The sequence below is a fragment of the Carassius gibelio genome, chromosome B20 (genome assembly GCF_023724105.1).
Source record: "Carassius gibelio isolate Cgi1373 ecotype wild population from Czech Republic chromosome B20, carGib1.2-hapl.c, whole genome shotgun sequence".
Taxonomy (NCBI): Eukaryota; Metazoa; Chordata; class Actinopteri; order Cypriniformes; family Cyprinidae; genus Carassius; species Carassius gibelio.
Window position 1 is genome coordinate 24,429,552 of NC_068415.1, and position 127,500 is coordinate 24,557,051.

General features: G+C 42.2%; 6 protein-coding genes across 12 annotated transcripts in view; 2 read left to right on the plus strand and 4 right to left on the minus strand.

Moving 5' to 3' along the window:
* The window catches only part of LOC127983827 (monocarboxylate transporter 10), a 42,128-nt gene extending 41,875 nt beyond the window's left edge, over nucleotides 1-253 (minus strand). The window contains exon 1 of the mRNA XM_052586181.1: nucleotides 1-253. This exon is cut by the window's left edge and continues 224 nt beyond it. The gene's annotated coding sequence lies outside the window, so the exon portion shown is untranslated.
* Nucleotides 254-20,937: 20,684 nt separating this feature from the next.
* On the minus strand, nucleotides 20,938-61,380 carry rpf2 (ribosome production factor 2 homolog). 2 transcript variants are annotated; one of them, XM_052586184.1, is made up of 10 exons: nucleotides 61,377-61,380; nucleotides 27,096-27,228; nucleotides 26,040-26,077; nucleotides 24,587-24,626; nucleotides 24,302-24,383; nucleotides 24,150-24,226; nucleotides 23,947-24,046; nucleotides 22,931-23,033; nucleotides 22,702-22,846; nucleotides 20,938-21,281 (listed from the first exon to the last, which is right to left on the minus strand). In XM_052586184.1, the coding sequence occupies exons 2-10, from the start codon at nucleotides 27,150-27,152 to the stop codon at nucleotides 21,102-21,104; spliced, it is 822 nt and encodes a 273-aa protein (XP_052442144.1). In that variant the 5' UTR covers nucleotides 27,153-27,228; nucleotides 61,377-61,380; the 3' UTR covers nucleotides 20,938-21,101. The 2 variants fall into 2 exon arrangements, with proteins under 2 accessions (XP_052442144.1, XP_052442143.1); XM_052586183.1 differs by lacking the exon at nucleotides 61,377-61,380 and adding an exon at nucleotides 28,154-28,283.
* On the plus strand, nucleotides 29,427-34,621 carry LOC127983828 (CMP-sialic acid transporter). Its single transcript, XM_052586182.1, has 8 exons — nucleotides 29,427-29,631; nucleotides 29,713-29,890; nucleotides 30,465-30,624; nucleotides 31,491-31,643; nucleotides 31,753-31,819; nucleotides 31,891-32,067; nucleotides 32,215-32,349; nucleotides 33,554-34,621. The coding sequence occupies exons 1-8, from the start codon at nucleotides 29,622-29,624 to the stop codon at nucleotides 33,685-33,687; spliced, it is 1,014 nt and encodes a 337-aa protein (XP_052442142.1). The 5' UTR covers nucleotides 29,427-29,621; the 3' UTR covers nucleotides 33,688-34,621.
* On the minus strand, nucleotides 47,616-55,587 carry LOC127983833 (akirin-2). Of its 2 annotated transcripts, none has more exons than XM_052586186.1 (5): nucleotides 54,956-55,587; nucleotides 49,433-49,561; nucleotides 48,368-48,517; nucleotides 48,217-48,288; nucleotides 47,616-48,147 (listed from the first exon to the last, which is right to left on the minus strand). In XM_052586186.1, exons 1-5 carry the CDS (start codon nucleotides 55,170-55,172, stop codon nucleotides 48,137-48,139), a joined length of 579 nt encoding a protein of 192 aa, XP_052442146.1. In that variant the 5' UTR covers nucleotides 55,173-55,587; the 3' UTR covers nucleotides 47,616-48,136. The 2 variants fall into 2 exon arrangements, with proteins under 2 accessions (XP_052442146.1, XP_052442147.1); XM_052586187.1 differs by having other exon boundaries at nucleotides 54,995-55,519.
* LOC127983823 (heterogeneous nuclear ribonucleoprotein Q-like) lies at nucleotides 61,185-70,715 on the plus strand. Of its 5 annotated transcripts, none has more exons than XM_052586173.1 (12): nucleotides 61,185-61,353; nucleotides 62,269-62,428; nucleotides 63,691-63,809; nucleotides 63,894-64,001; nucleotides 64,318-64,431; nucleotides 65,021-65,197; nucleotides 65,348-65,483; nucleotides 65,591-65,796; nucleotides 66,065-66,214; nucleotides 66,288-66,409; nucleotides 67,206-67,729; nucleotides 69,124-70,715. In XM_052586173.1, exons 2-12 carry the CDS (start codon nucleotides 62,281-62,283, stop codon nucleotides 69,147-69,149), a joined length of 1,830 nt encoding a protein of 609 aa, XP_052442133.1. In that variant the 5' UTR covers nucleotides 61,185-61,353; nucleotides 62,269-62,280; the 3' UTR covers nucleotides 69,150-70,715. The 5 variants fall into 5 exon arrangements, with proteins under 5 accessions (XP_052442133.1, XP_052442134.1, XP_052442132.1 ...); XM_052586174.1 differs by having other exon boundaries at nucleotides 67,206-67,572; XM_052586172.1 differs by lacking the exon at nucleotides 69,124-70,715 and having other exon boundaries at nucleotides 67,206-68,372.
* Nucleotides 70,716-100,735: 30,020 nt separating this feature from the next.
* Nucleotides 100,736-127,434, minus strand: LOC127984526 (uncharacterized). The gene is made up of 23 exons (XM_052587228.1): nucleotides 127,198-127,434; nucleotides 123,033-123,101; nucleotides 122,838-122,961; nucleotides 120,787-120,886; nucleotides 117,175-117,297; nucleotides 116,342-116,458; nucleotides 114,904-115,064; nucleotides 113,284-113,430; nucleotides 113,107-113,209; nucleotides 112,399-112,527; nucleotides 111,783-111,968; nucleotides 110,303-110,535; nucleotides 108,464-109,303; nucleotides 107,706-107,799; nucleotides 107,219-107,326; nucleotides 105,780-106,871; nucleotides 105,434-105,556; nucleotides 105,101-105,229; nucleotides 104,606-104,798; nucleotides 103,957-104,081; nucleotides 103,314-103,492; nucleotides 102,456-102,589; nucleotides 100,736-101,717 (listed from the first exon to the last, which is right to left on the minus strand). Exons 1-23 carry the CDS (start codon nucleotides 127,208-127,210, stop codon nucleotides 101,491-101,493), a joined length of 4,749 nt encoding a protein of 1,582 aa, XP_052443188.1. The 5' UTR covers nucleotides 127,211-127,434; the 3' UTR covers nucleotides 100,736-101,490.
* Nucleotides 127,435-127,500: the final 66 nt, after the last annotated feature.

The following is a 127,500-nucleotide window of genomic DNA, read 5'->3' on the forward strand; positions in this document are numbered from 1 at the left end:
CTGGTCCGGTCTGAATGCGGAGAGAGAGCTGAGACCCGCTGATGATCCTTCACTAGAGTTACTCACTCACTGACTGAATGACTGACTGAATGCTGCTGTTGCAATAAGCTATAAATACAGTTCGGGCAGCAGAGGCGGGGCTCCAGCGGGATCAGATGAGTCTCCTGTGCTCCCCACCGAATAAAACACACGAGCATCAGCTCCAGCACAGCGATACGAGTGCATCTGCAGACTCACAGACTGAGTGACTCCTGCGTCACTGCCACACACACACACACACACACACACACACACACACACACACACACACACACACACTGGCATGCTACTACTGCGAGGAAAATGAGCTCTGACTAGTTGTTAAAATAACAGAACGTCTCTGGTTACTATCATAACCTCGGATCCCTGAGAGTGGGTATCAGACATCACAGAGTTTTTCTCCGCTTGTGGGAGGGAACTCCTTCCCTTCCAACTTCTCCTTAAGTCCTTTTGTCTCACACCAGTCCAGACGACTGTCGCGAAGTATGCAAATACTGACGAGCTCCAGATAATTTTTTTATTTATGCAAAATGCGTGTAAAATGGCCATAAACAGGTTTTCTCATTATATATAATGCATCTAAAATTAAATCTAATTTGCATATTAGTGTGTTTTTGCATATTAGTGTGTTGGTTTGTTGTGTTTCCCATAACAAAAATTAACATGCGTTTAGTCCTCATATGAGGGCATGTATGAAATCAACATCCTGTTTCATAAGAGAAAGTCATATTTTTATTTGAATCCCTATTACATTCTACTGAGATGTTGATTATTTATGACACAATTTAAATTATAATTAAAAAAAATATATATATATATATATATATATATATATATATATATATATATATATATATATATATATATATATCCAAAAGAGTGTCTAAATGAATATCAGACATATTTAATAAGACCAAAGAGAGGGAGTGGTCATGGTGAAACCTCCAAACATTTAGTGTGTCTGAAAAGCCCTGAATGTGCTCTGTACAGGACATCCAGACTTATATAGAAAATATAATGTCCTCATATGAGGAGGCAGGGTCTCAGGAGGTTAAGCAGCATAACATGATGATGGTAGCACAAAGTGAATCAGACACTGAATAACAGGAAGCTGCACTGAGTACAGGGCAGACAATAACAACAATAACACAGAAGACTGTGCAGAGTAATAACTGTGCAAGGCAGCATAACTCACAGGAATAGAGGTGGTGAGCGTGATTTCACCAAGTACTGTACAACATGTTCCTAGATCAACATCATTTTTGATCCTGGAACAACATTCCAATTAACCAATCTGAATTGAGATATAACTGTTCAGGAAATATCTGTTTTAAGCTTAAAATACGGGTTAGGTGCTTCTACACCATTGTTAATCAGCTATCATTGTTCACTGATTTTAGGAATAAAGTCTGGGTAGGGTTAGGTTTAATGGTAGGGATTGGGTTAAGTCTATATTTTTGGACAATAATGTTGATCCAGGAACATGTCTTACTTGGCAAAATCACGGCGACCGATAGAGGTAGCATAAATGTGAATCAAGCACTCACCAACAGCACTCGAGAAGCTATGGACTGGACGTCCAGCTTGTAAAATATCCTGAATTGACATACGTCTTGACCACCCCCAGGAGGAAGCTATAGCTCTTGTTGAGTGGGTCCTAATGTGATAAGGGCATTCCAAACCTTGGTTCTTATAAGCAGCCACGATAACGTCCACAATCCAGTGGCAAAGTCTGTTCTGACATTGCCCCTTCCTTCATACAACCACCATAGCACACGATAAAGCTGGTCAGTCTGCCGAAAGCTGGCCGAACGGTCAATGTAAATCCTCAAAAACCTGGCGGGGCACACCGAATCTGAATGTCAGCATCACGCAAGGTCGATGACTCCGAAGACAGGGCAGACAGAGAAACAGTCTGCACTCTGAAGGGAATAGATAACAATTTAGGCACGTAACCCAGTCTCAGCAGGAGAATGACACTGCAGTCACCAGGCCCAAGGCAAATACAATCACTGTCCACAGAAAATGCTTGTAAATCTGTGCTTAGCCGAAGTGAGGGCTAGAAGAAGTGCAGTCTTGAGAGATAGCAATGGATGCCAAAGCCTTGATTGTGGCTGTGATAGAGCTCTTAACACCACCACCCTGGGTCCCTGGGAGGGACTGAAGGTGGACGCAAGGGGTGCAATCTCTTTACCCCCTTAAAACTCACCACCAGCGCATGCCTACCAATCGATTGAACAAAATGAGGCAATAGTAGTCACATAGACTTTTAGTGTTAACAGCAGACATCCATTATCCAGCCTGTACTGTAGAAAACACAGAACATCTGATACAGAGCACGTCACCAGGTCGATGTGAACATCATGGCACCATTTCACAAACACTCCCCATTACAGAGCACACAAACGCCTGCGCCTCTGAGAGCATGTCAAGCACAGGAGTGTGCAGAACACTCAGCTCCTCTGATATCCCAAGAAGCCACGCATGAAGGCTCCATAACTTCAGGTTCGTATGCCACACTGAGCCGTTCACTTGAGACAGCAGATCCTTCCTGATGGGGATCGGCCAGGGCCGTGCCACCAGCAGCTCTGTCAGGTCAGGGAACCAAAGCTGGTTTGGCTAGTTCGGGGGGCGACAAGTATCACCAAAGCCTCCTCCTCCCTGATTTTGCATAACACCATGGCTGCTGGCCAGCGTAATGTCAGAGCATCTCCTTCCAGCAGGTAGAGAGACAGAGAAGAACAGCAGGCAATGTGTAATCTCACTCGTCACAAACAAGTCCACCTCCACTCTTCCGTAGCAGCCCCAAATCATCTGAACTGACCATGAAAAACATGTCCGCCCCGCAGTTCACGAGACCAAGGATGTGCATTGCTCTGATGGAGAGAAAGTGAAATGTTGTCGGTGCGAATCAGTACATGACGCCAAGCAGGTGAAACACAATCTGGGCCTGAGGCTTTTCTAGATTTCTGCTTCCTGAAGACCCGGTTCACATCCTCTACAGACCTTAAACGCAGGTTGAATGGTGGAGAAGGGAGAGAGAGGTTTGCACACTGATAAAAATGATTATGTGGTGAAGTATACTACATAAAACCAATGTAATTTCTACATGAAATAATTTAGTTAAGGCAAGAATAAAAAATGTTAAAAAAAAAAAATCCTACAAGTTATTTTTTTTTCAGTGCAGGGGTGGTAAGTGAATGTGTGAAATGCAGAACAGAACGGATTTGAGGTGGTAGACTATCCTTTTCAAATCTGCAGTAAAACACATTCAGATTTTCAGCCACAGACTGTGGGGGTGGTGTCTTCTACATGGTGATGTTCCTCAGACCAGTCCATACACACGCTGGATAGTTTGCTGACAGCTATTTTCTCAGCTTTTCAGAGTATTTTTTGCCACTAAGATTTTGTTAGTTTAGTTTGTTAGTCTGTTCCTGTCCTGTTCCTAAGTCCATCTTTTAACAGTCCTTAATACAGGTTTAGCTGATTTCAGTTTCTGGCTGTAGGTCGGAGCCAAACAGTGATCGGAGAGCCCCAAAGCTGCCAGTAGAACAGAGTGAAATGCATCCTTTATTGCTGTGTAACAGTGATCCAATATATTGCTGTCTCTGGTGGACACATAATGTGCTACTTGTATTTTGGTTGTTCACGGGAAAGATCTGAATAGGTAAAATCTCTAAGAATCATTAAAATAGAGTCTGGGTACCTTTGCTCCATTTCAGTTATTTGTTCGGCCAGCTGTTGCATCGCGGCGCTCATGCACATATCTTGAGGCATGTATACATTCATGAGAATGAAAGAGGAAAACTCCAGCGGTGAGTAAAAAGGTTTACAGTTCATGACAAGTGCATTCCTCTTTCAGGATTGTTTAATCTGAACTCCAACTTTCGCTGATGTAGAAACACAATCCTTCACCTCTCATTTTCCCCATTAACTCTACGATGCGATCCACTCTGAACAGCTAGTAGCCCGGCATATGGAGCGCGTTGTCTGGAATGACTTCACTCAGCCAGGGCTCAGTGAAGCACAGTGCAGCAGAGTTTGAAAAGTCCTTATTGGTCTGGGTGAGGAGAAGAAAGTTCATCTGTTTTGTTAGGAAGAAAATGGACATTTACGAGATGAATGCTTGAAAGCGCAGTCAGAAAACTGTGCGTGCAGAGCTTCACTAGGATGCCAGTGCGTTTCCCTCTTCTGTGTCTGTACACACATTTGAACAACATAGCTGTAGCTCTGACTAGAATGTCCAACAAAACGTCTGAATAATCAAAAATCTGAAAAATATTGAACAATGACAAAACACAGAAAAAACTAAGAAAAACAACAGAAGAATTGCAGATCTCAGCGTCCTGGCTGACATTTGCACATCGGTTGGCTACTTTCCTTAACACTGCAAAAACATGTTGTAAATAGAAACCTTTGGTGCTCGACAGTGCGCAAACACAAATACGCAAAGGAGTGTTTGATGAATCTGTTTGGCCAGTATGCTATTACTACTGCTTCAACCTGGGATTTGTAGCAAGCACTAGCACTGGGCCTGAATAACTATCTATCCCTCACACCTCCCTGCCAAAATCTTTCCAAATTCGGAAAAAAAAAACACTTAAATAACCCACTGTGATATTCACGAAAGCACTAAATATTTGTGACACTAATTTACGTTCCTATGGCAAAAGATTGGCAGGGATTGTTAACATGAATGTGGCTGCAGATAGTGGATTAAAGCTGAAAGTTTCGTTCGGTACTCACTGTTTGTCACTATTTTAGACTGCATGTCCTTTGCAACAAAACAACCTCAATAAAGCAATCAAGCATCCACACTACAACTAACAAACAACAGAAGACATCACGCTCAAGCTAATGGGTGCAAAGTTCTCCCGTGTTGTAGATTGCTCATTTAGGGTACTGAACGAGCAATCTACAGGAATCACGAAGAAAACATGGTTACAGTAGACTACTATAGCCATTTCTTTTAACTGGACAAACCAAACTCCACCACGGCTGCCACGGTCATCAGCTAACTCTCGAGAGACATGACATCCAAGAGAATTTATCTTCGACAATGGTCCACAATATTGAGGCAAAGAGTTTGAAGACTTTGCAAAGACACAGGGTTTTTCGCACACCACCACTAGCCCCCATTACCCCCAGAGCAACGGTTTGGCTGAGAATTTTATTACAAGAAATTGATTATAGGAGTTTAGTATAGGAATACACTGTTGACAACTTTCCCAGAGACATCCTCCAGAAGGTTAAAGCAGCAAGAAAAGTATTATGATTGTTCAGCTCATCCACCATCAAAGCTTCACACTGGACAACTCATTCCCATACAAAAGCACAGCCTATATATATATATGTGTGTGTGTGTGTGTGTGTGTAACCAGCGGGCACAGTGGGGAAGAGTTTGTTTTCAAATATATACACACGTCAGTGACTTAATGTGTTTTTTTATTTTTTTCCAAAAGTAAGGAGATGTAATATCCACATAAGCACTGAATATTCACAACACTAATGTATAGTACGACAGCAAGAGATGTGGTGGGGACTGGCCAGCGATTGGTAACAATGAATGCAGCAGCATGTAAGAGATTAAAAAGTTTTGTTCGGTACTCACTGTTCGTCTCCTTATTTCAGACTGCAAGCCCTGTCCAACAAATGTAACCAACTAAGAACAAGACACGCATCATCCAATGTCTAATGCAACACATTTTTTGTGAACATCAGGTCTCAAAAACAAACAGAATATCCTGCATTTCTAGTAATTTACATATACTTGTATGTTTATTTTGTTATGCTCTATTTGATTTAGTTTTTTACAATTCATTTATTTTTACTGAAGCTCACTTGCACTCCTATTTTTTATTTTAGATCAGACAGAAAGTAGGCAAAGAAATTAGACAAAAAAAATTGTTTGCTATTTATTTACTGAGAAAAATGACCCAGTGTTGCATTTCTGTGGGGTACAAAAGTATGTGAATCTTTGTTTTCAGTATCGGGTGTGACCAGTAGCATTTTTGCAGCAGTAACTGCAGGTATGTGCCTTGTAACTGCTGATCAGTCCTGCACAACGGCTTGTTTTTTATCTCAGAAGGACCTGGGAAAGGTTATCCATGCTTTTATTTTCTCAAGATTAGACTACTGTAACTCACTTACTATAGTGTTCAATATAAAAGTTTGGGCTGACTACAGCTGGTCCAAAATGCATCCACAAGACTTTTGAAAGGTACTTGGAAAAATGACCATATAACTCCTGTTTTCTACACTGACTGCCAGTTTCTTAAAGGATTGATTTCAATATATTATTACTTGTTTTTAAAGCCTTACATGGTACAGCTGGTATATAGCTAATCTGTGAAGAAACCAGAGAATGTTACGTTCTGAGACCGCTCCTTTGAGCCGCTGCTCCAAGGCTGTGGAATGGTTTACTTCATCTTATCCAGAAATGCCCCACTGTTTGAGATTTTAATCAATATTGAAATTCTTTTTTTTTTTACTGTGCATACTGAGCATACATGAGTGTGGTGTTAGTATTAAACAGTTTTTTTTTCCAATTGCCCTACTGGGTCTGTTAATTTATCTAATTTATTTTTATTTTTGTAATTTATAATTTATTTATCTATTTATCTAATTTATCTATTAATATGTGATAATAATACATTGTAGTAATATATGACAATATACTGAATAATACATCAATACAGGAATTGCCACTTTTCATATATTCAGGAATATATGTAAACATATATGTGAACAAGCTCATTTAGCCACATTTATATGTAGGGTGACCACCTGAAATTTGAAGCTTTGTCCCACATCCCGCAAATCATAAGCAGTGTCCCACATTTTAATTTTGTCTTCATCATTTTATTAAATCTTCCTTTAAATTACAATTCTACAATAAATAAAAAAACACTGAACATGCGCAGCGCAGCCGTTATTATTGGTTCTAGCGGCTAGCCAGAGCGGGAAAATAAACACTGAGAAAAAACCCCCCACACAGACAAAAAAAAAAAAAAAACACGCAACAGAAAAATGGATCTATCCGGAGCTCCCGAGAAGAAAAAGCGTCTTTGTTCGTATAATAAGGAATGGGAGAAAAAATATACATGGTTAAAACCAGTTACAGGTGACCCTAAGAAAGGAGATTGCAGTGTATGCCACTGAAGTTTCACCATCACGCATGGAGGTGAGGGGGATGTAAGGAGGCACGGAGATGGGGAAAGTCACAAGAAAAATGCACAACAAAGAAATGCTAACGCTAGCATGACAAGTTTTTTCTCTCCACCGAAAGATGGGAACCAAAATAAAATCACCGCAGCTGAAGTGACAAGTGTCTACCATAATGTGCAGCATGGTTTATCGTATAGATAAGGTGACTACTACTAAACTAGCCCCAGTCATTTTCCCCGATTCAGAAATAGCAAAGAAGCTGGCTTGTGGAAGAACGAAGAGTGCATCTATTGTTACAGGTGTGCTTGCACCAGCATCTTTAGAAACATGCTTGAAACAGTTAAATACGCCAATGATTGCAGATAGACCGGATTCTCTTCCACACTTATCCATTGCGTCTGATGCATCAAACCATGGAACAACCAAGTTATTCCCGTTAGCATTAAGATATTACACACCCGACCTAGGAGTGCAGAACAAACTGTTGGACTTTTATGATGATTGCAATGAAAACTCTGATGCAATTTTCAACCAGGTTGTTTCAAGGCTCGAGGAGAGAAACCTGGGGTTAGAACGGATCTCTGCATACTCAGCTGATAACGCCAGCGTCAATTATGGTGTGCATAACTCGGTGTATAAAAAACTGACGGACAAGAATGCATCAGTTATCAAGGCCAACTGCGTGGCCCATATTCTGCACAACTGTGGGAGGTATGCAGGCGATAAGCTCAGAATTGACATTGAGAACATAGTCACAAAAGTTTGCAACCACTTTTCGTCTTCAGCTAAACGTGTGCAAGAATTAAAGGAAGTGTTTGAGTTTGTGGACGAGGAGTACATGGCTCTTTACAAGAATGTGCCGACACGGTGGCTAAGTTTGTGGCCTGCTGTCAAACGTCTGCACGACTCTTGGCCAGCTGTCAAAAGCTATTTTTTATCTCTTGGAGAAGAGCGCTGTCCATCAGCACTTTGGAAATTGCTCGCAAATTGTGAGGATGGAGAAGACGTGCCCTGTGAACTCCAGGCATACTTGCTGTTTTTGCAAAATAGCCTCAAAGTTTTTTTAACGCAGTGCTTAAAGTTGAGGGAGACGAGACAACTGTGTGTGAACTTTTCGAGTTAATGACCAATCTCAAATTGAAACTAGAGCAAAGGAAAAATGATCGATTCTTTGGATTCGAGACCAGTACTCTCCTGCAACAGTTTCCAACCGCACAGGTTGCTGTTATAGAGCAGGACTTTCTTATGTTCTATGAAAGAGCGCTTGCTTATCTACACAAGTGGTTTGATTTCACTGATGGCAACTACCTACAGCACATCTCATGCCTGGCTATCAAGAGGGAATTTAGCTTCCAAGACCTCCGTGGAGCAGCTGAAGCATTAAAAATGAGCTTTAAACTGGACATGAACCAGTTGTATGATGAATTCTGTGTTCTTATGCCGCACGTAAAGGAAATCGCAACAACAACAAATCCAGTTGCATCTAAGTGGACAGTTCTGTTGAAGCACGTCCGTGCCCCAAACATAACAGCTCTGGCATCTTTGGCTTTGAGCATTCCTGTCACCAATGCATTCGTGGAGAGGGTGTTTTCTCTCATGACTGCTGCGTGGACAGAGACAAGGAACCGCGCAACTGTGGACCTCATAAAAAGTGAACTCTTGGTGAAAGTGAACTACAGCTACACCTGCCGGGAGTTCTACAGACACATAATGAATGAGAAGGCCCTACTCGAAGCTGCCAGATCAGACAAAAAATATAAATTCAAGATGCACTGAATCCAGTAAGAACGCATTTAATCTTAGTCTCTCCTAATGGAATTTATGTGCTTATTTGTAAATGTGCTTTGTAGCGATTGGATTATTATTTTCACTTAATTATTTTGGATTGAATAGAGACGTGCTGTTAAAATAATTTCTTACTGATATTACTATTAAATATTATTAGTGACGTTCACAGCGTCGGTCAGCGCCGTCATTAACATTTTTATAAACCCTTTTAGCAATTTAAAACATGTTCACATCACTGCAAAAAGATATCTAATAAAAAAATAAATATTTATTCACCTAGTATAATAATAGTAATTTCTGTCCCTCGTGTCCCGCATTGTCCCGCAAAATCAGGTCTGCTGTCCTGCAACACAGCAATAGCCAGGTGGTCACCCTATTTATATGGGAATATATATTAGCAATATATGAACACAATTCAAGGTAAATATCTATTTTAATATATTTTATATATCATATATGAAATTATATATTTGCATGCATATATGTATATATTAGGGGTGTAACGGTTCACAAAATTCACGGTTCGGTTCGATACGATACACTGATGTCACGGTTCGGTTCGGTTCGGTTCGATACGTTTTAGATACAGCAAAATGTAAAAACATCTCAACTTTTCAGAATGCCGCAAGCGCACCGCGGGTCATGTGACAAGAACCAACCAATCAGCTTCATCCTTTCCCGTAACAACGTTGAGAGCTCAGCCAAGATGAAGGAACAGCTGATCATAGCTGTATATGGATTGCAATTTTGAAATAAATTTAGTAGCAGAGCTACTGCAAGCGATTTTTAGAGCTGCAAATCCATTTATCCTTCGCTGAAATTTCCGCGTCTCATGGAGAGAGCACGTCATTGTTGCTTAGCAAAGACAGATGCCTCATGAGCGCTTCTGCCCGAGCGCTTTTGAAAGGAGGAGAAAGACGCGCTTAGCGTTTTCCATGCGTTTTTAGGCATTTATTTTTTTTTTTGTATTCCCGCTGGTGTACCCTGTCATGTTGCAGATGCGACATACCGTTGTTTTTTTATCCACCACTCTCTTGCCATCACCATTATAGCTTAAAGGGAATCCAAAGTGCACCCAAACACCAGACCTGTTGGTTATTGGAGGATCTTCTCATTTCTAGTCTGTTAAACGCATTGGCTATTTTGCAACGAGCCTTCAGCGTGTACTGAGTGAGCGAGCGCCTGCTGAGTAGCCTAACATAAACATATAAGATGGTGTTTTTTTCTTCTTCGAGAGTGTCAGGGGCGTTGCCTGTTACGTTGTTTGGGTTATTGGGCTACCTTGTTGAACGCATATCATTATATTTCTTTCTCTCTCTTTTTTTTTTTTTTTCAAATATAATTAATTACTCCAACGAACCGTTCGGTATACATAATGCGTACCGCGTACCGAACCGAAAGCGTCGTACCGAACGGTTCAATACGAATACGCGTATCGTTACACCCCTAGTATATATGTATATATATATATATATATATATATATATATATATATATATATTAGAGGTGGGCATAGATTAATTTTTTTAAATCTAGATTAATCTCACTGTGATCTTGAAATTAATCTAGATTAATCTAGATTGAAATGGCTCATTCGAATTCTGCCAGCGGCATTCAGAATGTGTGTGTTACCCAAATAAAATTGACAAACAGTAAGTCTTTGAGAAGGGGTTTATCAAGCTAGGTGGTGCATTAGAAAAGAGGCTCATCTCCTGTTTCCAAAATGCATCACAAAGTGCTTGAAAAAGCTGTAAACTTATTCCATATTGCACAAGGTGCAAACAACCGTACGCCTGTTTCACACATACTCCATTTGCAGTGCGTATGCGTTGCATTTTTTTTTTTACACACCCATGTTAATGGATTCCTGTTGCGTTCCAGCAGCAGTGCAGCAATCGTTTACGTACCGAGTAGTGAACTGCAAACGCGTCCTGTGTGAAAGCACATAGAGTCTGTGCTGCACCACATACGTAACGCACACGGACTGCATACGCACTACAGACGGAGTATGGGCCGTTTCATAGTCAAAGCGAGAAATGCGAGCAAGCAACGCGAGCGACGCGCTCCCTTTCATATAGTCTAAACAGTGAACGCAAGTGTCACGGGTGATGCGTGTATGCAATACACCGCTCACGCAACAGGGGGTAGTAGAGTCGGGTGATATTAGTAGACTCGGGTCGCGTGATATTCAGATCACAATGGCCACTGAAGAGGAGTGTATTCTGTTGCTGATGAACTATCGCATAAATGTGGATGAATACGTATAAGTTCGCATAATTTTTCCTCTTCGCCCGCCATTGTATTCAAACCTTTTTCTTCTGTAAACACAATATACTTGAATTAATGTACAATACTTGCAATGTCGCCCCCGCTGACAACACATAGTATTGCGTGAATCGGCGCGTCGCGTATCAAAAACTAGGACGACACATTTGGCTACGCACCGACGCATAATGGCGGCTGAAGCGCAACGATGCGTAGCCTCGGGGTCGCGTATGCGTACAGATGCGTTGACTATGAAACGGCCCTATGTGTGAAACAGGCGTGAGCAGGATCGTAGCTGGGGGCCCTGTTTGAAATTGTTTAATTTGTATGTTCGTTTATTTTTATTTATTTGTGCTATTTACACACTGTTTAAGTTTTTTTCAAGTTTGTAGGTGTCAAGGTACAGAAACTAAATAATTAAATGTAAAAAAGCACTGGATAGTCTTCAATGTAAAAATTAAATATACAATCAAATCTACATTTATTCAGACACCTTCAACATTTCTCACATTATTACAGTTTTGCTATATATATCAAAAAAAATATATCTGGTGTCTGAATAATTTTTGGTTTGACTGTTAAAACTACAAAGTAGTCAAGAGTAGTGAGTGATTTTCATTTTCTAGGATTAACATTACAGCAGCCAGTAGTTAAATTAGGCGCAGTCACTTTAAGAGACGATGAACGCATCCAATATAATACTCATCCCATTTTTTTCCTCAACTGTTTACTTTCACTTAAGAAATTACTGACAGTTTTTTCGAGCATAATTTCCAAGGTGGATAGAAGAGTGATGGGGTGCTCAGCCACAGTCACCGGACCTGAATCCAACAAGTGCTAAGCATCTCTCGGGGAACTCCTTCAAGACTGTTGGAAGACCATTTCAGGTGACTACCTCTTGAAGCTCATCAAGAGAATGCCAAGAGTGTGCAAAGCAGTAATCAAAGCAAAAGGTGGCTACTTTGAAGAACCTACAATATGACATTTTCAGTTTTCACACTTTTTTGTTATGTATATAATTCCATATATAATTCCACATGTGTTAATTCATAGTTTTGATGCCTTCAGTGTAAATCTACAATTTTCATAGTCATGAAAATAAAGAAAACTCTTTGAATGAGAAGGTATGTCCAAACTTTTGGTCTGTACTTTGTATTATATATATATATATATATATATATATATATATATATATATATATATATATATATATATATTAGTGGTGGGCCGTTATCGGCGTTAATGTGCTGCGTTAACGCGAGACTCTTATTGGGCAATAAACATTTTTTTGCCGTTAATCTATTCTCAAAGTTGGGTTGGGAACTGGGTCTATACTAAGCAAGCTATGATGACTTTCACCTTGATATTTTATATAACCGACTGGCTGAGGCCAGCCTAAAAAAAAGATGCTCAGGACAGTTAACGGGCCACTGCTGCGCATCGTCAAGAAAGCTAATCTTTTTCATGTGTTTTTAAGCCTTACCGCTTGTCGATTTAAACATTAGAGCATCCAAAAACAAGACGCGAAAAGCTGAACGGAGTAGCTGGTTACTCAGGCGCTGTGTTCGGTGCGGAGAGATAACGAGTTCACCAGTTCCTCATCGTGCTTTCCCAGCAACGCTCCCTGCATCTCTACAGTGGTCTGGAAATGGTGACCCCCCAGCCTGATCCATTCCTTCTGGTCGGATTATTCTGTAGTGAAACAGAGGGTTCCAGAGACGATAGCAGGTACAGTCTTGTTTAATGAGTGAATAAGGATGGGCGTTCAGGTGACCGATCTTATGCAGCAACTCCACTCACTTCGGAGGAACGCTTCCCAGTCCGTCCTCCAGGATTCACCCAAGCCACAGGTGAACAACCCTCCCATGTTACTCTGGCGTACCCACTGAGTGTCTGCCTTTCCTGACTCAGTGCAAAGTTGTTTTCTCCCTCCAGCCGTCTTCCTACTCCAGAGAACGCTCCCGGATAGCCTATGTCATCTCACTTCTCAAGGGAAGAGCCTGCGAGTGGGGAACGGCCGTATGGAATGCAGAGGCTGATTGTCTGACCAGTTACATCCAGTTTAAAGAGGAGATTATGTGTGTTTTTGACCGTTTGGTCCATGGCCCAGAAACTTCTCGTGCTTTGTCCTCCTTACGGCGGGGGGACGCACTGTCACCGACTTTTCTGTGGAGTTCTGTACTCTCGCCACTTCATGTGGGTGGAACGAGGCAGCACTGGTGGCCCGTTACATTGAGGGACTAGATGCCGAGGGGATGAGGTGTTGGCCTGAGAGGTACCAAGTAGCCTTGATCCTCTGATCGATTCCGCCTTACAAGTGGAGAAGTGCTTTGAACTGCGCCAATGGTCTCGCCGCGCTCAGACCACACCTACCCCGTCATCCACTGGCTGCTTTCCATCTACAGCCTCTATCGCACCTGAACCATAGCAGCTGGGAGGAATCCGAATCTCAGCTGTTGAACGCCAGCGTTGGATTGTCAATCACCTCTGCCTCTACTGCAGCTTGGAGGGACACTTCGCCGCCGCTTGCCCCGTAAAAGCCAGAGCTCACCAGTCGTAAGAGGGAGACTGGTGAGCACCTCTTCTCTGGACCCTCAACCGCGCTTCTGGACCACCTTCCCTGTTTTTTTCTGCTGGGACAAATCTTCTGCTTCTTGTCCAGCCTTGATAGACTCTGGAGCAGAGGGAAACTTTATGGACAAGAGCAGGGCCCAGGAGCAGGGTATTCCTCTCGTAGATCTTTGGGATCCCACTTCTATCTTCGCCCTGGATGGTAGCGTTCTTGCCCAAGTTAACTGTTCCACAGCATCAGTGAGTCTCACCATGTCCAGTAACCACAGAGAGACTATTTCCTTTTTAGTTATTAATTCCCCAGAGACCCTTGTAGTTTTGGGTCATCCGTGGTTGTCTGAACATAATCCTCATATTATTTGGGCTAAGATCTCCATACTCTCCTGGGGCGTCATGTCAGATGTCTTGTGTCTGTTGCCTCTCCCGTGTCTTCGGTTTCTGTCTTCCAGATGGAGCCAGGGGATTTGTCTGGGGTTCCTGAGGAGTACTTCGATCTGCAGGCGGTTTTCAGTCGTTCCCGGGCCACATTTCTTCATCCGCATCGGCCATACGTTTGCAGCATAGAGCTTCTTCTGGGTACCACTCCTCCCCGCGGGAGGCTCTATTTTCTCTCGATCCCCGAGCGTAAGGCTCTGGAGAAATATCTCTCAGAATCGTTAGGCGCAGGCACTATCATTCCTTCCACCTCTCCTGCGGGGGCTGGGTTCTTTTTGTGAAGAAGAAGGATGGCACGCTTCCCCCCTGCATAGGTTACAGAGGCTTGAATGACATAATGGTTAAGAACCGGTACCCGCTACCCCTTATGTCATCAGCTTTTGAGATCCTCCAGGGGGGCACAATACTTCACAAAACTGGACCTTCGCAATGCATATCATCTTGTACGAATCAAGGATTCCTGAGGAGTACTTCCTACGAGTGGAAGACTCGTAGGAGTATTAGTATGGACCCTGTCATGATTTGCGCTGTTACTGACTGGCCCAGGCCAGAGTCTTGTGTCGCTCTTCAACGCTGTGTTTTCTTTCAACGTTTTATTCGGAATTTCAGTCATGTAGCAGCCCCCCTCACTGCACTTACTTCGGTCAAGACTCAATTCTCTTGGACGGAGAACACCCAGGCAGCCTTCGAACATCTCAAATCACGCTTTTCATCTGCTTCTATCCTTATCACCCCCGATTTAGAAAGACAGTATATCATCAAGGTCGACACTTCAGAGGTGGGTGTTGAGGCCATTGTTGGGCCAGCAAGTGCTAAGCATCTATGTAAATGTGAAAACATTCATGTCTGTATCACCAGTGTGCCCTGTACAGAGCATCAATGTAAAAACATTCAGTGTCTGCAGCACCAGTGTGTCCTGTACAGAGCATCAATTTAAAATGTAAAAACATTCAGTGTCTGCAGCACCAATGTGCTCTGTACAGAATATTAATATAAAAACATTCAATGTCTGCAGCACCAGTGTGCCCTGTACAGAGCATTAATGTAAAAATATTCAGTGTGTGCAGCACCAGTGTGCCCTGTACAGAACATGTAAAAACATTCAGCGTCTGCAGCACCAGTGTGCTCTGTACAGAATATTAATGTAAAAACATTCAGCATCTGCAGCACCAGTGTGCCCTGTACAGAGCATTAATGTAAAAACTTTCAGTGTCTGCAGCACTAGTGTGTCCTATACAGGACATTAATGTACATTTACATTTTACATTTAATCCTTTAGCATACGCTTGTATCCAAAGGGACTTACAAATGAGAACAATAGAAGCAATCAGACCAACAAGAGAACAACAACAGTATCCAAGTGCCATGACAAGTCTCAGTTAGTCTAGTACAGAACATGTAGAAAGTGTCAGGGATCCGGCAAGTCTGGCTTCCACCAATCAACAACTCTCACAGTCCCCTGAGTATTAACCAGCCACACCTGCCACTGTCCGGGCCAGCACTGAGATGGACTGAAGCGATATGGTTCCAGGAATCCACAATCACCTCCTCCTTACAGAACTTCATCGGTCATTTCAAGGAAGTGTTTGGATGCCCGGTGGGGGATTCATCGGTCAGCGATCAGCTCCTTAACTTATTTAACAAGGAAAAAGAACAGTCTCAGAATACTCTCTTGAATTTTGCACTTTGGCCGCAGTGAGTGGATGGAATGAAAAGGCCCTTTTAACAGCGTGTTGACGAGGATTAAACCCTGCTATCCGACTCCAACTCGCCATTTATGATGACACTCTGGGATTGGAAAAATTCATGCAGCAAGCTCTCCGCGTTCATTTAAGGTCCCAGTCTTGCTATAAGGAAACGCATTCAGCAGATAATATTCCCCGCCGAAGCACATCAGAAAAAGCTCCAGAACCACCACCCGAAAGAATGCAAGTGGATTCCCAACGGTTATCTCCGGAGGAATGAAATCAACGAAGAGAACAGAAGTTGTGCCTATGCTGCAGGAGTGGTGATAATTTCATACGTACCTGTCCATCTCATTCAGTCCATCCTCAACACTCTGTTTCAAACCCACTAACCATCTTTGTGACTTTGAAGTTTAGAGGCCTCGATGTAGAGGTTACCGCCATTGTTGACTCCGGATCAGCTGGAAATTTCATTTCAGGAAAACTCGTTGAGACCCCCCGTCTCCGGAGGGTTCGAACTACACAACCCTTTTCCCATCTGCGAGGTCAGAGGAGAAATGATCAATAAGGGGTATGTGACATATCAAATTGCACCTATCACTCTTTGTGTTGAAACTAAACATCAAGAACCATTTACACCACTCATACTTACCAATAGTCGCACAGAACTCATACTCTGCCGCCCTTGGCTGATTCAGCACTATTCTTTTATAGACTGGACCACTGGTAAAATTCTTAAGTGGGGTTGTAAATGCCATAACAACCAAGTCATTCCATGTCCTGTGTAGATAACCAACCTGTCCCAACGCCATTGAATTCCATGTCCATTGATAGTCCCAAGGAAAACCAATCTGTCAATGTCCCCTCTTGTTATGCCTCCTTTGCAGATGTCTTTAATCCCCTCACAGCCTCTAAGCTCCCGCCACATTGTCATTGGGATTACGCAATCAATCTGGTCCCTGGAGAAGCCATTCCAAAAGGACGTGTATACTCCCTGTCCATCCCGGAACAGAAGGCGATGAAGGAGTACGTGGACGAAGTTCTTAGGCAAGGGTACATCCGACCATCTACTTCTCCAGCAACGGCTAGTTTATTCTTTGCTCCAAAAAAGGATGGAGGATTGAGGCCTTGCATCGACCACAGAGCTCTGAACAAAATAACGGTAAAATTCAGCAGTCCTCTTCCACTAATTCCATCCTCTCTCGAACAGCTCCGAGATGCCCGTATCTTCACAAAGTTAGATCTACAGAGCGTATACAACCTGGTCAGAATTAGAGAGGGAGATGAGTGCAAGACAGCTTTCATCACCCCTGCTGGACACTACGAGTACTTGGTGATGCCGTACGGTCTAGTAAACGCCCCCTCCGTCTTTCAAAGCTTCATGGATGAGGTCCTCCATGAGTATCTGAACCGTTTTACTCTCGTCTACATAGATAACATCCTAATTTACTCACCCAATGAAAAAGATCTACTCTAATGAACTATTAAGAGTATTTTCTCTCTTTGTAAAGGCTGAGAAGTGTGTTTTTCACCAGCAATCCATAGAGTTCCTAGGATACACAATCACCCAGGAAGGGGTGAAGATGGATGACCGGAAAACTCAAGCTATCACCTCATGGCCTGCCCCTAAAACCATCAAAGAGCTCCAAAGATTCCCGGCAACTTCTTTCGCAAGTTTATTCACAACTACAGTATGATAACTGCAACCCTAACCTCCCTCTCGAATGGGAAACCCAAGACCCTGCAGTGGCGTCAAGAAGCAGAGAAAGCATTCCAAGCACTGAAAACCGCCTTTACCACAGCCCCACTACTTCAACACACAGATCCCGAAAATAAATTAATTGTTGAGGTGGACGCCTCCACAACTGGCATCGGCGACATCCTGTCCCAGTATTTGGAGAATGCAATCAGACCCATGCCCTGTGCCTACTTTTAAAATAAATTGTCTCCAGCGGAAAGTAATTATGATATTGGCAACAGAGAACTCCTAGCTGTGAAACGTGTTAGAAGTGTGGAGATACTGGCTAGAGGGGGCTAGACAACCTTTTCTTGTACTTACTGATCATAAGAATCTACAATACCTAAAGGCAGGTATTTTTTTTCAAGAATATGATAAAAAAAATTATCAAAAGAGTTGTTCAAGAGCCAAGGATCACTGGTGGAGGGCTTCAGAAAGACCTGAAACTAGCAGATACAACTGTTTCAAAGAAAACAATGAGTAATGCACTCGACCGCAGTCTGTAAACACTCACCACACAAGAATCCACTGTTGAAGAAAAAGCATGTTGTGGCATGTTTAAAGTTTGCTGCACAACATCTAGACAAGCCTGTGAAATACTAGGATAATATAGTCTGGTCACACCAAAATGAAACTTTTTGGATGTCATAATACACCACGTTGGGAGGTCAAAGGGCACATCATCCCAAAACATCATGGTGTAGGCACTGGAAAAATTCATATAAGTGAAGGAAGGATGAATGGAAAAATGAACCAAGACATTCTTGATAAATATCTCCTGCCATCTACCAGGATGATGAAGATGAAACAAGACAATGATCTCAAACACAGCCAAGGAAATCCCCGACTGATGAAAGAAAGTGAAGAATGAGCAGCCAGTCACCAAACTTGAATTCATTAGAAAATAAGAACTAAAGGTCAGAGACCCACAGAAGCTTCTGGATCTGAAGAGTGTTTGTGTGAAAGAATGGCTCCGAATCACACCTGATTCTTCTACAGGAGGCTTCTGAAGCTGTCATCACCAACAAAGACTTCTGTTCAAAGTATTAAATACATTTCAGTAAGAGTGTTCAATACTTTATCCCAGAGTCAATCTACTTTATTACACACAACCTGATTTCTGAACTTATTGGTATTGTTTCCTTTGTATGTATGGATTACTTGAATTGTATTTAAAATAGTGGTGTTAAATATTTATTTTACCGCATTAACTTAATTAGTTATGAAAAAATAACATGATTGAACTTTTTCCACAATATTCATTTTTTTTTTTATATGGACCTGTATATGTACATACATATACATACATGCAAACGCCTCTTTTGTGGAATCTGAAATCTTACTCTAAGCTTTATGTTTAAACTTTACCTTAAGTTGTTTCACTTAAACGGCAATGAAAATAACCTATTACTTTACTGAACCTACACACAGGAGCCTGATAAAATGTTAATTTTAGAAGAAAGTTTAAAATGGCACTTTTACTTTTTTTGAGGCTTTTGCATCTGAACTCTTCACACATAGACATATATACACCTCTCCTCATCCACCACCAGTGTGCAGCATCCACCTGGATGATAAATCATGAATGAACTGGTGTTTAACCACATTATTTTAGAAAGCGGAGTTAAATTTCTCTAGCCACACTCAGACCTGTTGAAACAAGAAATAACTTAAACAAAACCTGTCTGACAAAGTGAAGCATGTTTAAAGAGCAACGCATCATGTCGCGAGCTAAAGAAACCAAGAACAGATCAGAAACACAATATTTGACATGTGTCTGTCTGGAAAGGGTTATAAAGCCATTTCTAAGGCTTTGGGACTCCAGTGAACCACGGTCAGAGCCATTATCCACAAATGCAGAAAACTTTGAAAAGTTGTGAACCTTTGTAAAATTACTCCAAGAGCACAACGAGGACTCATCCAGGAGCTCATAAAGAACCCAGAGCAACATCTAAAGACCTGCAGATTTCACTCGCCTCAATTGACATCAGTGTTCACGATTCAACAGTAAGAAAGAGTCTGGGCAAAAACAGCATCATGGGAGAGTTCCAAGGAAAAAAATATTGTTGACTAAAAAGAACACAAAGGCTCATCACACATTTGCCAAAAAATATATTTTTTTATCCCCAAGAGTTTTGGGCAAACATTCTGTGAACTGATAAGACGATAGTTTAATGTGTGTATGGTGGAATGTGTGATGGTCTGCACCTGGACAACCTCCAGAACTGATGGAAGCATGACTCCTGCACTCTATCAGACAATCCTACAGGAGAACGTCCGGCCGTCAGTGTGTGAACTCAAGCTCAAGTTCACTTGGGTTCTGCAGTAGGACAGTGATCACAAACACACCATCAAGTCCACCTCTGAATGGCTCAAGAACAACAACATTAAGGTTTTGGAGTGGCCAAGTCAAAGTCCAGACTTAAATCTGATTTAGATGCTGTGACATGACCATAAACAGTCCATTCATGCTCAACAACCCTCTGATGTGGCTGAATTAAAACAATTCTACAATCAAATCCTCCTCAGAGATGTGAGAGACTCACTGGCAGTTCTCACAAACACTTGATTCCAGTTGGTTCTGGCAAGGATGGCACAAACAGTTATTAGATTTAGAGGGCAATTACTTTATCACATAAGGACAGGCAGGTTTGGACAACTTTTTCCCTTAATAAATGAAATCCTTATTTCAAACATGCATTTTTTATTTACTCTGTTGAACTCGGTGTAATATTAAAATTAGTTTGATGATCTGAATCACTCAAGTGTGACAAATGCAAAAAAAAAAAAAAAAACCTTCGGAATGGGGCAAAACCTTTTTCTCAACACTGTATATACATTTATCTAAACAATACTTGGAGTGAAAGGTTCAGTCTGACGTTATTAATCTCTTTGTGATATAGTTTTTAATGATGGCAGGAGTGAACAATGATGTCTGAAGGTCAGTGATGCTGCTATAAACCAGTAAAGAGAATAATCATGAAATAACACTAAAACAATCAACTCAAACTCAAACACAAACTGTATGATCTTTGCGCTGTTCCTCTCTCTAATATGATTCAGTGAATCACAGCTAAACTGAAGCATCTCAATGATAAGCACTCAGAGTTGAATCAGGAGTGCTGAGGCTAGGTATCACACACGTATGTGCACTTACACACGTGACGTGAGCAGCCTGATGATAATACGATCGATCACAGCAGGGTTTCAAACAAAGTGTGAGTGAAACACTAAACAGAGATGCCAAACTTTACAGGAATTAAATGCATTTTATTATTTTATAAGAAAATCCAAATGAACGGTCATTAGGTGAGAATATTAAACTGGCAGGAAAAGGGTTTAACTGTTGAAGGACTGAATGCATTGGTTTTGTGGATCCAAGCGTCTCTCTCAGTGGTCTCAGTCTGTGACTCTCACTCGTCTGTCCGCGGTGCTTTGGCCGCCGGCGTCTCTGTCGTCGTCTTCTCTCCTCTCCTCTTCCTCAGGCCCTTCATCTTGCGCGTCTGCAGTTTGTCCAGGTCCTGTTTCTGCATGTGCAAGCGGCCCAGTCTGGTGCCGAAAGCATCGTGGGAAATGTTCTTCTTCTTCTTGGGCTGCGAGTGGAACAGAAGCACATGATGATCAGGGATCTGCACTGACATCAGGACTCACTGATCCAGACGATTTTAATCTGAGAACATCTAGATCATTAACCTGACAGAAAACAGCTGGTGAGGGACCCTGAATGTCACACTCATCCCTTTTTACATTTAATACTAAAAGCAGAAAAATTTGAAAATGCTTTTTCGTTTGTCAAAAAAACATGTACATTTGATCAGCGCCACCTGCTGTCTGTCAGAGAGAGAACCTGCCTCATTTAGCATCTCTCTCTGGGTTTTATTCAGTAACCTAAACTCAGACCATTCAGTGTTTGCTTCAGATTGTGAGAAGTGGAGGATAGTGTCCATCAAACGCTGCTCATGGTGCTCCTCCAGGTCTACAGCCAAAGCCTTGGTTTGTTTGAGGAGATTTTACTTCATTCAACTTCACATCACATTTTTTTAACAAAATGTGTTTTAAAAGAAATTAAAACTGAATAGGTGTGCTTTTATTATTCCTCGGACAAAACGCTGCACATTTCTTTGTGAAATTGAAATATGTCAAAATAACAAAACTAAATAGAAATTTTAAAATGCAGCTGAAAACAAATGAAGAAATCCAGCACTGTATTTTAATCACCTGCTAAACAAGAACATGCAGCAGGAGCAGTATTAGATCTGAATAAGACTGTATAATCTGAAGCTAACTCGGAGTGGTCTGACTTTAGCATTGAGAAACTATACTCTATAAAACGTGTGTGAAGGAGACGCAGATTCTCTCTCTGACAGCAGGTGGCGCTCTATATAACCTCAGTCCCATCCTGTATAGGGATTCCTTCATAGGGACAGAATGATTAAATCATGATGAAACTCCCCACAGTTAGTATTACCTTTCATGTTTTAATTAGCATTATATCTGTATTTGATTACGGTGATTCAGATTACACAAATATATATATATATATATTAGGGCTGGGTGGTATATGCAGTTTGTACGGTATATCGATATATTCTTAATAAATGATACGGTTTAAGTCAATACTGTTTATACTGATATACAGTAGCTTGATACGAGTGCATCTGATAATATAGCAGACACGGGCGAAGCTGATGTGGAGAAAGAGCACCAAATATAGTTGAAATATAAAAGTGAAAAGTGACGTGTCTCAGTACTTCCTGAACATGTCCAGCATATTTTAACAGCTCATGATAATACTGATAACGGTCAGTTATTTTGGTCACTATAATCCTGATGAGAAGTGTTCATATCGTCACATTCCTGTTCCTTTAACATCTCAACCCTCACATGATCAATATGCACATTCATATTGATCCTTACATCCTCAATTAACATTCTATAAAACATTCATTAGTATCATTAAGATGTTGTCCCACTAAAGGACCCCACAGAGTAAAGTGTGTGTGTGTGTGTGACCTTGGCTCCTCGGGGCTGCTTGTGAGCCGTCCTGTACAGGTCGTCTGAGGCCATGTGGCTTCTCCTCATGATGAAGTCGAAGGAAGGGCCCATGTCCTGCAGCTGTATCCGGGGCGTGCGGCAGCCGGACTTCTTCAGCAGGACTCTGTGAACACAAGCAGAGCGTCAGGAGAGCATCGCCCCGCAGGACCTGCAGACACCTGACAGACAGACAGACACACGGCTTTACTTGTAGCTGCGCATGTAGATCCTGCCCTCCTGCGCCGTGAAGTGAAGCACGTGCTCCAGTCCGGCCAGACGCACCGCAGACACACGCGGCCCACAGAAGAAATCTGAGACACACACACACACACACACTATTGAGTCTGAGACATGGCATGCATGATATAAGACCAAAGTAACTTCAAATAAACAGCTTCAACTCTTTTCTAGTCATGAAAAATCACAGAAAGCTCATTAAACAAGTCAAGTGTCTACTTTGTTTTAAATAAAGTGTCACAATAAGGTCATTATTCAGTGTAGCACGTATATTTATGTCAAAGTGAAACATGCTTACTCTGACTGTTACTTATTCAAATGAATAAAATAATGATCATATTAAATTAGATACAATTTTAAATAACTAAATTTGGTAATTTTGATAGTGGTGCAGATTTAAATGGACTATTAGTTAGTTTTTAGGGCCTCGCTGTGATCCTACAGCATTAATGTCATTAATAATGCTTGATCTAAACACACCTGGCATCACCTTCTGAGATATAAACTATAGTTACACAACATATGCTCTGTAAATCAGGTTTTTCATAGTAGGACATTTTTATTATATATATTTATACACACATTTAGTTTAACTTGCATTAAAAAAAGGTTAAAATTCACTTCTTCAAGTATAAAGTGTTTATACTTTAGCAGCAGGCTCCAGCTACCAGAAATACATTTATGGTGAGAAAAGAGAAGAACATATTAACATGAACAGGTTTTAAAAGGTTATCTTTGAATTAAAAAAAAGAGAGAATAAATCTGGCCTCAATTCAATTCAAATTTTTTTTATTTAAAGTTATTTAAAACAAAAACCAGAGCAAAATAACCCCCCCAAAAAACTTAAATCAAGCTCAGAATCAAAAAGACAAAAGAATGTCTGTGTCTTTGATGAGATGTGCTCCTGATGAGAGGAGCGAGACATCAGTGACCCGTGTGCGTGTGTGTGTGTGTGTGTGTGTGTGTGTGAGAGAGTGAGGTGGTCACCTGTCAGCAGGTTCCTCAAGCGCTGATGCTCCCGGTCCGTCTCGAACAGCTCTCCGGAGAACACCAGCATGGGTTTGGTGCCCTCGGGACACGTGTCCATCTTCAACACACACACACACACACACACACACACACAGAAGCTCAGGTCAGACGCGACACACACACACAGATACTGACGCTCAGGAGTCGTCTCTGCGCCGTACCTTCACGTCTCTCAGAGACACGAACCTCTCGATGCCCAGCTCGAACATGTCCAGCACGTGGAAGTCAAACATGCGTCCTGTGAGCAGCAGACAAGAGTCAACACACATGCTTCTCTAACACTGACCTTTGACCTCTGACCACACTCACGCACCGAATATCAGGTTGTTGGGCCTCTTCTTGTTGTGCGAGCCGAACAGAAACAAAGAGCAGTCTGATTTCTTGGAGAAGAATTCCTGAAGAGCAAACAGACGACTGTTAGACACAGACGATCCCATGAGACCAGACTTCATCACGTAACACAGAAGTGCACTCTGTAGGTGTGTTTTTGAGATATACTCGATGATGTCAAACCACACATGGTTAAAAACAATTCTGCTGTTCCTGCATGTATATATGTGAGACAGCCCTCGGTCAGAGACGTGAATCATGAGCTCACCAGCGCCGTGGAGTCGTCGAACGGCCGCACCATGTTCTTCCTGACAACACAATATAATCACAGTCACAAACACAGTCACAACACAATCACATCCACAACAATCTCAACACAACAATCACAATCACCACACAATCAGAACACAATCACCAAACAACACATCCACAACCTCAACACAACAATCACAACACAATCACATCCACAACACAATCACATCCACAACGACCACAATACAATCACATCCACAATCACATCCACAACACAATCACATCCGCAACAATCACAATCACATCACAATCACATCCGCAACACAATCTCAACACAATCACATCCGCAACACAATCACAACACAATCAAATCCACAACAATCACAACACAATCACATCCGCAACACAATCACAACACAATCACATCCACAACAATCACATCACAATCACATCTGCAACACAATCACATCCACAACAATCACAATCACATCCACAATCACAACACAATCACATCCACAACACAATCACATCCGCAACACAATCACATCACAATCACATCTGCAACACAATCACATCCGCAACACAATCACATCACAATCACATCCACAACACAATCACATCTGCAACACAATCACATCCGCAACACAATCACATCCACAACAATCACAACACAATCACATCCGCAACAATCACATCACAATCACATCCGCAACAATCACAACACAATCACATCCACAACAATCACATCACAATCACATCCGCAACAATCACAACACAATCACATCCACAACAATCACATCCACAATCACATCCACAACACAATCACATCCGCAACAATCACAACACAATCACATCCGCAACACAATCTCAACACAATCACATCCGCAACACAATCACATCCACAACAATCACATCCGCAACACAATCACATCCGCAACACAATCACAACACAATCACATCCACAACAATCACATCACAATCACATCTGCAACACAAACACATCCACAACAATCACAAATCACAACACAATCACATCCACAATCACATCTGCAACACAATCACATCCACAACAATCACATCACAATCACATCCGCAACAATCACAACACAATCACATCCACAACAATCACATCACAATCACATCTGCAACACAAACACATCCACAACAATCACAAATCACAACACAATCACATCCACAATCACATCTGCAACACAATCACATCCACAACAATCACATCACAATCACATCCGCAACAATCACAACACAATCACATCCACAACAATCACATCACAATCACATCCGCAACACAATCACAACACAATCACATCCACAACAATCACATCACAATCACATCCGCAACAATCACAACACAATCACATCCACAACCACATCCGCAACACAATCTCAACACAATCACAACGCATCAATCAAAACGCAATCTCGACACAAGAACCACAATTCACACTCACCTCTTGTAGAGCACGGCGTTGGGTTTCTTCAGCGCATACTGAGAACACACACAGACAGATAAAGAAACACACAAGCAGTGAACGATTAATCACATAATCACACACATCTTGTCAGTGAAGCCGTGTCTGTGATCAGAAGTAAATCTCCATCTGAAAGAGCACATTTAATAACATGTTCTCACTCCAAACTCACTTCATGACATCGGCCGAGAGACTCAAAGGCCCCATTTCCACTGCATGCTTCATGTGACCCAATTCCGATTTTTTGCTCTCATGTGGCACAGATCGGATATGACCAGTGAACGTGTAAGCAGGAAAAACCGCATGGATTCCGATGTTCTCAGATCGGATTCAGACCTCATTCATATGTGGTAATAAACCGGATACGTACATTTGTGTGTGCCATGTAAGCAGACAAATCGGATATTCTCCAGTAAATGTCATTAAAAAAGTGACATCAACTCAGGTGGACACCAACAACTGAGATCATGTCTTCTTATAGGTGCAAAATTGGCCCAGGCTGCAACAAGGGCTCCTCTTTTTTCTCCGCCGTACAAGACCAAAGTTTTGCTGATTTTTTTGTTGACTTTTCAAAATATTGTTGAAAGCAAAACACTGTATAATTTTAATTGTATCTGCATCCATTGTATTTCGTGCGGTTTTACTTCCTTTCCCGGTCAGAACGTCTACGTTTGGTAGTTTCAGCAGTGTATAGTGTAAATGCAAAAATTGGATACGGGACACTTTAACAAAATTATGTAAGCGGGTCGTCAAAAGAATCGGATATCGTCAGAACACTGGATTTGGGCATCACGACCTGCAGTGTAAATGCAGCCAGAGAGACCTTTCTGTGAGATGATGATGTGATGAGAGTATTGTAAGCAGTGTTAAACGCACTGCATTATAAATATACTTTATTATAATAAGAATGATAATAACACAGGTATTGTGATAGTGCTGTGTTTATTAGTCACGCTAACTGTGTTTGGAGCTTGTCTGTGCTTCAGATGGAGATCACAGCCTCAGCTTGTGTCTAACGGTCTGCAGGCGTCTCACCACGTCTTTGAGCGCCTGAGAGACCGTCTCGCTGCAGTTTCCTCCTCTGATGATCATGCTGCTCTTCTGGCCCTCGATCAGCTTGGGCTCGCGGCTCTGCAGGAAGCGCTTGGAGCGCCTCGTCTTGGCCTTCCTGAAGAACCACACACACACACACACACACACCGGCTCTTACAGATCTGACAGTCACTTCTGATTCTCCTCACACAGACTAACTGTGTCCCTACACTTTAGTGACTGACATCACCCAAATACACTGCAGGAGCTAACATTACACAAACAGCTTCACTTCATTAGTGAGTTATCTTCACCAGACAAACGTTTCTGAACAGTAAGATTTGTGATGTTTTTAAATAAGTCTCTTCTGCTAAATAAGGCTACAGTTATTTGATCTAAAGTACAGAAACAGCAGTAATATTGTGAAATATTTGTACTGTTTAAATCCGCTGTTTTCTGTGTGAATCTGTGTTAAAGTGTAATGTATTTCTTTGATACACAGCTGTATTTTCAGCATCATTCCTCCAGTCTTCAGTGTCACATGATCTTCAGAAATCAGAATAATATGATGATTTACTGCTCAAGACACATTTCTGATTATTATCAATGTTGATCAGCGTTTATCCGAAATGAAAAGCTTTTGTAAAATTATACAAGCCATAAGGAAATGAATTAGAGTTGACAAATATATTCAAACAGAAAGCAGTTATTAAATGTCCCTCTGTCTGCTGTAGTTTGGATCAAACAGACGCATGTTTGATGAGCAGAAGAGACTTCTATAAAAACATCACAGATCTCACTGTTCAGATACATTATTCTGCTCTTGTCTCCCTCGGTTCACAGAAACACGACTGGGCTGATTTAGAGGCCTTTTAACGGTGTTTTATTATACTAAATGTGTTATATTATATTAGTGAGGTCACATGGTAATCCCACAGTGTTCTGTGAAGACTCTTTAAACAGCGGTGTATCTCAGTGGAGTTATCTCTGACCGAACCAGCTCACTAAACCACAACTTGATAAACTGTTGGTAAAGTTTAAGTATTGATGAGTTTACTCACACGATCCCGTCCCGATGTGCCATGCTCGTGTAGGTCTATGCGTGTAGAGATGGAACACGTGAAACTAAACACAGTGAAGCCGGTGAAACAACACCAACTTCCGGTGGTGTCCGGAAGTGTCATAATAAGAGTCGATAAAAGTGTTTTCTTCGAGTCACAAAAACGACACAATACGACTTTAAACTTTTCAGATTAAAACAACCTTTTTAAATATGAATTCAGTGGAGTAACGCGGTGGGCACGGAGAACTAGCTTGTGACGCGATTACCCGGGTTCGAGTCCAGCTTTTACCGAGCTCGTTCTTACATTTACAGTTATACATTTAGCAGATGCTTTTATAAAGCGACTTGCAGTGCATACAGGCTTTAATGTTTTTATTTATCAGTATATATATATATATATAATTTTTTTTTTTTTTTTTTTTTTTTTTGCCCATGAGATACCATGAAAATGAATAGCCTATTAGTTCAATTACCTTTCAGCCCAGGATTTTCATTTTGTTGCATCATATTTAGTTCGTGATTTGGATGCAGTCATCATCATCTCGGGTTTTGGGGGGGGAAGGTTACTTTTTATTCTAAATCTGTGCAAAAATGTGTAGCACAGCATACTAAAACATTCTACAGTACCACCTTATTGTTAACATAAAAATGGACAAAATTGGCCATCTGCAAGGCTTCAGGCACCGTCCACCAAACAGTTATTATAAAAAACGCTGGTTTGTACCACAAATAGCTTTGCTGTTATCTTTTATCTAAAATAAGCCAACTAATATATTAAACAAAAAACGTTTGAAATTATTTAGATAATAAAAGATACTCCGAGTGTGAAATTAAACCCAGAAGGTGGCAGCAAGTCACTGTTAATAAGTGATTAATTGCGATTGAACCGAATCATTTAAATGGATGACTCATTCAGGAACAAAACAATTATTTGGCAAAATAGTGTGTAAAACGTAAGTCTCTTAACTGGTTATTCAACTGTTATTAAAAAAAATCAATTTCACATTTCTAATCATGGTCATTTTTTGAGAAAAAGCGTCTCTCTTTTCTTTGATATTGATTACCTATATGAAATTCTATAAATATAAAAATTTTGTGATCATTATTAATGCAGTTACAATCATGCAGTGGAAGAACACACGAACACCAAACTTCGTAAGATTGCTGTCTGTAAGGGTCTTTTAAATTGTTATATATATATTTTGTTTGTTTGTTTTTTAAAATACTCGATTATGTTAAATTACACATCTTTAAAACAACAATTACAACCTAAAAACAAACCGACTTTTATTTTGAAATGTCGCGTGCCGTGTGCGTGTGCAGCCGGAAGTGCCTGTGTATCTCTGCTGACGGGGGCTACACTTTTCTTCATTCGTCTCGGAAACAGAAATGCCGACAGACGTCGCGATCAGCAGACAGACGATCGATTATTACTCTGATCACTGATTAAGCGCCAGAGATCCGTCATGGCGAGCGGTAAGTGTGGAGTCGTTGGGACACACATCATGAGGTTGTAGAGCTCTTGTCTGATGGTGATGTGTGTGTGTTGTGTCTCAGAGCCGGTGAGTGTGCTGTTCAAGCTCTACTGTCTGACCGTCATGACTCTGGTCGCCGCCGCATACACCGTGGCTCTCAGATACACCAGGACCGTGTCCTCCGACCTCTACTTCTCCACCACCGCAGTGTTCCTGACCGAGCTCATCAAACTACTGCTGAGCCTGGGGATGCTGCTCAGGTGAGAGGGTGTGTGTGTGTGTGTGTGTGAGAGAGAGAGAGAGAGAAATCTGCACCCAATGTACGAGGTATCTTTCCTAAGAGCGTGGTGTGAGACAGGGCTGCTGCTTAAGCCCAACATTATTGAACATTTACATCAGTGCACTGGCGAGCAGTCTGGAGCGATCACACTACACACCTCACAGATCAGATGCCTGCTGTATGCAGACGATCTGCTTCTGCTGTCTCTCACTCAACATGATCTACAGCAGAACCTGGACCTGCTAGAACAATACTGACAGACCTGGGCCCTGACAGTCAGCCTGAAGAAAACCACAAGCATGATCTTCCAGAAAAGATCCAGATCCCAGGGAACACAACACACATTTACATTATGCACTGACCAGATAACACACACATCACACTACAACTATAGGTAGACGTTACTCAGAGCTTCAGGACCCCACTTGGCATGTTTTTAAAAAAAAATTAAAAATGAATTTTTTTTTTTCAGTTATATTATGAAAAAAGACCTCAAATGAAAATTTTGTATGTCATTTTTGTTTCTTAAAAATGTGTGTGTGTGTGTGCTGCAGGGAGAGTGGAGACTGGGGCCGCTGCAGGAGTGTGGTGGTCAGTAATATCTTCAGGAGTCCGATGGAGCTGCTGAAGCTGAGTGTGCCGTCGGTGGTCTATGCGGTCCAGAACAACATGGCCTTCGTGGCGTTGAGTAACCTGGATGCTGCTCTCTACCAGGTATCTGAACACCACCAGCTCCAGCTCAGAGATACACTTCAACACTAAAGCAGACATTTGGGAAGAAGCGTCACACACGTCTGATGAAACTCACATCCAGATTAGATCAAGTCTACAGAACATATCCTTCATCTGTTATCCAGAACCGCATTCACAGAGGAAACCAGAGAAGATCAGTTTACTGAAGAGTCTTAGTGCATTTATTTGTTCCATGAAGATATTTAGTAAATGTCCTACTGTAAATATATCACAACTTAATGTTTGATTAGTAATATGCATTGCTAAGAATTCATCTGAACAACTTTAAAGATGATTTTCTCAATATTTAGATGTTTGTGCTCCCTCAGATTCCAGAATTTCAAATAGTTGTGTCTCAGACAAATATTGTCCTCCGAACAAACCACACATCACTGGAGAGATCATTTATTCTCAGTTTCAACAATGGACCCGTACGACTGGTTTTGTGCCCCAGGGTCAGAACTGAAGAAAAGAAAAGAAAGCACGAATGTCTGGATTGAATGTCTAAACCCTCTTGTTCTGGGTGTTGGGGTGTTTTGTGATCAGATGAAAGGCTCGTTCTCAGCATCACATGATAAACACTTTATTCTAAGAGTCTTCTGCTGCTTTAATCCTCAGCTCTCCTGATTGGCTGTCAGTGTCAGCTGGAAGAGTGATCCTTGATATCGTTCCTCTGTTTTGTTGTGAACTCTGAAGTGACTTATTTCACAAGTAAATCTTATTTGTCCTGCAGCTGTCAGTTACAGGGATTTCTCGCCGTACCTGTTCTTCTCGTTGAATATCCTCTTTGAGTCGTAAATGCCTGAGATCAGCGTCTGACGCTGGCTGTGTGTGTGTGTGTGTGTCAGGTGACGTATCAGCTGAAGATCCCCTGCACGGCTCTGTGTATGGTGCTGATGCTCAGCCGCTCTCTGAGCCGCCTGCAGTGGTTCTCCGTCTTCCTGCTGTGTGGAGGAGTCACGCTGGTGCAGTGGACGCCGCCGCAGGCCACCAAAGTCCAGGTACAGCCTCCAGAGCATCACACACCACCAGTCACAAAGATTCAGTAAATCAGCCTGTCAGAATGATTTCTGAAGATCATGTGGGCTGTGTGTCTGATCTGTGCTTCAGGTGGAGCAGAACCCGTTCCTGGGCTTCATGGCGATCGCGGTGGCGGTGCTCTGCTCAGGGTTTGCAGGTACGATGTGTTCAGTCGTGTTTAGGATGGTGTGTCATACGGAGCGTTAGTGACGCTGTGTTTGGGATCAGGTGTGTACTTCGAGAAGGTCCTGAAGAGCTCGGACACGTCTCTGTGGGTGCGAAACATCCAGATGTACCTGTCGGGTATCGTGGTGACCCTCATAGGGGTCTTCATGACAGACGGAGCCCAGGTCATGGAGAAGGGCTTCTTCTACGGATACACGCCGTGGGTCTGCTTGGTCATCTGTGAGTAGCTCCTGTGACCTTTACTCCTGTGTGTGTGGAGGATGCGTCTCGTTGAGCAGGAACGGGCTCCAGCGGGTGTCACGCCCGTCATTGTGAGCGCAGAGCTCCTGCTGGAGCGGTTTGACAGGTTTCTCTCTCTGTCTGCAGTGCTGGCCAGCGCGGGAGGATTGTACACGTCTGTGGTGGTCAAATACACTGATAACATCATGAAGGGCTTCTCCGCGGCCGCTGCCATCGTCCTGTCCACCGTGGCGTCCGTCGTTCTCTTCGGCCTGCAGATCAGTGAGTGCCTCGTTCAGTCATGTGGTCTTCTGGGCAGCTGGTGTATATTCAGTTCGGGACAAAAGTTTACATCCCCCTAGCAGAATCTGCTAAATGTTAATTATTTTCCCTAAATAAGAGGAATCATACAAAATGTAGTACTGACCTGAATAAGATATTTCACATAAAAGAAGTTTCCATATAGTCCACGAGAGAAATATTGTTGAGCCGGTTCAGAAGTTTTCATCCCCCTGACTCTTAACACTGTGTTGTCAGCTGAATGATCCACAGCTGTGTGTTTGTGTTTAGAGACAGTTGTTCCTTGTTTGTCCTGAACAGTTCAACTGTCTGCTGTTCTTCAGAAAAATCCTTCAGCTCCAAAGTTTCTTTGGTTTTTAGCATTTCGTGTATTTGAACCCTTCAAACAACGACTGTATGATTTTGAGATCCATTTTTTTGACTGAGGACTATTGAGGGACTCAAACACAACTATTAAAAACACTCACTGATGCTCCAGAAGGAGAAACCATGCATTAAGAGCCAGGGGGTGAATACTTTTGAACCAAATGAAGCTGTTGACATTTTTCTTATTTTGCCTAAATATCATACTTTTTTATTTAGTACTGTCCTTCAGAGGCTACAGATGATAGTTACATGTTTCCCAGAAGACAAATTCAATATACCCTAAACTTCAGGTTCATATAATGCTGTATGATCAGTGTGAGTGATGTTATCTTCAGAATATAGACCGGAAAAGTGTGTAAGAATGTGTTAGAGCTGCTGAAGTGGAGAAAAACCCACCACCTTCAAAGATAGGGATTGAAACTAACACAAGTAGATAAAGTGTAATAAACACTAGCATTCATGTGTTTTGAGTGTTTTCTTTTACAAGTCCGAAAGAAGACATGATATGGAGCAAAACGGACCAAAATCTCAGTATAAGACCAATGCCTTAACATTTTTTAGGTGTCCTTGTTACAGTGTGTTTATACATTAAAGTACTGAGTGATATTAACTACATCTGCTTTATTTATTATATGCGTATGGTTAGGATTTGACTTGGTTTTACTCACATGTTATTATTCATTGTTTGTTGTTATTATAATGTAAGTACATGAATCGTGTGTAACAAAGACACCTTTAAACAAAGTGTTAGAGTCAAGCGTTTGCCTGTAGGGGCTTGCAGTGATTGAGGAGCTGTGTGTGTTGTCTTTGCTCTCTGCAGCGGTCACTTTCCTCGGCGGAGCGCTGCTGGTGTGTGTGTCCATCTATCTGTACGGCCTGCCCAAACAAGACACCAGCAGACTGCAGAAGCCCAGCGCAGGAGAAGAGGACACACAGAAGCTGATGGCAGGCTGATGGACCGCTGGGGGCTCTGTGATGGTGGGGGGGCGCACTGGAGCGCTTTGGTTTATTTCTCTGTATAATTTAATTTCTAGCTCTTGATGCAGATACACTGCTGCACGTGACGAACACTGATGTGATGCCAGACCCTACACTGAACGTGCCTGTGCTCTTCCCACTGGTTTTTTTGTTTAGATTGCCAATGTTATTTGTATAAGTGTTCTTAAATATTGACTCACGCGAACACAAGGATCCTTGTGGGTTTGTGTAGCCGTACATTACAGAGCAAATGTTGAATGGTGTGTTTGGAGAAGGCATCGTCATCCAGGACGGTCTCTGAGTGTTGAATCATGAGGACAGACCACAGCGGTCTGTTTACATCTGCTTTACACTTCTTCCATTCAACACTTGATATGATGCGTTTAGAAATGAAGAAAGATGTCATTGGAGCTGCTGCCCTATTTTACAAATCTTGAGCACTTTATGTAGAAAATATGATTGATGTGGTCCAGCAGTGATGTAATCAGATGATGGGGCAGCATGTTAGCGTAGCTTCGGCCTGGGTTCTTATCGTAGCAGTGGCTTGATGCTGTAGGCAGCACTACAACATACCAGATGTGGGCTTATTCCTGTGCCTACTGTGTACGGTTCATGTTTAGAAGAAAATCGTTTCTTTATACACATTACATTCCTAAAAAAAGACACCAGAATATTTACTCACAATTGCTCTTCTGCGGCAAAAGATGATGGCAGTTGTGTATTAAACCATCAGACCATAAGGATCACGTTAAAAGGCAGAACTAAAGTGGGAAATTGCATTTATTTTTTTTCAGGCTTCAGGGTGTCGATGAGAAAATCTGTCAGATGCAGTAAATGCAGCATCTGTATTAAAGCTACATTTATTCAAATGAATGAATCTTTGGTTTACAATAAAACTATTTTAACAAAACACCCGGTGTTGATCATTTGTGTAGATGTTGATAAAGACGATGAGATGTGTGAGGAGAGAGGCGTCTGTACCTGAGGGTCATCAGGAAGCTGCAGCTCCTTCATCTGAAAACCATCAGCGCACGAGTCAAAACCAAGCCTTTACTATTACAACAATAATAAAACTACATTTACTACTAATAATAATAGTAGTAGTAACTAACTCATTCAGCCCTGCACTGGGGAGAAGAGATGAAGGATTCACCATGGGCTGCTGAATTCTAGAGAAATAAACCTCATCTGAGGAGAGTTTCAACAGCATTACTACAACACATTTGTCAGGTTTCAGTCCTTAAAACCATCTAGTTTCTTGTCCATCTCATCACAAGCCTTCGTTGCTCATTCTGTTTCTGTGTAGTTGGGAAAACACGTCTCATTATTTATCGGTGTCTGTGTGGGTTTTGGTTCTTTTGCTGTTGTGAGCTGTGATGATGGGGAACAGTACTGAAAGATTCATCAACACTGCTGTGATGAAGGTGAAGCTCACCTGAGCAGGTGCCGGAGGACAGAGACACTTCTGCTGTCCACCAGAGAGACGTCACAACAGGAGTCTCCTCACGAAACGGTGAACATGAACATCAACACTCACGAGCAGATCATCCACAGCCTGACACGCTCCATCTGTCTGGACTCTCATTCTGACGGCACCCATCCACTGCTGAGACACTGATGCAATGCAACACATGTGGTTTTCTTAACAAAGTTCGGTAGAAGCAAGATTAGATAATCATTCAATTTGGCACAGGTGCATCTCGTTTAGCTAATCATCTTAACTAGCACACAAGCTTATATATATCCAGTCTTCCTACCTCCTGTCCCATGACAGTTTTTCGGCATCCCTCCTCCACCCCAACTCCTCACTTCTAATCTATTTATCCCAAATTGGGGATAGGGGGAGTTATTTGGGTTCGGGCTGTACTCTGGGCCCGGACCCCTCCCCCAGGACAGCACGCCAAAATATGCCTACTATTCGCCTTCAGATTAGATGTAAGGGTGAACTCGTGAATTCTCCAAACCTGATGAAGTAACAAACTCATCCTGATCTCCGATGAGCTGAAAGTGAATTTGTAGCATATTTTTATTTTTGCATGAGCACTTTATGTAGAAAATATGATTTTGCATGAGCTATTCCTTTATGTGACTCCTGATGAGAGTCACTATGAAGTGATATGATACATATACGGATACAGATAGATGCAGCTGAAACACAAAGATGCAGTTATGAGACACAGCTACTGTAAAAAGAGAACCACAGAGCTGAGGATTATAAATGTGTTTGAACATCATACAATGAGCCAGCAGTTTAACACTTCGTGTGTGTGTGTGTGTGTGTGTGTGTACTGCAGAAACACAGTGTCCCTGTGAGCCTGCAGGACTTTGTCCCAATCAGACATCATTAGATTCTTTGAAGTCCTGACAAACACAGTTGATAAACTTCAGCACACTGCGTGATTGTGTTATGTGTGTGCACCTGTATGATTAAAGCACTGATCCCACCCTGTCTCTGGTCTGCTCCAGCTCCTTCAGCTCTTCAGAAGATACACAACACACAGAGAAAGCCTCAGTTAGCCAAAAACTAACCACTAATGCCAGAATGCGACTGAGTGCTCAGGTGTTTCCATCGGAACGATTTCACTTTCATGAAGCTGACAGCATCAGTTCATTACACTTATTTTATTGTCTTTCCTGTTTCATCCTCTCTGTTTGTGTTATTAGTCACGATAGTTTAGTTCTTTATAAATTAAATGAATGAATGTAGTTTGTGATTCTTCCTAAATGAATCATTAGAACAAGTAGACAAATCCAAATTAAACGAATCTTACTGGTCAGCAATAGAACCTTTTTATATACTCGTGAAACGATCATAAATCTTGTTGTTGTTGTTTTTGTACATTAAACTTTTCTAACACAATGTACGCAGGTAAATTTGACACCTTTCTCTCCTCTGACCAACGTAATCAATATCTTATATGTATTTTTCTCTTTTGTAAAGTCAAAGAAACAGTATGTTATGGTTAGTGATGGTCAGTTGTGGTTGTGGTTAGTGATGGTCAGTTATGGTTATGGTTATGGTTATGGTTAGTGATGATCAGTTATGGTTAGTGATGGTCAGTTATGGTTGTGGTTAGTGATGGTCAGTTATGGTTATGGTTAGTGATGATCAGTTGTGGTTAGTGATGGTCAGTTATGATTAGTGATGGTCAGGAATGGTTATGGTTAGTGATGGTCAGTTATGGTTATGGTTAGTGATGGTCAGTTATGGTTAGTGATGGTCAGTTATGGTTATGGTTAGTGATGATCAGTTATGGTTAGTGATGGTCAGTAATGGTTATGGTTAGTGATGATCAGTTATGATTAGTGATGGTCAGGAATGGTTATGGTTAGTGATGGTCAGTTATGGTTAGTGATGGTCAGTTATGGTTGTGGTTAGTGATGGTCAGTTATGGTTATGGTTATGGTTAGTGATGATCAGTTATGGTTAGTGATGGTCAGTAATGGTTATGGTTAGTGATGGTCAGTTATGGTTAGTGATGATCAGTTATGATTAGTGATGGTCAGGAATGGTTATGGTTAGTGATGGTCAGTTATGGTTAGTGATGGTCAGTTATGGTTGTGGTTAGTGATGATCAGTTATGGTTAGTGATGGTCAGTAATGGTTATGGTTAGTGATGGTCAGTTATGGTTAGTGATGATCAGTTATGATTAGTGATGGTCAGGAATGGTTATGGTTAGTGATGGTCAGTTATGGTTGTGGTTAGTGATGGTCAGTTATGGTTATGGTTATGGTTAGTGATGATCAGTTATGGTTAGTGATGGTCAGTAATGGTTATGGTTAGTGATGGTCAGTTATGGTTAGTGATGATCAGCTATGATTAGTGATGGTCAGGAATGGTTATGGTTAGTGATGGTCAGTTATGGTTAGTGATGGTCAGTTATGGTTATGGTTAGTGATGATCAGTTATGGTAAGTGATAGTCAGTTATGGTTATGGTTAGTGATGATCAATTATGGTTAGTGATGGTAAGATATGATTAGTGATGGTCAGTAATGGTTATGGTTAGTGATGGTCAGTTATGGTTATGTTAGTGATGATCAGTTATGGTTAGTGATGGTCAGTTATGATTATGTTAGCGATGATCAGTTATGGTTAGTGATGGTCAGTTATGGTTATGGTTAGTGATGATCAGATATGGTTAGTGATGGTCAGTTATGGTTATGTATTTTTCTCTTTTGTAAAGTCACAGAAACAGTATGTTATGGTTAGTGATGGTCATTTATGGTTATGGTTAGTGATGATCAGTTATGGTTATGGTTAGTGATGGTCAGTTATGGTTATGGTTAGTGATGATCAGTTATGGTTAGTGATGGTCAGTTATGGTTATGGTTTGTGATGATCAGTTATGGTTATGATTAGTGATGGTCAGTTATGGTTATGGTTAGTGATGATCAGTTATGGTTATGGTTAGTGATGATCAGTTATGGTTAGTGATGGTAAGTTATGGTTTACGCAGGTAAATTTGACACCTTTCTCTCCTCTGACCAACGTAATCAATATCTTATATGTATTTTTCTCTTTTGTAAAGTCAAAGAAACAGTATGTTATGGTTAGTGATGGTCAGTTGTGGTTGTGGTTAGTGATGGTCAGTTATGGTTATGGTTATGGTTATGGTTAGTGATGATCAGTTATGGTTAGTGATGGTCAGTTATGGTTGTGGTTAGTGATGGTCAGTTATGGTTATGGTTAGTGATGATCAGTTGTGGTTAGTGATGGTCAGTTATGATTAGTGATGGTCAGGAATGGTTATGGTTAGTGATGGTCAGTTATGGTTATGGTTAGTGATGGTCAGTTATGGTTAGTGATGGTCAGTTATGGTTATGGTTAGTGATGATCAGTTATGGTTAGTGATGGTCAGTAATGGTTATGGTTAGTGATGATCAGTTATGATTAGTGATGGTCAGGAATGGTTATGGTTAGTGATGGTCAGTTATGGTTAGTGATGGTCAGTTATGGTTGTGGTTAGTGATGGTCAGTTATGGTTATGGTTATGGTTAGTGATGATCAGTTATGGTTAGTGATGGTCAGTAATGGTTATGGTTAGTGATGGTCAGTTATGGTTAGTGATGATCAGTTATGATTAGTGATGGTCAGGAATGGTTATGGTTAGTGATGGTCAGTTATGGTTAGTGATGGTCAGTTATGGTTGTGGTTAGTGATGATCAGTTATGGTTAGTGATGGTCAGTAATGGTTATGGTTAGTGATGGTCAGTTATGGTTAGTGATGATCAGTTATGATTAGTGATGGTCAGGAATGGTTATGGTTAGTGATGGTCAGTTATGGTTGTGGTTAGTGATGGTCAGTTATGGTTATGGTTATGGTTAGTGATGATCGGTTATGGTTAGTGATGGTCAGTAATGGTTATGGTTAGTGATGGTCAGTTATGGTTAGTGATGATCAGCTATGATTAGTGATGGTCAGGAATGGTTATGGTTAGTGATGGTCAGTTATGGTTAGTGATGGTCAGTTATGGTTATGGTTAGTGATGATCAGTTATGGTAAGTGATAGTCAGTTATGGTTATGGTTAGTGATGATCAATTATGGTTAGTGATGGTAAGATATGATTAGTGATGGTCAGTAATGGTTATGGTTAGTGATGGTCAGTTATGGTTATGTTAGTGATGATCAGTTATGGTTAGTGATGGTCAGTTATGATTATGTTAGCGATGATCAGTTATGGTTAGTGATGGTCAGTTATGGTTATGGTTAGTGATGATCAGATATGGTTAGTGATGGTCAGTTATGGTTATGTATTTTTCTCTTTTGTAAAGTCACAGAAACAGTATGTTATGGTTAGTGATGGTCATTTATGGTTATGGTTAGTGATGATCAGTTATGGTTATGGTTAGTGATGGTCAGTTATGGTTATGGTTAGTGATGGTCAGTTATGGTTATGGTTTGTGATGATCAGTTATGGTTATGATTAGTGATGGTCAGTTATGGTTATGGTTAGTGATGATCAGTTATGGTTATGGTTAGTGATGATCAGTTATGGTTAGTGATGGTAAGTTATGGTAATGGTTAGTGATGGTCAGTTATGGTTATGGTTAGTGATGATGAGTTATGGATAGTGATGGTCACTTATGGTTATGGTTAATGATGATCAGTTATGTTTATTGATGGTAAGTTATGGTTATGGTTAGTGATGATCAGTTATGGTTATGGTTAGTGATGATCAGTTATGGTTAGTGATGGTCATTTATGGTTATGGTTAGTGATGATCAGTTATGGTTAGTGATGATCAGTTATGGTTATTGATGGTAAGTTATGGCTATGGTTAGTGATGATCAGTTATGGTTATGGTTAGAGATGATCAGTTATGGTTAGTGATGGTCAGTTATGGTTATGGTTAGTGATGATCAGTTATGGTTAGTGATGATCAGCCGGCAGCCATATCACCCTGGAGCCCAAGACCGGTTTCCCACTGAAGCTAAGCAGGGCTGAGCCTGGTCAGTACCTGGATGGGAGACCTACTGAGTAAACTAGGTTGCTGCTGGAAGAGGTGCTAGTGAGGCCAGCAGGGGGTGATCACCCTGTGGTCTGTGTGGGTCCTAGCGCCCCAGTGTAGTGATGGGGACGCTATACTGTCAATGAGCACCGTCCTTCGGATGAGATGTTAAACCGAGGTCCTGACTCTCTGCGGTCATTAAAAATCCCAGGATGTCTTTCGAAAAGAGTAGAGGTGTGACCTCGGCATCCTGGCTAAATTCCCCCATTGGCCTCTGACCATCATGGCCTCCTAACAATCCCCATATCTGCTGATTGGCTTTATCACTCTGTCTCCTCTCCACCAATAAGCTGGTGTGTGGTGGGCGTTCTGGCGCACTATGGCTGCCGTCGCATCATTCAGGTGGATGCTGCACACTGGTGGTGGATGAGGAGATACCCCCTGACTATGTAAAGCGCTTTGAGTGCCTAGAAAAGCGCTATATAAATGTAAGGTATTATTATTATTATGGTTATGGTTAGTAATGATCAGTTATGGTTATGATTATTGATGGTCAGTTATGGTTATGGCTATGGTCAGTTATGGTTATGGTTAGTGATGATCGGTTATGGTTATAGTTAGTGATGATCAGTTATGGTTAGTGATGGTAAGTTATGGTTAGCGATGGTCAGTTATGGTTATGGTTAGTGATGATCAGTTATGGTTATGGTTAGTGATGATCAGTTATGGTTAGTGATGGTCAGTTATGGTTATATTAGTGATGATCAGTTATGGTTAGCGATGGTCAGTTATGGTTATGGTTAGTGATGATCAGTTATGGTTATGGTTAGTAATGATCAGTTATGGTTACTGATGGTCAGTTATGGTTATGGTTAGTAATGATCAGTTATGGTTACTGATGGTCAGTTATGGTTATGGTTAGTGATGATCAGTTATGGTTAGCGATGGTCAGTTATGGTTAGTGATGATCAGTTATGGTTGGCAATGGTCAGTTATGGTTATGTTAGTGATGATCGGTTATGTTTAGCGATGGTCAGTTATGGTTATGGTAAGTGATGGTCAGTTATGGTTATGATCAGTTATTGTAAGGATAATCAGTAAGTGTTTTCTCTCACTGCTGGACCACCTCATTTTGGTGGATTTCCTTCACCACATCCTCCAGGAACACGCTCATGCCCCGCACCAGCCTGAACGCCACAGAGAACACACGTGACACACACACACACACACACACACACTTAAGCTGTAATAGTTAAAATGTTTTTCAGTGAAGTGAAATAAAAGAGAATGCATTGAAAGACCTGATGATGTTTCACTAGCAGTCTGTGTGTGTAAACCATACATCTGTGTTGTGCTTTACATTCAAAAAGCAAGTTAGCACTATTGTTTATAATTATTTTCATGTTATATAGGTAATTGTTTTCCTTGCTCTTGCAGTGCTTGCTATTGTTGTTTGAGGGGTTCGTGTAACATTTGTCTTCACAGATAAGAGGGAATGTCTCAATTTCAGGGTTTTATTGGATGTTGATGTGAATCACTTGCTGGATTTGTGCCAGTCAGACAAAGTAGTCTGAGCATCATTCTGCTCAGTTTTTATAATCATCACGACCTCTCAGGCTGACAGAAGACCTTTGATTAATAGAGTTTTGACCCCTCTTATATTTTAGCCAAACACAAATCAATAAATGCAGTGCACATTAGTAAAGGAGTTACAAATAGAGAAACCAATGGTTTGATGCAGGCACTATAGGCTTCACTAGGTTTTAAGGCAATATGAAACTATATTTTAATCAAAATGGAACAATGTCAGTTTCAAACATGAAGACAGCTGTAAAGCAGTATCTAAGGTCAGGCTATAACCAGCTCAAGGAAGCATTCAACATAATTTATGACAATAAAAAAATAAATAAATATATATATTCTCTCCAGAGGAACAGTACCACCACCATCTCATAAAATAATCTGGATTCAGAAACACAACTGAATTTTTGCAAGATTTCTACAGAATGTTGTGACACATCTGTGCCGGAGGAACACAGAGGAGCTTCATTCACATGTGTTTTGGATGTGGATTGTGGGATGATTTGTGGTCAACTAATAGTGCCAGATGACTGGCACCAGAGTGTTTCATGTTCTTAAAAAAACAAGGCAAAAGATCCTGCAAAGATATCTAATGCACATAATACTTCAAGATGCTTGTTTAGTAGGTGTGTCGATCAGAGAATTACTACATTTATGGTCATTAAGTTCAAAGTATGTTGAAAGGTGTGTCTCTGTCCTGAACCCACTGTGTATTTGATCAGGAGCGCTCACGTCTATGGTGGAAACGCTACGTCATCTTTGCCATGCTACACTTTTAAAGCATTAAGCCACAAACCCCATCACATATGATGTCTGAATAAACTATTAAATCCTCAAATTAACCTTAACCAAATTGGCACTACATTTTACACATCAAACATCTGTATGGATAAGTGTTTTGATTATGTGGACGTGGTGTCAAAAAGACCTACTTGCCAATAACACTTGAGCAGACTGAGACAACAGAGAGCAGAGATGATTTCAGGAGATTCAGTATGTATATTCAGCACTTCACAGTTCATGCTGCATCCATACTGCCACTGTGGGTGTGTTTGCAAACACAAGGGTCACTTCATTTACATTCACATTTGCATCATTTCCAACCTTTTTGTGTGAAGAAATTTGCAGAATTTCACCTGTAATCTGTTAGAATAAAAGCTGGAGCATTTGAAAGTTTAATAGTGAGAAATTGAAGACATAGTATTTGTATTTGAAGTGTTGTGTTGGTTTTTATGAAGCGTGAACAAGTGTAAAGACCCTTAACCTCTTCCATCAGCAGTACAGTCTTTGTTCTCTGAGTCTCCGCAGCAGAAACACAAGATATTTCATGTGTGTTGACCTTGTGTCGTGTGAACACAACCCTACTATGATAGAAGTCCACCCAGTGCTTTTTTAATCTCATTAAATAATTTCTCCTTTCTCTAATCGAGGTAATCTCAGATGCTTGCCTGTGTGATGTCACAAATTCTGTAGGAATATAATTGCCTTTTTTGATGAAGCTTTTGAATTTTTTACAATTTTAAGAGACTTCATTATCAGAGTGAGTTCGTCAGAGAAAACCTTGTATGAAGGAGATTTTGACAATCTACATTTATGAATGAAAAATTTGCCATTCGGGATGATAAAATTCACAAAATTGTGAATATTTTTATTATCATCCTCAAAGTAGCAAATCATTTTTTTTCACATTCAGTGTTATCATTAGATTAATTTTAACTGAAAAAGTAAAAAAAAAAAAAAAATCTTTCCAAAATGACTTTACACTCTGGCAATCAACAAACAGATGATTTAAAGACTCTTTACAGCTGTTACAAAAGGAACATTCTTAAACCAATATCCATACAATTTAAAAGCCACATATTAGTTGGATCTATTTTGTGTAAGATCTTCAGATGAATTTCTCTTACTTTGTTTGAAATACAAAATTTGTAAGGGAGCCATGCTTTTCTCCAATTAACATCTCTTAAAATGGAATTTCAGTAAAATTTCCCTCTTGAAGTAACTCTCTTTTGTTCATTAAATACTTCTTATTTCTTTGTTAGTACATTTTTTTTAATCAAACACATATTTGCCATTTACAAGATCATAATCTTTATTTTCAACTTTATAATAAGTCAGGTGGCTGCACATTAAATTAATAAGCCTAGATGGAATAGCTTTGATTACTACAGAAAATTCTTAAAATTGTATAGGAAAGTTGAATTGGGACAGAAAAGAATACTTTTGTTATTGCTGAATCATGTTGAACTTCCTTCTCCTGCGTCATGTTCTTCATGTGATGTGTTTGAGCGGCGCCCTCTACTGTACAGACCTGAATTTACATTTCCTTCAGCTTGAGGAGTATTCACTTCATTTCAAACTATGAGCATACATACCTAGTTCTGACGTCAAGTCATGAAATTACAAAAAAGGCGATTAAAGCTGTGCATGTATACGTAGCATGCAAGAACATCTCTCAAATGCAAAATATATTCTGTAATTCGAGATCACAATATAAGGCACAAGCTGATATGAATTTTTTATTTGTAATTTAATGCACATATAATGGTGAGAACAGTTCACTTACACAAGAAAATATGCGAACATGAAACCATTTAAATGCATAAAATAACTAAATTTATAGCTGGCATTTATGTCTACTGTTGACTTCCAGCCTTTTCCACATTTGTAACACTATCTGCATGTCTCATGTTGGAGAGCAAGTATCTGGGAGTTTCTAGAAGCTGAATGAGCAATAAAACTATAGTGAGCCCCTTTATTAAAATACCTGGAGGTGTAGAATAATAAAAAAGGTCATATTCACTATACAGTAGATGGAGCTTAAAGTGTTTCCTTGGTTACCGCTGTAAACAAAGCACACATGAAAACCGCAGCAGGTGGAGCTTACAGCATTTCCTTGGTTACCACTGTAAACACTGCAGCAGGTGGCACTTAAGGCGTTTCCTTGTTTACCGCTGTAAACAAAGCACTTATGAACACTGCAGCGGGTGGAGTATAAAGCATTTCCTTGGTTACCACTGTAAACAAAGCACTTATGAACACTGCAGCGGGTGGAGTATAAAGCGTTTCCTTGGTTACCGCTGTAAACAAAGCTGTAAACAAACCACTTGTGAACACTGAAGCAGGTGGAGCTTAAAGCATTTCCCTGGTTACCGCTGTAAACAAAGCACTTGTGAATGCTGTAGTGGGTGGAGTTTAAAGAGTTTCCTTGGTTACCGCTGTAAACAAAGCTCTAAACAAAGCTCTAAACAAAGCTGTAAACAAAGCACTTATGAACACTGCAGCGGGTGGAGTTTAAAGCGTTTCCTTGGTACCGCTGTAAACAAAGCCATAAACAAAGCTGTAAACAAAGCTGTAAACAAAGCACTTATGAACACTGAAGCAGGTGGAGCTTAAAGCATTTCCCTGGCTACCGCTGTAAACAAAGCACTCGTGAACGCTGCAGTGGTTGGAGTTTAAAGAGTTTCCTTGGCTACCGCTGTAAACAAAGCACTCGTGAACGCTGCAGTGGTTGGAGTTTAAAGAGTTTCCTTGGCTACCGCTGTAAACAAAGCTGTAAACAAAGCTGTAAACAAAGCACTTATGAACACTGCAGCGGGTGGAGTTTAAAGCGTTTCCTTGGTTACCGCTGTAAACAAAGCCGTAAACATGCGGTAAACAAAGCACTTATGAACACTGCAGCGGGTGGAGCTTAAAGCGTTTCCTTGGTTACTGCTGTAAACAAAGCGGTGCTGCACTTATGAACTTTAATATGCATTATAAAGAGGCAAGATTAAAAGAAAAAATACCATCTAAACCTTTCTAAAGACAATAAGTTCTCTTCAGACATATTTATAAACTCCTGTCCCTTATTGAATCAGAATTTGTTTAGCATCTCAGCTGATTTGAATCATCACAAATTTTAATCTTTTTTTCAAGTGGCTTGCGGTTAATCATTACATCACTAATAATTTGCATTATATAATATGCTATAACATTTTAACTTCATGCTACCATTAAAGGCAATATATGGTAAATAGCCTGTATCTATGTAGTGCTTTCAACAGACCCATTATCATCCAAAGTGCTTTACAAGTTGCCTCACATTCACTCATTCATACACCGATGACTGTGGTGTCAGCCATGCAAGGTGCCATCCAGCTCATCGGGAGCAGCTGGGGTTAGGTGTCTTGCTCAAGGACACTTTGACACTTGGTCAGGTGGAGCCGGGGATTTGAACCACCAACCTTCCGGTTTGTAGACAACCTACATGAACAATATATATGTAGCACTGGCTTCATTCAAGCGGTCAAACCACAAAAAGACAAACATATGACTGTAACGTGAGGGTGAAGTCATGATGTGTGTGAACAAGTATTCAGGAGTGTGTGTTCACCTGTGCCAGGATGAGTTTGTTTAATCTGAAGTCACTCCTCAGCCAGAGATGACCCACTTCATCTGGAGCTGAGAAACACACATCCACACACAGTCTTAAACATCAGCACCATTCATTTCATCCTACCACTAAGAGTTCTCCTAAACAGCAGTAAAAGAAGGGTTTTCTCTTCAAAGCTGTTCTCACAGCTGCTGAGACTAACTTGTGCTAACTTCTCAGCTGGTTAATGAAGACAAGAATATAATCAGAGGAGAATCTGTGTCACATCTGTCACGGTGAGCTCCTGCTCGGCTGTGCTGGGGTCAGATCACCTGAGCGGCCTGGGCTTGTGTTAGTGTCTGCAGGTGTCCATCAGCAGCACACGCTTCCCTGACACACACTCACACCAGATTCTGCAGGGTTTGTGTAGGTATAACTCTCTGAGACGCGACGCTCCTCCTGAAGAAACACGATGAGCTCCTGCTCCTCTCGCGTCACTGAGAACACGCTCCTGACCCGTGGATTGACCTCACACACTGCAAACACTCCAGACTCTGTTACCATTGCTCTTACTGCGTTTACTTTACCTGTTCCGGTCACTGACTCTGGACACGAGTGACCCTGGAGCACTAAAGCAGTCATTAGTATGAAAGAGGCTCTCAACTGCACTGATGCTTCGAAGCTCTACTCCAGTGTGAAGTGTAATGCTGTACTCCAAAGAATGAATGGAAACTTTGTAATGCTCATGATGACCTTTCATGTTTTCAAGTAAAATAAAAGTGAAAACAGTCACCAGGTTCTTCCTAACACCTGTGAGAGGTTTATTTTTGTATCATTTTAATTTTTAGCTAATCTTTGTGAGCGATTCAGAGATTATCAGTCTGATCTCGTCTCATTTCTGTAAGATGAACTGCTATCCTTTTCTTTGGTTAAACTAAACATTTATATTGTATAGTTATAGAATTTGATTATAAAAATTGTATGATTATAAGTTGATGAGGAAAGCACTGCTTCATTAACAGCATTTTTAGGTTAAGATCTACAATTCTTCTGTTATAATGATTAATAAAAGTCTAAATGTGGCATTTTACAAGTAGCAAAAAATACATCACTAAATCTGGAGAAGACAAAATCTGAAACAAATCCAGCATTAAGATGATTTTAACTAAAATAGGACTCTATAATCCATAATAACACTTCCTCCAGTGAGAAAGTGTTCTGGTCAAAGCAGAGATGTCTTGCTCAGTTCATTTAAACATGAAAAAGGGTTAGAGGTCTTAATACGGATCTGTCAAAGTGCACTAGATCCATGCATTTAACTTTAGACGTGTCCTACAGTCTTCCAGGAGTACATGAGCCAGGGTCCAGCAGACAGACTGAGATCCTGCAGGACACACACTAACCAGAGAAAACAGACCTGATGAAAGTACATTATCCAGTTTCACCCAATATCTCGTACAGGAAACACAAACGATCCCATCTGAAGTGCACTGAACATCTCAAGAAAGAACAGCAGTTACGTAAACATTTTATTGGTATAGTTTCCCAACAGAAGTCATTTCAACTACAGGAGCAGTAAAACTATAATGCAGAGGAAAGGGGCAAAACAGTTCAAATAAATACAAAGCATGAAAACAGACTCTAATCAAAATAAATGCTGTTTGATTTGTACATGAAAACTGCAGATGAAGGCCAGGATGTATTTACACAAAGCTATGAACAGCAGTCTCCCTCACATTCATCATGGCAATCGACGTCATCTGCAGCCAATAAAAGGCATTTTACAGAAATCAAAGATAAAAAACAAGGATGTAATGACAGGTGGCTGTATAAAAGGCATGGTCAAAGCCTAATAAATACCCAGGGTTCAGTACGAGACACAGGAGCACTGACTGGAGTAATAGTTGCAGGTGAGGAGGCAGGAAGCACTGAGCCGCTGCAGAGAGAGACAGAAGCCTGACACACAGTCCGTGGCCAGCAGGGAAAGATGCAGTCGATTGGCACTGCTGGAGCTCACACCAGAGCACAGGACACCGCTCAGGACACATCTGCAGATGAACACAGCAGCCGTGAGACACAGACAGCACAGCTAACACCAGACGAGAGAGCATACGTACAGCTGGCCGGCTGCTCCCCGAAGCGCCTCATCAGCTGGTCGTGGGTGAACTTGACGAAAGCATCGTACTGCTCTGAGAAGACAAGAGAAAGACTCCATCAGTGAAGGAGAGGTCTCCCCGGGACGGCACAGGTGGTGTGGGGGACAGATACCTGCGAGTTTGGTGGTGAGGATCTCGTCGTACTCCTCGCGCACCTTCTCCTCGCGCTCCTTCAGCAGACGCTCACAGATCATGCCCACCTGCTTCAGCGTGAAGAGCGGCTGCTCGCGTCTGGAGGGGGAAGCTGAGCCACAGGACGCTCCTGCAACACACACACAGCTCTCTCAAACACTGACCAATCACAGCGCAGCAGTGGAGGAACCGCCGGGGACTTAAACTACACAAACGGTGCTCTTTCTGTGCTTGAAATAGAACACGGTCAGATGTTCGTTCATGATTATTTTGTGCTTTAAAGGCGCAGGTGTGTGTGTGTATCTGGCAGCGTGGAGGCGTGTGTGTGTGTGTGTGTGTGTGTACCTGGCAGCGTGGAGGCGTGTGTGTGTGTGTGTGTGTGTGTGTGTGTGTGTGTGTACCTGGCAGCGTGGAGGCATGTGTGAGTGTGTGTACCTGGCAGCGTGGAGGGGTGTGTGTGTTTGTGAGTGTGTGAGTGTACCTGGCAGCGTGGAGGCGTGTGTGTGTGTGTGAGTGTGTGTGTGTACCTGGCAGCGTGGAGGCGTGTGTGTGTGTGTGTGTGAGTGTGTGTGTGTACCTGGCAGCGTGGAGGCGTGTGTGTGTGTGTGAGTGTGTGTGTGTGTGTGTGTGTACCTGGCAGCGTGGAGGCGTGTGTGAGTGTGTGTACCTGGCAGCGTGGCGGGGTGTGTGTGTGTGTGTGTGTACCTGGCAGCGTGGAGGCGTGTGTGTGTGTGTGTGTGTGAGTGTACCTGGCAGCATGGAGGCGTGTGTGTGTGTGTGTGTGTGTGTGTGTACCTGGCAGCGTGGAGGCGTGTGTGTGTGTGTGTGTGTGTGAGTGTACCTGGCAGCGTGGAGGCGTGTGTGTGTGTGTGTGTGTACCTGGCAGCGTGGAGGCGTGTGTGTGTGTGTGTGTGTGAGTGTACCTGGCAGCGTGGAGGCGTGTGTGTGTGTGTGTGTGTACCTGGCAGCGTGGAGGCGTGTGTGTGTGTGTGTGTGTGTGTGTACCTGGCAGCGTGGAGGCGTGTGTGTGTGTGTGTGTGAGTACCTGGCAGCGTGGAGGCGTGCGGCTGAGGCTCGAGGGGGCAGCATGCGTCCGTCTGCTGGAAGCTGTTCTCCAGGTGTCTCCTCTTCTGCATGCGCTTGTACTCCTGCTTGATGTTGCTCAGGATTTGCTCTGGAAGACACATTAGTAAAAGACCTTCAATACACAGCCCAGAATTTCACTATCAGCTGATAATGGCTTTGTGAGGATTGATCGGCGGACGCTGCAGTCAGAGGTTTGGCGTGACACCGTCTCAGTCTCTCTCCGGCGCGGGTGAAATAATTATAATGCTGCTGGTGAGGTTTTTACTGAGATCACCACTACAAACTATATAAACGTACATTACGGTTTTAAAATTAGCATGTAATCATTTTTAAATCATGTTTCAATCATTTTGAATCATGGCAGGTGAGGGCATTTTCGAACACATCTGGCCAATCAGTGTCTACTTACATCACAGTTAGTGACATCACAGTTAGTACCACTTGTGTGGTTAGACCCTGCTCTGGAGTAGGAGCTCATTTGATTTGTAAAAAAGCAGTTTGGTACTAAAGTCATACCTAGGTCCGGCAGTGCGAAAACACCCAAAAGTGCATAGTTCCACCATTAGTTTTGTTACTATGAAAAGGTTCCCGGGGTACGAAAGGCCCTTATGATGAAGTGCCCTCCCTCCTACATCTGCTTATCGACCCGATCGCTATATCCACAGTACTGCATCTCAGTCTGGAGCATCTGGAGGAGAACTACGCTCATGTGTAAATGCCATTTGTGGATTTTATTTCTGCGTTTAACACGATCATCCCCCAGCAAGCTCGGACCTCTGGGTCTCGGTATCCTCGTGTAACTGGATACTGGACTTTCTTACAAACAGACCTCAGTCTTTGAGGCTTCAGTGTCTTCCCTCTGAGCAGCGGTACCCCTCAGGGCTACGTCCTGAGTCCATTATTGTTCACTTTGATGACATGACTGCCGTGCCAGGTTCAGTAGAAACCACGATGTGAAGTATGTAGACGACAGTGGTGGGCCTCATTCAGGAGGACAACGAACAGGCCTACAGGGAGGAAGTGAGACTGCTTGTGGACCGGTACAATACAAACAACTCGCTCCTGAATGAAGATAACACAAAGCAGATCATTGTTGACTGCAGGAAAAGGCAGCACAGGCACACATTACTAGATTCTAGTGAAGAAATCACTCACCGCTCTTGACTGAATAGCTTTAGTAACTTTAGTAAAGATTAATCTCATTTATGCAGTCAAATATGCAATGCTCTTTTACATTTGATTAATTTATTCAATTTCTGTACATTAAAATTAATGATAGACCTACCAAAAAAATATCTTTACTCTTTTCTATTTATTTGTGCTATTGCTTGAAGTTAGATTATTTTATTTGACAGTAGTTTTTCCCTAAACATAGCACATACCGAACCGTACCGAAACCATGATGCAAACCAAACCGTGACTAAGCTGAACCCTTCTAGCCCTAGTATATATTCATGATTTATTTATTTAAATAACTGTACTTATACGTGGCCTCTTAAGTGCAATAATTCCTTATAGATGCTGCTAATCACCATGTGTTCTTATTAATTATAATCGGGACTAGACTTGTACCGGTATTCGGTAATGCGATACATCACGGTAATGAATATGCACAATATTGTTGTTGTGGGCACTTCTAAATACCGTGAATAAATATATATTACAAATTATTCCGAATTTGGAATGCATTTTAAGAATACTATTTCCATCTACTGTTTAAAATGCACAACATCGCTGTATGCTGCTTGAAAGAGCGCATGCGCTCTGATGTACACAAGCACGTAAGAGAAACACATAGAGGAACACGCGAGGGCAGGCCCGTCGCAACAAGGCAGGCAAACCAAGCAATTGCTTGGGGCCCCGAGACAACGACTGGTTAAGAATAAAATGCAACGACACTGTGTGAGCGCCCCTTTGATCGTCAATGCAGTAACGTGTAATGACACTGTTATCGGGATTCCCCTCAAGGGGGCTCCTCTCAGTAGTCGCTGACAGCAGCTAGCCAACCACATGATCTCTGCTACCGGCAAAATACAAAACCTCCTCGGCAGTCATGAAGCAGAATTATGCTTCAGGAAGCCAGAAGAGAAAGAAGAGAAAGGAAGAGCAGGATAAGAAAAAACAAGATAGTGGTAAGTGATAAATTACACTGGATAAAATAGCTCTACTTGTCAGTCTTGTACAAATGGTGTAATTTTGCAGCAGGTAGGCTAGCAAAAATATGTTTATGTTAGCTAACGTTACCTGCCTGACGGCAAATGCTGCTTGTAAAGAACAGTTAGTGCAACTATTTTTTCGAACGGAAGGAATATGGTTACTGCAATGTGTTTTTTTAACGGGATAAGGAAGACGCAGATCAGAAATCGCATACTGCAAGGAGTCAGCAGTGTTTTGATTCGGGGGCACGGGCAAACGTAAAGAGAAAGTCCGGTGATTTCAGCGTCTGCTGTCTCACTAAATGGGGATGTGAACACATGAACAACATCTCCAGACCTGCTCTGACAGTCACTTCATGAGCATTTGACCATTTGATTTAAGTATAACTAGCGTCAGATCACATACACAGAGTTGTAAAGGTACGTCAACCCGTCAAAATAAAAATCCTGCTTTAGACAAGTATTTGCCAGAGATGTATTATTATTGTTCTGCAGAATGTACATAGCCTACTACTAAAAAAAATAAAAAAAAAAAAAAAAAAAAAAACTTTTTTTTTTTTAAGGTTTAATCACACAAAATTTCTTCCATGTTTTATTTTTAATAGTAAATCCCCTTTGTTTCCCAAAAAGTTAAGTTTGCTTAATTTTCAATAATTAAAAGATAAATTAATGTTTGGTGTTTAATGTTTAATGTGCATCTCAGTAAATGCTTTATTTAAAACCCCAACTGAATGGCACTTAAATGCACTTAATTCATCTGTCAACTTTATTATCATTGTTCAAAGTACAAGTACAGACAGAGAAACAATGGGTAATAATTAAATGTTTATTTTTGATGTATGCATTGCATTCTATTCATTTAAAAAATAAAAAATAAAAAATTTCTAAAAATGGAAACTTTTTTCATTTTAAGAGACACAGAAGTCTTATGTTCGCTTGCATAATTAATATTGCACTTTAATTAAGCAAAAACACATTTTATCCGATTACTCGATGAATCAATGGAATTTTTGGTAGAATACTCGATTACTAAAATATTCGATAGCTACACCCTAGATGAAAGTGGCACAGCAAATAGCATGCTATACTATTCCACTGTGATAATCTATTTAACCAAATTGTGGTTAGGACAACCACACAATAAATTCGGTGCATCAAACATTAGCTTGGGATGTTTTTAAGCATTGGTAGTGAAAGCAGCTGCCTGCATCCCTTCCCTTCTAATATCAAAATATGGAAATGCTAACATATCTTTAAGTTTTCGGTAAACTTTATAATAAGTAAAAATACTGTTTGCTAACAGTTAAATGACAATTAACTAAATATTAATTAACTATCAATTTACCATCTATTAATGATTGTTATTATAAAGTGTCTACCATCTAACTTAGTTAGCAACTATGGTTTTGGGAAACGCACCCCTGAGCTGTTAATAGTGACCTCTGTCAATATGCTAACAGTGAAATGGTAAAACGTACTTCACAGGTAATTTCAGATTTTTTTTTCTAATTATTTTCCCAGCTACACAATCAGCTTCATCCTCAACATCAACAGATGCATCACTTCTCAGTGCTGATGTTTCCTCTATATAACACAAGGTACAACAATCTCTATAATTATAGCCGATATCCTGCACAGCCCAGAGTTTAAACTGTGTGTGTGCTGTCATATTATTAGAAAACAAAAACAGTGCAAATCACTATTGAATTCCCACCAAACTATTTTTTTCCAAGCAATATTTGTACTATAAACCTTTTTTTATTTATATAAAGTGTGGGTGAACTTAAACTGTATGGCTATGCTGTGGTTCCTGTAGGCTTTGCATGCGTGCGGGGGGCCTCTATGTCCATTTTGCTTGGGGCCCCCAAATTCCTTCAAACGGCCCTACGTGAGGGACGAGCTGAATAAAAGCACATTCACTCTCTGACAGCAGATAGCGCTAAACTGCAGAGAATGCAGTCCTTACCCTTGAACACCACAAATAAACCAGCTGGACTACTTTCTGAAACATATTTAATTAGGGGTGCTCCGATCACGATCGGCCGATCGTTAATGCGCATCTCGTCAGTAAAGGCGGTTTTCTAATCAGCGGTTAATTCCATCAGATGTGTGATTTCACATCGAGCAGCTGTTACTACACAGAGCCGTTGTTAACTGAGAAGTTGCGCAAATAAACGCTGAAAATTAACGTGATTTGCGCATCTTCTCTATTAACAACGGCTCTGTGTAGTAACAGCTGCTCTATGTGAAATCATGCAGCTAATGACAGCTAATGTGTAAATTAATACATAAAAAAATTAATATTAAAATTACAAAGCTAATTTAAAATCTGCATTATGTGCAATTTACATTTTTGCATACAATAAACCACCTTTTAATAATAAAAAGTTGTTTACATTTTTCCTCCTGCTGTACAAAAGGTGACATAAAAACCGAGGAGCCGTCGTGTCTGTGTAGCTATTAGAAGGTCAACAATACAGTATGAACTCCTTGAGCTCATTTATTTCTACTCCACTGAAGTCATGAACTGTCTGCTACAAACAGCAACATCTGAAAGTTCCTCCTCCACTTGATCTACTTCATGTCACATCATTGGCTTCGTCATGGGAGTGGGCGGAGCTAACGCGCTCTCTGGGCGTGGTTTGCTTGAATACAAGCAACTCTGTGATTGGAGAATTCATTACAGAATCATGGGTAATGTAGTTAAATCTTCACCTTTTAAACACGATTACTAAAAATAAGCAAGCTGAAATCGTGAGGGCTGAAAGCTTCCCAACACACATACCATCGATCACCGACCTCATGGCTTATAACACATCTGTCCTACAAAGTTTAGAAGTAATCTCTAAACATCAGCTTCCTTACAGAGACAACCAACGGTGCTTTAACTTCCGGAAGCCGTCCTTTGCTCTTTCGTGCGGTTCACAAACAATAACGTTACCACAGCGTTCACTCACACCGATGATAACAGTGTAAAAACGGTGTAAGCTGACCTCATAGTCATGATCAATAACTGCGCCGAATAACGAGAAACAACGCCTGTAGGTTATTGCATTTCCGGCTCTCTGTAAATATCACAGGGAGTTAGCATTTAGCAACATCCCCAGCTCATCAATTTGGAAAAAAAAACTTTCCATTTCGACCTGATTATTGTAATTATACAGAGTAACAGAGAGTGTGGGCTCACGCAGACACAGTGTAGTCGAGTGTGTTGATGCTGCGCTCAGACACACTGTTGTCACCTGATTGAGCAGGAGACTCGTGATTGTAGAGCTCGACAAACACACACACACCTGTGGTGAGGACTCGGACACACACATACACACCTGTGGTGAAGGCTGAGACACACACAGACTCAAACACACCTGTGGTGAGCGCGGAGGTCACTCTGCCGAAGGGCGACGGCTCCATGCGCAGGTATTTCTGCGGGGACGCGCTGGAGCTGGAGGGAGACACGGGCGCGCACCTCCTCCTCTTCGGAGACGCTTGGCTCATCAGAGGATCGAAGTCCATAGTCCTCTTCAGAGTGGCTCCACACGCCATGTTACTGAAGCTTGTGTTTGAGACAAAAAGACTGTGGCGAAAGGAAGTAATCCGAGCAGCGAGAGACCCCCCGCTAGTCACAGTCCTTCTCTGATCTCAAGGGAACTCGACTCGATCGCTTCGTTTTTATTCAAATTCTGCGTTGAGCTCGCGGCCAGAGCCTTGGCTAAGGACGTATAAACGCGTGTTTGTTGTGAGAAACGCAGATGTGGAGTCGAAGCTCCTCAGAAAGCGCCGATGATGTCGGATTGTGCCGAGATCGCGTCAGAAGCCTCTTTACCGAGCGCTAGCCGGCTAACAAAAATGGCGTGGAAACAAAACATTTGACGAAGCCGCTTCTCTGCGCATGCGCGGAGACTTTCAGGCGTTGTCGGGACTTGTAGTTTTTGCGAGATTCTTCCTCGCAAGCGATTCCTGTCAAGACCACATAGGACAACTACAAAACCCACAGAACCCCGCTCGCAGTTCTCTCGAATCAAGTCGCTCATTGGTTGATTTGGATTGTTTGTGGATTTGAAAAAAGCCCCAGAATATCTCCTCCCATCAACTCTGAAGAGCTCAAACAACTCTAATCTGACCTAATGTAGAACTGAGTGAAGCTGAGTGGAAAACTGAGAGAACTGATAAATGCACTGATCTGCTTTTCATCACAATACATGTCAAAACACCGTGGTCATGTACCGCTTTCCTTTCATCAAAGGCCCATTACTAATATATATTACAACGCAATTAAATCGATTAATAGCATCCAAAATAAAATATTTTGTTTTCATAATTTGTGTGTATTTTGTGTATATTTATTATGTATATATAAATATACACACACACAGTATATATTCAGAAAATATTTCATATATTTATATTCATATAACTGATATAATATATTAATATTTAAACATATTTTTCTTAAATATATAAATGCATGAGTGTGTATTTATATATAAATAATAAATATACAGTACACATATACAAAAAAAAGCTTATTTTGAGTGTAATCACGATTGTTTGACAGCACGAATATATATATATATTTTTTTTTTTTATTTATTATACAATTAACAAAATAGGTCTCTAACACTAGCTTGCTCTATACTTTTTTCTATTCTATCAGTTTTCTTTTTATTTATTGTATTATTTAAAAGCCCTTGTTATGTGTGTTGTGTGATGCTCACAGAGACTTGTTATAGCACGTGTGTATCATTGCTCTTTTGTTGATTGTGATTGCTTCTATTGTCAAGTAGTCACCTTTATTTATATGGTGCTTTTAACAATACAGATTTTGTCAAAGCAACTGAACAGCATTAAAAGGACAATAGTGTTAATAATGCAAACAGGCAGATCGTCACTGAATTCAGTGATGTCATCATCCAGCTCAGTTCAATATTGTCCTCATTTGTAAGTCGCTTTGGATAAAAGAGTCTGCTAAATGACTAAATGTAATATTGACATGTTTTCATGTTAAAATCAAACCAAACACCACAATTTTTAAATATGATCATTAGTTTACATCACACAAAAAAATTTCAGTCGTTCATCATTTACTCACCTGTATGAATTCCTTTCATGAAGCAGCGTTCTCAATAAAGCATCCACCCTAGAGTTTCTTAGGGAGCATATTAATGAGACGGTTTATGAAAGAACAAAAGAAAACATAGTGTCTTCAGTCTCAGAACAATCTCTCTTTTGTCTTACATTTCCAACTGAACTCCAAGAATCCTCCAAAGCGACACGACCCTGACTGAGGGTTTCAAATGAAAAAATTAGTTATACTGGGCTGTAGAAATGGACACCTCGGCCCTGATGAAAGAGATCTGATATGCATTCATACATGTACAGTTATAACACATTTTGCGATACTACGTTATTAATGTCATGCAACAAAATCTGCCATAAGTGTGTGATTAACTGATGTTTTTTATGTAGTTGTTGTGCTTTAAAACAATAACACATTTATTTATTTTTTTAAATGGCAGAATTTGGTTGTGGATATGCAGGATTAGACCCTTTTGGCAATAGAAGTAAATTATCTAAAACCACTAGTAAATGTATTATTTTACACAGCAGACTTAAAAAATGTAGTAGGGGTTTTAGGGATACTTTTGCCACTACTGACAGAGCATGATGATCGGATATGAAGGATGAACTAAAGAAAGAAAGACTGCATTCACTGTTCCTCATGATAAAGAGCAGTGTGTCCAGTGTTGTGATATGTGCAGACTAATGCGTTCCCATCCATCTCAATGCCATCTGGTGCTGGTCATATAATTAGAATGTAATCAAAAAGTTGATTTATTTCACTAATTCCATTCAAAAAGTGAAACTTGTATATTATATTCATTCCTTACACACAGACTGATATATTTCAAATGTTTACTTCTTTTAATTTTGATGATTATTACTGACAACTAAGGAAAATCCCAAATTCAGTATCTCAGAAAATCTGAATATTGTGAAAAGGTTCAATATTGAAGACACCTAGTGCCACACTCTAATCAGATAATTAACTCAAAACACCTGCAAAGCCTTTAAATGGTCTCTCAGTCTAGTTCTGTAGACTACACAATCATGGGGCAGACTGCTGACTTGACAGTTCTCCAAAACACGATCATTGACACCTTGCACAAGGAGGGCAAGACACAAAAGGTCATTGCAAAAGAGGCTGTCTGTTCACAGAGCTCTGTGTCCAAGCACATTAATAGAGAGGAGAAGGGAACCCTGGAGAGGATTGTGAAACAAAACCCATTCAAAGATGTGGGGGAGATTCACAAAGAGTGGACTGCAGCTGGAGTCAGTGCTTCAAGAACCACTACACACAGACGTATGCAAGACATGGGTTTCAGCTTCGCATTCCTTGTGTCAAGACACTCTTGAACAACAGACCGCGTCAGAAGCGTCTCGCTTCAAAAAGGACTGGACTGCTGCTGAGTGGTCCAAAGTTATGTTCTCTGATGAAAGTAAATTTAGCATTTCCTTTGGAAATCAGGGTCCCAGAGTCTGAGGAAGTGGACTTGGCACCTGCACACAGTGTCAAAGCTTCCAGTACCTGGTTTAAGGACCATGTTATCCCTGTTCTTAATTGGGCAGCAAACTCACCTGACCTTAACCCCATAGAAAATTTATGGGGTATTGTGAAGGGGAAGATGACAGAGCCAACAATGCAGAAGAGCTGAAGGCCACTATCAGAGTAACCTGGTCTCTCATAACACCTGAGCAGTGCCACAGACTGATCGACTCCATGCCACGCCGCATTGCTGCAGTCATTCAGGGGAAAGGAGACACAACTAAGTATTGAGTGATGTACATGCTCATACTTTCATGTTCATACTTTTCAGTTGGCAAAGATTTCTAAAAATCCTTTTATTTGTATTGGTCTTAAGTTATATTCAAATTTTCTGAATTTGGGATTTTCCTTAGTTGTCAGTTATAATCATCAAAACTAAAAGAAGTAAACATTTGAAATATATCAGTCTGTGTGTAATGAATGAATATAATATACAAGTTGCACCTTTTGAATGGAATTAGTGAAATAAATCAACTTTTTGATGATATTCTAATTATATGACCAGCACCTGTAAGTGCCCTTCAAGTGGATCTGACAAATATTTTTAACAAGTCTGATGATACGAATGACAGAGTGAAATCGTATTTACAAGGGAAATTCATTTAGATATTGATATCCTACCATGTAAGTGATAGAAAATACTTTTTTTTTATCATTAAGGTACATTTATTTGGGTCACAATGTTATTGTGTAAGGCTCCTTCTGAAAGCATCAACTCAAATGGTTCTCATGACTAGAATCATTGAGAAACTTAAACTAAAAAAAACTTGAAACAGTGATAAGGGTGAGGTCCAGTGCATCTCCTGATGGGAACACACACGTGCACAGACGCATAGCATCACCTACTGGCCTGGCACCAAGAAAAGAAAATAAAACATTCATGTCGTTTTTGCATGTAAATGGGTCAACTTTTTTGTCAGGTGTCTTTTTATAATTAAATGATGTCATTACGTTGCTGTCTTGCCACCAGCCAATCGCTGCACTTCTGATCTTGGTTTGGTTTCCAGTATCAATACTTCTGCCCTTTACAGGGAACACACAGTAATCTTAGACAATTGAATCCAGATATTTTAATCAAATTCTTTTGAAGAACCAAATTATCCAGGGACCAGTTTTTAGGATTAAAAGATCTTCTCAGATGTATTAAGCGAGGTATGAAGAACCTGTGGCTGTCACTAGTGGGGTGAAGGGTGCTGATGATTATAGGGTCCGGCGATCTCAACCGTCTGGCTGTGCCCAGCCTAATAACATGATCAGTACAGCTGACAGACTGCACATTGCCACAAAAGCTTATCATTTGCATGTGTTTTTCAGCGTTGCCAATTTAAACATTTAAAAGCATTCAAACACGAGATGAGGAAATCCTCAACTGTCTCGTGCGCTGTGTTCGGTGCACGCAGAGAAACGTCTCACGGACAGCAACACCAGACTGAGCTCTCCTTCACGTCCTTCTGCACCTGAACGAACAAATACAAGTCACAGTATAAACATGCAAACAGAAGAAGATGTGTAAGAGCCCATTTCAGCACCTGCCGTATTGAGGACGCACGCAGAGACACGGCTCAAACGGAAACACAGAATTAGCTTTTTCTTGAACCGATAAATACAAACAAACAAACAACAACAACAACAACTGTCTGTTATGTCTTAAGTGAAAGTAAACCCTAACGTTATGAAGCAACAAGAATACTGTTTGTATTCCACAAGGATGCACTGTTTTCTTTCAAATCAAAGCATAAATACACATAGAAACAGCACATCCTTGTGGAATACAAACACTATTCTTGTTGCTTCATAACGTTAGGGTTGAACCACTGATGGCAGATGGAGTGATGGCTTTCATACTTTTCTGGATCTTGACGGTGTAAGTTACTTGGGACAGTCACAAGCCTCCCGGTTTTCATCATCAAAAATATCTTAAACTGTGTTCTGAAGACGAATGGAGCTTTAATGGATTTGGGACGCCATGGGGGTAAGTGATTAATGACAACATTTTCATTTTAGGGTGGAGTAACCCTTTAAGTGTGTTTTCTTTAATTGCTAATGTGAGCTTTTTACACCACAGACTGAACAAAATTAAACATTGATTGGTAATTGTTTAATAAAGTGTTGATAGTGGAAATATTGTCATACTAAAAGTTATCTGAAGTTTTGGTTGATTTGTAATCCATTACATACGTTTCTATTAAAGTTATTTGACATATGATTGTTTTCTGACAGTTTAACTCTGAACTGAATTCTTTCATATTTTATTAGCATTTTCTAAACTACAGTATAGCAAATAAACTGTGATAATGTGAGACATGTTAAAGGTGTCTGAATAAATTTTGGTTTCACTGTATATATATATATATATATATATATATAATATTTTTTATTTTTATTTATTTTTTTACAGTGAAGACTATACATTGTTACTTTAATTTCATTATTTGATTTCTATACCAGGACACAAGCTTGGGAAAAACTCAAACATTGTGTATATAGCACAAAATAAATAAATAAATAGAACGAACATAAAAATTAAACACTTTCAAACAGGGCCCACTGTACAAGCTGCTGAACCCAGGTACAGCCCTGGAAGGACAGACCCCAGGTTTCTGAATAAATACATACCTCAGCTTCAATGAAGTCTGCAGAAAAATGAGAAAAAGTCATTCTAGGGTTGCCAGGTTTTCACAATAAAACCAGACCAACTGCTACTCAAAATTAGCCCAAAACTAGCCTATTCCGTCGGTAAAATACGCGTTTTTTGGTAGGGTTCTACTGGTAAAATCGCATTTTAAAGGATAAATATCAAGTTATTGTGGTCGCTTCAACCCACGGACATGAATAAACACCCCGAGACAACAGTGATGAAGTATCCTGATCCCGCGGGAAACCCGCAGACTTGGCAACACAGGTCCGTTACCTCGGTGAGCGCGCGCCCCGCCCCTGATGGGCTGCGTCAGAAACCCCGTCGCGGCTGAGGCGGTTGATAGGAGCACCGCGCGTGAGCCGCGACGCCCGCCATTTTACATTATCGGGAATCAAGCGGAGCTCCGCCGGGGAGTCATTTACCGCACCAGAACACACATATCCACACCGACAGACCCGAACTGAACCGCGGAACAGAGCCAGGTAAGCGTGCCGCCGCTCCGGACACGATTCCGTGGCGTTTCGTGCTGCGGAGGCCTTTATTTGACCGGTGTTTGGAAACAATGTGCGGATCCTGCGGGGGGAGGGGGTTACCGGACACGTTAAACACGCCTAGCTAGGCCTTCAGAACCGTTTAAACGCATACAAACGTACATCTGTTTGTTTTGTTGTAATCACAGCGTGTGGCTGCACACTAAATGATGATGAATGCGAGCGCGTGAGTCACGATGTTAAGTTAGCAGGCTAATGCTAATGTAGAGACGTGCCTGAATCCAATTTAACGCGCCGAACTGATTTTATCTCGCAGCTCTTCTGATTTCCTTCAGCTGTGTTGGTGGATAATGCGATAACCGTACGTTTTGAGCAATGCGTTGCCGTCTCGTAGTTTCTAAACCGTAATTCGCTTGTTGTGTGTCTGTGAAGGGCCTGAGACGCTCGCTGCACCCGCTCGTCAATACGATAATAACGCGTGTGTGTACGGTTTACACACACACACACACACAGACTGTGTAGATGCTGTTTAACACCAGCTCAGTCTGCAGCCCTGGACCGATTGACACGTTATCGGTCTGTAGCTCACAGTGATCTAGCTCGCTGCTCGTGTTGTGTTATACTGAGGGAGATGGAGCTCATGACGGCACCTGTTCACTGTGTGTGTGTGTGTGTGAGTGAACATGCTGCTGCTGCTGGAGTGAGAGAGACTGTAGATGTTTGGGGAGGCTTTATGCATGTATGACTGTGATGGGAAAGGTCCAGATCTGCATCACTGCAAAAATAAAGATTGGAGGACTTTAGATGGCAATTTAGAGAAACACTACAAACAAAATTGAATATCCACTTAATTTGTGTAACTGTCTACCCAAACCTGCAGTAATTTGGCTCATTGCATTTGAACAGATTTCTGGAGACATGGCCACAGAACACATTAATGGGAATGGTACAGAAGAGCCGATGGACACGTCTGCTGCAGTTACCCATTCTGACCACTTCAACACTTTAGTAGAAGCTGGTCTACCACAGAAAGTTGCTGAAAAGCTAGATGAAATTTACCTGGCAGGTAAGCCAAAACTTGAACCCTGCAAATTGACATTCATCATATTCAGTGCATGTTGACCTGTCGGTGCCATGTGTTTTCTTGTGTAGGGAATTGGCAGATCATTAGCAACTTTGTGTGGTTTCACTGCAAAATGGGTACTGCAGCGTTGAAAGTGAAAGTCATCACATTTGCCAAGTATGGTTACCCATACTCTGAATTGGTGCTCTGCGTTTAACCCATCCGAGTGCACACACACACACACAGCAGTGAGAAGTGAACACACACCCGGAGCACTGAACACACACACACACCCCGGGGGGCGTACAGCAGAACAATAGAGACAGCTGTCCAGAGCGGAGACAGGTGATGTCCCCTACAGCTCATCTATAACAGATCTTCATTACGAAGCGGTGCGAGTAGGCCTGTCACAATCAATATATAGACTTATCACACAATATATCTACATGACCTCAACTTTTTGTGATGCAATATATTTCTTCTTATATTTACATATATTTTTTACATTCCACTAGCACCCGTGTCCTTTGCATCATCTTGTGTATAACGAGGTGTAGTCATGAGGTGTTCAAATAAAGAGCGTTTGGTCTGCAGATATGGCCTTGTTTAGGGATCTGTGCGTACGGGGTAGGGATTGTGTTTCAGCAGGACTGTGATCCCTTAACTTACAGAGAAAAGAAGGTTCTTTGTGCGGTTCTCTTTATTTCTACTAGTTTGGCATTTATTCAGGTTTGAGGTATCTAATATTCTGATACTTAATTTCCATGATCTAAATGTTCTTAAGAATTAAAAGCTTGTCATTTGGAAGTGTCTAGGCCTTCTTGTATTATTATCATGTTATGGTTAAATATTCAGTGGAATAAAATGGTCTTTAAATGACAGTAATACTGCTTATTGCAATGTTTTTTTAACAAAACCAAGTTGTAAGCGTGACCGGCTGGGTGAGAGGAGCTGGGTGCTCCTGGGAGAATCATTAATACTGTATGAATGAGGTGCTGCCATTGACCAGTGACTATTCAGGAGGTTTCTGTGGTTGTGGAAAACCTGGAAATATCAGGATAATTAGAGAGAAAAATGCTCTTGTCCCGTGATCACAAGTGACAGAAGTGATGGTCCATGCTGAAACCCTGTCCAAATGATGAGCCCATGAACTCTCTCTCTGAGTGTGCTGATGTTCTCCTGGAGTCTGACCGGACGGGGCTGAAGCGTCCTGCAGTGGTCTTTTCTCTCGGCCACGCTGAGCTGTCCCTGTTCTCTCCCTGCAGGCCTCGTGGAGCACAGTGACCTGGATGAGAGGGCCATTGAAGCTCTGAAGGAGTTCGATGAGGAAGGGGCACTGCAAGTTCTGGTCCAGTTCAAAGAGAGCGACCTGTCCCATGTGCAGGTAAGAGCCCTCGCTCTCGCTGTGCTCGGTGTGTCAGTGTAGTGAAGGAGCGAAGGATTAACTCACTCGCTCTCTTTCACTCAGAACAAAAGTGCCTTTCTCTGTGGAGTGATGAAGACCTACAGACAGAGAGAGAAACAGGGGACCAAAGTCGTAGATTCCACGAAAGGACCAGATGAAGCAAAGATTAAGGTACGAACATTTAGAGCCCTACGATTTCTGTGTGGAAAATGGTTTTAAAAATGCAATTTACAGTTAAAAGCAGAATGTCACGGAATTTGTCAGTTTTATGTCTTCATGTGATAACCAGAAAAATGTAAATACACTAGTTTCTGGGGGGGGGGGGTGTCAAGGCTAATGTAAGAATAAGTGGAACTTGTTATGCGTTATAATTAGACATGCTAAAACACAGAATTTGTTAACTAAAAATAAAACTGATTTCACAGGGCCTTTCACATGTCACTTCAGGGATACGAGTGCCTGTGTTGATTGGTTTGGTGTTTTTCAGACGCTGCTGGAGAGGACAGGCTACACTCTTGATGTCACTACAGGTCAGCGCAAGTACGGCGGTCCTCCTCCTGAGACGGTGTACACCGGAGCTCAGCCCACGGTCGGGACAGAGGTAATCACGTCAGCTACATCAGGGTCTCTGATGAGTGTTGTGCAGTCTACCGCTAAGAGCTGACTCCACAGCCTCTGCACATTTAAGAGCCATGCGTCTGCTGTTAAACCCAGCAGATGTTAGCAGCTACGTCCGAATCTGTGTGGAGTTCCTAACATAGCTTGTTAATGCACCGTATCAAAACTGGGTGAGCAGGACCCAGACGTGAAGCTAATGCCTCTTCATTGTCCCATCTAATCCATTCTTAGCTGCTTGACCAATAATATAAATGGACCTCCTGATTCAATTATTCGTTAATGTGTTATGGGAGTAGATAAATGAAGACGCCACTGACCAGTCACAGTGTTATTTTAGTATTTTACTCCTATGGTTTTGTTTGCTTTTCAATTGAAAATGAGAAATATTGCTTTAGCGACTAGCTGAGTTTTTTTCCGTTATTGATTTTCAAATGATGTTAACAATAACCCTGGTCACAATCTGGTATTATAGAGAGATTAATGAAAGGCTCGAGTCTCCAGACTGATGCTTTGTAGAAATGTGGCTGTAAGGCTTGGCTCTAACCTGTCAGACTGACTTCTCCATGCTGCAGATCTTTGTGGGGAAGATCCCGAGGGACTTGTTTGAAGATGAGCTGGTGCCCCTGTTTGAGAAGGCCGGGCCGATCTGGGACCTGCGTCTGATGATGGATCCTCTGAGCGGCCTGAACCGCGGCTACGCCTTCCTCACCTTCTGCACTAAAGAGGCTGCGCAGGAGGCCGTCAAGCTAGTAAGACACGCGTCAAACTAGACTCACACTCGTATCTCAGAATCATCATTAGGTTCCAGATAACATGTGGTTGTGAAGTGATAGATGTGGGTGTTGTTTCACAAATTCAACTGTTGTTCAGGTATTCAATCCCTGTGTTTCTCCTCTCAGTGTAACAATCACGAGATTCGCCCTGGCAAACAAATCGGCGTCTGTATATCAGTGGCAAACAACAGACTCTTCGTGGGCTCCATTCCCAAGAGCAAGACGAAAGAACAGATCGTTGAAGAGTTTTCTAAAGTCACAGGTGAGCTTTGCTCTGAGCTGAGCGTGCGTTCATCTGTGTCCTCTCAACGTGCTCATTTCTTTTGGGTTCTTCAGATACACGTTTAACACCCTTTCTCTGTTTCTCAGAGGGTCTTACTGACGTCATCCTCTACCATCAGCCGGATGATAAGAGGAAGAACAGGGGCTTCTGTTTCCTGGAGTACGAGGACCACAAAACTGCAGCACAGGCTCGACGGAGGCTCATGAGTGGGAAGGTGAAGGTCTGGGGGAATGTGGTCACCGTCGAGTGGGCCGACCCCATTGAGGATCCTGACCCGGAGGTCATGGCAAAGGTCAGAACACCATCCAGTCTTTGGTGAAGGGGTTGTTCTGAAACACTGTTGAGATTCTCTTTCCACATTCTCTTCAGATTAGACCGTTCTGAAGCGCTAGTTTACTGTCCCCTTGACGTTGGTTGGGGTCTTCCTTCTGTTTTGGGAGCACTGTTGATCAGAGTCATGGGGGTCATGACCTAAATCCCAGACTGATGTACCAGCGCTTGTATTCATGCCTGGTCTTCTCCTGCAGCTAGAGAGCTCATGTTATCTCATCTGTTCCCAGGTGAAAGTGTTGTTCGTCAGGAACCTGGCAAACAGCGTCACTGAGGAAATACTTGAAAAAGCGTTCGGCCAGTTTGGCAAACTGGAGCGAGTGAAGAAACTGAAGGACTACGCCTTCATTCACTTTGACGAGAGAGATGGAGCGGTCAAGGTGAGAAGCTGGGGAGCGAGAGTGTTGTGTTGAGCGGTCGTGACAGTGGTGTGATGGATGTGGATGTGTGCAGGCGCTGGCAGAGATGAACGGTAAAGATTTAGAGGGAGAACACATTGAGATCGTGTTCGCCAAGCCACCGGACCAGAAGCGGAAAGAGAGGAAGGCACAGCGTCAAGCAGCGAAGACACACATGTGAGTGTTGTGGGTTTAACCGCAGCGGTGTCCAGCTCTACTCATGAAGGGCAGCTATGCTCCAGACGTCTGGTCCAACTCTTATATAACACACGTATGCCGTGTCCAAACACCCACACTTGTGGTCTCGCGCACTTAAGAGTGCATGAACGTGACCGGAAGTAGGTGTCCCAAGTCATTAAACACGACGAAGCGTAGTTCCCTTAACCCACACTAGCTCAGTACCTCTCCACACCACTGTTCAACGCTTGGTGTAACCCATCATGGTGTGAAATAATTGGAGGATTTAAAAAAAAATAAAAAATTCTCTCCCAAGAGGGAAGCGTTTCCAATGAAAATGAAATATTAATGTAAAATATATATTACATATAATTTGATAAAAAAAAGTGTTTTATTGGTGCAATGAGTAGTGTTGGTATTTCTGTTCAACATTTGCAGCTGCTTTTTATCACAATTAGAAGCACTAAGTGAGAACTAATTAAACCAATTAAATTGTCATCTGTTATGGGGACTGCTGACAGACACATAGTTGATTGTAAAATGTAAAGCAAGGATAAAGTGATTGCATTTTTAAAACACACAGAAGTTTGACAGGAAATGTCACAAGTAGTCAAATGCAGAGAACGTGTGTGTGTGTGTTTGGACAAGGCATGTGTGTTTGGAGTCCACCTGAACCCCTGATGAGCTCAGGCAGGTGTGTGTGTGTGTGTTTGGGGTTGGACCTCCAGGAGCAGACAGAGGTGAGCAGTGTCAGAGCAGCTTGCTCCATGTAATCATCTGTGCTCTTCTGTCCCAGGTATGATGATTACTACTACTACGGGCCTCCTCAGATGCCGCCTCCTGCCAGGGGCCGGGGCAGAGGTGCCAGTCGGGGCGGTTACTCCTACCCTCCTGACTATTACGGCTACGAAGATTACTACGACTATTATGGTTATGATTACGATTACCATAACTACAGGGGCGGCTATGATGACCCGTACTTCGGCTACGATGACTACCAGGCGCCCGCTCGAGGCAGAGGGGTGCGCGGCGGGGCTCGAGGCGGGGGCAGAGGGGCCGGCGCTCCACGGGGCCGGCCGGGCTTCCCTCAGCGCGGAGGTCTGGGGGCCAGCAGGGGCCCACGCGGAGGAGCCAGAGGCGGGGTTCTGCCGAGAGGCCGCGGGGTACGTGCTGCTCGGGGTGGACGCGGTGGAAATGTAGGAGGCAAGCGCAAAGCCGATGGCTACACCCAGCCAGATTCCAAACGGCGCCAGACCATTAATCAGAACTGGGGCTCGCAACCCATTGCACAGCAACCCTTGCACGGTGGCGATCATTCTGGTAACTATGGTTACAAATCTGACAACCAGGAGTTTTATCAGGATTCTTTTGGGCATCAGTGGAAGTAGAGAATGTAGGGCTCTTTTGTTTTCACTTCACAAAACAACAACAAATTACTACCCAATCCTTTTTATAGAGACTTGATTGGCCCTCAGATCCATTAACGGTTGCCTCTCTGCTCTTGTACATATTTTAAGAATCGGCTTGGACTCGATCAGTAGTCACTCCCTCCTGCTTCTGCCGAACTCTTTGTTTTATGTTTTGTTTGGAAGTCGTTTCCTACTTTTAAAAAAATCGAGATTGAAATTTTTAAATTAGCAGTTTTGTGCTCAACCTGTCTATTTGGCTTTAGTACCATGTGTGTTCATAGGATTCTCCTCTTCATGTCTAAAATAGGTAACGGCAACAAAAATGAAGAAAGAAAAAAAAGTGTCTCCTAAACTTGTATTCAACAAAAAAAAGAAAAAAAATGCTATTTGTATGTTACAAAAGATAATGCTAGTCAAATAGCTTGTCTTGTTTTTGAAAAAAAAAAAAAAAAAAAGGACTTTGATCCTAATTTTTGGCTTTACATTTTGGCTTGTATTCTTTGCTGTTTGTCTGCTTGAATAAACATACACGCACCAGTGTACAAAAACTCAAATTGTGTTTCAAATTCCTGTTTCGGCAAATTCTCTCTTCAAATTGCTACAAATTAAATGCTCCTTGTGGAAGGAAAAGGACTAAAGGTTTGCCTGTAGACGTGCTGCTCCCTCACTCTGCATGCCTCAGACTGATCTCACCCAGTCCACATCCTCTCTCCACTCAAGCTCTGTGTAAACACACACCATTTCACACGACCTCCAACTGAGAGGCCTTGCTTTACTCCGATTCACTGCCATTGCAATTTTTGGGCACCTTCTCTCCTGAGGTCCCCGTGCGTTTGGGCTTCAGTGGGGTTTTGTTAGAGGAACTCCACGAGGACAGAGGCTAAACTCGATGATAGCCACAGAAAGCACAATTTGATGCTAAACGGCGAGTCCAGACGAGGCGTCGTTGTCGCTGGAAGCTCTAACTCTCTTTGCTCTTGCACGTTTGTCCCCAGTTTGAGCCACTGGGAAGCTGCCACGCATGACTGTTTTTGCTTTCCTTCTGTATCTGTAACTTTCCCGCCCCCTCCAGATCTCCCAATTCCTGTGGCTTGGACCCGAGCCTCTGTTGTGCTTGTCTCGGGCTCCTCACACGAGTGCATGCTGAATCATAGGGTGTCGTCTCTAGTCAATGCATTTAGCGTTCTGTCTTTGACATCTTCTTCTGTGCTTGTTTGTGTCCTTGTATGATCTCTTTGTCCTTCTGTGTTGTATTGATTGTTAACGCTCCTCTAATTTGTGTTCCTTTTGTCACCTGGCGAGCAGGGGAGCGGGGTGGAGGCTGGTCCTGACATGTCCCAGTGAAGACTGACCAGCTCCCATCAGGTGGGGTCACCAGGTGCTGTCGGCGGAGGGGTGTGAGGTGCGGTCCACGCTCCAGCTCGGCTCCTGCCTTACCCAAGCAGATCTACTCCACGATCGACATCAACGCAGTGTCACGATTACACGAGTGTGTGTGTGTGTGTGGACTCTTCTTTTGTGTTTTTTTTATATTTAAATTTTTTTTTTTTTACGTTTATGAGTGTGTCCCAGAACCCTTGTGTCATGAGAGAAAATGCCATTTACCGTTACTTCTGGACGTGGAAGTAGCCCAAAGGAGTTTTATCCTTAACGTTACATGTATTTTGCACTTTGTGGATGTGTGAAGTGGCTTGGAGGAGCTTGATGCTGTTGTATATTTGTGTATTTTTAACTGGAGCTTATCATGAGGACAAACATGTTAAGCTTGTATTTGAGTCTTGCCTCTTTTTTTTTGTTTTTCTTCAGTTGTTACACCCTGGCGTGACTGACCAGGCATTCCAGGTGAAAATGGTTCTTTTCTGAACCTTTTTTTTAGGGTGTTTTTTTTTGTTTTTGGAAAGGGTTGGTTAACTACCTCATCCTGGAGGCTGAAACTGCCCGATCTGTACTGTACATACGGAGACTTAATGCAAGCAGGGCTTTTTATATTCAACTTATGCACAAGGGCACCATCAGAGCCAATGTACCTAGTGTATTATAGTCCTTTTGTAATGATGCTGGACAGTCAGACTGGGCATGTGAATGACACTCATGTAATGAGTCTAAAGAAGCCTTGCCTGAGCGAGTCCTGCCTCTGAGGATGTAGTTACAGCTCGAGAGACCGGTCAGGAGGATGATACTTGTTTGTAAAAGCTTGAACGTGAGGAAGAAGCTACTTTAAAAAGCTTTAGCTGCGTTTCTCAGACCCCCCACCCCAATTGAATTGGTTTTAGAGCTTTTTTTGTTTTAAGAACATGCGGTCCACATTGATGGCTGCTTGATCAATTTTGAAACCAACACCTTCCCTTTTGTGAACAGCATGCCGTCTAGGCAAGCACGGTTCACATTGTTTTTAAAGGTTCTGCATGCGGCTGCTTCCTCGTTCTCTTGACGGAGGCAGTTCAGCTGGTCTGGCTGACAGGAGCTCATCCCTGGCGCTGATCGTGAATCAGACTGGACTGCTGAGAGCGGTTCTCATGTCATTCCTCAGTCAGTCTGTAATGAGAGCTGTGCTCAGGGAGGGAAGGGTGTTTGATGTCACTGAACTGGGCGCACCACAGCTGCCTTTATCACATTTGATGTGATGGATTATTAAGATATGCATCGTTTTGGGCATGTTATCAGTAACTTTAATTCTCTCATGCGCTCAAACAGGGTTTTTAAAGGGATTCTGTTGATGTTTCCATTTCTTTTTTTTTGGCTCTTAAAGTAAAGACTGAATTTTGATTATGACTGACTCCTCTATTTCTGTATCACCATCTGACCATTTTGATAAAAAAAAAAAAAAAGGCGTTTTAAAGTACTGCTGCATAACAAGTGTTTTTGCATTCCTGCAAATAAATTTTGTAAAATGATAAGGTGTGGCCTTGTTTGATGCCGTTCTGTCTCAAGTGCTTTTCACAGTCTAAACCTCACCTTGTGAATGAGTCTAATCAGTAACATTTGAATATAATTTTTTCAATCAAAAAGCATCTTATTTTGATTATCATTTAAAGACCACCTTCTGCTTTTGCATCTGGTATTAAATGTTTCTCTTTTTTTTTCTTTTTTACCACCTTTGCATTGTTTTAAACTGACCACCATGTCAAGGTCTGTCTTGAGAGCTCTGTATAGTCAGTGGTTGTGTTGGTCACTAAACTATTACACAAACTGTAGCAGACACAGGCCTCAACCACACAGTTTTTGTGTCAAATAAATATAAAATTTCAGTTTGTACAAATTCCTGTTATTGATTTAGCAGAAGCATTTTTCAAAATAATACAAAATGCATCTCAAGCAATGTTCATGTGTGACCAGGCCATCCTTCCCAGTGAGGTTGTGTGAATGGAGAACAGAAAAGGAGTGAACACAGAACCTTGATGAACACCACTGATCAGCTGATATGGCTCAGACATCCCTCCACACCATGAGACCTGTAAAGATCTACAGTGATGCTCAAGTCAGGGAGGGTAGACAGGAGAGGGTCTGCTGAGTTACAGTGTGAAAGGCCACACATACGGTTGATGTAGAACGAGGACATGATTTGGTGCTTGTTTTGCCAGTTGTAGAGGCTTGCCAATAGATGGCAGTGTTGAACTTGCTTTAGTCATGATCAGTGGTTCCACATGAATGAAGGTACACAAACATGATTTGTTAGCAAAACTATTGGAATTAAGTTTTTTTTTTTTAAGTGATGCAGTTATTACGACGAAAAAAAATAAAAACACTTGTTATGGCGACATAATGTAGTCAATGTTACAAGTGATTGTAAATCATTAAAGGGGTCATATAAAGTTACTAAAAATAATATTGTTTCTAGTATTTTAGTGTAATGCAATGGGTTTATGCTGTTTAAGATTCAAAGAACATTATTTTCCACATACTGTACATTATTATTTCTCTATGCCCCACCTTTCTGAAACGCACTGATTATTACAAAGCTCATCATTCTGAAAAGTGGGGTGTGCTCTGATTGACCATCTATCCAGTGTTACAGATAATAGAAAGGCAAAATTAACTCAAATAACCACTTATTACAACCAAGGCATGCAGAAGACCATCTCTGAACACAACACATCAAACCCCGAAACAGATGAGCTCCAGCAGCAGAAGACCACACCGGGTGAAGCTCCTGTCAGCTAAGAACAGGAGATGGAGGCTACAAATCTCACAGGCTCAAAAAAACTGAACAATAGAAGATTGGAAAAACATTGCCTGATATGATGAGTGTGGGTTTCTGCTTTGACATTCAGATGGTAGGGTCAGAATTTGGTGTAAAGAACATGAAAGCATGGAAACCATCCATTCTGCCCTGTCTCAATGGTTCAGGCTGCTGGTGGTGTAATGGTGTGGGGGATATTTTCCTGGCACACTTTGGGCCCCTTAGTACCAACTGAGTATTGTTCAAACACCACAGCTGACCTGAGTACTGTTGCTGACCATGTCCATCCCTTTATGACTTCAGTGTACTCATCTTCTGATAGCCACTTCCAGCAGGATAATGCACCATCTCACAAAGCTCAAATCATCTCTGGTTTTTTTAACATGACAACATTGAGTTCACTTGACTCAAACAGCCTCCACAGTCACCAGATCTCAATCCAATAGATCAGCCTTGGGATGTGGTGGAACGGGGGATTCCCATCATGGATGTGCTGCCGACAAATCTCCAGCTGTGTGATGCCATCATGTCAATATGGACCAAAATCTCTGAGGAATGTCTCCAACACCTTGTTGAATCTGTGCCACAAAGAATTAAGGCAGTTCTGAAGGCAAGGGGGTCAAACCCAGTACTAGCAAAGTGTACGTGAGTGACCGAGTTAGTAGTTTGAGTGGGTGAGTGGTTTATTTGTTTGAGTGAGTGGTTTGAGTGAGTGGGTGGGTGGTTTGAGTGAGTGAGTGATTGAGTGAGTGAGTGGTTTGAGTGGGTGGTTTGAGTGAGTGAGTGAATGAGTGATTGAGTGAGTGAATGGTTTGAGTGAGTGAGTGAGTGAGTGAGTGAGTGGTTTGAGTGGGTGGTTTGAGTGAGTGAGTGAATGAGTGATTGAGTGAGTGAATGGTTTGAGTGAGTGAGTGAGTGAGTGGTTTGAGTGGGTGGTTTGAGTGATTGAGTGAGTGAATGGTTTGAGTGAGTGGTTTGAGTGAGTGGGTGATTGAGTGAGTGAATGGTTTGAGTGAGTGGTTTGAGTGAGTGGGTGGGTGGTTTGAGTGAGTGAGTGATTGAGTGAGTGAGTGGTTTGAGTGGGTGGTTTGAGTGAGTGAGTGAATGAGTGATTGAGTGAGTGAATGGTTTGAGTGAGTGAGTGATTGAGTGAGTGAGTGGTTTGAGTGGGTGGTTTGAGTGAGTGAGTGAATGAGTGATTGAGTGAGTGAATGGTTTGAGTGAGTGAGTGAGTGAGTGGTTTGAGTGGGTGGTTTGAGTGATTGAGTGAGTGAATGGTTTGAGTGAGTGGTTTGAGTGAGTGGGTGATTGAGTGAGTGAATGGTTTGAGTGAGTGGTTTGAGTGAGTGGGTGATTGAGTGAGTGAATGGTTTGAGTGAGTGGGTGATTGAGTGAGTGAATGGTGTGAGTGGTTTGAGCGAGTGGTATGAGTGAGTGAGTGGTTTGAGTGGGTGGTTTGAGTGAGTGAGTGATTGAGTGAGTGAATGGTTTGAGTGAGTGGTTTGAGTGAGTGGGTGATTGAGTGAGTGAATGGTTTGAGTGAGTCAGTGAGTGGTTTGAGTGAGTGAATGGTTTGAGTGAGTGAGTGATTGAGTGAGTGAATGGTTTGAGTGAGTGGTTTGAGTGAGTGAATGGTTTGAGTGAGTCAGTGAGTGGTTTGAGTGAGTGAGTGATTGAGTGAGTGAATGGTTTGAGTGAGTGGTTTGAGTGAGTCAGTGAGTGGTTTGAGTGAGTGAATGGTTTGAGTGAGTGGTTTGAGTGAGTGGGTGATTGAGTGCAGTCCCGCCCAACTGCGCACTTCTTCAGGTTGGTCGTTAGCCCCGCCCGTCTCAGCGCCCTGAGAACAGCCCACACATAATCCACATGCCGCTGCCAGTCCCCTCTCTAGATGATGATGTCATCCAGATAGGCCGTGGCATATGCAGCCTGGGGTCCCAGCACTTGATCCATGAGGCGCTGAAACATAGCTGGGGCCCCGAACAAGCCAAAAGGAAGCGTCACAAATTGGTGCAATCCAATATCCAATTTTTCTTTGGATATGAGAGATTAGGGGATCTGCCAATATCCCTTTGTTAATTCCAATGTCGAGTAAAAGTGAGCCGTACCTAACCAATCGAGCAACTCGTCAATCCGCGGCATTGGATAAGCATCACATTTTGATACTGCATTCACCCTGCGATAGTCTACACAAAATCGCACCGAGCCGTCCATTTTAGGCACCAAAACTATCGGGCTCACCCAATCACTGTGTGACTCCTTGATTACTCCCATCCTCAGCATTGCCTCTAATTCGGTCTGAACTACTTTTTTCTTGTTTTCAGGCAATCTATATGGCCGGCTGCGGACCACCACGCCTGGCTCTGTCTCAATATGGTGCTGAATCAGATCAGTATGACCAGGTAGGGGCGAAAACACGTCTGCAAATTCTAACTGTAAACGGCCAATGTCAGTGAGCTGCGAGGGCGAGAGGTGATCCCTTCCTGGGGCCAGGGCGAGGGATTTTTCTTTAGTGATCGCTTCCGGCCCGAGATCCTCCTCTTCACTCACTGCCATCGCCAGCATCATTGACTCCTCTGCGCTCCATTTTTGAAGGAGGTTGAGGTGGTAGATTTGTTGTTAGTTGCTTCTATCTATTCGTACTACTTCATAATTGAGATCCCCTATCCGCCGTGTGACCTCAAAGGGTCCTTGCCACTTTGCTAGTAATTTGGAGCTAGAGGTTGGCAGTAAGACGAGGACTTTATCCCCCGGTGAAAATTCTCATAGCTTAGCCCCCCTGTTATACAGCTGGCTTTACCTATTGTGGGCCTGAAGCAAATTCTCCATAGAAAGCCACCCCAGTGTATGGAGTTTTGCTCTCAGGTCCAGGACATACTGAATTTCATTCTTACTATCCGAGCGTCCGTCCTCCAAAGTTTCTTTAAGGATGTCTAACACCCCCCCCGGGGCTGGCGTCCATAAAGAAGCTTGAAGGGGGAAAACCCCGTGGAGGCTTGGGGAACCTCGCGCAACGGTTCTAGCCAACGGTCCCAATTTGTCGTCTTCTTGTACGAATTTACGGATCATGGTTTTCAATGTGCGATTAATCCATTCGACCAGGCCATCCGTTTGTGGGCGATAGACGCTGGTACGCACCACTTTAATGCCCAACAATCCGTACAATTTGCTTAACGTCTGTGAGAATATCTTTCAGGATTCCTACGCGGGAGAATAAACGAAACAGGGCGTCCGCTAGGGATGGGTAACGTTAAGGTTTTAACAGTATTACTACTCTAACGAAACTGCTTAACGTTCCGGTACTTTAATGGTATTCTTATCGGTACTTTGTGTTGTGTGTGGGGTTTTTTACGAACAGGTTGAGAACAGAATTAACATTTCTTTATTTGTTTTTTTATGTAAAATTAATAAAACAATTATTTGTAGTGCAAGAAACAGCCATGCTTGAACAAATAGCTATTATACAAAAAAACAAATGAATGTAAAACAAATGAAATAAAGTATATTTCTCTGCTAAAGAACATACAGTATTGTTCAAAATAATAGCAGTACAATGTGACTAACCAGAATAATCAAGGTTTTTCGTATATTTTTTTATTGCTACGTGGCAAACAAGTTACCAGTAGGTTCAGTAGATTCTCAGAAAACAAATGAGACCCAGCATTCATGATATGCACGCTCTTAAGGCTGTGCAATTGGGCAATTAGTTGAATTAGTTGAAAGGGGTGTGTTCAAAAAAATAGCAGTGTGGCATTCAATCACTGAGGTCATCAATTTTGTGAAGAAACAGGTGTGAATCAGGTGGCCCCTATTTAAGGATGAAGCCAACACTTGTTGAACATGCATTTGAAAGCTGAGGAAAATGGGTCGTTCAAGACATTGTTCAGAAGAACAGCGTACTTTGATTAAAAAGTTGATTAGAGAGGGGAAAACCTATAAAGAGGTGCAAAAAATGATAGGCTGTTCAGCTAAAATGATCTCCAATGCCTTAAAATGGAGAGCAAAACCAGAGAGACGTGGAAGAAAACGGAAGACAACCATCAAAATGGATAGAAGAATAACCAGAATGGCAAAGGCTCAGCCAATGATCACCTCCAGGATGATCAAAGACAGTCTGGAGTTACCTGTAAGTACTGTGACAGTTAGAAGACGTCTGTGTGAAGCTAATCTATTTTCAAGAATCCCCCGCAAAGTCCCTCTGTTAAAAAAAAGGCATGTGCAGAAGAGGTTACAATTTGCCAAAGAACACATCAACTGGCCTAAAGAGAAATGGAGGAACATTTTGTGGACTGATGAGAGTAAAATTGTTCTTTTTGGGTCCAAGGGCCACAGGCAGTTTGTGAGACGACCCCCAAACTCTGAATTCAAGCCACAGTACACAGTGAAGACAGTGAAGCATGGAGGTGCAAGCATCATGATATGGGCATGTTTCTCCTACTATGGTGTTGGGCCTATTTATCGCATACCAGGGATCATGGATCAGTTTGCATATGTTAAAATACTTGAAGAGGTCATGTTGCCCTATGCTGAAGAGGACATGCCCTTGAAATGGTTGTTTCAACAAGACAATGACCCAAAACACACTAGTAAACGGGCAAAGTCTTGGTTCCAAACCAACAAAATTAATGTTATGGAGTGGCCAGCCCAATCTCCAGACCTTAATCCAATTGAGAACTTGTGGGGTGATATCAAAAATGCTGTTTCTGAAGCAAAACCAAGAAATGTGAATGAATTGTGGAATGTTGTTAAAGAATCATGGAGTGGAATAACAGCTGAGAGGTGCCACAAGTTGGTTGACTCCATGCCACACAGATGTCAAGCAGTTTTAAAAAACTGTGGTCATACAACTAAATATTAGTTTAGTGATTCACAGGATTGCTAAATCCCAGAAAAAAAAATGTTTGTACAAAATAGTTTTGAGTTTGTACAGTCAAAGGTAGACACTGCTATTTTTTTGAACACACCCCTTTCAACTAATTGCCAATTGCACAGCCTTAAGAGCGTGCATATCATGAATGCTGGGTCTTGTTTGTTTTCTGACAATCTACTGAACCTACTGGTAACTTGTTTGCCACGTAGCAATAAAAAATATACTAAAAACCTTGATTATTCTGGTTAGTCACATTGTACTGCTATTATTTTGAACAAGACTGTACAGTGGTACAAAGCAACACTGGTGGGGCATGTAGGTAGGCTGCAAAAGGACTCTTTAGCCATTCTTTTGAAGAAAGATTAACATATTTGCAAACCAGGGAGATTTTACATTTATTTTAAATGACGTGAACAACATTGATTCAACATGATTTTAGCATACATACCTGGCGTAGATACAACCAACCAGAGATGAGCGAGCTGGGCAGTCGAAAACTTTGCATTTCTCTGTCTGCACATATTGCACTTTTGAAAGATGCTTTGAAAGATTGATTGTGTTTCCGCCATTACATGCAAAAATTATGTTGTACTTTGGAACGTTTTGCTCTCTCCGCCATCGTCACTCTTTGTATTAAGCTTCAGGATATTGTGTCATGTAGTCCACTAAGACTAACACGAAATGATGTCCCCATGCAGATCGTTCTAATGGCCCAATGAGGTCCATACCAATTCTTTGAAGGGGACCTGCACCAGGGGAATCGGGCGCAATGATGCGCTTTTGGGGTGGCCGGTGGATTTACCAACTGACATTCCCGACAAGACGCACACCACCTGCGCACGTTCTCGTGAATGCCTGGCCAAAAGAATCGGGTCATTAGACGATTTAATGTCACCATCACTCCTAAATGCCCTGCCATAGAGTTACAATGTGCCGTCTGGAAAAGCATTTCCCGACAGCTCTGAGGTACTAACAATTGGGTTTTATCTTCTTTTGTCTGAGCATCGCGGGTCACTCAATACAACCGGTCCTTGATAATGGCAAAATACAGATGGGAAAGCGTGCGCTCAGGGTGGAGAACTTGCCCATCAATGGAACGGACCTGCCCGAAGGCATGTTTGAGGATCTCATCCTGGGTTTGTTCCAGGGGAACTGTAGGCTTGCAGAGACTTTGCTACGAAGACCTTTTAATGAACTAACTTCCACATTTCAGTATGCCTCTGACTTCTAAAGGGTGTTTTTATGTGACTACTCCCAAAAGCCTAGAATTCTACCAGTTGAACATCACTTTTCTTTTCTGTAACCAAGTTAAGGTTAACAATTTAATTGAGGTTCAACAAATAAAAAAATAAATTCAATATGGATAAACAAATGATAAAGCTTGGCTTATTGAATATCAGATCCATTTCTACGAAAACACTTTTTGTAAATAATATGATCACCAGTGTTGGGTAACTAAAGTAACTAACTTTGTAAAAAAAAATAAAAAAATAAAAAAAAAGTTGCTACATGTCAGAGAATTTGTACTTTTTTTTCACAGTTTTCACAAGTCAGTTTAAAGGGGGGGTGAAATGCTGGTTTTCACTCAATATCCTGTTAATCTTGAGTACCTATAGAGTAGTACTGCATCCTTCATAACTCCAAAAAGTCTTTATTTTTATTATATTTATAAGAGAAAGATAGTCTGTACTGATTTTTCCCGGAAAAACACGAGCGCCTAGATGCGTGACGTGTGGGCGGAGCTAAAGAATGACGAGCGCCAGTAGGCTTTTGAGTTGAGAGCATGTGGAAGCTGTGACACAGATCCAGAGGCTGAAATTTAACAAGAGCAGCATCAGCAAAGGCGTCTCTATGTGGTATGTACTGAAACTGTATATATTTGCTTAGCGGTTTTGGAAAATGACTAAGTTCCACTTTATGTCGTCTTTTTTTTTTTTTTTTTTAAGCTGTACATGTGGAAAGTGCAGTTTGATGACAACATCACATGTTGTTTACTTGATGTGCTTACGCGCCGATAGCTAAGTTAACAACACAGAGATATTTGAAGCAGTTTTACTCACCGCATGCGGTTCCAACACACAATCGTGACCCTTTTTCGTTGGGACTGCATTATCCTTAAGAAATAAACGATGTGCAATCCGAAATGCAGGGAACAAACACAAACACTTGCACAACTCCGTTGATGCTCTGTAAAAATAAACTCCATCCACTGGTCCATTAATGCTGTTTCTCTTTTGGTAATCTGTGCAGGGTTGTCTTGCCCTGGCAACCGAAAACACACTTCTTTTGTGACATTTGGCGACGCTCTCGCTCTGATCAGTGAAGTCTGTTGTGCTCTCAGTGCTCTGCTATACGGGAGCGCGCGGGAACAGAAATACTCCTTCAAACGTACAACTTAATTTTTGAAACTTTGTCCATGTTTATCATGAGAATCCAACTCTTTAACAGTGTAAAAGACTCAGTATGCATGAAATAGCATTTCACCCCCCCCCCCTTTAAATGAGTAGAACAGACAGGTACATAACCTTCAATATTTATTGCACGTCAACAGACAGCAAGAGTTTTATCCTGCAAGTGTTTTTGGCCACTAGCTTTGTAGATGCGTGTCACACATTGCATGTACACATTAAATGCACGTTCTTGCCTTTGACCACAATGAATTTGAAGTAGTGCTTATATCTTCACCTTGAAAATGCCAACGTTTCATCGGATTGCTCCTGACACGCCATCTCTGCTGCGAATCTCTGTGTAGCTGTTGCGTGTGTGTGTGTGTGGCGCCGCTGGCGCAGCCGCGTGGCCGCGTGTGCTGGCATGTGTGTAAAAACACTGGCTGTGATTGGCTACCATGAAACCGCTTATCTTGTCATTAACCCACCTGCTCACTCGCTGTGTGAGCCAGGGGTCCTTTCGGATTGCATAGTTTATTAAATCAATACATAATGTGGAAGATTTTTATTAATAAGATTTGAATCAATCAAGAATAATCAATGTGAATCAAGCCATTTTTGTTGCTAGTTGTTTTTCCATTATAATCCTATAGGTAATGGAGAGAAAGTTGCCTACACCCTGGAATGTACAAAACTGAGGAAAAACATATGGTCAGACATACATTAAGGGCCTCCCCTCTCTAGGGGTATGTATGAAAAGTCTAGACTATGTGGAACCGCCCCATATAGTGTATATAAGGAGAAACCAAATAACATTTTGGGAGATCTCCTTGCAACGAGCTCTCGGCTTTGTTTTGCTTAAAATAAAGTCTTTTCTTCTGAGAGAAAAATCCCTGACTGAGTTTGATCCTTTGGAGAACCGGCAAAATACACCACAATAGTAATGCACCACATTTAACGTTCAGTAACGTTAACGGCGTTGTAACGACGGGAAAAGTAATTAGTTAGATTACCGCGGTACTGAAAAAATAACGTCATTACCTAACGCCGCCTGTTTGAAAGAAAACTGGCTAAAACCTGATGATTACATTATTTTAAATGAGTCCACCCCCCAAGATTACTGTTATAAACATGAGCCACGTCTAAAAGGCAAAGTGGCGTTGCTTCAATTTATAACAACGTTTTCAGGATTTCTCAGAGGACAGGCTTCAAGTATAACTCGTTTGAAGTAATGGTGCTTCATATAACATTATCCAGAGAAACCAATGTTAATGATAAATCCCCTGTTATGTTTGTAGTGGCTACTGTATACAGGCCACCAGGGCACCATACAGACTTTATTAAAGAGTTTGCTGATTTTACATCCGAGTTAGTTCTGGCTGCAGATAAAGTTTTAATAGTTGGTGATTTTAATATCCATGTCAATATTGAAAAAGATGTATTGGGATCAGCATTTATAGACATTCTGAACTCTATTGGTGTTAGACAACACGTTTCAGGACCTACTCATTGTCGAAATCATACTCTAGATTTAATACTGTCACATGGAATTGATGTTGATAGTGTTGAAATTATTCAGCCAAGTGATGATATCTCAGATCCTTATTTAGTTTTGTGCAAACTTCATATAGCCAAAATTGTAAATTCTACTTCTTGTTACAAGTATGGAAGAACCATCACTTCTACCACAAAAGACTGCTTTTTAAGTTATCTTCCTGATGTATCCAAATTCCTTAGCATATCCAAAAACTCAGAACAACTTGATGATGTAACAGAAACTAAGGACTCTCTCTTTTCTAGCACTTTAAATACAGTTGCTCCTTTACGCTTAAGGAAGGTTAAGGAAAACAGTTTGACACCATGGTATAATGAGCATACTCGCACCCTAAAGAGAGCAGCCCGAAAAATGGAGCGCAGCTGGAGGAAAACAAAACTAGAGGTATTTCGTATTGCTTGGCGGGAAAGTAACATATCCTACAGAAAAGCATTAAAAACGGCTAGACCTGATTACTTTTCTTCTCTTTTAGAAGAAAACAAACATAACCCCAGGTATTTATTCAATACAGTGGCTAAATTAACAAAAAATAAAGCCTCAACAAGTGTTGACATTTCCCAACACCACAGCAGTAATGACTTTATGAACTACTTTACTTCTAAAATCGATACTATTAGAGATAAAATTGCAACCATTCAGCGGTCAGCTACAGTATCACATCAGACAGTGCACTATAGACCCCCTGAGGAACAGTTCCACTCATTCTCTACTATAGGAGAATTATTAAGCCTCTCATCAGAAAACCACAACTTGACCCCAGAGAACTAGTTAATTATAGACCAATCTCGAATCTCTCTTTTCAAGATTCAAGATTCAAGAACTTTATTTGCCATTTGTGCTTGCACACATAGGAACTCTTGTGCGGTTGTTGCTCAGAGAGTCAAGTCAAGTTTAAAAAGACACACAAGGAAAACATAAATCTACAGTATCTATAACACATATACATTGTAAATTGCACTAAACCCATAGAAATGTAGATTTTCATTCTGAATTGCACTAGTATATTGCATCTTGCACAGGCCCCAGAGATAACAATAATAAGTTACGTTATAAATAACTAAATAAAAATACACCGGTATATTACACAGGCCCCAGAAATAACAATAATATTATAATGCAAAAGTTACGTTATAAATAAATAAATCAAATACACAGGCATATTACACAGACCCTATAGACAGTAGTTCATTTTGTTTTGGCCAAGAGTCTCACTGTGGCTGGGAAAAAGCTCTTATAAAAACGTGATCTGTTTGTGATAATGCTGTCCGCTCGTCTGTGCCTGAGATTGTATGTACAGTTTTTGTGAATGAGCAGGGAGTGAGCTGGATGTAGTGTGTCTCTGATAATTCTCTCTGCTCTTTTCTGACAACGCTGTGTGTAAATTGTGTCCATGGAGGGGAGTTCTGTTCTGATAATCCTCTCTGCAGTCTTTATGACTCTTTGAAGAGCCTTCCTCTCTGTCTGTGTGGTGTTTCCATACCATACAGTGATGCCTGTGGTGAGGATGCTCTCTATCAGTCCTTTGTAGACCTGGGTGAGAGGACGACAGTGCAGACCAGCTTTTCTAAGCAGCCTGATGAAATACAGTCTCTGCTGAGCTTTTTTCACTGTGGCAGCAGTGTTCAAAGTCCAGTTCAGATCTGATGTTACTTGCAGTCCCAGGAATCTGTAACTGTCGGCCCTCTCCACCTCAGTCCCCTTGATGATAAGGGGCTGCAGGGGGGGTGGGTTTTTCCTGAAATCCATGATTACTTCTCTTGTCTTGTCTGTGTTAAGGCACGGATCGTTCACCTCACCATATGTGAGAATGTCGTTCACCAAACTCCTGTAGCCCGACTCGTCCCCCCCCTTGATGAGGCCCAAAATGGTGGTATCATCCGCATACTTAATGATGATGGTATTGTCCTGGGTGGAGATACAGTCGTGTGTATACAGGGTGAATAGTTTAGGAATGAGACAGCAGCCTTGTGGTGATCCTGTGCTGATGATGAGCTCTGCAGACACCTTCCTTCCCATCCTCACCACCTGTGGTCTTTCAGTCAGGAAATCCAGGATCCAATTACAGGTGGGAGTCGGGACGCCGAGGTCTGTCAGCTTCTCAGTCAGCCTGCCCGGGCGGATGGTGTTAAAAGCCGAACTGTAATCCAGGAACAACGTTCTGACATATGTTCCTCTGTTGTCCAGGTGTTGCAGGATATGGTGTAGAGCAAAGGCCACTGCGTCGTCCACTGAACGGTTGGGACGGTAGGCGAACTGGAGGGGGTCGATCGTGTCCGGGACCATGTGATTAATATGTGTGAGAACCAGTTTTTCCAAACACTTCATGGCGACTGGCGTGAGTGCCACTGGCCTGAAGTCGTTTAGGGTGGCTGGATTTAGCTTTTTTGGAACTGGTACAATGGTGGAGGATTTAAAAATACGGGGGACTACTGCTTGGTTTAGAGACAAGTTAAAAATGTCTACATACACACCAGTGAGTTGTTCTGCGCAGGCCTTCAGGACTCTGGGAGGGACGCCGTCTGGTCCCACAGCCTTGTGGGGGTTCACCTGCCTCAGAGCTTTCAGGACCTGTGTGGGTGTCACCTGAAAGACAGTGTCCGTGGGGTTGCAGGGGGCTTTTAAAGGAGTGTCTTTGTTCATTCTGTCAAACCTCGTGTAGAAGGTATTAAGGCTGTCTGGGAGGGTGACATCCAGGGGATCTGTGGCAGGTACTATTTCCTTGTAGTTTGTGACTGCTTGGATTCCCTGCCACATACTGCGCGTGTTGTTACTTAGGTAAAATCTTTCAAATCTTTTCTGTCCAAGATACTAGAAAAGGTGGTATCCTCACAATTATATTCCTTGTTAGAGAAAAATAGTATATGTGAGGATTTCCAGTCAGGATTTAGACTGTATCATAGTACTGAGACTGCTCTCCTTAGAGTTACAAATGACCTGCTCTTATCATCTGATCGTGGGTGTGTGGCGAGTGGGGCGGGGCCGAGAGACATGGGAACGAGGAGTGAGGCCAGGTGTAGTGATTGGAGATGAGCTACACCTGCGACCCACCACCGGTCTCGAATCCCACGTAGGAGATGGAAGGATATAAAACTGGAGCGACGACCATTTAGGAGGAGAGAGGACCAGGCCTGGGCCTTATTTTATGTTTGGCTTTTTATTTGAGCGCACCAGTCGTCCATGAGGGGCTGGTGCGCTGTTTTGTGTTTATTTTGGAATTATTAAAATGTTATTTGATTGTCCGCCGGTTCCCGCCTCCTTCTTCCCGATGAATATGGAGGGGTCCCCGTGAGCAGTCCCCCCTGGAGGGAAGGGGGGGTAGAGCGCAGTCTCGAGGGTACCCCCCGGCCTGCAAGGGGTGATGGGGGTATGTGGCGAGTGGGGCGGGGCCGAGAGACGTGGGAACAAGGAGTGAGGCCAGGTGTAGTGATTGGAGATGAGCTACACCCGCGCCCCACCGCTGGTCTCGAGTCCCATGTAGGAGATGGAAGGATATAAAACTGGAGTGATGACCGTGAAGGACGAGAGAGGACCAGGCCTGGGCCTTATTTTATGTTTTGCTTTTTATTTGAGCACACCAGTCGTCCGTGAGGGGCTGGTGCGCTGTTTTGTGTTTAGTTTGAATTATTAAAATGTTATTTGATTGTCCACCGGTTCCCGCCTCCTTCTTCCGGATGAATATGGAGTTTATATTATTACAGTCCCTCACCACTGTGGTGAATCCGTGGTGCCATCGAGCTGGCGAGGAGTGTGCCACCATGGACGCTCGAGGCGGTGGACTGGAGCGAGTTGCTGGGGACGGGCAAGCTCGCTGCCGGCCGCACATGATATGGAGGGGTGGCTGCCGTCCATGAAGGAATCCGGAGGAGCAGGGAACGGGGGACTCCTGCCGGCTGCTCGAAACCAGAGGAGCCATCGCCGTCCACCGGGTGGCGGAGGAGTGTCGTGCCGTCCTCCGAGGGCCGTCCAGTGCCACCGCCAGGATACCGTGGAGGAGATCACCCAGCTGGTGGAGGGCCGAGCAGCAGTGCGTCTGGGAACCAGATTTTTTTTTTCCTCTCTCCCCTCTCTTGTCTCTGTCGCTCCTCCTTCCATCTCCTTTTCTCTCGCCTCATCTGTCCTACCCCCAGGTTCCCGCAGGTCCCCGTGAGCGGTCCCCCCCGGAGAGAAGGGGGGGGGGAGAGTAGAGCGCAGTCTCGAGGGTACCCCCCTGGCCTGCGAGGGGCGATGGGGGTATGTGACGAGTGGGGCGGGGCCGAGAGACGTGGGAACAAGGAGTGAGGCCAGGTGTAGTGATTGGAGATGAGCTACACCTGCGACCCACTGCCGGTCTCGAGTCCCACGTAGGAGATGGAAGGATATAAAACTGGAGCGACGACCATGAAGGAGGAGAGAGGACCAGGCCTGGGCCTTATTTTATGTTTGGCTTTTTATTTGAGCGCACCAGTCGTCCATGAGGGGCTGTTTTGTGTTTATTTTGGAATTATTAAAATGTTATTTGATTGTCCGCCGGTTCCCGCCTCCTTCTTCCTGATGATTAGGAAGTTTTATTATTACAGGGTGTATCTCTCTATTAGTTTTATTGGATCTTAGTGCTGCGTTTGACACAATTGACCACAACATTCTTTTTTTGTGTTTTTTGTGTTTTGTGTTTATTTTGGAATTATTAAAATGTTATTTGATTGTCCGCCGGTTCCCGCCTCCTTCTTCCTGATGATTAGGAAGTTTTATTATTACAGGGTGTATCTCTCTATTAGTTTTATTGGATCTTAGTGCTGCGTTTGACACAATTGACCACAACATTCTTTTGCATAGACTTGAACACTTTGTTGGCATCAGTGGAAGTGCATTAGCATGATTTAAATCGTACTTATATGACCGCCATCAGTTCGTAGCAGTGAATGAAGATTTATCATATCGATCACAAGTGCAGTATGGAGTACCTCAAGGCTCAGTACTAGGGCCGCTACTCTTCACGCTTTATATGTTACCCTTGGGAGACATAATCAGGAAACATGGTGTTAGCTTTCACTGTTATGCTGATGATACTCAGCTCTATATTTCTTTGCGGCCCGGTGAAACACACCAATTAGAAAAACTAATGGAATGCATAGTCGATATAAAAAACTGGATGACGAGTAATTTCTTACTGCTAAATTCAGAAAAAACTGAGGTGTTAATTATAGGACCTAAAAACTCTGCTTGTAATAAATAAATATTATATAATAAATATTGCTTATTACTTATAAAGCCCTGAATGGTTTAGCACCTCAGTATTTGAATGAGCTCCTTTTACATTATACTCCTCTACGTCCGCTACGTTCTCAAAACTCAGGCAATTTGATAATACCTAGAGTATCAAAATCAACTGCGGGCGGCAGATCCTTTTCTTATTTGGCGCCTAAACTCTGGAATAACCTACCTAACATTGTTCGGGAGTCAGACACACTCTTGCAGTTTAAATCTAGATTAAAGACCCATCTCTTTAACCTGGCTTACACATAACATACTAATATTCTTTTAATATCCAAATCCGTTAAAGGATTTTTAGGCTGCATTAATTAGGTAAACCAGAACGGGGAACACTTCCCATAACACCGTACTTTCTACATCATTAGAAGAATGGCAACTACGCTAATATTTGTCTGTTTCTCTCTTGTTCCGAGGTCACCGTAGCCACCAGATCCAGTCTTTGTCCAGATCAGAGGGTCACTACAGTCACCCGGATCCAGTACGTATCCAGACCAGATGGTGGATCAGCACCTAGAAAGGACCTCTACATCCCTGAAAGACAGCGGAGACCAGGACGACTAGAGCCCCAGATACAGATCCCCTGTAAAGACCTTGTCTCAGAGGACCACCAGGACAAGACCACAGGAAACAGATGATTCTTCTGCACAATCTGACTTTGCTGCAGCCTGGAATTGAACTACTGGTTTCGTCTGGTCAGAGGAGAACTGAGCCCCAACTGAGCCTGGTTTCTCCCAAGGTTTTTTTCTCCATTCTGTCACCGATGAAGTTTCGGTTCCTTGCCGCTGTCACCTCTGGCTTGCTTAGTTGGGGTCACTTCATCTAAAGCGATATCATTGACTTGATTGCAAATAAATGCACAGACACTATTTAAACTGAACAGAGATGACATCACTGAACTCAATGATGAACTGCCTTTAACTATCATTTTGCATTATTGAGACACTGTTTTCCAAATGAATGTTGTTCAGTTTCTTTGACACAATGTATTTTGTTTAAAGCACTATATACATAAAGGTGACTTTGACTTTGACTGTTTTCAGGAAGGAGATTTGGTGTTGATGGCAATTGAAGGAGGCAACATCTTCAAGACAAAACATTTAACCTCATGCAACATCATCAAATGTTGCAATCACCCTCAGGAGGTACACAAGCAAAAGCTAAATGATAAATTTTCAATGATCAATTCCTATTTTACTAAATTTGTGTGTTCATCTTCAGTTCTCTCTTCACAGCAGTTCAGTCAGTGTACTGTTTGAGTGCATGCATTACTCTTGGATATTGGATTGTTTGAACTCAGGGGGAGTGTCAGCATAACAATTATAGACACATTAAAAAAGTTAACAGCTTAAGTCATTTGTGGATTAATCCATATTAGAGATGCGAACCGTTTAAAATGATTCAGTTCGATTTGGTGAACTGAATGATTCATTCGCGAACCGGATATCCAGACTGCATTGTTTTGAACTCTAGCTCTCACACAACAGACACGGAAGAGAAGACAATGCTGAATAAAGTCGTCGTTTTTGCTATTTTTGGACCAAAATGTATTTTCGATGCTTAAAAAAAATTCTAACTGACCCTCTGATGTCACATGGACTACTTTGATGATGTTTTTCTTCCCTTTCTGGACATGGACAGTAGACCGCACACACAGCTTCAATGGAGGGACTGAGATCTCGGACTAAATCTAAAATATCTTAAACTGTGTTTCAAAGATAAACGGAGGTCTTATGGGTATGAAACAACATGAGGGTAAGTTATTAATTACATAATTTTGCTATCTGGGTGAACTAACCCTTTTATTATAGACAAATCTCAAATCTCCCTTTTCTGTCCAAGATACTAGAAAAGGTGGTATCCTCACAATTATATTCCTTTTTAGAGAAAAATGGTATATGTGAGAATTTCCAGTCAGGATTTATACCATATCATAGCGTTGAGACTGCTCTCCTTAGAGTTACAAACGATCTGCTTTTATCATCTGACCGTGGTTGTATTTCTTTTTTAGTTTTATTGGATCTTAGTGCTGCGTTTGACACAATTGACCACAGCATTCTTTTGCATAGCCTTGAACACTTTGTTCGCATTAATGGCTTTACTATGGTTTAAATCTTACTTATTTGACCGCCACCAGTTCGTAGATGTAACAGAAACGAGTCGAACCAGACAAATTCTATCAAATTCTATCAAAGCTGTGTTGGAACACGAGCCGAATTCCTCAGGAATTCATAAAACATTCTGTGCCACAAGTCCCAAGGAAGATAACCAACCAACCAACTTGTTCACACAACAGCTTTCAACATTAACACCACTAGAACAATTATTTACAATTTTAATTTGCAGAAGAGATTGTCAAATTTGTTGTTCGTAATTGAAATGCAACGCTGGACATCACATGAAAACCCATGAGAGTACTGCACAAGTTCCATTGACTTCCCCCCCCCTCACACACCCAGCAGAACCAGACTGAAATTCCTAAGGGGGGGGGGGGGGGGCTTTAAACCTCTGTCTTCACAGAACATCCCTATGTCAGAGAATGACAAAGAAACTGTCTTTCGTACATATATAAGGACCAAAATGAACTCCAAAATGACTTCTAAATGAATATCATTCCATAGCTTAACTCCATATTCATTTATGTGTAACCCACACATTCGACTATCATGTATAATCACTTATTGTGTATGTCTTTTGATAACTATAGGATACATAGTCATGTCTAGTATTGATATAATCGAATTTGCTTGCTTGATATTGTCCTGACAATCAATTATTGGTCAAATCTATCATATTCGGTTATAGGAATCATGTCCAATATTAGACCCTGCAAGAGTGGGAAAATTCGGACCACATGCTTGTTAAGATAAACATATGATTTATTATACCCCCGAGCCAAGACAATATCTGATTGGTCAAGACAACATTTGAGGTGTGGTCAGCTTTTTTCAAAACTGCATCACAGCATTTGCTGCTGTATCAATACATAATCATCCATATCAATACGCAAATCGGCAAGGAATGCATCACAATATATTGCTGTATTGCTATTTTGAACCGCGCTATTTAAAGCCTTGTTCCATGTGCCCCTTTTATACTTTGAGCACCTGCCCCTCCAAAAGTCTCTGCACGGCCCTGATCCAAAACCTCAGAACAACTTGATGATGGAACTTCTGTGGACTCTCTCTTTTCTAGCACTTTGAATACAGTTGCTCCTTTACGCTTAAGGAAGGTTAAGGAAAACAGTTTGACACCATGGTATAATGAGCATACTCGCACCCTAAAGAGAGCAGCCCGAAAAATGGAGCGCAGCTGGAGGAAAACAAAACTAGAGGTATTTCGTATTGCTTGGCGGGAAAGTAGCATATCCTACAGAAAAGCATTAAAAACTGCTAGATCTGATTACTTTTCTTCTCTTTTAGAAGAAAACAAACATAACCCCAGGTATTTATTCAATACAGTGGCTAAATTAACAAAAAATAAAGCCTCAACAAGTGTTGACATTTCCCAACACCACAGCAGTAATGACTTTATGAACTACTTTACTTCTAAAATCGATACTATTAGAGATAAAATTGCAACCATTCAGCCGTCAGCTACAGTTTCGCATCAGACAGTGCACTATAGACCCCCTGAGGAACAGTTCCACTCATTCTCTACTATAGGTAGAGTTGGGTCCGAGTCCACCTTTGTCGAGTACGAGTCAAGACCAAGTCCTTAAACATCAAGTCCGAGTCCGAGTCCAAAAGGGGCCGAGTTGGACTCAAGTCCGAGTTCTTAAAGGCCGAGTCCGAGTCGAGTCCGCCCGAGTCCAGAAAGTAATTAAATTAAAAAAAGAGTATAAATTGGTATTGTAAATTTTTACATTCTATTAATATTTTAACCTTTCAACCCATTAAACCAATGGAAATATAAAAATGTATTAAAAAAATACCACTGTTACATCTAGTCATTGCCATTGAACATTTTTATTTTATGTCAACAGAACTAGTTTTCTATCAAAAAAGGTTTCAAAGGTTTTATTGTATTACAAGTGCATGAAAATACAAATGAACCTGTTTTATTATTGTATCACACTATATTGTCCTCCAGTACATCGGAAAGTGTGATAAAATAACTATCTATCTATCTATCTTATCTATCTATCTATCTATCTATATTTTTTTTTTTTTTTTTTCATGTTTCTAATCTGTATATTGTAGATTATGTATAGGCCAAATGGGTTTTCAGCGAAGTTGGACAATAATTAAGACTCTAAAGACTATGTTTAATAGGAATAAGGGATGATATATGAAATTTCTGTACTGTATTTATAGTTGATGATGACACATTCACAAATTGAGTTTGTAGTAAACAGAACATGAACACGAGTAGAGCAGCTGATGATACTGAGCTGCAGCACTTGCCGGTTTGAGCGATTCTTGTTCTCGAGTCAAGAACCGGTTGCATCGGTTTTCAGATCATCAGTACACTGAACCGAAAACCGTTTCTTTCGGACGGGTCCGATTCGAGAACCGAGGAGCTGACTATGGGAGCTGATGATACTGCACATGCGTGATTCAGCGTGAAGCCGACTGACTCACAGAGCATCTGAACCGAACTGATTCTTTTGGTGATTGATTCTAATTCTTTGCTAATGTAATGAGCGCGGGTAAACCGAGGGCTTGAATGAAGGGCAATCTGCTGAAACGTAAGTTCATTTAATAACAAATACATCGCAATGGATTACGTATAGTAAGTGGATCATGTCATCATCACTGATGACACCTAATTTATTTACTTTATATCTTCAAGACTTAAATCCTCGTATGCATTTTATTGCTGTTACTGTATTTGGGTGCATTGTTGCAAAACTTAATTGTAAACTTTTCATGATTATGATGTTTTTAACTGACTGAAGTTATGATAACTGACTTTACATATTTGAATGTTTGATAGACTTGACGCCGTTACGTCATCACCAATGATGAGCGTAAAAGAACCGGTGAACCGTTTTTTTTTTTTTTCAACCGGTTTATTGAATCAAATCTAATTTTTCATCTCAATTTTATGCTGGTTTTATTGTTACACATGACGTGGACTCGATTGTACTCAGAATATTTTCCGAGTCCAAAATGTTCAAGTCCGTGTAAAGTCAGAGTACAAATTCACCCGAGTGCGTGACAAGTCCGAGTTCATTCAAAATTGGACTCGAGTCCGAGTCCAAGTTTGAGTACCCCAACTCTAACTATAGGAGAGGAAGAACTGTATAAACTTGTTAAATCATCTAAACCAACAACATGTATGTTAGACCCTATATCATATAAGCTCCTAAAAGAGGTGCTTCCAGAAGTCATAGATCCTCTTCTGACTATTATTAATTCCTCATTGTCATTATTATATGTCCCCAAAACCTTCAAATTGGATCTTATTAAGCCTCTCATCAGAAAACCACAACTTGACCCCAAAGAACTAGTTAATTATAGACCAATCTCAAATCTCCCTTTTCTGTCCAATATACTAGAAAAGGTGGTATCCTCACAATTATATTCCTTCTTTGAGAAAAATGGTATATGTGAGGATTTCCAGTCAGGATTTAGACCGTATCATAGTACTCAGACTGCTCTCCTTAGAGTTACAAATGACCTGCTCTTATCATCTGATCGTGGGTGTGTGACGAGTGGGGCGGGGCCGAGAGACGTGGGAACGAGGAGTGAGGCCAGGTGTAGTGATTGGAGATGAGCTACACCCGCGCCCCACCGCTGGTCTCGAGTCCCACGTAGGAGATGGAAGGATATAAAACTGGAGTGATGACCGTGAAGGACGAGAGAGGGCCAGGCCTGGGCCTTATTTTATGTTTTGCTTTTTATTTGAGCACACCAGTCGTCCGTGAGGGGCTGGTGCGCTGTTTTGTGTTTAGTTTGAATTATTAAAATGTTATTTGATTGTCCGCCGGTTCCCGCCTCCTTTTATATTATTACAGTGGTGCCGAAACCAGGGAGAAGAAGGGACGCGCTGCTGAAGATCCCTCACGCTGTGGTGAATCTGCGGTGCCATCGAGCTGGCGAGGAGTGTGCCGCCATGGACGCTCGAGGCGGTGGGCTGGAGCAAGTTGCCGGCGGCTGCCATCCGTAAGGGAGCGGAGGAGTCGGTGCCGTTCGCAAGGGGGCCAGAGCCTGCTGCCTCCGTGAAGGAATCCGGAGGAGCAGGGAACGGGGGACTCCTGCCGGCTGCACAAAACCGGAGGAGCCGTCTTCGTCCACCGGGTAGCGGAGGAGTGTTGTGCCGTCCACCGAGGGCCGTCCAGTGCCACCGCCAGGATACCGTGGAGGAGATCACCCAGCTGGTGGAGGGCCGAGCAGCAGTGCGTCTGGGAACAAGATTTTTTTTTTCCTCTCTCCCCTCTCTCGTCTCTGTCGCTCCTCCTTCCATCTCCTTTTCTTTCGCCTCGTCTGTCCTACCCCCAGGTTCCCGCAGGTCCCTGTGAGCGTTCCCCCCCGGAGGGAAGGGGGGGGGGTTAGTAGAGCGCAGTCTCGAGGGTACCCCCCTGGCCAGCGAGGGGCGATGGGGGTATGTGACGAGTGGGGCGGGGCCGAGAGACGTGGGAACGAGGAGTGAGGCCAGGTGTAGTGATTGGAGATGAGCTACACCTGCGACCCACCACCGGTCTCGAATCCCACGTAGGAGATGGAAGGATATAAAACTGGAGCGACGACCATGAAGGAGGAGAGAGGACCAGGCCTGGGCCTTATTTTATGTTTGGCTTTTTATTTGAGCGCACCAGTCGTCCGTGAGGGGCTGGTGCGCTGTTTTTTTGTTTATTTTGGAATTATTAAAATGTTATTTGATTGTCTGCCGGTTCCCGCCTCCTTCTTCCCGATGATTAGGAAGTTTTATTATTACAGGGTGTATCTCTCTTTTAGTTTTATTGGATCTTAGTGCTGCGTTTGACACAATTGACCACAGCATTCTTTTGCATAGACTTGAACACTTTGTTGGCATCAGTGTAAGTGCATTAGCATGGTTTAAATCGTACTTATATGACCGCCATCAGTTCGTAGCAGTGAATGAAGATGTATCATATCGATCACAAGTGCAGTATGGAGTACCTCAAGGCTCAGTACTAGGGCCTCTACTCTTCACGCTTTATATGTTACCCTTGGGAGATAACATCAGGAAACATGGTGTTAGCTTTCACTGTTATGCTGATGATACTCAGCTCTATATTTCTTCGCGGCCCGGTGAAACACACCAATTTGAAAAACTAATGGAATGTATAGTCGATATAAAAAACTGTATGACGAGTAATTTCTTACTGCTAAATTCAGATAAAACAGAGGTGTTAATTATAGGACCTAAAAACTCTTCTTGTAATAAATAAATATTATATAATAAATATTGCTTGTTACTTATAAAGCCCTGAATGGTTTAGCACCTCAGTATTTGAATGAGCTCCTTTTACATTATACTCCTCTACGTTCGTTACGTTCTCAAAACTCAGGCAATTTGATAGTACCTAGAGTATCAAAATCAACTGCGGGCGGCAGATCCTTTTCCTATTTGGCTCCTAAACTCTGGAATAACCTACCTAACATTGTTCGGGAGGCAGACACACTCTTGCAGTTTAAATCTAGATTAAAGACCCATCTCTTTAACCTGGCATACACATAACATACTAATATGCTTTTAATATCCATATCTGTTAAAGGATTTTTAGGCTGCATTAATTAGGTAAACCGGAACCGGGAACACTTCCCATAACACCGTACTTTCTACATCATTAGAAGAATGGCAACTACGCTAATATTTGTCTGTTTCTCTCTTGTTCCGAGGTCACCGTAGCCACCAGATCCAGTCTGTATCCAGATCAGAGGGTCACTGCAGTCACCCGGATCCAGTACGTATCCAGACCAGATGGTGGATCAGCACCTAGAAAGGACCTCTACATCCCTGAAAGACAGCGGAGACCAGGACAACTAGAGCCCCAGATACAGATCCCCTGTAAAGACCTTGTCTTAGAGGACCACCAGGACAAGACCACAGGAAACAGATGATTCTTCTGCACAATCTGACTTTGCTGCAGTCTGGAATTGAACTACTGGTTTCGTCTGGTCAGAGGAGAACTGACCCCCCAACTGAGCCTGGTTTCTCCCAAGGTTTTTTTCTCCATTCTGTCACCGATGGAGTTTCGGTTCCTTGCCGCTGTCGCCTCTGGCTTGTTTAGTTGGGGTCACTTCATCTACAGCGATATCATTGACTTGATTGCATATAAATGCACAGACACTATTTAAACTGAACAGAGATGACATCACTGAACTCAATGATGAACTGCCTTTAACTATCAGTTGCTTTGACACAATGTATTTTGTTTAAAGCACTATATAAATAAAGGTGACTTTGACTTTGACTGTTTTTAGGAAGGAGATTTGGTCTTGATGGCAATTGAAGTCGGCAACATCTTCAAGACAAAACCTTGACCTCATGCAACATCATCAAATGTTGCAATCACCCTAAAGAGGTACACAAGCAAAAGCAAAAGCTAAATGATAAATTTTCAATGATCAATTCCTATTTTACTAAATTTGTGTGTTCATCTTCAGTTCTCTCTTCACAGCAGTTCAGTCAGTGTACTGTTTGAGTGCATGCATTACTCTTGGATATTGGATTGTTTGAACTCAGGGGGAGTGTCAGCATAACAATTATAGACACATTAAAAAAGTTAACAGCTTAAGTCATTTGTGGATTAATCCATATTAGAGATGCGAACCGTTTAAAATGATTCAGTTCGATTTGGTGAACTGAATGATTCATTCGCGAACCGGATATCCAGACTGCATTGTTTTGAACTCTAGCTCTCACACAACAGACACGGAAGAGAAGACAATGCTGAATAAAGTCGTCGTTTTTGCTATTTTTGGACCAAAATGTATTTTCGATGCTTAAAAACAATTCTAACTGACCCTCCGATGTCACATGGACTACTTTGATGATGTTTTTCTTCCCTTTCTGGACATGGACAGTAGACCGCACACACAGCTTCAATGGAGGGACTGAGATCTCGGACTAAATCTAAAATATCTTAAACTGTGTTTCAAAGATAAACGGAGGTCTTATGGGTATGAAACAACATGAGGGTAAGTTATTAATTACATACTTTGCTATCTGGGTGAACTAACCCTTTAATTGTAGACAAATCTCGAATCTCCCTTTTCTGTCCAAGATACTAGAAAAGGTGGTATCCTCACAATTATATTCCTTCTTAGAGAAAAATGGTATATGTGAGGATTTCCAGTCAGGATTTAGACCGTATCATAGTACTGAGACTGCTCTCCTTAGAGTTACAAATGATCTGCTCTTATCATCTGATCGTGGGTGTATCTCTCTATTAGTTTTATTGGATCTTAGTGCTGCGTTTGACACAATTGACCACAACATTCTTTTGCATAGCCTTGAACACTTTGTTCGCATTAATGGCTCTAGTATGGTTTAAATCTTACTTATATGACCGCCACCAGTTCGTAGCTGTAACAGAAATGAGTCGAACCAGACAAATTAAAGAGTCTATCAAAGCTGTGCGTTGAAACACGAGCCGAATTCCTCAGGAAGTCATAAATCAGTTCTAGTGCCACAAGAACTAAGCAAGATGACCAACCAACCAACTTGTTCACACAACAGCTTTCAACATTAACACCACTAGAACAATTATTTACAATTTCAATTCAAAGAAGAGAAATTTGGTGTCAAATTTGTTGTTCGTAATTGAAATGCAACGCTGGACATCATGAGTTAAACACTTCCATTGACTTTCCCCACCTAGCAGAACCAGACTGAAATTCCTAAGGGGGGGGGGGGGCTTTAAACCTCTGTCTTCACAGAACATCTCTTTGTCATGAGAATGGCAAAGAAACTGCTTTTTGTACATGTATATGGACCAGAATGAACTCAAAAAGACTTATAAATGAATCAGTCCATCGCTTCACTCCATATTCATTTGTGTGTAACCCACACTTTTGACTATCATGTATAATCACTTATTGTGTATGTTTTTTTAATAACTATGGTATAGCTGAAGGATACATAGTCATGTCTGGTATGTGTGTGATTGAATCTACTTGCTTGAAATAGCCCTGACAATCATTTATTTGTCACATGTATCATATTCGTGTTAAAGGAATCATGTCCAAAATTATACCCTGCAAGAGCAGGAAAATTCAGACCACATGCTTGATAAGATAAACAAATGATTTATGATACCCCCGAGCCAAGACAAGTACTTGTTAAATACTTTGGACGCCATAAAAGTTTTTTTTTTTTAGTCGGCTTTTAGTCTCTAGCTATGCTGCTGCTATCAGCCATGCTAGTTTCTAGTCTCTAGCTATGCTTCTGCTAGCTTTAGTTTCTCTAGCCATGCTGTTTAGTCATCACTGTTTGAGCGTGGTTCCAGCGTGTTTCGGCTTGCATGCCTGCTGCTACTTAGCCACAATGAGAAGGAACACAAACTTGTCTCGTCAAACTTTATTTATTTTCTTTTCGGTTTGAGAGTTTCTTGTTCTGAGTTAACTTTTGTAACGTCGACCTCGTCTGCGCGTTTCAACTCCAACCAGCCACACAACTCCAGCTTCAGCCAACGCCCAAGCATGGGCTCCCCAAGACGTCACTTCAGCGACTGAACTTCCAGCCAATCAACGACCTCGGGATAGCCCTTTCACCGGGACTCTTTCACAGGAGACGCAAGTAACTTTACCTCCAGACTGTGACCTTTACTGGTGTATCTAATATAATTTTAACCTCATCGAGGAACTCAATGCAATGGTTAATTGAGTGAGTGATGGTTGTTCATGTCTATGCAATTTAACGTATTGCTGTAAACTTATGATTCCATATTTCCATTCTCTTAAACTCATCTTTTCCTAACTTTCGACCTTCCTGCAACTTGTGTGAATGTGTGTGTGTGTGCGTTTATGTGTTAGATTAGTTTATATGTCTTAGATTTATCTAATAAAGCCTTATTCATATTGAAAAGAGAAGTATCTTGTGTTTTGTGCTTACAAGTTAATGTCTTAAACTGCCAATTTTGTTACTGTGCTAATTGATAGTGTTTTCACTATTGTTTGGATATTAGTATCCAGCGCAGATTTGATGTTAAACAGCTCGTTCAGTGAATCGCAGGGTGTCTCCGTGATCAGCCGTGAAACAGTGATTCTGTTCAAATTCCCTTTAAATTATGAAATGATTCCCTTTGAGCTAAATTGACCTGTTTCCCTTACACTGTCGCTGATGAGGGATTCACATGTGATAAATGCAGGGAAACAGTTAGGCTGACAGAGAAGATTTCAGAATTAGAGACACGCATCCAAACTTTAATTGAGGACAGTAAGAATGTTAGGGCTCTAGATATGGCTTTGGATGCGTCTAGCTCAGGGATTCCTGTACATTGTCCGGTTCCAGCAGAGCCCCTGCAGCAGGGCAACTGGGTGACGGTGAGGCAGCGTAGTCGTGGGTCAAAACACCGCTCTTCTGTTCCGATCAAAACATTAAACAGGTTCTCCCCACTCAGTGATGCACCCACTGAGAAACCTGATGAAAGTGCTCTAGTTATCGACGATTCTATTGTACGGAACGTGAATATAGAGACACCAGCCACCATAGTCAAATGTTTACCGGGAGCCAGAGCGCCTGACATCTTGGCAAATTTAAAAGTGCTGGCTAATGCTAAACGTAAATACAGTAAGATTGTTATTCATGCCGGCGCTAATGATGTTCGACTTCGCCAGTCGGAGATCACTAAAAATAACTTTAAAGAGGTGTGTGAACTTGCAAGCACGATGTCAGACACTGTAATATGCTCTGGTCCCCTCCCTGCTTACCGTGGTGATGAGATGCATAGCAGATTGTCATCACTCAATGGCTGGATGTCTAAGTGGTGCCCACAGAATAACATAGGTTATATAGACAATTGGACGAGCTTTTGGGGCAGACCTGACCTGTTTAAAAGAGATGGTCTTCATCCCTCCTGGGGTGGCGCCACTCTTCTGTCTAGAAATATGGCACATAGTCTTAGTGTTTATACTTGACTAACTGGGGCCCAGGTCAGGAAGCAGACAGACTGGCTAAACCGACCGTCTGCTAGCTGCCTCCCGTCACAGAGGTCAGTTAATTCTCAGCACATAGAGACTCTTTCACCTAGATATCACACTATAGAGACTGTGTCTGTTCCACGAACTAGAAAATACAAAAAACATCCAAACCAAGTTAAGATTAACAACTTAATTGAGGTTCAACAAATAAAAAACAAATGCAATATGGATAAACAAATGATAAAGCTTGGCTTATTGAATATCAGATCCATTTCTACGAAAACACTTTGTGTAAGTAATATGATAACTGATCATAATATAGATGTGCTCTGCTTGACAGAAACCTGGCTAAAACCTGATGATTACATTATTTTAAATGAGTCCACCCCCCAAGATGACTGTTATAAACATGAGCAGCGTCTAAAAAGGCAAAGGTGGAGGTGTTGCTTCAATTTATAACAACGTTTTCAGGACAGGCTTCAAGTATAACTTGTTTGAAGTAATAGTGCTACATTTAACATCATCCAGAGAAAGTCAAGTCACCTTTATTTATATAGCACTTTAAACAAAAAACATTGTGTCAAAGAAGCTGAACAACATTCATTTGGAAAACAGTGTCTCAATAATGCAAAATGATAGTTAAAGGCAGTTCATCATTGAGTTCAGTGATGTCATCTCTTTTCAGTTTAAATAGTGTCTGTGCATTTATTTGCAATCAAGTCAATGATATCGCTGTAGATGAAGTGACCCCAACTAAGCAAGCCAGAGGCGACAGCGGCAAGGAACCGAAACTCCATCGGTGACAGAATGGAGAAAAAAACCTTGGGAGAAACCAGGCTCAGTTGGGGGGTCAGTTCTCCTCTGACCAGACGAAACCAGTAGTTCAATTCCAGGCTGCAGCAAAGTCAGATTGTGCAGAAGAATCATCTGTTTCCTGTGGTCTTGTCCTGGTGGTCCTCTGAGACAAGGTCTATACAGGGGATCTGTATCTGGGCTCTAGTTGTCCTGGTCTCCGCTGTCTTTCAGGGATGTAGAGGTCCTTTCTAGATGCTGATCCACCATCTGGTCTGGATACGTACTGGATCCGGGTGACTGTAGTGACCCTCTGATCTGGACACAGACTGGATCTGGTGGCTACGAGAGTAGCGGCCCTAGTACTGAGCCTTGAGGTACTCCATACTGCACTTGTGATCGATATGATACATCTTCATTCACTGCTACGAACTGGTGGCGGTCATATAAGTACGATTTAAACCATGCTAGTGCACTTCCACTGATGCCAACAAAGTGTTCAAGTCTATGCAAAAGAATGTTGTGGTCAATTGTGTCAAACGCAGCACTAAGATCCAATAAAACTAATAGAGAGATACACCCACGATCAGATGATAAGAGCAGATCATTTGTAACTCTAAGGAGAGCAGTCTCAGTACTATGATACGGTCTAAATCCTGACTGGAAATCCTCACATATACCATTTTTCTCTAAGAAGGAATATAATTGTGAGGATACCACCTTTTCTAGTATCTTGGACAGAAAAGGGAGATTTGAGATTGGTCTATAATTAACTAGTTCTTTGGGGTCAAGTTGTGGCTTTTTTATGAGAGGCTTAATAACAGCCAGTTTGAAGGTTTTGGGGACATATCCTAACAACAATGAGGAATTAATAATAGTCAGAAGAGGACCTATGACTTCTGGAAGCACCTCTTTTAGGAGCTTAGATGGTATAGGGTCTAACATACATGTTGTTGGTTTAGATGATTTAACAAGTTTATACAATTCTTCCTCTCCTATAGTAGAGAATGAGTGGAACTGTTCCTCAGGGGGTCTATAGTGCACTGTCTGATGTGATACTGTAGCTGACGGCTGAATGGTTGCAATTTTATCTCTCTTTTTTTTAAAATTATATTTTGCATAACAGCTTTTACTCTAAAATTGGTATAAAATTAAATCCGTGTGTCTAAAGTCGTTATAAATTTGAAGTTGATATGAAAAAAAAAAAAATAAAGGTTCCTGTGAGATTTTATTTAGGGCGTCATACCACACACGGGAGTCATCAAAACTATTTTGAATTTTGCTTAATGAATTTTTCTCAAGATTCTCTATGAATTTTACTTCTATCTCAAAATAATCACCAAATATGAAATCATGAGACTCAAACCTTTCCAATGATATGTTTGTTGCCAAGATTGACCCTTGACCCTGCCCCCTAAGGGGGAGGTGACCGCCATTAGATTTTAAAGTACCCCTTCCATGGGAAAACAATGTCCGATTTCAAAATGGTTCACGGGATGAATCTTGGGATTCTAAGCTTTCAAATTATATATGATTACTAAAAGGTTTAGACAAGACAACAAAAAATAGTGCCAAGCATCCCACAGGTGAGACGGTGACCGTTATGGGGTTAAGATGATAAATCCAAGCAAAGTAAACCTTATCACAGTATTTCCAACCTTTGCACTTTTCTTTTTTTGCTTAGACATGTTGTACAAACAGGTTTACATTTTGAATGTGAAGACATTTTGGTGTGAGAAAGAATTTTTTTCCCCAGGAAATCCAGCTGCCACAAACACATCTACTCCTTAAGCAGAAGGTAATCAAGAACAAACACCGAGTACACAAGAAGTGTCTGGTTTAGAAATCATATTTATTGTAGAAAGACATTAGCCAGTTAACAGACACTGATGCTAGACACATGGGTTCACCGAGCATTCACACCGAGCCACATACAGAGCACTTTAAACTGAACACACACAGGATTTGGATCCGCTAATGAACATCGTGAAACCTCTCAGAGATACACACTGATGGATCCACATGCAGCTCAAAACCACCTCAGATAAAACACACAAGTGAAAATACAAGTCAAAAGATGTGAAGTGAGATTCATGCATATCAAATCAATCCTGCTCGGCAAAATCAAACACACACACACACACACTCCCACCCCCCGGTGTCTGAGGAACAGCTGAGGAACACATGGAGGAGAGGATCTGTAGCACATCCAGCACACTGTCAATGTGAATCAGATTCAGATGGGATTACAGACGGAGGAATGGCTGCGATGGGAGCCTCGGGAAAAGCATCAAAACACTGAAAAGGTCACGTTTATATCTCATAGACATATTAAAACAAACACATTTACATATTAAACATAATTGATTGATTAGATTATAATTAAAATGGCAGAGAGACAAACAATCTGATTGATACAACCAGTGTATGCATGTAGAGCTCAAAAAGGTCCTTTTTCTCTTGAAAACTAAAAACACATGCTCTGGAAGAGTCCTGCAAGACTCACATCAACACTTGGCACCATTAGCACCCAAAACAACAAAACCCCTGTCTAAAAGTGTTAAAAGCATCTTAAGATGGGTGACGGCTCAGAAGCACTTCCTGAAGACGATCTGTGGGCCGAACTCCTCGTACTCGTCTGCGGTGATCCAGGCGTCACAGAGGTCGTCCATGTTGGCCAGGGTTGCTCCGCCGCGCCACACGGAGAAGTCTCGATCGCTCGGGCTGCTGACGCTCACGCTTAGATCCACGGGACACAGGAGACGCAGCTCGTGACGCAGACGCACGGGGAGCCCCGGCAGCAGCGTGTTCCCTCCTAAACACACACACACACACACACGTCACTAGGGGCAATCAGGCAATTAATTTGTGGTAATAAAAATAGACCCAAGCTTTTAAAATGACTTAATGCATTTATAAAAGCAATGAGTCAATAACTTACTCCAATAACATATCAAAAGTACTGAATGATTTTGAACAAAATAGAACAAAAAAAAAAAAGTACATTACACAAGAAGTGCCAGCAGAGGGCGCCAAAGATGATATTTTTACACTTTACGGAGCGATCTAATTCTAGTTTAATAGACTAAACATTTAATTCAAGTGTCCACTTAATCATTAGCCATTTCTTTAGGACATGCTACAGCACATATAACCCAAACACACACAGATGGAGTCTGAAACACTCCACACATGTACATGAGAGTTTGTGCGGCGCAGCTTTTACTGTGAACAGAGCATGTACATAACCTACACACATGTACATGAAGCGCACATATCAAACCTGCACCACATACATTTCATTTAACTGAACCATAGTGTTAGTGAATTACACTAGCATTATGCTTTAACATGATTTTTAAGTGGATTTAATATCATGCAGCTTTGGAAAACAGTCTAAAACAGTCGCTTCGTGGACGTCTGCATAATTTTCCACTTCCAATATTTAGCCGAATACTTGACGTGGGCAAAATAAAAATGGAGGATTGTCCATAACTGGATACTGGAATGTAACTGAGGAATCGTTGACCGCAGCGCATCAGGTCACACTCACCTGACAGCAGGACGTTTCCCAAAAAACTGCGCCGCAGGTCGATGTCTGACTGCAGGATGGACCTGAAGACACTCTCGTGCATCCCATAATGATCTCGGCCGATCAGCTCGGGCCTGAAGAGGATCTCCGGTGCCCTGCGAGACCATATCAGACGGTCAGTCTCAAAACCCTGTGCCACACAAACACTCAGTCAAGTACAGGAGTCTACATTCAGGGCAGAGAGGGCCAGTGCAATCAAAGTGTGTTGTGAGCATTACTGAGTACACCCACACCCACACACACACACCATGACTGTAGTTCACACTGGAAGCCAGAGATATGCCCTGATGACGCTCCAGGACTACAAGATTACTATAAAACACTAGGATCTCAATGAACAAAACACCACATCAAATGTGATTTCAAACACTTGACTGAAGTTACTTTGGATAAAAGCATCTGCAAAATGACTACATTTAAATTGAAATTAAGAAGTTTATTGATGAACATTTACATCTCCATGTCACTCCGCACACTCACAAATCTGTTAACTACACATTATCTTTATTATCGCAGGAGGACTCTCTTATTGTGGGAGAAGGTTTACTGGTATACAGCAAGTGATCAGAAACGGCCCGTCCCTCCTCAGGGGTTAAATAAGACCCAAATACACCAGCAGTGAACATGAGTGTGATGTCAACATTGCTGCTCGCTTTTTTTGTTGTAGACCAGCAGTGTTTATTCCTAAGGCATGTGTATAAAAGCTACCCAGATATACTAACTGAACTGTGTCTAAGCCCGTCTCTGGACCCAGGCCTGAGAGCAAGCAGCGTTACAGTATTAGAGATGAAACCCAGACTCCAGCAGCAGCTCAGTTACCGCAAGCGTTCGGAGGCCAGCGAGACCATCCGCCCGTCAGGAAGAGTGTAGTTCACTTCTGAGGCGCTCTTCAGCTCGGTGTCGTAATCCAGCGCCACACAGCAGCACCTCTCCTTCATCTCCCGCACGATCTCCAGCTCCGCAGACGTCTGCAAACACACACCCTGCTCCAGCAGCAGCTGCAGACACAACACCGTCACAGTCAAGTGTGTGAGACACTTCAATAACAGCAGACTTGAGATGTGCTCATCCACATGAAGATCCATTCAAAATGAGAAATCAGCAGAAATCAGCACTAGCATCAGTCAGGTAACTAGTGAAGAAATACTGTACTTCAGTTAATACAGAAATAAGTGTTGAGTGCTCATGCACGTCCTCCAGACTGAGGATTATTAACTTCACGTAAAAGGGCCGTTACGGTCACCAAAAATATAACTTGTTTTGTTATTAAATAGCAAGCACAAACCATGTGGCAAACAGTACTGCAAAAATAACTAATTATTGCATGAGTTACTCTTGTGGTGTAACAGTATCGTAAAGCATTACTTTTAAAAGTAAGTTTCATCAGCCCTGAAACGAAGGCTAATAAAGCGTGACCGTTTCTGAGAGTCTGCAGGAGTGACTGTGGTCTGCTCTCGTGCACCTTCTGGAGCTGCAGGGTGACGTGGGATCCGGCCAGGTCCAAGCGCTGCACGGCGTGAGGCAGACAGTAGCCCTCGAACACAGGAACAGTGTGACTGACACCGTCCCCTGAGTCCAGCACCACCCCTAGACAGAGTTCAACATCTACATCAGTGAGTGAGCGCTGCAGGTGGAGCAGTCTACAGCCCTGGACTCACTCTACAAGACATCAAGCTACTGCTGTACACAGATCATCTGGTGATCGGTCCTCCACCCCACAGGGACCTGCTGGATAACTCCTGACAGAACAACACCCAATAACACGTGTAGGGCAGAATTAGACCGATTCCCATTGATCATCAACATGCAGGAAAGATCTCACTGACACACACCGATCAAAGATGATGCATCATTAGCTTTCAGCATCTAATATACTGAACATTTCTACAGTAATTCAGTCGAACCATTTGAATTATATCTCTCCAAAGTACATTTATCCAAGCTCTTAATTCTGTAATAGAAAGTAACGGTCACATAACATGGAAGTAAAAACATTCAGAAAAAAAAAAAAAAAAAAAACTACATTTATATGTAGGACTGCACACCTACAAAGATAAAACACAGTGTCATAAGGCAATTCTGAGAGTGATGAGCGTGTGTGTCTGACTGACCGGTGGTTCGTCCCGAGGCGTAGAGCGCCAGGACGGCCTGCAGGGCCACGAAGACGAGCGGGACGCTGAAGACCTCAAACATCAGCTCCACCGAGCGCTGCCGGTTCTGCAGCGGGTTCATCGCAGCTTCGGTCAGCAGCACGGGATGATCCTCCGGAGACACACACAGCTGCTGGAACGCATGACGCCAGATCTACAGCACACACACACACACACACACACACACACAGCAACAAGAGCTGGTAGACTTCTAACAGTGTCTGTGTTTATGCCCCAGGTCAGTCTTCAGTCATGATGAATCAATCCTGATCATATCTGCTTCTTGATTTAAGCATCAGCATTGGTGATATCTGCCTGGTTATTTACCCTTTCATTTCTCATGTTCAATATCTAGCACTGTTAAACAGCCTCCATTCATAGATGCAGCTGACATGTCAGAGTTCACATCTGATCTCCAGAAACATCTGTCTGTTTGGGCGAGGTGAAGGCACTCACCATCTCCATCTCATCCCAGTTGGTCACAATGCCGTTTCTGATGGGATACTTCAGGGTCAGCACTCCTCTCATGTGCTGTGCATCATGCCCCACATACAGCTCTCGGTCCACACTGCTGTTCATCACCTCCTGCAACACAACAGAAGAAACACAGACTCCAGTTCACTCACACCTCCACAGCAGCTGCACAGAACACCATCCCGCTTATTCACTGGATTAAAGCCATGATAGTTACAGGGCAAGACATTATCAATCTAGCAGCTGAGACTACAGTACATGCTGCTTTACCCACATGCATGCTGCACACTCAGGTAAAGCAGGGGAAGGGTGTACCTCATATTTGGGACGGCCGATGACGGTGGGGAACACAGTGGTTGGAAGATCCTGGTCTGCAAACCCAGCCTTCATCAGACCAGACCCTGTGTCCAGCACGATGGGCGTCTTATAATCCCTCATCTAACACACAAACAAACTGATTTTAAAGACCAGGTCAATCGTGCTGATATTCAGTGCATGTGACAGAGCTGTATCTTAAAGGCATTTCCACACCGTATTAAATTCCAGTGACTACATTCTGCTAGCATTAGAGTGATTGATTCAGCGAGTGAGTGGCTTGGCTACCGTTAACTCTATCATTATAACCGTTATGAGCGTGGTGTTGTCTGAGGGCTGTCTCCACCTGTCTGCTGGATGTGTGCAGCTGCTGGACAGGAGATCCACAGGCCGCTCTCATGGATCCTCCTCCAGCACAGACCTCATCACAGAGCGCAGAGCTGGAGTCCTCCGCCTGGCCTGGGATCAGCACTGCCGTGTTGTTGTTATTGTTCTGCATCAGCTTCGAGGGGACGACGGACAGCCCTGACTCCAGCCGATCCTCACAGTCTGATGGACGTCTCTCGCCTCCAGGATCAAACGCACCTGGCACATCACTGCAGTCCTGAGGCGAGCACGCTTCACCCGTCTCCAGCAGATCTGCACCGTCTGGACCGTCACAGGACGACGCTTCATCCTCTGAATGATCAGGATACACGCTTGCTCTGGGTGGGATAACTTCCAGTTTTCCAGTCTCAGACAAGCCACTCGACTCCACCGGCTCCGGGTGAGACGACTGAAGGGATTCAGAGTCCGGTCGTCCGAGGCTCACGGTAGAAGCAGGCTCAGGAGTCAAACTGGAGTCTGTGAGATCAGCTGGATTTGGACTGGAGCGCTCCTCTGTGTTTGAATCCATGTCAGAGGAGGTGTTCTCCGTGTCTGTACGCTGTGGTTCATCTGAGTCTGGGAGCGACTGGAGCCCACAGCTCCTCAACAGCTCGTGGTCCAGATCTTTCAGCGCAGAGGTCCTCTCCATGACCGAACACTTCACAACCCTGTGGGGTTTGCTGGACCTCCTCTTGACCCTGCCTGCTCTCTCCATCTTCTCCTGCTCCAGCAGAAACACGCTCCTCTCCCTGACCTGATCCCGCCTCGGCTCCTCTGACTCCACACTCTCCGTCAGCTTCACACGCTCCTGCAGGATTTGCTCCTCGAGAACCTGAATGTCTCGGAGCTCTCGAAGGATCCCGCGTCTGTGCTCCTCAGGACATCCCGTGTCCCGCTGCACAGGCCCTTCACATTCGGATGGACTTCTGTCAGATAATCCTGAGGTGTCCGAGTCCTCTTCACATACCTCACAGGACCTCAGCGTCTCTGAGTCAGGGGAAGTGAGGTCACTCTGAAGGACATCGTCGTCCAATCCGATCACCCCAGACTCAGCCAGCTCTCTTGGGGACATCTGGAAGGAAAGGTGTAGAAACAGGTGAGGCTGCGAGCAAGGTTTTTAAAAGCTGAAGTTCTTTAAACTTGAGTGCAGTGTTCTAGAATGTCTCGTGTCAGAAGCTGCTATAAAGACCCGAGAGTGCAGAATCAAAAAGACATCCATAGCACATTTACATTGAAATACAGAGGAAACAAACATTTTAGATCACCAGATATAAATAATGACTTGGGCAGCAATTTCACTAAATTGTTGCTATAGTAGCATAAGTTAATGCTAGAACGCTATGCATTTGGCAACTGCATTAGAAATACTCTTAAGTCTCTTCCCATGTTTTGAGTGAGTGCAGACGGACTCAGACTCACTGTGCGGAGCTGCTGTTCTTCAGTCCATGAGGGCCAGTGTTTGTGCAGGTCCTCTGATCTCAACAGCTCCTCCAGCTCCACTTCCTGTGCAAGCACGCTCTCCTCCTCCTGAAAAAACAGTGGAGCAGGGCTTTCATGGTACACGTACTATCAGAAGTATTCGTTACAGGTCTTCTGGTTCAGTGTGCATGTGTAGCAAACAAAAACAAGACAGACTGATCCTGGAATTTAAGAAACTATACATTTTCCTCATCTATGATCTTTCATTTGACGCATGAATGAACACTGCATTATACAGAACACATTCCATCCAAATCACCACAACAGCTGTGCTTTGCTACTTCTGATTAAAAATGACCAGATTTTGAATTCCTAATTCTATCATAGAACTCACATTAAATGCCCTTTTGGTGCTCTTTAAGTGTGCAGATCACGGTACCTGACCTGATGCACAGACATGAGAACAGAAGAGATGCTCAAGACACACCTGTAGTATCTCAGCTGCTCGGTCTAAAGTCTCCTCCACCTCTCTCAGCTCCTGTTGCTCTCTCTGATCCCAGTCACCGAGAGACACGTCCAACCTACACCGAGAACACCAACCCTTAGAAGAAGCATCGGAAACATCCAGCTGAAGCAGAGCAGGGACATCTGATGCTGCTCACTACAGTAAGAGCTACCACAAAACATTAAATGGAAATGCTCCCCCTTTGATCGTCCCAGCTGTAGAGGAGTTTCTTCAGGTTTATAGAAATGTTTCACTGCATCAGTGTCTCAGCAATGGATGCTCTGCAGTGAATGGGTGCCGTCAGAATGAGTCCAAACAGCTGATAAAAACATCACAATCCATCACAAACGTGTGAGACAACAGCAGATACACTTTTTTACTGAAGGAAGTGTTATTATGGATTATAGACTATGTGTTTGAGTTAAAATCATCTTAATGCTGGATGTGTTTCATCTTTTGTCTTCTCCAGATGTTCACTGATGGACTGGAGTGCTGTGGATTATTGGGATGTTTTTATCAGACTCTCATTCTGACGGCACCCATTCACTGCAGAGCATCCACTGCTGAGACACTGATGCAATGCTACATTTCTACAAACCTGATTCCACCAAGAAACACCCTCAGGCATCCAAGACATAGTGGAGTTTGAATAAATTATTACACATTATTATTGTTAGTCATTAGTTTTAACTGTTGGCTGAACTAATATAATGTTTCGCACACTTAAAGAGAAGTCTGACCGTTCGTAAGAGTCCCGTCTGAGATTGTGAAGATCGAAGGTGTCCCAGAGAAGAGAAGGATCCTCCAGCGTGCTGCTGGGCTTGTCTTCCAGATCTGTTAAGGTACTGGAGAGGACGTCTCCCCCAGGATCCAGCTGACTCTGGTCTGGAGCGGTCCCCATCTCCTCCGTCTGAGAGGGTCTCCTCGGGCCTCTGGAGGAGCTGGGGGTGATGGTGACCGTATACGAGCTCTCCAGATCATCTATAGGGAGGCTCAGCCAGGGGTTCTTGGGCAGCGTGTCGGAGCGCTTCACCTTGATCTCAAGGTTCAGAGAGTCGGAGGTTATTTTGGGAACGATCTGAATGCTGGCACGAGTGGAGTCCCGCTTTAAACTAAACCCTAGCTCTTCACGCTGGTCTTCAGAATCAGACACGCTCACGATGTTCTCCTCGTCAATCTGTCCACGCAGAGGTTTGGACTTGAAAGCAGAGTCTCCGTGTCCCAGAGTCCTCTGCAGCGGCTCTCTTCTACTCCTGCTGTCCAGGTGACTGCTGGCCGCCCCGTCGAAGCCGGAGTCGAAGGAGCTGAGAGAAGGAGGTTTACCTGCAGACCACATCTGGTGACCGCAGTCTCCAACTGAAGGCCACTTGGCCAAATCACACAAGCTGTCATACTGAAGAACAGCATGAGCGGCCGAGTCTGGAGGCAGACCGCAGGACACCCGCTCGTCCTCGGGGGAAGTGATGTCAGAGGTCTGGTGGTGACCCCTGAGGAACTGGTACTGCCACTGGAGGGCGAGCTGAAGGTCGTGAAGGGGAACAGCTCCAGGGGAGGTCAAGAGTCTCCTCAGGGTCATGCATCTGTGAACGGTCATGAAAACAGGTTCAAGCAGAAGCTCCACGCTGCACAGGTCTGAGGTTTCACTGCATTTCCAATAACACCATTCACGACCAACCAATAGACAGTTAAACTTCGACAGTGATGAACAAACTACAAATCAGATTTGAGATCTATCTGGCCCAATAACAAGATTCACAACAGCATTTCTATGACTTTCAAAGAGGGGAAAGAAGAAAAAGGCCATCACACAGAGCAAGAATTTTGTGTTTACTTCATAATAAAATTGATCATGGGTGTATTTTTGACAATGTTAATAACTGTGGAAACATTACTTGACCGACAACTCCTGCAAACAAGAAAAAAAAAAAAAAAGCCCCAACACTAGCTTGCCTTATTCTTTTTCTATTCTGTCGGTCTTTTCATTTATTATACAACTTAAAAAATAAAAAGGCCCTTGCTCTGTGTGCTGCGCTTGAACTGAGACTTGTTCTAGCAGTTATATATCATTGCTCTGTTGATTATGATTGCTTCCACTGTCCTCATCTGCAAGTCGTTTCGGATAAAAGTGTCTGCTAAATGCCAAAATATAAATGTAATGAAACTGTTTAGTAAGATACTTTATCAGTATTGCTGATGGGTCCAAAAGTTTTCGGTGGCCAGTTTCAGTTTAAGGTAAACTAGCAGATCATCAGTTTAAAGATAATTGCGGTCTAAATTTTGACTATAAGATCCGATGCACTGCAGTGAATGGGTGCCGTCGGAATGAGTCCAAACAGCTGATAAAGTTTATAATTTATTTTGTATTATATTGCAATTATCAGCAGCTTGGACTCTTATTTTGACGGCACCAATTCACTGCAGAGCACCCATTGCCAAACAGGACATTTCCAGCAATTTCATCACATAGTTTTTTTTTGTTTAACCACCACAGCAACCCACGAGTCCACACTGAACAAGGCTGCTTGCCCATACTGCACTGTACAACTCAAGCAGAAGTGCCCCAGTGTTTATCTGTGTACCTGTGAGACAGCTGTGTGCCAGTGAGCCGGAGCTGCGGGTCGCTCACAGCGTTGGACAGATGAGCCAGCTTCACCAGCTCCTGCACCTCGGGGCAGGGGTGTGTCCTGAGGAAGCTCTGCACTCGTCTCCTGCAGCTGGACAGGTCTGGAGATCGTCTGAGCTCACTGTGTCCAGACCAGAGCAGCTCCTGCAGGAGGCTCTCGCACAGCACTGCAGCGTACCAGCCCTGACACTGAGCGCGCACACACACACACACACACACACACACACACACATTACACCTCACACACGAGGACAGAGTCAAGCTGAAGACACCAACACCACATTATAGACACAAGAACACTGTTTGGGTCTCATGTACTTTGACCTTGTGTAGCTGTCAAAAGCCCCACTGTTCATCGGTCTACAGATACATTTACATAAAATAAAAAAAAAACGGGCAAACTTAAAGACAGCTGAACTGGACCAGCTAATGTTGTGCTCAAGGCACTGTGTGGCAGTTCATCTAAAGATATACGGAGGTATATTTGATTGTGCTGAAGGGGAACTAGTGCAATTATACTCCAGGTGCGCTTTAAATCTCTTCATTTAGTATTCAGAAACCATACAATCCTCTTAAGTGACATTAAAACACATTTTAGGTTCAATATTAAGAAATGTGCATTGTGCACAACTAGTCTTTCAAATAAAGATGAATTATGACTACTTTGTGCTCCAGGGTCACGTCAGTAGCAGAGGTAGATTTGTAGCTATACACCACTATACATTGTATGGGTCAGAATTATACATTTTTCTTTTACACCCAAAACCATTAGGATATTAAGTAAAGATCATGTTCCTTGAAGATATTTAGTAAATGTCCTACTGTAAATATATGAAAACTAAATGTTTGATTAGTAATATGCATTGCTAAGAACTTCATTTGAACAACTTTAAAGATGATTTTCTCAATATTTAGATGTTTTTGCTCCCTCAGATTCCAGATTTTCAAATAGTTGTGTCTCAGACAAATATTGTCCTCCGATCAAACCACACATCACTGGAGAGAGGATGTATAAATCTCAATATAATAAAAAAAATAAAAAAATAAAGAGTCCCTTGGTTTTGTGCTCCAGGGTCACACATCTATCATTAAGTCTCGAGCGATACGTCAGAAAACATGCTAATAGATCTGAACTATAAATGCATTTTATATACAATAGTCCACATTTGAAGTGGATCACTAAGTTAAAGCAAAGTTGTCCTAAGACAAGAACGTATTTTAGTTTAAGCACATCTCTGAAAGGTTCTGATCCATCCTCAGTATACATCACTTCTTTACTAGGATAGTTTCTATCACACGGATCTGCACCGATTACTGTACGGTTCTGACACGAGTCCATCATCAACAGCACTTCCTCCCTCCCAGAAGCTAAAGACACACAGAGAGCGACTGAGGTGCAGCTTTCTGCCTGAAGCCCAAACACAGGTCACACATACTCTGTTGCAGGTGTGATGGAAGTCAGACACGGTGCTGAGAGTCTGATACAGACGCTGAACCGCAGAGGACAGCTTCTCCTTCAGTCGCTCCAGATCCTCCAGCCACGGCTCCGCAGGCTTCCTCTCGCTGAAGGGAACCGTCTCCGCTAACGTGTGCATGACGTCCTCCGCACGACGAACCAGCGCCTGCTCACAAGACAAACTCTGCCAGGGTCACACTGGGACATTACAGCATTACTACAGCTCAATACAGTGTAGCCTTTCATTTCACTGACCACAGGAACACAGCAGAAGAGCTTATTCAACAGACAAGTGTTATAGTGAACGGACCAGAGGCATCTGAAGCAGTGATAGACTTAAGACAAAGTACACTTCAGTTCTGATGCAAACACTCACATACACCTGCTCTATTTGATCTCATGTGAACACGGTGTAAAACCACTCAGGCCACTGTCACTGCCTTGTGGACAAACTCATTTGATTAATAAAGTGCACATGCATATGCTCAGCTCACAACATTTAGAGGAATTTGATGGGTGCTTGTACAATGTGGTTGAAAATCTGCATCACATCTACTGTACACAGCCTGAAGTGTGTGTACAAACGGGTCACGCACCATTGCATGAGTGTACACTGAAGCCTCAAACTCCAGCCGGATCTCTTCAGCTCGGTGCACGTCTGTAGCCACTTCAATCCTGTAGGGCTCAACCTTCTCCCTGTACAGCACACACATCTGCTCCTGGATCTGAAACACATTAGCACCGCACTCAGACTCACAACACTTCTTAATGTGGATACTACAACAAGTATAAAGCATGGTTTACAAAATAAGTAGTTGGTCACATCATCTGGATTCATGTCCAGTGAGAGGTGCGCAGTGTTGGAGACACTAGGTACATGTAACAGAACTACGGGAATTAGTTACAAAATAAATTAACAGTAATTAGTTTCAACTACTGAGAAAAGTGTGTAATTGAAATTAGTTTTAACATCAAACATCTAAATATTCTAAAACACAGATTTGTATTAATTTCCCAAATTGCACTTACTGCTCTGAAATATGAGAAAGTTTCAGGAGTTTAGGACACAAACAGAAAATAATCTTAAAGCATATACTTATTGAATAACTTATTCCCAAGGCATTGTTAGTGCAGTGCAAAGATTTGATTTCAAAAGCCATTAAATAACTACATCTTCTGATTGTGAATCTGTGTGTAACCTCAGAAAGGTCTTGAAGTAGAAGAGGTTTTGTGGTGGCTGTGCTTTAACATGAAATCTAGGCTCAGATAACCTGGCCTATCCTGTGCCTGAGGGTGCTCCTGACCTGCTGGGCGTCTCTCTGCAGATGGAGGAGCTGCAGCTGGACGTGTGCTCTGGAGAACACCTGCTGCCACAGTAACTCCACCTTCTCCACCGCCGCAGTGATCCTGACACACACAGAGAGAGACACTGGGTCGTGGAGGCGGCGGAGCTCACTCGCAGACAGCTGAAGGACCCATACCTGTTGTAGTTGTGGAGCATCTCTAGTGAGGTGTGTGTGTAGAGCAGCGTTCCTGCCATCGCATGGAAACAGGGATCTTTCTCAGGGAACCGCAGCTTCTCCAACAAACACTCGCAGTGCTTCAACAAGTCATCCAGACCAAGATCCCTAAAACACGGTCACAATGTCACACTGGATTTCTGAGCTGGGAGATTTGACGATACATCTCTATAAATGGTCAAACAACTGATTTAACTTGTTTTACATTGCATATGCAAATATATCTGGTGCAGACCGATGTGGGCAGGTCTGCTTCAGTTACTGATAAAATACAGCGCGTGAGGAAAAAAAGTCTAGAGGTACAGTAAGAGAACGAACACCTGAAGCATAATCACACAAAGATGCCTCCGCAAGCAAGTGAATGGACTGAAGGAGCGCAATTATCATTCGAATGCCTAAAAAAATAAAAACCTCCATCTTGGTGATGTTTTAACTAGGGAAGGGCGATACGGGCTTAAATATGTTATTTCTAGTATTCATTGGAAGAACAAATGATGATAATTTAGGGAATCCGGTTTCATTAAGAAAAGTATCATCTTTCCTATTTTTACCCCAAATATGGTGTGAGCATTGAAAACACTGGCACTGCAATTACTTGAATTGCTCCACTGGCAGCCAGAGGGCGCCCTTGAGCAGAAACCCTGTGTGTGCATCAGAATCAGTGTCCGGGGAACTAGAGGAAGGCAGACTGATCTGTTGCTAAAAGATGCCATGACTTGTGAAGTCAACACATGACATTTCCTAACCATGACAAAACAGCGTTTTATGTAGAATACATCATGAGATTACGAAGTTAAAAAAAATAAATATATATATATAGTTAGCGTTACATAAACATACCATTGCATAAAATGTATGATTTATCAGCGTTTTATCAAGCAATCCTGGGTACTTTTATAAGGAAAGTATATTTAACAACTTCACTTTATGGTTATAATCGAGAGAAGACTTATTCTTATCTTAGGGAGAACTTTTACTGATATAATCTCAAATGAGATACAGTCAGTTTTGTTTTATGTGAATGTAAACGGTTGAGAAAGAAATCTGTAATAATACTGGATCACTCCATTCAGTCTTAAAGTGACAGCAGCATAATATTCCTTCACTCAGTCAATAACATTTATAAAACAGCAGACCAGAAGACCAATCACTCACTGCTCTAGACTGATTAACTTTAACAGCTTTAATAAGAACCAGCACATATTAAATCATACAGTGAAGGGACAGAGTTATTTTACATTATTAAATGCAAGTACCGGTATTATTTCTGAAAAACTCATCTCTGCCATTTCACCACTGTTCTCCAGCAAAGCGAGGCTTAGGGCACTGCATGCTTTTCCTTTGCATAGATTGAGTTTTAATGCACTCTGTTGGTCAGTAGTCCAGACACATGCTATGAAACACACATCAGCCTGTATGCTGCTACAAAACCTGCACCGTTTCTCAATTCATGACAACATGTGAGTGTATAATACTGTCTGGAGCGGTGTCCAAAACCCTTTCCCTGTACTTCACAGACCACTGCGTAACCGGGTGTACAGACCGCCCTAAACCCTGTGTGTGCTGGAGTCAGAGCTGTACCTGCGCAGCTGCTGGAAGTGGGCCTGGTTCACACAGCAGAACTCCTGCAGACGCTCCAGGTCTGCTGGGACGGGACGCTTCGAGAGCGCCTGCAGACTCCAGATACAGGACGGCAGGCGCTTCACCACCAACAGGAACTCCTGCACAAACGCATCCATCTCCTGCACACAGAGGACCAGACGCTGAGACACCAAACCTGATTCAGCTTTAAACGGGTCATGAACTGCCTTGATCGTTGACTCAGAAGTAAACCCCCTCTGCTGTGATTGGCTGAGAGCGGTGTATGATTGACAGACTGTACGCTGTGGACGCTGCTGTGATTTAGGTTAAAAAAAGCATAAATAGTACATATCAAATGATCTGATAACAATCGGAGCAATAGTGACCACATAACTTGCTTGTGTCGCGACATTGCTGTCAGATCCAATATCACGTTATCTTTTAGTTTCAATCTTTGTGAAAATCCTGCATCAAATAGTGCAATGTTTTATTTCATTGTTTCCTAACGTTGGGATCAGAAGGAAAGCAATGCAAACAGGTTTTTTTCCACAGCTTGGCCCTGCATCTCATCTTCATGGTTTGGTTTGTGTGTGGACCTGCACATTCTCTGGTTATTTCCCCTGCAGTGGGCGGGGCTAGACACAGCAGGTGTGTTCGGCTTTAAAGGCACACAGATGTAGAATTGGTGATCAGGGCCAAACAGAGCGATGGAGAAACACTTCCACACTATTACATCAAAGTCTTACATTCCTCAAGCTGTTGTTTTGGCAGACTGCCTTCAATAGAAGCTGTTTTTAGCTTACAGTATGTTTTTACAGTACAATGACCTCTTGTGTCAAGAGTTTGTTTGCCAGTTCAAGAATTAGCTTTAAACCCTTTAATAAAACACAAAAGAAACACGCATGCCCCATCAATCATAACCTGTGGAGCGCACCCTCACCAAATCCCACGCTCTGCTGAAAGAAGCCCAGATCAGAAAGAGTAAACCCATGAGAAAGAGCGACGCTGGACGCACGGATGAGCGCATCACAGGGACAGTGTGTGTCTCTTTCACATGCTAATGACCACAGATGACTGTCCTCTGAAGCTTCTCCAGGACGACACACAATAGAGACGATGTGCTTCTGAATACACTCACTAATGAGTCACACATCTGAGTCAGCGCACACACACACTGAACATGCACATACTAAACACGGCCAGGAGGATCTGCTGGGGAGAGAAATCTAATGAGTGTAGAGTCCATCAGGCTGATCATGAGACCCTGCTGCAGACTGAGCAGATCTAAACACTGGAGGGAGGACAGGAGCAGGCCGTCACATGCTTTCGGATCACACACACAATATTACAGTGGGGTCTTGGGTTTATTACAAACCTTTCTGTATGTAGACACTCATCAAAACATTCAACATGCTTCACTAATAAGCAAAAGACTCACCTTAACGAAGGCGACCCAGCTCTTATGGCAGTAAACGAGGTATCCGCCCAAACTAGACGGTAACTGGCTTCGGTCGATGTAGTTGGAAAGCTCAAAAACCTCTTTGACGAAGACACGCTGTCCACAAAACACAACACATTAGAGCTCAACATTAACAGCTATAAAGCAGAAACACATGCAAAATCTGGGATAGGGAACGGATTTAATTCGGTTTATTTCAGATATGGTGACATTTTCAACATGGTACAGAAAATAAAATAAAACCTGTAAACCAGCGGTAATCCGTGGGACAACAGGATAATCAAATTAATAAAATGAATGTTCAAAATCAATATTCAAATGTCAATCTAAATGCACACACTTATTATAAATTAAGATAAAAGAACAAATAAAGAAACAATCATATTAGAATCATTGTGTGAAGCACTTCTGTAGACTCCGTAACACCAGCTCAAACCATTAGTCAGAGCACTTCAGAACTATTGTATAGCAACATTTACACTACATTAGGTTTCATGAAGCCTCCTAACTCAAATGAACCCTAAACATTCAAGAAAATAAAGTGGCTTTGACAGAGAAATCACATCTTTCTCAGTTAAGTGTCTATTCAGATATACTCCTCTCTAAAGTACTTTTCTAGGCCACTAACAGTGATGAGCACGGACACGAGCTGAAACCCTGATCGATTCTTTAAACCCCTCCTGATGTTCAGTCACCTGTGTGTTTGTGGTGATTGCTAGTGGGGGGAAACCTATATTTAGGGCACTGGGACAGAGCAGAGGTGTGTGAGGTGTGTTAGTGAAGGTCTGCACTCGTTCAGACGTGTTACTCACTTTGAAGAGGACGGGTCTGTGCTGCTTGGAGCCACTGGACGTCAGGAGTTTCCCCAGCAGCTTCAGGACATCTTTCTTCTTTGGTTGAACAATATACACCGAGTGTATGACCCTTCTGGAGACCTACACAACACAGGACAGCAGACGCTCTGTAGCTCAGTGACTAATGCAGGCCTGAGAGTTTCCTTTGTCTATGTTCAGGACGACGCCTCCATCATTAGATAAGAGCAGACATGTGATCCTCAGCCTCGTCACCAGCACAAGACCACCGCTCCACGAGACCATCACAAACACAGCATACAGACTTCAGGAAACACATACACGCATGAACAGACAGAAAACATTTCCACTGCCAATCTCCTAAACCAAGTCCACCTGATTTAAACAAATGCAGGTCGCTGAACGGCGATAGCTCCAGACTCATCTGCTCGCATGTTAAGTTTTGGCACATGAAGCTGTATCACGCCAGGATTGACGTCAATGATGGAAACCGCGTTCACTGATCTTGCCCTGTGCCAGAGCTCAAGACACATTTACAGTCATGTTCTGAACCCAATTACACCGTCACCACTGTCCCATGACCGACAACTAATAGTTCAGCCCTACTTCAGTCACAAGAAGCCCTTTCTTCATCTGATGGCATTCAACAAGTCTGAATGGAAAACCACTTCACAAGCAACATTTAAACACATTAATAGTTGTTTTCCTGTCTGATTATTTTGTGAAAGCTCTTAAAAGGGGGATATTTTAAAAGTTTCTTCTAGGGAGGTCACAATTCTCAATATATCGAACGGTTCGGTAAAACATCCACGGTTCAACATGCTCATGAATGCCAGATTTATGGTGTGTGTGTGTGAGAGACATGCTGAGATGAGGAAACATCTCCCTGCTTATTTATATATACACACACACACACACACCCCGTATATACACAACCATTAGCATTATTTATATTCTTCTAGTTACAAGAGTGATTTAGTCAAGAGCAGTGAGAGATTTTCATGACTGGCAGACATGAATATTGGACAGCTTCCCCTTTAAGACTGAAGTCTGGATCTAATACACTTATATATATGTGCTTTCTCTCACAACGGTTTACATTCCCTTAAGACCTAAATAACGGTGATTATGAGGATACTTGCATTTGGATGCATATACAGTATTGTTCAAAATAATAGCAGTACAATGTGACTAACCAGAATAATCAAGGTTTTTCGTATATTTTTTTATTGTTACGTGGCAAACAAGTTACCAGTAGGTTCAGTAGATTCTCAGAAAACAAATGAGACCCAGCATTCATGATATGCACGCTCTTAAGGCTGTGCAATTGGGCAATTAGTTGAATTAGTTGAAAGGGGTGTGTTCAAAAAAATAGCAGTGTGGCATTCAATCACTGAGGTCATCAATTTTGTGAAGAAACAGGTGTGAATCAGGTGGCCCCTATTTAAGGATGAAGCCAACACTTGTTGAACATGCATTTGAAAGCTGAGGAAAATGGGTCGTTCAAGACATTGTTCAGAAGAACAGCGTACTTTGATTAAAAAGTTGATTAGAGAGGGGAAAACCTATAAAGAGATGCAAAAAATGATAGGCTGTTCAGCTAAAATGATCTCCAATGCCTTAAAATGGAGAGCAAAACCAGAGAGACGTGGAAGAAAACGGAAGACAACCATCAAAATGGATAGAAGAATAACCAGAATGGCAAAGGCTCAGCCAATGATCACCTCCAGGATGATCAAAGACAGTCTGGAGTTACCTGTAAGTACTGTGACAGTTAGAAGACGTCTGTGTGAAGCTAATCTATTTTCAAGAATCCCCCGCAAAGTCCCTCTGTTAAAAAAAAGGCATGTGCAGAAGAGGTTACAATTTGCCAAAGAACACATCAACTGGCCTAAAGAGAAATGGAGGAACATTTTGTGGACTGATGAGAGTAAAATTGTTCTTTTTGGGTCCAAGGGCCACAGGCAGTTTGTGAGACGACCCCCAAACTCTGAATTCAAGCCACAATACACAGTGAAGACAGTGAAGCATGGAGGTGCAAGCATCATGATATGGGCATGTTTCTCCTACTATGGTGTTGGGCCTATTTATCGCACACCAGGGATCATGGATCAGTTTGCATATGTTAAAATACTTGAAGAGGTCATGTTGCCCTATGCTGAAGAGGACATGCCCTTGAAATGGTTGTTTCAACAAGACAATGACCCAAAACACACTAGTAAACGGGCAAAGTCTTGGTTCCAAACCAACAAAATTAATGTTATGGAGTGGCCAGCCCAATCTCCAGACCTTAATCCAATTGAGAACTTGTGGGGTGATATCAAAAATGCTGTTTCTGAAGCAAAACCAAGAAATGTGAATGAATTGTGGAATGTTGTTAAAGAATCATGGAGTGGAATAACAGCTGAGAGGTGCCACAAGTTGGTTGACTCCATGCCACACAGATGTCAAGCAGTTTTAAAAAACTGTGGTCATACAACTAAATATTAGTTTAGTGATTCACAGGATTGCTAAATCCCAGAAAAAAAAATGTTTGTACAAAATAGTTTTGAGTTTGTACAGTCAAAGGTAGACACTGCTATTTTTTTGAACACACCCCTTTCAACTAATTGCCCAATTGCACAGCCTTAAGAGCGTGCATATCATGAATGCTGGGTCTTGTTTGTTTTCTGAAAATCTACTGAACCTACTGGTAACTTGTTTGCCACGTAGCAATAAAAAATATACTAAAAACCTTGATTATTCTGGTTAGCCACATTGTACTGCTATTATTTTGAACAATACTGTAAGAGTTTATGCAATCGTTCAAAGCCATTAAAGCAGCAGAAATGTTCTCGAGCTCTATTAGCAGCTGATGCACGGTTTACACACTCCTCTCACACAGCACACACACATAGCTCTGTTTGTGTTTAAACAGCCTAACATCAGTTGTTTTAGTTGTTCAGAGCTTAAAAACACATGCAAACATTAAGTGTTCGTGACCACACGCACAACATCGTGACGTGTGCAAGACTGCCGACATTCTAGTAACGAAAACATTGCCGTATACAATTTTGCAGCACCACAAAATAAACGATAGAGGACAATATAAATCACCAGCCTTCATTCAGTCCATCCGATTTATATCATCATCATATCACCCAGCCCTACTGGTGACAAGTTATGAAACTATGGTATCAAAATTCAATAGAGAATTTATATAAACCAAATCATCTTGATGTATAATAGGTCCCGTAAAAAAATACAAAATACACTCCTATTATTGCATGATTTGTCATCTAAACCATCATAAATCCTGGCTAACACGTTCATACACCACCATAAGGAAGCATTTGATGAACAAATTAACTACGTCTGAAATATCTGGAAAATGGTCATTAAAACAACAAGTGTTTCAATTGAGACTGCTTTGTCTTGTTAGGAACACACTACTCCTTTCAGCACACATCAAGTGTCAGTCACACAAAACGGATGGAGTAATACTGTAGTAAACTAATGCTTCCAGCGGATTAAACCAGCTGAACACAGAACCACCATTAACCCAGTCATCTCCTCCTGCACATATAGAGCGACCGAATGACAGTACATGAGACCGAATAAGGCAGTGAATACCTCCAGCAACAGGAGAGTCTCAGCGATGAAGCGTGCGATGGAGGGGTTGGCTTGCCTCAGATCAACCACCACAGACAGCAGGCTCTCCTCACCTCGTATACTGCCAACAGAGACACAGGACAGAGGGGAGGAAGATACCACACACACCTCAGTCAGGCATGTGCACAAACAGAGACCTGATCTTCAGAGTATGTGCAGCAACAGAAAGACATGACCTGATTCTGTGAAACAGAAGATCTGGCAGAAGGTGCAAGCTGCTCTGTGTGATCAACAGTGATCAAGGGATGTCAAGAGTTTGAGAAGAGCAACACAAAAGCACCAGAGGCCTGTAATCATAGCTCGCGGGTTAGAGGTCATCACGCCTAGGGACAGTTCAACTAAAGGTTCATTTTTTTTCTGTGAACTACCCCTTTAAGTTTATTACTTTGATTTAATGCCATGTGAGCTACCTCAGCTATATTTATGATGAGAATGACATTAGGTCAGTTAAAGGTAAAAAGGTTATCCCTTTAAGACTTTAAGGCAGGCGTACACGTGCGGTTTTCGCTGTCGTACGAGTTCGCATGCAATATTTTACAATCATGTGGAAATCATGTATGCTCACGGCTCATATCATGTGCGAGGAATTAATAGCCGAGCAGAGTGCCTTACGAGGACTTCCCGACCATTTTTAAACATGTCTAAAATGTTTGTGAGCTATCGGTGTGAATTCGTGTCGTGTGTGCGGTTGAACGAGCAGATTTGTCGATCTAGCTGAAGTTGACCAGTGAGGATGAACTCTCTGAACTCTGGCAGTAACAGAGCGCTGTATGATGTTTCTAGCAGTGTGTACCATGAGAGGGACGTCCGTGATGATATTTTACAGCGGATCGCCCAAGAGCTATAGTATACAACTAGGGTTTTTAATTCTCTCTCTCACACACACACTCATATGTGGTTTACGGGGACTCTCCATAGGCATAACGGTTTTCTATACTGTACAAACTGTATATTCTATCCCCATACACTACTTTAAATACAGCATTCTATAAATCACTGGAAAAATGCATGTTTAAAACTTCAGTTAAACTGTTTAGTTTTTTTTTTTTACGCCATCTGGTTTACAAGGGCACAAGTATCCTCAAACCATGTCATTATAGATATCTGTGTGCCCATAAACCATACACAACACACACACTAGGGTGACCAGATATCCCAGTTTCCTGTTGCTGAAAAATAACCTGTGTGTAGAAACGGCTCGTATCAATATTTTATATGCAGTTATGAGACAGGGAGAGCAGTTATATTAACTTTGTGCGATTGCTTCGGAAATCGGCAGGTCGTAAGATCATGTCATAATCACCTCATCTGTATGATTTTCATATAAACTCACTCGTGACATGTGCATGGACATATGATCTTGTGACCATCTGAATTCGCACCATGTACACCTGCCTTTAATGTCGACAAAAAAAAAAATAATGTGGATGTGTTCTTTTCTTCATCAGGTTTGTAGAAATGTTTCACTGCATCAGTGTCTCATCACTGGATGCTCTGCAGTGAATGGGTGCCGTCTGATAAAAACGTCACAATAATCCACAGCACTCCAGTCCATCACTGAACATCTGGAGAAGACGAAAGATGAAACATCCAGCATTAAGATGTTCACCTCCAGCATTAAGATGTTCACCTCCAGTGAATGTTTTATCAGCTGTTTGGATTCACTGCAGAAGATTGGTTTGTGAGCAAGTGACGTAATGCCAACATTAATCCCATCAGTAAATAAACTCCTCTACTTGGTTCTACACAAAGCTGCATAAAAAGAAAACCGGTTTGATGTTAATGATACTAAAAACCACTGATAGTTTTGCAGGTTGTAAACCATTGTAGAGTGCTAATGGGTCAATGGGTTGAATGGACTTGCTATTAACACATCTTTCACTCTTTAGGGAGCTCAGCAGCATGAATCAGCACCCGTTCTCAATATATGGAAAAGAGCAGCTTGCAGATTCTTCAAGACTTCTGTTTTCTTATTCCATACGTTTAGATTGAGTGACAGCAGCGAGTCATACTTGTGCAGGCGCAGACAGTAGTGTATGAAGTGGGACACCTCCTCTCTACTGAGCTCCTCTGGGAGTTTACCCTGAGCCTCCGCGGGGAACACCACCAGAGGACAGCCGTGCTGGTCAAAGGCTCCTGTGGACACAGATCTCCATCAGAGCAAGCCAACACACAGCAGTGAGGGAGTGAGCGAGCGCGGCTCTTACCGGGGAATATGACCGCTCCGGAGCGCAGCAGCTGATCTGAGGGCAGGGGTGCAGCGGATGCCTGGAGCTCTGAAACGACACACAGCCTCTAGAGCATCTCTACACACACACACACCTCACATTCACACAGAAACGCAGCCTCTAGAGCAGCTCTCCACACACTTAGAGTCACATTCACACAGAAACACAGCCTCTAGAGCAGCTCTACACACACTTACAGCATCACATTCACACAGAAACACAGCCTCTAGAGCAGCTCTACACACACACACACACCTCACATTCACACAGAAACACACAGCCTCTAGAGCATCTCTCTACACACTTACAGCGTCACATTCACACAGAAACACAGCCTCTAGAGCAGCTCTCCACACTTACAGCATCACATTCACACAGAAACACAGCCTCTAGAGCAGCTCTACACACACTTACAGCGTCACATTCACACAGAAACACAGCCTCTAGAGCAGCTCTACACACACACACACACACCTCACATTCACACAGAAACGCAGCCTCTAGAGCAGCTCTACACACACACACACCTCACATTCACACAGAAACACAGCCTCTAGAGCAGCTCTCCACACACTTACAGCGTCACATTCACACAGAAACACAGCCTCTAGAGCAGCTCTCCACACACTTACAGCGTCACATTCACACAGAAACACAGCCTCTAGAGCAGCTCTCCACACTTACAGCGTCACATTCACACCGAAACACAGCCTCTAGAGCAGCTCTCTACACTTACAGCATCACATTCACACCGAAACACAGCCTCTAGAGCAGCTCTACACACACTTACAGCGTCACATTCACACAGAAACACAGCCTCTAGAGCAGCTCTACACACACTTACAGCGTCACATTCACACAGAAACACACAGCCTCTAGAGCAGCTCTACACACACAGCATCACATTCACACAGAAACACAGCCTCTAGAGCAGCTCTCCACACTTACAGAGTCACATTCACACTGAAACACAGCCTCTAGAGCAGCTCTACACACACTTACAGCGTCACATTCACACCGAAACACACAGCCTCTAGAGCAGCTCTCCACACTTACAGCATCACATTCACACAGAAACACACAGCCTCTAGAGCAGCTCTCCACACTTACAGCATCACATTCACACTGAAACACAGCCTCTAGAGCAGCTCTACACACACTTACAGCGTCACATTCACACAGAAACACACAGCCTCTAGAGCAGCTCTCCACACTTACAGCATCACATTCACACAGAAACACACAGCCTCTAGAGCATCTCTACACACTTACAGCATCACATTCACACAGAAACACACAGCCTCTAGAGCATCTCTACACACACTTACAGCATCACATTCACACTGAAACACAGCCTCTAGAGCAGCTCTACACACACTTACAGCGTCACATTCACACTGAAACACAGCCTCTAGAGCAGCTCTACACACACTTACAGCATCACATTCACACTGAAACACAGCCTCTAGAGCAGCTCTACACACACTTACAGCGTCACATTCACACAGAAACACACAGCCTCTAGAGCAGCTCTCCACACTTACAGAATCACATTCACACAGAAACACACAGCCTCTAGAGCATCTCTACACACACTTACAGCATCACATTCACACAGAAACACAGCCTCTAGAGCAGCTCTACACACTTACAGCATCACATTCACACAGAAACACACAGCCTCTAGAGCAGCTCTACACACTTACAGCGTCACATTCACACAGAAACACACAGCCTCTAGAGCAGCTCTACACACACACACACACCTCACATTCACACTGAAACACACAGCCTCTAGAGCAGCTCTACACACACTTACAGCGTCACATTCACACAGAAACACACAGCCTCTAGAGCAGCTCTACACACTTACAGCGTCACATTCACACTGAAACACACAGCCTCTAGAGCAGCTCTCCACACACTTACAGCGTCACATTCACACAGAAACACACAGCCTCTAGAGCAGCTCTACACACTTACAGCGTCACATTCACACAGAAACACACAGCCTCTAGAGCAGCTCTACACACACACACACACACACCTCACATTCACACTGAAACACACAGCCTCTAGAGCAGCTCTACACACACTTACAGCGTCACATTCACACAGAAACACAGCCTCTAGAGCAGCTCTACACTTACAGCATTATAAACTCACAATTGCAAGTTAAAGTCCTTTTCTGAGAAAAAAAAAAATACTGACGTTCTCAGAGCTGAGAGTTTAGATCACAATTGACTTTCCATTCAATTTTATCTGTATAGCGAGTTTCATGATGCAAACCGTTGCAAAGCAGCTAGCTTCACAGAAACTTAATTTCTACATTATATTTAGGTATGACTTATTAGTGGTGACTATCTCAAGTTGATGTCAATATGGGAGAAATGTAGGCTACAATTTCATAGCTTATGGTTTTTGACAATTGTGAGTTTGCATTAGTGTTAATTCGTTAAAATCTAGGACTAAAAACATTCAAGCTTTTTTCCCAATGACTAAGACCAGATGACAATAAAAGATGACTAAACAGGGCTGTAGCTGGGGTTTGTGGGGCCCCGGTGAAAGTTGTTGCAGTCAATTACACTATTAGTTCACTGTATGCAGATTCTTTGGGTATAATGTCACAGTTTGCTTAATTTTGCTATAGCCTACTCACTAACATAAATGTATTATAGTGTCCTGTACCTACTAGTAAAATAAATATGTATTAATTCGTGACAACGCGCAGCAGTGGGACGGTCAACTGTCCTTTGCATCTTTTTAGGCTGGCCTCAGCCAGTAGGTGGAGATCGTTGGGGGCCCCCCTCAGCCATGGACCCCAATAATCGTCACCACCTTTCACCCCACCAGCGATGACCCTGAGACTAGGACTTCATCAACATGCAATTTAGTTTACAAAATGAGACTAAAATGTATTCAAAAAGAAAACTACCAAAAACCTCCATTTGTCAAAAAAGAACAATATATACACATTTATTTTTATGGCGGACTGCTCTACACTCCTCCACTGCGAGAGCGTTCATGTGTGCGGTTGCCAGGTATCAAGAGGGGCAGTGATACATTTCTACCCAGTGTGCTCTGCTTCTTTTACTCAATCTGGCAACCATGCGCTCGCTCCTCATTGTGATGATCTGAAACCAGCGACAAACCTGCTGGAGTTTATCATCTGAATAAGATTCATTCAGCCTGTCTGTGTTCTGTCATGAGACTATATTGTGTTTGAGATTGTGATTGCGGATTAAATACACTTTTTATATCGCTGTTGTTTTAATAAATCAGTACACTAGACGAAGTAAAATACACCATGTACAAGTCCACATTTTATTGATTTGTGCTTACTGGTTTTAGTGCAATATCTGAAATGCAATAATGTAAATTGACAACAATCAATGATATCATAATTGAGCAAAAATAAATTTGATCAGTTTAACCATTAAACAGCAGGACAAAGATTTGACTAAAGAATAACTAAAAATGTTAATATTTCGTTGACAATCTTGACTAAACAAAACAGAACAGGCTTGTCTCAATATGATAAACTAAAAACTACATTCGATTAAGACTAAGACAAAATTAAAAACGGCTGCCAAAATAATACTGTTGTACGATTAATTAATAATCTTGTTGCCAAGATGTCAAGGTTTCATTGACTAAAACTAAAAAGTGTTAAGACTTCGTTGCCAAACTAAATCGGAGAAGGCTGACTAAATATGAGAAACCAACAAGGACATTTAACACGGGATTAAGACTAAAACTGAAAAATAGCTGACGAAAGTCAACTAGTTTGTCACAATTCTTTTGAATTCTTTTAAAATGTTTTTAACTCACAAAAATGTCAAGTCACCTTAAAGCGCTTTTAATAATACCGATTGTCAAAGCAGTTTTACAGTTTTAAATAGGAAAATGGTGTTAAAATGCAAAACGACAAAAGTAATCACTCAAATTGCAGTCACTGTTGAGTTTATATCACACAATTTTGACTTAAATTCCAAGAATTGGGAGTTTATCTCACGTATAAGTGAGAATAGCGCGATGTAAAGTCTCGTGAACCTCTTTATTCAGTGTTGAGTGGCGGGGACGCGCTTCCACAGACACAGTAACGGTTACCTCAGCTCAGAAACAGACTCTAACGGTCTCTTACCTGCGCCGTTCATCTTCACCGGGGCTTCACTGGCTCTCGTCTGACGCCGGTGCTTCCATAACAACTCCTCCGGGAAACTTCATAAGAAACTCAATCTGCAGAGAGACCGTAAGAACCGAAGTAAGCGCTAAAGTTTCCGCCATGTTGAGCCCATTCCGCGCGCATCACACGAGCCGCGCCGCCGCCGACGGCGGAGCTCATTTATAATGCACAGCTGAGGGGCGGGGCCACTACAAACGCCCCGCCCACAAACACGGTCACGCCAGGCTTTCTCATCATAGAAACAGTTCTCGACAGGAAAAG

Coding starts and splice junctions, on each gene's coding strand:
- LOC127984526 (XM_052587228.1), bottom strand. Junction 105,230..105,433: donor TCGGCCGTCCCAAATATGAG/GTACACCCTTCC, acceptor GTTGTGTTGCAG/GAGGTGATGAACAGCAGTGT. Junction 103,493..103,956: donor TCACCCTGCAGCTCCAGAAG/GTGCACGAGAGC, acceptor TTGTGTCTGCAG/CTGCTGCTGGAGCAGGGTGT.
- rpf2 (XM_052586183.1), bottom strand. CDS start 28,176: ATGGCACATCGGGACGGGATCGT. Junction 27,229..28,153: donor GCACATCGGGACGGGATCGT/GTGAGTAAACTC, acceptor GTGGTTCTTCAG/GAAGGCCAAGACGAGGCGCT. Junction 24,627..26,039: donor AACGCCGTGCTCTACAAGAG/GTGAGTGTGAAT, acceptor TTGTGTTGTCAG/GAAGAACATGGTGCGGCCGT.
- LOC127983823 (XM_052586172.1), top strand. CDS start 62,281: ATGGCCACAGAACACATTAATGGGAATGGTACAGAAGAGCCGATGGAC. Junction 62,429..63,690: donor AGATGAAATTTACCTGGCAG/GTAAGCCAAAAC, acceptor CTCTCCCTGCAG/GCCTCGTGGAGCACAGTGAC. Junction 65,198..65,347: donor CGCAGGAGGCCGTCAAGCTA/GTAAGACACGCG, acceptor TTCTCCTCTCAG/TGTAACAATCACGAGATTCG.
- LOC127983833 (XM_052586186.1), bottom strand. CDS start 55,172: ATGGCGTGTGGAGCCACTCTGAAGAGGACTATGGACTTCGATCCTCTG. Junction 49,562..54,955: donor TGTCTCAGCCTTCACCACAG/GTGTGTATGTGT, acceptor TGTGTCTTCCAG/AGCAAATCCTGAGCAACATC. Junction 48,518..49,432: donor GCACGCCTCCACGCTGCCAG/GTACTCACACAC, acceptor TGTGTGTTGCAG/GAGCGTCCTGTGGCTCAGCT.
- LOC127983828 (XM_052586182.1), top strand. Junction 30,625..31,490: donor TGGATGCTGCTCTCTACCAG/GTATCTGAACAC, acceptor TGTGTGTGTCAG/GTGACGTATCAGCTGAAGAT. Junction 32,068..32,214: donor GTGGGTCTGCTTGGTCATCT/GTGAGTAGCTCC, acceptor CTCTGTCTGCAG/TGCTGGCCAGCGCGGGAGGA.